At 43.5% G+C, this 144,179-nt stretch overlaps 3 protein-coding genes and 1 pseudogene across 7 annotated transcripts in view; 1 reads left to right on the top strand and 3 right to left on the bottom strand.

Moving 5' to 3' along the window:
- Positions 1-1,133, bottom strand: part of TNFRSF9 (TNF receptor superfamily member 9) — a 21,027-nt gene extending 19,894 nt beyond the window's left edge. The window contains exons 1-2 of the mRNA XM_030865791.2: positions 1,034-1,133; positions 1-66 (exon numbers count right to left, since the gene is read on the bottom strand). The exon at positions 1-66 is cut by the window's left edge and continues 42 nt beyond it. Of these exons, the coding sequence (XP_030721651.1) occupies positions 1-66; positions 1,034-1,133 (166 nt within the window). The remainder of the gene's footprint in view (positions 67-1,033) is intronic.
- Positions 1,134-25,575: 24,442 nt separating this feature from the next.
- On the top strand, positions 25,576-42,457 carry PARK7 (Parkinsonism associated deglycase). Of its 5 annotated transcripts, none has more exons than XM_060283532.1 (7): positions 25,576-25,713; positions 27,564-27,681; positions 29,079-29,180; positions 30,986-31,045; positions 31,914-31,983; positions 35,877-35,963; positions 42,088-42,457. In XM_060283532.1, the coding sequence occupies exons 1-7, from the start codon at positions 25,616-25,618 to the stop codon at positions 42,246-42,248; spliced, it is 696 nt and encodes a 231-aa protein (XP_060139515.1). In that variant the 5' UTR covers positions 25,576-25,615; the 3' UTR covers positions 42,249-42,457. The 5 variants fall into 5 exon arrangements, with proteins under 5 accessions (XP_060139515.1, XP_030735431.1, XP_060139535.1 ...); XM_030879571.2 differs by lacking the exon at positions 25,576-25,713 and adding an exon at positions 26,323-26,472; XM_060283552.2 differs by lacking the exon at positions 25,576-25,713 and adding an exon at positions 26,374-26,461.
- Positions 42,458-52,982: 10,525 nt separating this feature from the next.
- LOC115857832 (ferritin heavy chain pseudogene) lies at positions 52,983-53,686 on the bottom strand (annotated as a pseudogene).
- Positions 53,687-69,026: 15,340 nt separating this feature from the next.
- ERRFI1 (ERBB receptor feedback inhibitor 1) lies at positions 69,027-83,131 on the bottom strand. The gene is made up of 4 exons (XM_030879551.2): positions 82,996-83,131; positions 72,759-72,956; positions 72,576-72,649; positions 69,027-71,715 (listed from the first exon to the last, which is right to left on the bottom strand). The coding sequence occupies exons 2-4, from the start codon at positions 72,878-72,880 to the stop codon at positions 70,532-70,534; spliced, it is 1,380 nt and encodes a 459-aa protein (XP_030735411.1). The 5' UTR covers positions 72,881-72,956; positions 82,996-83,131; the 3' UTR covers positions 69,027-70,531.
- Positions 83,132-144,179: the final 61,048 nt, after the last annotated feature.

Genomic DNA, 144,179 nt, shown 5'->3' with positions numbered 1-144,179 from the left:
TGCTGGAGAAACTATTTGAAGGACAAGGAGTGCAAAGCTCATGCTTGTTTTTCCCACAGAAAGTACCTAAAAAGGGTAGATAAGAGCTGTACATGTTTGACAATGGACCATCATCACCCAAAGCATTATGAGGTTCACAGGAAAACCAGAATATGAAACAAAGATTCGTTTTCTAGGTACCACAGTGATAGACTTTATTTGTTGATTGACTGTTTTAAATTATCCATTTGAAAGATTGCCCTAAGCATAATCACAGAATTAAAAATAACAAAGTATAGATATTGCAACAAAAAAATCAATGGAAGGAAAATAGTTTCCTTTACCTATTGAATAAAACAGAATGATTTCTCATGATTAATCCAGGACACCAGTGACTGGATTCAGGAGATCAATGTCCTTTATTGGCACACTACAGTTGAAAGGTGTCTGCCTTTTCCCACTCTGTTAAGCCTCCTGCCACTTGCTTATTCCCTGCTGCACCCCCCAGTCTGAGCACTGTCTGCACACGCAAAACTAACATTTGTTGAGGTCTTTCCCTGTGCCGTGCACTGATCTAAGCCCATCATAGGATCCTCCCAGCAATCAATCCTATGAGATAGGTTCTCATATCATCCCCAGATGATGAAGCTGGAGCACAAGAGTTTAAGAGACAAGCCTGCATTCACACAGCTAAGATGTAGCATTCAAGAAATGTAATGCAGGTTCTTGTAAATGAATGAATCAAAGATCATTATTGCGGGGGAGGGATAAATTAGAAGTTTGGGATTAACAGATACACACCACTGTATATAAAATAGATAAACAACAAGGACCTACTGTACAGCACAGGGGACTATATTCAATAGCTTGTAATATACATATATATATAAATATCTTTGCCGTATGCCTGAAACTAACACAATATTGTAAATCAGCTATAGTTCAATTTTTTAAAAAAATCATTAAAACAGAGCTCATACGCCCTGACTACCAGACTAACTGAACCATGTTTTCAGCAGAACAGATCAAGCACACATGTTAATTTGGTCCTTACCCGCTGAACAGTTACTGCAGAAATCCTGCAATGATCTTGTCCTCTCGAAATTCATGACCAACAGCACAGTAGCCACTATGTTGTAATAGCAATTTCCCATGATGAAATCTTGCAGAGACGTATTAGCCAAGCAGATTCCAAAAGAATTTTAATCAAAGTAGCTGGTTTCACATGTACCACTCTGCAAAAGGTGAAAGTTTCCTAGGATGAGGTGGTTTCTCCTTTCAGAATTACCTACAGTTCAGCTATCATCTGTACAATTCTACACGATCATAACTCAGGGTTTGCAGGAAAAATTAATGATGGAATACCATGGAAAAGGTAGCAAATTCATAGAAACTTCTAGGATAAGAGAAGCATGACTCAACACATAGCTTTCTGTAGATTTGCCAAAGTCTAAGAGTGTACTTTCCAACATGTTTTGCTGAAATGCAGAAATAACAATAGCAAGAACTTTTGGGGACTTTCATAGATATTTAGCATTAGCGTCTAGATTTCAACAATGCCTGTGGCTTGCTGCCCCTGAAATATAGTCCTTAAAGAGAGAATCTGTCAGGGGCATCCAACAGTTCAGCTCAGTGAGAAGACATCTCATTATTACTATTCTCCCTTTGTCCAAACAGCATGTGGAATTTCAACACCTAGTTGCTAAAATGTTGAAACACCTCCTTGGTCAACTCATTATCACATTTTCTTAATAGACATGTATCTGCTCATTTTGAGATTTAAAGCTCATCTAGTCAGAAAACTAAAGAGTCCAACAATCTCTATAGGCCAGGTTCTTGATCCTTATTTAACGGGCTATGGAATAAAAGTTATTAGAAATTAGGAGGGAAAAGGTCTAGAAATGTACAAAGGGAACAAAGCTTCATCCTCATCCCTCCTCGCTTCCCCCCATCTATCTGCCCCAAATGGACAAACCTTGAGATCGCAGGGATGGTGGAGAACTTTCCTACTCCTTGATCTTCAGAGCAGTGAGGTTCTGCAGCTGACAAGGGCTGCAGGTCAAAGACTCAAAGAGGGGAGTTTGGTGACTCACCCGGGGGCGGGGCCTCGTGGGAAATCCCCAGAGACAGCTCTGTGAGGTAGTTCACTTGATATTTGCTGACCTCAAAGTCCCCTAGAGCTTCTGTCCCCACTTAATAACACACTTCATACTAAAAGCAGCCCTCTGCCGTTAGGGCATTTTTCAGATGACTTTGGCAAACAGATTTTGTCACTTAAAGTAGTTCTCCATGTCAAAGCTTTTAAGGCATCCTTAAAATATTTGAGATTTGAAGGATGAAACCCACTTCTACTAAAGAAAGGTCAGAGGCTTCCCTGGTGGCGCAGTGGTTGAGAGTCCGCCTGCCGATGCAGGGGACACGGGTTCGTGCCCTGGTCCGGGAAGATCCCACGTGCCGCGGAGTGGCTGGGCCCGTGAGCCATGGCCACTGAGCCTGCGCGTCCGGAGCCTGTGCTCCACAACCGGAGAGGCCACAGCAGTGAGAGGCCCGCGTACCGCGCAAAAAAAAAAAAAAAAAGGTCAGCACTCCTGTCAATTACTACCTCTTAACCCTATAATAATAGTGATGCTATAGCTATAACTTATTGACTGCAGCTGATGTACCAGGCATCAGATAAGCGACTTAGTTGCAAATGAACCCTAGGAGTTGATAGGATGTTGAAGATGCGTATGACAGCATTATGCAAATAAGATCATTGAGCTATGAGTCTAGCCAGATTATCAGCAGGACGGGGAGCCAGGATTAGAAACAAAGATGACCTGACTCCTTTTGACTGTGTTCCTTGCTATCTGGGTGAGATGGAGGAAGAAGGAGGAAGAAATGGAGGGGAACTGGAGACAAAGGAAGCATAGAATTTATATGGCGGGTGACTTTATTGGGTGAAGTTAGGATCTATGAGGGCTTTTAGAAAACCATTATTTCAAATTAAAAAAAAGAAAGAAAGAATAAGAGGAGAGGAAGAGGAGGAGGTTGCTTTCAAGATGCTAAAACTCACCCAGCACTGAATGGCTAGAAGCCCTCAGGAAGATGACCCGGGAGCCAAGAGCCAGAGTGGTTTTCAATAAAACAGATGGTTTTCTATTAGGATCCAAACAGAAGAGTTCTTTTTCCACAGGAGACAGGGTGGCTTTGTCTTGAATTGGGGGATGAAGGGGGAGGGGAGCAAATATTTATTAAACACTTGCTGTGTGCTAAGCACCTTACACATCTCCACGACTCCTATGATGCCATCAACCTCCTTAGAAACTTTCAGTGGCTCCCTGTTGTCCACAGAAGAAAACCTGGACCCTATAGTCCAGTATTCAAGGACATCCCAGATCTGACCTGAAGCTGCCTTTAAAAAACAAAACAAAACAAAACATACAGCTCACATAAATATCACCATTTTAAAGGGTACATTTCAGTGGATTTTAGTATTCACTACGTTGTGCAATCATCACCAGTATATAATTTCAAAACATTCTCATTGGTCCGAAAAGAAACCCCATATCCATTAGCAGCCACTCCTCAATCTCCCTCCCCCCAGCTGCCGGTAGCCACTAATCTGCTTTCTGTTTCAATGAATTTGCCAGTTCTGGACATTTCATATACATAGATCATACGACAGCTGGTCTTTCGTATTGGGCTTCTTTGACTTAGCATTATATTTTCAAGGTTCTTCCATGATGTAGTACATATCAGTACTTCATTCCTTTTTTAGGGCTGAATACTATTCCATTCTGTAGATTTACCACATCTTGTTCATCCGTTCATCAGCTGATGGACATATGGGTCGTTGCCACTTTTTGACTATTACGAATAACACTGCTATGAAGATATGTGTACAAGTTTTTGTACGAACGTATGTTTTCAGTTCTCTTGGGTGTGGAATTGCTCCATTGTGTGGTCAGCCTGTTTCACTTTTTGAGGAATTGCCAGACTGTCTCCCACAGCAGCTGCAGCATTTTACATTCCCACCAGCAATGTACAAGGGTTTCAATTTCTCCACATCCTTGCTACCACTTGTTGGTTTTCTGTCGGGGTTTTTTTTTAACAACAACAAAAAACTTTTTTATTATAGCCATCCAAGTAGGTGTGAAGTATCTCATTGTGGTTTTGATTTGCTACCCACGCCCCAATTTTATCAACCCTCACCCACACCCCATGTAATGGGAATAGTAGAGTATAGCACACGGTTAAGAGTCCAAGCTTTACTATCAGGCTGATTTGGATTCAATCTAGGCTCTGCCATCACGCAACCTTGGGCAAGTTTCTTCACCTCCCTAAATCTCAGTTTTTCCAACCAAACCTTACAGATACAGGAACCCTGTACCCCACCCTCATTTAGTGAGGATTAAATGAAACAATGAATATGAAATGCTTCGTTCAATGCCTGGCACATAGTTCTCAAGAAAATAGTAACTGTTATTATGAGACTTATTATTTCAAAAATTTTCCTCCCCAGCCTCCCACAGTGATTGTCAGTAAAGCAACCAGGGCAAGTAGCAAGAGAGAAGGAGAAAAATGCATGGGCTATCTACAGAATTTATTCCCCAATTCTGAGCATCATCTGAGAGTCATTCTCCCTGTGATAATTGTGGGATCCCCTCCACCAACTTCAGCAGAGTTGGCCGAATAGAGGAGCATCACGCCATAGAAACCACACAGCTGCTAATTTCCTAGCACTTTCAGTGTCACCATCTAACCTCATTTAACTGTGGGACTCTGGGTTTAACATGACAGCATGACATTTAACTGGACTATATTTTTATTTCACTTACTGCTACTTGCTAATTTACATTTTGGATATTCTGTGGGCAGAGGTATTACCTCCCCTGAAAGTGATGTGTGTCCTTTCCTAGCACAGTAATTAGCTCACCTTTTGAAGTGGGGTCAATGACATAAGAGTCTTTACCGAGCTAAAAGGTTCTCAGGATTAGTTTTACCAGCCTATGGTTAAACAAAATCAGCCGCTTCAGAATGATTCTACCAGAGGTTGCGCACAGCCTCATTCAGCTGTGTGAAGAGTTTTATAATGTTCACTTTTCTGCATTTTATTTGATAAAATCATGATAAGAAGCTAAGGCAAATTCTATTGCTAACTAGATGCACATGATATTCAAGCTAGCCAAAGCTGTAATACTCTTTTAGTACAATTTTCATTTGCTTTAGAATATCAATACATATCACATTGCTTTATCCATTTTAGTCTTCTAAACAGTCAAAGGCCACAAAAAAACTCACCTCTTCTAAAAAGTCTTCCCAAACTAAACAGAGATAGACCCAACAAAACATCAACACTTTAGCCGTATCAGCAATAATCTTTGTTCCATCACATTCTGAACATCTCGCTCTAAGCCAAGGAAGAGATTTTGTTTTAACGTGACTGGCTGTGGGTCTAAGATTGAAGATCTCGAGTGAGTATAGCTTGAGGTTAAACAGCATGAAGGCTCAACTACTCTAAATAAGATAAAGACAATACTTAGACAGGGAAACAGCCCCTCAAAATAAGCTTCCTGTAAAGTATGCTCCTTTCCTGCCAGCACACACCTTAGAGGTAATCTCACCCATGGAATGTTCACTACCTACATTTGTTATTTCCCCCAAAATGGATTCATTCAAGATGCAGTGTCCTTACCCCTCCCCCAAGCATCTATCCATCCAGCCATCCAGGTAGCAGTTGCTGTTAGGGATGGTGGATGCTTGTGATGCCAGTGGGAGTCCTGACACATGGGAAGGAAGAAACTAGAAAGGAATTGGAAAAAGGGATGAGTGAGAAATCAGAGAAGAGGAAGGAGGTAGAGTGGGGCAGAGAAGGAAGCATATACTGTAAGGAAAAGTGGAATGTTAGCAGCCATCCAATTTGCTCACTTTTCCTCCCTCTTCACACTTTCTCTGTGTGATATCCACATCTATGTTAGTGACTCATAGATCTGTACCTCCAACTTCAGACCACCTCCAATCCTGCAGCTCCCAGGGCAAGAGGGCAAATGGAGGCCCGCATAGCCTATGTCCGGATATTCAGAAGTTACACATCAAGGTAAATACACTGTTAAATAAACTCCATTCTACCCAGGACAGGGCCCCACAAATCAAACACACACAATGAACACACGGTGCCTCTGATCGGGGGTCTGGTGCTTCATGCTGGCATAGAGAATACATAATGCTACCAACAGTTCTATTGCCCTCGGAGATAACACTGTCTGTCCCCAGGTCAACTCCTCCCCACAGCTCTTTTCTACATCCTGAAATGCAAGGTGACGGGGTCTCTGTGCTTTTTTACTGCCAAACAGAGCAGCCTTGCCTTGGAGCACAGCGAGCATGAGCCACAGAAGTAGGGGGCTGGGAAAAGGCAAATCAAGTAATCAAATCCTGGAACTTCCATGGTGACACAGTGGTTAAGAATCTGCCTGCCAATGCAGGGCACACGGGTTCGATCCCTGGTCCAGGAAGATCCCACATGCCGTGGAGCAACTAGGCCCGTGCACCACAACTACTGAGCCCACGCTCTAGAACACACAAGCCACAACTACTGAGCCCACGTGCCACAACTACTGAAGCCCGTGTGCCTAGAGCAGCCCATGCTCTGCAACAAGAGAAGCCATGGCAATGAGAAGCCTGCGCACCACAACAAAGAGCAGCCCCCTCGCGGATTGATTCAAGATGGTGGAGTAGAAGGATGTGCACTCACTCCCTCTTGTAAGAGCACCAGAATCACAACTAACTGCTGAACAATCACTGACAGGAAGATAGTGGAACTCACCAAAAAAGATACCCCACATCCAAAGAAAAAGGAGAAGCCACAATGAGATGGTAGGAGGGGCTCAGTCACAATAAAATCAAATCCCATAACTGCTGGGTAGGTGACTCAAACTGGAGAACACTTATACCACAGAAGTCCCCCAACTGCAGTGAAGGTTCTGAACCCCATGTCAGGCTTCCCAACCTGGGAGTCCGGCAACAGGATGAGGAATTCCTAGAGGATCAGACTTTGAAGACCAGTGGGACTTGATTGCAGGACTTTGACAGGACTGGGGAAACAGAGACTCCACTCCTGGAGGGCACACACAAAGTTGTGTGCGCATCGGGACCCAGGGGAAGGAGCAGTGATCCCATTGGAGACTGAACCAGACCTACCTGCTAGTGTTGGAGGGTCTCCTGCAGAGGTGGGGGGTGGCTGTGGCTCACCATGGGGACAAGGACACTGGCAGCAGAAGTTCTGGGAAGTACTCCTTGGCGTGAGCCCTTCCAGTGTGCGCCATTAGCCCCACCAAAGAGCCGGGTAGGCTCCAGTGTTGGGTCACCTCAGGCCAAACAACCAACAGGGAGGGAACCCAGCCCCACCCATCATCAGAGAAGTGGATTAAAGTTTTACAGAGCTCTGCCCACCAGAGCAACAGTCACCTCTACCCACCACCAGTCCCTCCCATCAGGAAGCTTGCACAAGCCTCTTAAATAGCCTCATCCACCAGAGGGCAGACAGAAGAAGCAAGAAGAACTACAATTCTGCAGCCTGTGGAAGGAAAACCACATTCACAGAAAGATAGACAAAATGAAAAGGCAGAGGACTTTGTACCAGATGAAGGAACAAGATAAAACCCCAGAAAAACAACTAAATGAAGTGGAGATAGGCAACCTTCCAGAAAAAGAATTCAGAATAATGATAGTGAAGATGATCCAGGACCTCGGAAACAGAATGGAGGCAAAGGACTTCCCTGGTGATGCAGTGGTTAAGAATCCGTCTGCCAATGCAGGGGGCACGGGTTCGAGTCCTGGTACAGGAAGATCCCACAGGCCGCAGAGCAACGAACCCTGTGCACCACAGCTACTGAGCCTGCACTCTGGAGCCCTCGAGCCACAACTACTGAGCCCATGTGCCACAACTACTGAGCCCACAAGCCTAGAGCCTTTGCACCATAACAAGAGAAGCCACCGCAGTAGGAAGCCCATGCACTGCAACCAAGTTGGCCCCCACTCACCGCAACTAGAGAAAGCCTGTGCACAGCGACGAACACACAACGCAGCCAAAAATAAAAAAATTAAAAGAATGGAGGCAAAGATCGAGAAGATGCAAGGAATGTTTAAAAAGACCTAGAAGAATTAAAGAACAAGCACCTAGAAGAATGAAAGAACAAACAAACAGAGATGAATAGTACAATAACTGAAATGAAAAATACACTAGAAGGAATCAATAGCAGAATAACTGAGACAGAAGAATGGATAAGTGACCTGGAAGAGAGAATGGTGGAATTCACTGCCATAGAACAGAATAAAGAAAAAAGAATGAAAAGAAATGAAGACAGACTAAGAGACCTTTGGGACAACATTAAACGCAACAACATTCGCATTATAGGTGTCCCAGAAGGAGAAGAGAGAGAGAAAGGACCAGAGAAAATATTTCAAGAGATTATAGTCAAAAACTTCCCTAACATGGGAAAGGAAATAGCCACCCAAGGCCAGGAAGTGCAGAGAGTCCCATACAGGATAAACCCAATGAGAAACATGCCGAGACACATAGTACTCAAACTGGCAAAAATTAAAGACAAAGAAAAACAATTGAAAGCAGCAAGGGAACAGGATAAATAACATACAAGGGAACTCCCATAAGGTTAACAGTTGATTTCTCAGCAGAAACTCTACAAACCAGAAGGGAGTGGCATGATATACTTAAAGTGATGAAAGGGAAGAACCTACAACCAAGATTACTCAACCCAGCAAGGATCTCATTCAGATTTGATGGAGAAATCAAAAGCTTTACAGATAAGCAAAAGCTAAGAATTCAGCACCACCAAACCAGCTCTATAACAAATGCTAAAGGAACTTCTCCAAGTGGGAAACACAAGAGAAGAATAGGACCTACAAAAACAAACCAAAAACAGTTAAGAAAATGGTCATAGGAACATACATATCGATAATTACCTTAAATGTGAATGGATTAAATGCTCCAACCAAACAACACAGGCTTGCTGAATGGATACAAAAACAAGAACCGTCTATATGCTGTCTACAAGAAACCCACATCAGACCTAGGGATACATACAGACTGAAAGTGAGGGGATGGAAAAAGATATTCCATGCAAATAGAAATCCAAAGAAAGCTGGAGTAGCAGTACTCATATCAGATAAAATAGATTTTAAAATAAAGAATCTTACAAGAGACAAGGAAGAACACTACATAATGATCAAAGGATCAATCCAAGAAGAAAATATAACAATTATAAATATACATACACCCAACATAGGAGCACCTCAATACATAAGGTAACTGCTAAGAGCTGTAAAAGAGAAAATCAACAGTAACACAATAATACTGGAGGACTTTAACATCTCACTTACACCAATGGACAGATCATCCGAAATGAAAATAAATAAGGAAACAGAAACTTTAAATGACACAATAGACCACATAGATTTAATTGATATTTATAGGACATTCCATCCAAAAACAGCAGATTACACTTTCTTCTCAAGTGCGCATGGAACATTCTCCAGGATAGACCACATCTTGGGTCACAAATCAAGCCCAGTAAATTTAAGAAAATTGAAATCATATCAAGCATCTTCTCTGACCCCAGCGCTATGAGATTAGAAATCAATTACAGGGGAAAAAATGTAAAAAACACAAGCACATGGAGGCTAAACAATACATTACTAAATAACCAAGACATCACTGAAGAAATCAAAGAGGAAATCAAAAAATACCTAGAGACAAATGACAATGAAAACATGATGATCCTAAATCTATGGGATGCAGCAAAAGCAGCTCTAAGAGGGATGTGTATAGCTATACAAGCCTACCTCAAGAAACAAGAAAACTCTCAAATAAACAATCTAACCTTACACCTAAAGGAACTAGAGAAAGAAGAAAAAACAAAACCCAAAGTTGGCAGAAGGAAAGAAATCATAAAGATCAGAGCAGAAATAAATGAAATAGAAACAAAGAAAACAACAGCAAAGATCAATAAAACTAAAAGCTGGTTCTTTGAGACGATAAACAAAATTGATAAACCATTAGCCAGACTCATCAAGAAAAAGAGAGAGAGGACTCAAATCAATAAAATTAGAAATGAAAAAGGAGAAGTTACAAGAGACACCACAGAAATACAAAGCATCCTAAGAGACTACTACAAGCAACTCTATGCCAATAAAATGGATAACCTGGAAGAAATGGACAAATTCTTAGAAAGGTATAACCTTCCAAGACTGAACCAGGAATAAATAAAAATATGAACAGACCAATCACAAGGAGTGAAGTTGAAACTGTGATTAAAAATCTTCCAATAAACAAAAGTCCAGGACCAGATGGCTTCACAGGTGAATTCTATCAAACATTTAGAGAAGAGCTAACACCCATCCTTCTCAAACTCTTCCAAAAAATTGCAGACGAAGGAACACTCCCAAACTCATTCTACGAGGTCACCATCACCCTGATACCAAAACCAGACAAAGATGTCACAAAAAAAGAAAATTACAGACCAATATCACTGATGAATATAGATGCAAAAATCCTCAACAAAATACTAGCAGACAGAATCCAACAGCACATTAAAAGGATCATACACCATGATCAAGTGGGATTTATCCCAGGGATGCAAGGATTCTTCAATATATGCAAATCAATCAATGTGATACACCATATTAACAAATGGAAGAATAAAAACCATATGATCATCTCAATAGATGCAGAAAAAGCTTTTGACAAAATTCAACATCAATTTATGATAAAAACTCTCCAGAAAGTGGAGTGGGCATAGAGGCAACCTACCTCAACATAATAAAGGTCATATATGACAAACTCACAGCAAACATCATTCTCAATGGTGAAAAACTGAAAGCATTTCCTCTAAGATCAGGAACGAGAGAAGGATGTCCACTCTCACCACTATTATTCAACATAGTTTTGGAAGTCCTAGTCATGGCAATCAGAGAAGAAAAAGAAAAAAAAAGAAATACAAATTGGAAAAGAAGAAGTAAATCTGTCACTCTTTGCAGATGACATGATACTTTACATAGAGAATCCTAAAGATGCCACCAGAAAACTGCTAGAGCTAATCAATGAATTTGGCAAAGTTGCAGGATACAAAATTAATGCACAGAAATCTCTTACATTCCTATACACTAACGATGAAAAATCTGAAAGAGAAATTAAGGAAACACTCTCATGTACCACTGCAACAAAAAGAATAAAATACCTAGGAATAAACCTATCTAGGGAGACCAAAGACCTGTATGCAGAAAACTATAAGACACTGATGAAAGAAATTAAAGATGATACCAACAGATGGAGAGATATATTATGTTCTTGGATTGGAAGAATGAATATTGTGGAAATGACTCTACTACCCAAAGCAATCTACAGATTCAGTGCAATCCCTATCAAATCACCAATGGCATTTTTTATGGAACTAGAATAAAAAATCTTAAAATTTGTATGGAGACACAAAAGACCCTGAATAGCCAAAGCGGTCTTGAGGGCAAAAAACGGAGCTGGAGGAATCAGACTCCCTGACTTCAGACTATACTACAAAGCTACAGTAATCAAGACAATATGGTACTGGCACAAAAACAGAAATACAGATCAATGTAGCAAGATGGAAAGCCCAGAGATAAACCCACACACCTATGGTCAACTAATCTAGGACAAAGGAGGCAAGGATATACAAAGGAGAAAAGACAGTCTCTTCAATAAGTGGTGCTGGGAAAATTGGACAGCTATATGTAAAAGAATGAAATTAGAACACTCCCTAACACCATACACAAAAATAAACTCAAAATGGATTAGAGACCTAAATGTAAGACCAGACACTATAAAACTCTTAGAGGAAAACATAGGAAGAACACACTTTGATATAAATCACAGCAAGATCTTTTTTGACCCACCTCCTAGAGTAATGGAAACAAAAACAAAAATAAAGAAATGGGACCTCATGAAACTTAAAAGCTTTTGCACAGCAAAGGAAGCCATAAGCAAGACAAAAATATAACCCTCAAAATGGGAGAAAACATTTGCAAACGAATCAACAGACAAAGGATTAATCTCCAAATTATATAAACAGCTCATGCAGCTCAATATTTAAAGAACAAACAACCCAATCCAAAAATGGGCAGAAGACCTAAATAGACATTTCTCCAAAGAAGACATACAGGTGGCCAAAAACACATGAAAAGCTGCTCAACATTTCTAATTATTAGAGAAATGCAAATCAAAACTACAATGAGGTATCCCCTCACACCAGTTAGAATGGGCATCATCAGTAAATCTACAAACAACAAATGCTGGAGAGGGTGTGGAGAAATGGAACCCTCTTGCACTGTTCGTGGGAGTGTAAATTTATATAGCCACTGTGGAGAGCAGTATGGAGGTTCCTTAAAAAACTAAAAATAGGGCTTTCCTGGTGGTGCAGTGGCAAAGAATCCACCTGCCAATGCAGGCGACACGGGTTCGAGGCCTGGTCCAGGAAGATCCCACATGCCGCGGGGCAAGTAAGCCCGTGCGCCACTACTACTGAGCCTGCGCTGTAGAGCCCGCAAGCCACAACTACTGAGCCCGTGTGCCACAACTACTGAAGCCCGCGCTCCTAGAACCCGTTGTCCACAACAAAGAGAAGCCACCGCAATGAGAAGCCCATGCACCGCAATGAAGAGCCAACGCAGCCAAAAATAAATAAATAAATTTTAAAAAACCCCAAAAACTAAAAGTAGAATTACCATATGACCCAGCAATCCCAATACTGGGCATATACCCAGAGAAAACCATAATTCAAAAAGACAGGGCTTCCCTGTTGGCGTAGTGGTTGAGAGTCCACCTGCCGATGCAGGGGATGCGGGTTCGTGCCCCGGTCCGGGAAGATCCCACATGCCGTGGAGCAGCTGGGCCCGTGAGCCATGGCCGCTGAGTTGCGCGTCTGGAGCCTGTGCTCCGCAACAGGAGAGGCCACAACAGTGAGAGGCCCGCGTACCGCAAAAAAAAAAAAAAAAAAAGACACATGCACCCCAATGTTCACAGCAGCACTATTTACAATAGCCAGGTCATGGAAGCAACCTAAATGCCCATCTGCAGATGAATGTATAGAAGATGTGGCACATATATACAATGGATTATTACTCAGCCATAAAAAGGAACAAAATGGGTCATTTATAGAGACGTGGATGGATCTAGAGACTGTCATACAGAGTGAAGTAAGTCAGAAAGAGAAAAACAAATATCGTATACTAACACATATATGTGGAACCTAGAAAAATGGTACAGATGAACCGGTTTGCAGGGCAGAAATTGAGACACAGATGTAGAGAACAAACGTATGGACACCAGGGGGGAAAGTGGCAGGGGTGCTAGTGGTGGGATGAACTGGGAGATTGGGATTGACATGTATACACTAATATGTACAAAATGGATAACTAATAAGAACCTGTTGTATAAAAAAATAAATAAAATAAAATTCAAAATGAAAAAAAGAGTATCCCCCTCTTGCCACAACTAGAGAAAGTCTGCACGCAGCAATGAAGACCCAATGCAGCCAAAAAAAAAAAAAACCTGGAAAAAATAAAAATCAACATGAGATTTAAAAAAAAAATTAATCAAATCCCTCTCAGAGGCCTAGGATGCGATAAATTCTTGTATAATCTGTTATTATGCAGGAACATTCTGGAAACTGTAGCTTCCCAGGAGTCCCAAGTGTCTATTATCTTGATGCTACTTATGCTCCCTTTTGTGGTTTTGGAAGTCCTTGTGAATTACCATGGAATTCAAAATAGTTGCACAAGAAATCTGAGGAAGGCTTTGCAATATTAAATGATTCATCTGACTGTTAAATCTCCACATATGTAGGAAGTAGCATGAGAACTGTAATAGTGGTTCTTTACAGGAATTAACTAGAGGGACATTGAACCCCAGAATGGCAAACAGTTTTAATTTTTATAAAAGTATTTAATAAAATTTAATTAAATTTCACAAAATAAAAAGGTCAGATATATTTAAACAAACTAGATATTTGATTTTTATCAAGTATACTATTTTAATTTTATAGATAATTTTGAAACTTTCAGAAGAAAAATACTTTTTTTCTGGCTGCACCATGCAGCTTGCGGGATCTTAGTTCCCCCACCCGGGATTGAACCTGCACCCTCAGCAGTGAAAGTGTGGAGTCCTAACCACTGGACCGCCAGGGAAGTCCCAGAAAAATAACTTTAAAACAACATGAAAAAATTTTAACTTAATTTAATTTAATATTATGGACCAAATATATACTAATTTATGAATTGTGTGTCTTTACCACCCATGCAAACATTTCTAGGCCATCAAAGAACGTAGACACCTGTAATAATTAAATCCAGTCATCTTTGATATTTTCGTACCTTTGTCACATAAAAGCAATTTTTTTTTATTTTGTTATTGTGAAGGTTTCTCTGTTGAAGTGGAAAAGAACACATTCAGCACTGGCTGGGTTGGCCACTTATTTAGATGTAGGGTGTATGAGCTCCATTTCTACACTTGCTCAAGGCCCACAAGTGGTAGTGAATGTGTTGAGAGGCACATAGTAGGCAGTCAAGAAACCTTTCTTGAATGAATGGAGTGATTGAATGAATGAGTGAATGAATCAATGAATAACTCCAGTCTCAGAGTCTGCCTACTTCTTCACGACCTAAAGTTTTACTTCTCCCCCTCTTCCTTGGGAAATCGTTCTGGTGTGTAAACCCCAGCCAAAGCTGTACGGTTTTCCTTTCTCACATTTGCTTTTCTGCAAATGGCTCACATTTACTGAGGGTTTACTACCTGCGAGGCACTGCTTTATGTTTACATAGTCCCCTAAATTATACCTCACAGCACCCTTCATCCCTAGGGCACGAGAAGCTGGGTAGCCTGCCCAGTGTCCCCTGGCTGGAAAGGAACCGAGAAAGGGTTCAAACTCAGCTGTTTGGCTCTGCAGCCCATGCTCCTATCAAGGACTCTTAACCTTTAATCTTGTAGACCTGACGCTTGTGGTGTCCCACAGAATGATGTTCTTAAGTTTGTAAATATAATACAAAGGATTACAAAGGAGACCGATTGTATTGAAATATACTTACCAAATATTTAAAAACCGATTTGTGATGTAGTAATACATGGACTTCTTCATGATCACATACCTTCAAATTCACCTTTGGGTAAATGGTATTTGGGGATATCTGCAAGAACCGTAATGTGATATGAAAACTAATTTCTATTGGTGCAACACCACAGGTACTGTTTCTTTGTCTATGTTTGTGAATTTTTTAATTCAAAATTGAAGGCTAGGGCTTCCCTGGTGGCGCAGTGGTTGAGAGTCCGCCTGCCGCTGCAGGGGACACGGGTTTGTGCCCCGGTCCGGGAAGGTCCCACATGCCGCGGAGCGGCTGGGCCCATGAGCCATGGCCGCTGAGCCTGCGCGTGCGGAGCCTGTGCTCTGCAACGGGAGAGGCCACAACAGTGAGAGGCCCGCGTACCGCAAAAAAAAAAAAAAAAAATTGAAGCCTAGGTTTCCATTAGAGATTAGTGAAAATGAAAGATGTAGTTGTCCCCATCCAAATTCACACACCCCTGAACTTTGTGCCCCTTGGGCATCTGCAGAGCTCCACATCACAACCCCTGTACCAAGTCCCTTTGTTGCCTTTCAGGCCAAGATAAATGTCTTGTTTTGAGACAGGTACTCAAAGCTTAAATAGGTTTAGCTCTGGGAATCTGCTCTGACTCTAAGAAGAGCCATTTGCACTTTATTTTTTTCAAATCCTTCCATGAAATCCTGTCACTGTATCTCAAGGCAAAAACTTTAACTATACAATTTCTAGCCCTCATCTTCTTCAACAAGATGGTATATCTTTATGGCATATCATTTTCTCTGTTCCTCTCCTGTGATCCCATCACCACTGAATTTAAACAGATTGCAACTATTGATAAATAAATGTTTTCTAATCTTAATAATAGTAAATACTTACGGGTGGCTTCCTGCATTGCAGTAGTGTTTCAGCACATTATTTTATGTAGCCTCTTACCAATTCTAGGAGGTAAGAACTAATGTAACTCTTCTAATGCTAAAGAAACAGAAGCTGAGAGAGTTCAAGTAACAGCCAAGTATTAATGGCAGCATTTGAGTATTTATTCTAGGCCAATGTTCTAGCTCTGTCTTTATAAACTCTTTTAATCCTTATGAGAACACTTTGAAGTTATCCCTGTTCTATAGGTGGGGAACCCAAGGCATGAAGGATAAGTAATTTGCTCAGGATCACTTAGCTAGCATGGGGCACATCTGGGCTGGACCCCAGACAGGCCACACTCAGAGCAAATATCAATACTTTCCCACCACTCATGCTGCCACATTTAAGGAACGAGGAAGCCAGGGATGGAATGAAGTCTCATTCCAAGGTTGCCTTAACATTTGGCCACCGGTTGTGACTAACTCAGGAACTGCCCGTAATGGAACTACTCATTCCTGTGAATGAATAAAAAGATGTGTTGACTCAGCAACCAAGACTGAGACAGTCAACTCAGTGGTTTGAGAGCTGAGTCGAAAACCACAATCTCATATACGTGAATGATTGCCAAGAAACTGACAGTTTAAACTTTGAGAAGTGTTACAAAGAGTGGAATCAATAGCCCATAGTAGCCACTTTTTAGATAGAGCCAAACCGAAATAATAATAGTAACAAAATTCAAAAATTTTTTAAAGTTAAGAGCTTGTCATCAAAAACTATTAAGTAAACAAGTTGTTCTGTATTTTTAAATTCTGCTGGAGAGAGTTGCCATGAGCCACTAAGGGTTGGGCTGCAAATGACAACTGTTGCCACAGCAATATCACTCCAACAAGCAACGTGACCTTGAAGTTTATGACTTAGAGCTAAAGGTCAAGTTCTGCCTGTAGGGTATTGGCTCCCTGCCCCTAGCGTTCCCTTTAGCCATGGGGAAGGTAGGGGTTTTAAAATATATCTGATTATCTCATACACTCAACTTTTGTCAACTAACATTCAAATATTTTTCCTGCAAATAAAAAGGACAACATCAGGAGATGGATTTTGTTTCCTTCCTAAATTTATTTTTATAATTTTTATTGGAGTATAATTGATTTAAAATGTTGTGTTAGGGACTTCTCTGGTGGCACAGGGGTCGAGAATCCACCTGCCGATGCAGGGGACACGGGTTCGATCCCTGGTCTGGAAAGATCCCACGTGCCGCGGAGCAACTAAGACTGTGGGCCACAACTACTGAGCCTGCACTCTAGAGCCCACGAGCCACAAATACTGAGCCCGTGTGCCACAACTACTGAAGCCCGCATGCCTAGAGCCCGTGCTCCACAACAAAGAGAAGCCTCCACAATGAGAAGCCTGCACACCCCAACAAAGAGTAGCCCCCGCTCGCCCCAAAGAGAAAGCCCGCGCAAGTAACAAAGACCCAACACAGCCAAAAAACAAAAAAATGTTGTGCTAGTTTCTGCTATACAACAAAATGAATGAATTAAACATACACAGATATCCACTCTTTAATAGATTCTTTTTCCATATAGATCATTGCAGAGTATTGAGGAGTTCCCTGTGTCATACAGTAGGTCCTTATTAGTTATCTATTTTATGTATAGTAATGTACATATGTCCATCCCAATCTCCCAGTTTATCCCTCCCCCCCCCTTCTCCCTGGTAACCATAAATTTGTTTTCTACATCTGTGACTCTATTTCTGTTTTCTACATAAGTTAATTTGTACCATTTTTTTAGATTCCACATGTGATATCATAGATCTTTCTCTGTCTGACTTATTTCACTCAGTATGACAATCTCTAGGTCGGCCCATGTTTCTGCAAATGACATTATTATTATATTTTGTTCTTTTTTATGGCTGAGTAATATTCCCTGGTGGTCCAGTAGTTAGGACTCCATGCTTTCATTGCTGAGGGTATGGGTTCAGTCCCTGGTCAGGGAACTAAGATCCTGCAAACAGCGCAGCATGGCCAATAAATAAATAAATAAATCAAAAGCGCATTCCCTCCGAACTTTTTTTTTTTTTTTTTGTGGTACGTGGGCCTCTCACTGTTGTGGCCTCTCCCGTTGCGGAACACAGGCTCCGGACGTGCAGGCTCAGCGGCCATGGCTCATGGGCCCAGCCGCTCCGCGGCATGTGGGATCTTCCCGGACCAGGGCACGAACCCACGTCCCCTGAATCGGCAGGCGGACTCTCAACCACTGCGCCACCAGGGAAGCCCCCTCCGAACTTTTTAAGAGCAATCGGTATTATCTACCAAATAATTCCACTCACTGGAGTGATGTCAATCCATTTCTTCCTCCAAGAAATCTACCTCCTCGTCTTCTGGGTTTCCATTCTAATGGAAGATCCCTGCATTAACCATTGGTTTTCACTAAGATTTTTTTCAGTGAAATGTCGCCGCACTAAATAACAGTTCCAACGTATGTGTGTGCAAACTGTGAATACTTTATATATGCCTACTGGGTCTATCCCATCCAAGCCATCTCCAAGTTTCCTTGTTACTGTCGTTATTCTCCATCCCTTATCGATTTAATAAATTCAATCCAACAAGCATTTCTTGAATGTCTAATGTAAGTGTGTCATGATCTAACCCCCTACCTTCTCCTGCTTTAAGTCCCACCACTCCCCTCTGGTCTGACTCCCTTGCTGTTTTTTAACGTACTAAACACACTTCTGCTTCAGGGCCTTTACGCTGCTCCCTCATCTAAAATCTCTTCCTCCTGCTTTCTATATGACTTCATTTTACTCAGGTTTCCTCCTCAGGAAAAAAAAAAAAAAAAAAGCCTTCCTTGACCACTCTCTATTCCCTGTCATTCTCCATCTCCTTTGGAGGACATTGTTTTTTCACTGCTGTGTTCATGGCACCCAGAGTAGGACTGTGCACGTGACAGGCCCTCAGTAAGTGCTTCTTGAATGAGTTTTGCTGTTTTGTGAGGCATAGAAAGATAAGGAACCATCCCAATAGCTTTTACAACCTAGAGAGGGAGGAAGAAGTTTATGCACATTAGGTAAGGCCACACAGCCTTATAGATTCTATATTAGGAGGACAAAGTACTATGGGAATATAGAGAAAGTTTCCTGGAGGGATTGGCACTGCGACTGGGTTTTGCAGGATGGATAATGCATTGAAAGTATAGTACAGAAGCATAGGGGCATTCCAGTTAAGAGGGAGAAGCATGAAGCTTGAAGAAGGCAAATACAGGGTATGTTCAAGGAACAGATAAAGTGAGCGAGGGAGAGTAAGAGGTCAGAATGTGGCAGATCAGGCAGAAAAGAAGTTTGAACCACAGTGTGGAGGGATTTGAATGTCATTGGCAAACCTCCTATTGATTTTAATCCCCTACATAGCGGCGCACTGCCAGTCCGCAGATCCACAGAATGTTACAGACATGCAAAAGGTCTCCAGGTTCTCACCCTGGTGCAGCCACAGTTTAACAATCTGTGGAGTACGTGGGCCTCAAGAAAAGAAAGGGATACAAGATGCAGTCAACAGGTAGGGAGTCAGGAAAGTTCTGCTAGGTTCAAATGTGTGTTGCTGGGTGGAATGTTGATTACTTTGCACGTTGAGAGAAACGTTGGCATAGCTCCTGGATTATATGAAGACATTACTGAAGCAGAACTAAAGAACTACAACAGGAAATAACAAAAAGGGACTCAACATTTCAATTCCTTTGAGCTTGGCGTTTTAGGTAAGAGAGATCTAGGGCCTCACCAAGCTACGGACAGGCATTACTATTCACATTTTACAACTGAAAAGGGTTTTTTAAAGCTTTGATAACCCATATTGAAACCCTAATCAGATCTTATTCTACTTCCAGAAATAAGGTGCCAGTAAGAGCAGAGCACAGCAGCAGCTGTTTTCCGGGAGAAATGAGAAACAAAAAACGGAGCCCACGGCAGAGCCTTGTTTTCCCACAGGGCTCTGCAGGTTTTCCAATAAGTTATCAATGAGGTGATGAATACACAGGATGCTGCAGAGCCTGGGTTTTGATTCTTCAAAACACCCATGGCTCCAGAGACCGGGGACAGGGTCAATGTCGTTCCCTCGCGCATCCACCGCCCTCTGCCACCAATCGGCCACCGGAGCCAATCTGGGACGAGGAGGTGGGGAGCGTCGATTTCCTGCCTCCCCCTCCCAGAGCGCAACCTTCCCCAGAAGTCCGCAAGGTCGTTAAGGGGCAGCGACCCCAACGTGACTGGCCGCGTGGTTCAGGGCCCGTTCTCGCCGCCCACAAGGAGTGGGCCTGAGGGGTCACGTCGCGCAGCTGCTAGAGCTGGCCATGAACTCACACAGCGTCCCACCACCGAGCCGCGTGCCGCCCCCGCCTCCTCGCGCCCGACCCGCCCCGACCCGCCCACTGCGGTGCGGCTCAACCAATCCAGGCGCAGCACGACCAGGCCGACGGAAGTGGGTCTGACGTCACTGCGGGTCAGCCGGCCCGTTTCCGGCGCTCGGCTGGCCGTGGGAGTTGTGCGTCGTGGCCCGCGGCTGGGGGGGCTTTTCACACGGGGTGGGAGCAGAGGCGAAGGTATCCTACGGGCCCTCACAGACCTCGGTGTCAGAATTTCCCCCTTTGAGCCAGCGCTGCTTCAAATGTCAGGGCTCGCCCACTCTTCTCCGGTCTCGCCAGCCTAACCTTTTGGGGGCTTGTAGGGGAAATTCGCAGTTCCTGTCGGACCTCTCTAGGGAGTGCCCTGAACCCAGCCTTTACTGGATATTGAAAAAATGGATTTATTTGATGCCACAAATGGGTTCTTTATGCCCAGTAACTGTAATTAGAGCTTCCATCCCCCCAACCTTCCCCCGCCTTTCAGTGAAGAGAAAGCAGGTGAAAATAAAATGACGTGGGAAATAAGATTAAAATAGGAACAAGAAATTGGTTGAAATCACATCGTGAACTTCAGTATTCTACAAATGTAAAGTATTAATCTATAGCCATAGTCAAAGAAAGGAAGGAACGTCTTACAGGGTGAAATCAGGATAACACCTGCAAGAATTTATCAAACACCTGCTATGCGCCAGAGGCTGCAATAGATGCTAGGGATTCAGCAGTGACCAAGACAGGAAGGTCCTATCATGGCGTTCACAGGATTAAAGGGAGACATAATAAATAAGTAAACAAAAGATAAGAAAATGCTGAATAAGTGCTATCAATGAAATAAAAGGATACATTCATAGAAAGTGAGTGTTATTAAGCAAGATGTAAGTGACCCATGAAAAAATAATAAATAACCTGGCAGCAGCTTCTTTGCTATTTATTGTGATATGGCTACTTCCAGGAAGTTGCTTTGTAGAACCAGTATCAGAAGGGCCATGGTTGGCTGTTGGCTAATGTAGGGGCCGCAAAAACTTTACCTTCTTAAGGCCTCTGGCTGGACCTGAGAATTAAATTGACATTAAGATTTAGAAAAAGCATGCAAATTAATATAAACTTTACCATGACCTGGGAGATTTTGTGAGGAATTGGAAGACCCAAAGAAGAAATAAAACCCAGGTGTATATACACTGGGTTGAGCAAAAAGTGGGAATTGTGGGAAAGTAGAAGAAAATGGGGGAAATTAGAGGAAGTTGAGAGTTATTTTAACAAAGTCTCTTTGTACAAATTCTAACAGACCCTTCTCCCTCTCTGGTGATAAGAATGTTTCTTTCTTCTTGGTATAGGGAGGGAAGTTCCTACATAAGAGCGTCATTTGCTTTGGGGAAGGAAAAATGGGAATCAGAGTGCTGATTGTTTTTCATATGCCTTTAACTCAAAATAATCGATATGCTAAAGTGGCATACTTGGAGGTGGCACATCCTAAAGTCCTTCACTAACATTAGCAACACCATTTCTCCACTGTTGGATTGTGAGCTCCACAAGGCAGCTCAAGATCTCTTAAATAAATGTTTCAACAGCTGCAAGAAACTGACAATTTTAAGCTCCTCGAAAACAGGGAGAGTCTTTTAGTATGTACTTGCTCCAATGCCTAAAGACTTGTCAAATGTTGAATTAAAAATGCAGTGGATAGGATGGCATTGTTCTACCTGGAAAAAGGGACTGAACTAAGGGATGTCTTCATTTCCAGTACTAGAGCAAGGTTTTTTGGTAAGTGGTTTAATTTTTTGGCTTAGTTTTGTAAATGTGTGATGAGAAATAGGTATGAACTCTAAGGTTGAAAGAGTGTTGAGTTGCTGACTTATTAATAAGTAATATTGATAGAGTCTATGGTGGGTAGAGTGTGAAATCTGGCATCAGAATATCTGAATTGGACCAAGACTCTGCAGGACCTTATACAGTCACTTCACCCCTCTGGACCTCAACCTCTGCATCTGTGAAATGAAAACTATGTTAATACCTGCCAGGAAGTCTATATATAATGTCTAAAACAAACACGTGAGAAATAACAGTATTAGCGTATTGTTTTAAAATAGAGATAATTACCAGAAGAAATCATTTAAAGAGCTGAAAATATTTGCCTCTGGAGAGCAGGGCTGAGGAGTATGAAGGACAGAGTCAGAAGGCTGCTGTTTTTTCCTGATGAGCCTTTGAAGGCAGTCATCAGTGGGCTATCACTGTGCAACAAAATCTGGGTACTGCATTCTGTTCCCTGGGGGGCAGTCTCTTCCTATGGCAAGGCCAAAGTACAAGCGAGCAAACCTAATCCTCAGGTCGGTGCTTTTCAAGGCTTTGATCAGGTCATGTCTGTTAGACAAAGCAAGGACAAACCCAAAGTCAAGGGGCTGCAGGTGGAGAGGAAAGAGGGAATATTTCTGAAAAATAATCCAATCTACCCTAAGTAATAATTTGGGTTTTTAAAACTGTACGTAATGTATTCATTTGGCAAAAATTCACACTGACTCAGGTCCATTTCAGCTCCTGATGGTGATGCAGATGTCTCAGGAGTGTTAACTCAGATTCTTTCTCTCTCTCTTTTACTGAACCTTTGTCTTGCCATTTTTATTCTATCCTGGTTGTCTCATGCTGTGGCAGGTATGGTTGTCTCCTTACAAGAGTTTACCATGGGCTCTAGAGCAAAACAGCCCATCTTCTCTTAGTTTTCCTTCTATCCACCTAAATCCCTCCTTGGTTCTTTTTTTTTTTAATATATAACGTATTTTTTTTTTGGCTGCATTGGGTCTTCATTGCTGTGTGCAGGCTTTCTCTAGCTGCAGTGAGCAGGGGCTACTCTTCGTTGCGGTGCTCAGGCTCTAGATGCGCGGGCTTCAGTAGTTGTAGCACACGGGCTCAGTAGTTGTGGCTCTCGGGCTTGGTTGCTCCACGGCATGTGGGATCTTCCCAGACCAGGGCTTGAACCCACGTCCCCTGCATCGGCAGGGGGATTCTTAACCACTGCGCCACCAGGGAAGTCCCTTCCTTTGTTCTTGAAGTGTGTCTGACCACTTGTCTCCTCTCCTTCTTTGTCTCTATTTCCCACACCCCTTCAAAATTAAAAGGGGGCAACTTTTGCCTGCTTTCTTCACAAAGAGCCAAAGGTGAAGTCATTCCAGAACTCCCCAAACATTTTCTTCTTAAAATGCAAAATGACTGGAGGCACTTAAATTTTTTGCATGAGTGCAGTGCTGCATAAATTAATATAGTTACAATTTTTAAAAATTAAATAAAAACCAGTCACCACCATTGTAAGGATAACATGAAATATATGAAAGTGTTCTGCAAATAAAAATGGCGTGTTATTTCTTGAAAAGAAACAGGTTTTTAATATCTAAATCAAAACTTTAAAAACACTGACATTTAAAAATACTGTTTGATCTCATACATTAATGGTGAGAATGCTAAGTGATTCAACTTGTACGGAGTTGCTCAAATTTATTTCCCACTTCTGGGAATTTACCCTCCAGTTATCCTTGCACAAGTAGGACATATGAACATGGTCAGTCAATGCAGTGCTTTTGGCAGAAAACGACTGGAAATAACCTAAGTGTTAACGATAGGGCACCAGTAAATAATCTACGAAACGTGTCCACAATGGCATACTATTTATCCGTGGGGAAAAAAATGAGGAACTTCTTGATGTGGAAAATCTTCAAGATATTCTTAATATGGTAGTGGCAGCAGGTAGGGAAGTGCAGAACAATATAGAGTCTGCTACATTTCTATGAGAAAGAAGGAAAATAATAGTATATATTGGTATTTGCTTGTGCATGCATAAATAATGGAAGGATGCCCAAGAAACTAAGAACATTGTTACCTAGGAGGTGGGAATGGAACTGGATGGGGACCCGGATAGGAGTTGTCTGTTCAGTGTAACCATATCATTTTGGATTCTGAAACCAGTAAAAGTATCACTAACCAGACTTTTAAAAACATAATTTGAGATTGTTGACCTTAAAACAAATAAAATAGTAAGACCTTTAGCTAGCCAAGATGAGTTTACTTGGGAATAGCAGAGGAATTGCAATTCAGGACAAGCCAACTATGGTGAAAACCACAGGCAAGTTCAAGGAGGCCAACGGAAGGTCAGTTTTTACTAGATTCTGAAGGAAATTGGGGAGGGCTGTGGCAGGTTTTTTATTGGCTGCAATTATAGGCAGCTTGTTGCTGTGTCAGAAGGAAATTTTCTTTCTTTCCCTGGGGCCTGTAAGATGCAGTGAGTGATACGTGTGTTAGAACCCTCCCTTCATGGTTTCCCCAGCCCATTTTGATTTAGGTTTCCTTTGTGCATTTTCACAAGATTGTAATTTCAATAAATTAATTAATCAAATACAGACATACTTCATTTTATCGCACTTCACTTTATTGTGCTTCGTAGACATTTCATTTCTTACAAATAGAAAGTTTGTGGCAACCCTGCATCAAGCAAGTCTACCAGCACCATGTTTCCAACAGCGCTTGCTCCCTTCGTGTCTGTGGCACATTTTGGTAATTCTCCCAGAATTAAAAGTGGAACCTGAAGATGTAACTCAGTTGCTGCGATTTCATGATCAAACTTTACCTTAAGGAGATGAGATGTTACTTCTTATGGATGCGCTAAGTAAGTGGTTTCTTGAGCTGGAATCTACTAATGGTGACGATGCTCTGAAATTATTGAAATGACAACAAAGGATTTAGAATATGACATCAACTTACCCGACAAAGCAGTGGCAGGACTTGAGAGGGCTGACTCCAACCTTAAAAAGTTCTAAAGCATTTGGTAGAATGCTACCAAACAGCACTACATGCTGTAGAGAAATCCTTCATGAAAAGCAGAGTCAATTGATATATTTTCATTATTTTAGTTTAAGAAATTGCTACAGCCGCCCCCAACCTTCAGCAAGCATCACCCTATTCAGTTAGCAGCCATCCACATCCCAGGCTCCACCAGCAAAACCCTTTCATCAGCAAAAAGATTAGGACTCCATGAAGGCTCAGGTGATGGTTAGCATTTTTTAGGAATAATAATAATAATAAAAAAGCACATACTCTTTTTGGACGTAATGCTATTGCGCACTTAACAGACTACAGTATAGTGTCAATATAACTCTTATTTGCACTGGAACACCAAAGAACTCGAGCGTCTCGCTTTACTGTGGTGGTGTGGGACCCAACCTGCAGTATCTCTTTTTTTTTTTTTTTTTTTAACGCGCAGGCTCAGCGGCCATGGCTCACGGGCCCAGCCGCTCCGCAGCATGTGGGATCTTCCCGGACCGGGGCACGAACCCGTGTCCCCTGTATTAGCAGGCGGACTCTCAACCACTGCGCCACCAGGGAAGCCCTACAATATCTCGTAAGTACACCTAGACGTGCCTGATTTACGTGCTCAGCTCCCTCCCTAATTCTGTGGATGCAGAAGCAGCTTTGGAATCTTTAAAAAATACTATTTTGAGAAACGAATACACCTGAAATTAGCCTCCGTAACCAAATTAGTCACAGGGGATCGGGTGACAGAGCGCAGGGAGACCCTGAAGAGTCCTAATAGAGCGGGGGCGACGAGGGAAGGCGCTCCAGGAAACAGGAACAATGCAGAGGGAGCCCTAAGTGCACAGATGAAGCGTGAAAGGAACAATTCTACTGATATTTTGTGAAAATGAGTATTTAAAGGAAGCCGACGCACTCTCCAGACCGGCACAGCAAAAAACGTATGGGCTGCGGGAAAAAAAAAAAAGACGGGTTAAGTTCAGCGTGAGCCGGAGGCACACCGGACCGTGCCTCGGATGTGGGAGATTTCGGCAGGATACGTGAGTCCACAGGCTTCCCGCGGTGCCGGTTGTTCCGAATGGAATCAATCCCAGGAGCACAATCTCCACGCAGAACAGTAGGCACTTCCCACCCGTTCTCCAGGGTGGGTTCGGCCGGACGTGACGTAACGTGGTGCGAGCGACGTGCGTCTGCGCAGTGCGAGGCTGAGGAGCCGGGCCGGACGGCGCGCGTCTGCGCAGTGAGGGGCGATGAGAAGCCGGACGGCGCGCGCCTGCGCAATGAGGGGCTGAGACCGGAGCGAGGCGACGCGCGTGCGTGCTGGTTTGCGTACCTGCGTGAGTCCTGGGTTAGTCCCGTTCTGGCCCTGTTGTCCTCCGGGTAGAGGTGCCGACGGAAGGGGCCGAGTCTCCGCGTCCCTGGGAAGAGAGGCGAGGTTCAGGTCGGGGTCTTGGGGAACCCGGCGTGCGCGCAGGCCGTGGCGCCGCGGGCGGCGAGGGCGCGCCGGCCGCCCGCTGGACCCTCGGGGGGTCCCGGAGGCGGCGCGGACCTGGCCGACGTCTCGCAGGGTTTGAGGAGTGGGCGGCCTTCTGACATAAGCAGAGGACGCCGTTAGGCCGCCAGCGTAGTAGCAACGCTAAAGCTGCCGGAATTTGCGTGCAAAGCATCCCACCAGCCGGGAGCTAGTTAATCCTGTGTGTGTTAGCATCGTTTTACCAAGATCAGTTCACGGAAGACGAACTCTGCGGAAAGAGAACAGGCTAAAAACTATTCAGACCCTGGCTTAGCAGCCGTCGTTTACAACGGCGTTTGCTAAGTGCAAAGAGAGAATCTAGCTGCATTGAGCGTAGTGAGGGGGAATTACCATTTTTCTCCGTTATTTAAAAAAAAAAAGTGTGTTCAAATATTTAACACTGTTAACCTCCCCCGAATTTTTAGTGCAGTTATTGGAACTAAAAAAAAAATCCCCTCCAAAAATCTCAGGAGCTAATTGCTAAAGAGTGTATTTCGTTTCTCACCCAGCTAATAAAGTTTAGTCGTTTCTCTGTGAAATAGTACTTGAAAAAAGATGACTTTGTACCTCCCCCGCGTCGTGTGAAATGAAAGACCCATGTACTTGTGTCTTGGAAAATTACATTTGCAATATATTACTAGGAATTGGATTTTTAAAAACATGATGAAAGAAAATCTAAACAATACCAGCGTGTTGGCAACCTTACTGTGTTTTCATCTCAAAAAACATCAATTGAAATGCTGTGAAAACCAGTGTTAATCTAAAATGCATTTTTCATGCTCAGTTGTGTTTGTGTATCAAAACCTTTTCCCTAGGAGGCACTTAGTTACTCTCCTTAAAAATGTTCCTAAAATTGAAGTTGTTGGCTCTTACAGAGTCGCAGTGAAAGTTTTTCGAAAATCTTTTTTCTTTTTTCTTTTTTTCAGTTACATCTTTAAGAAATCCAACATCAAAATGGCTTCAAAAAGAGCTCTGGTCATCCTGGCTACAGGAGCAGAGGAGATGGAGACGGTCATCCCTGTCGATGTCATGAGACGAGCTGGAGTATGTCCCCCAAAGTTTTCTAGCTCTCCTGTCTTTTAAAACATTTTTGGATTTTTATAAGTCATTTTGAATAAAGTAATGTTCCATGTACTTTATGAAGTATTTCAAACAGACACGACAGTACAGAGACTGATTCCACCTGTTTATCTACTGTGCACATTTACTACTTGTTAACATTTTGCTATATTTCTTTCTGACCTGTGCCTTGAAGAACAGGTGCTTTAAAGGAAGAAGGCATTGCAAAGCTCTCTTTGTAAATTTCCCTAATCCCTTTCCCTTTCTTGCCCCAGAGGTAACTGCTGTCCTCACAGTGACGTATGCGTGTCTTTAAAGTAGCATAAGAGTGTGGTTCTCATTTTGCATGTCTGTGGTATAAACCTGTATATACACATATAACCATAGTGAATGCTTAAATAGCATTTACTGAGTGGTAGGTATCATTCTAAGCACTTACATAAACTTTTTAAAATTTTATAACCTTATGAATTATTGCCATTCTCATTTTAAAGTTGAAGGAACTGAGGCACAGAAACAATCAATAAAATAATTAAATAAAGTGCCCACGTTGTAGTAAAAGTATAGATCCAGTTTGTTTATTTAAAAGTGCTGCGTAGAGAATTCCCTGGCGGTCCAGTGGTTAGGACTCTGTGCTTCCCCTGCAGGGGGCACGGGTTCGGTCGCTGGTTGGGGAACTAAGATCCCGCATGCCGCGCGTGGCATGGTCAAATAAAAAACAATAAAATTGCTGCTTAGTCTTGCACTGTAGGAATATGCCAGTCTATCCATTCCTTTATTACACTGTTTCACAGCATTCTAATACTGTAATATTCTTGTACAGGTTTCATTGTTCACAGGTTTAGCTGTTTTTCTAGGCTCTATGCCTAAAAGGAATTGCTAGTTGCATGGTTGATGTTACTAGATTTTGTCAAATGACTATCCAAAGTACTAATATGTGGGCCCACCAGCAGTGAGGAAAATTCCCATTTTTTCCAGTATTGTCAACTTTGTAAATTTTTGCAAGGCGGAGTAGTATTTCGTTGTTTTAACTTGTATTTCTACCTTAAGAAAATACCAGGAGGGTTAAATGGCAGCAGCAACTTTGCCAGGTGGATTGTTGATAGGATGATCATATAATTTATCACCTAAACCAGAACACTTGTGGGAGAAAGGACGCTAAACAGGGTGCTGGGACAGCATCTTTAATTCATACTGTTCCAGGCAAAGTGGGACAGACCTAGTGATTAAATATATTTAGCCATCTTAATAGCCTAAGGTCAGCATGGTTTGGTTGCAGTATTTCCTGCCCAGTTATTTTAAAACACAGGGCAGCTGTGGAAATGTTACTCTAAATTTATGTTTCAGTGTTCTTAAATATCATGATGATGTCTTTCTCTTAGATTAAGGTCACCATTGCAGGTCTGACTGGAAAAGACCCGGTACAGTGTAGCCGAGATGTTGTCATTTGTCCTGATGCCAGTCTAGAAGATGCAAAAAAACAGGTTTGTTCCATATACTTGGAATTATTCCTTCCTCTGGCTTCTTTATCAGTTTCTTGAACTGTCTCTTGACGACATCTAAGACTGTTGTTAGCACAGACTTATTTTAAGAAAGTTACTTTGCTTGGACGTCTTCGGCACTAAACTAAGCCCTGGGAAGTGAAGGACTTTGCCTTTTTCCACTGTGTATCCACGGAACCTGGCAGGTCCCTGATACCACGTGTGCTCAGTGTGGGTGGATGGGTGGGACCCTTTCATCAGTGTTCTGGCTCATACAGGCAGCCTGTCCTCCGCTTATAATTGTGTTACTTAATATAAAAGAGTCAAGTGGACATTTCCCATTCATTTTTCACTCTTTACTTGAAAGCTACTTCTTATCTTTCCTTTATCAGTGACACAGACGTGGTTGTGTGATTCATGTTACGTGGAACAACTCATACTTGATTTGTGGTCGGATTAAGGGAGGGGTAAGAGGTCCCCTGAAATTGGTCACTTTTTCATTATTGCGGTTCTTCCTTTTGAGGGGGACCAGCACTTCCGGGAATCTGTCAAGAGCTGTGGCCCCTTTCCTCAGAAGCATGCCCCACGCTACGTATACCAGGCAACTTTGCACACGGTTTCACCAGGCTCAGGCTTCAGGGGCCGGTGTGACAGGAGTGTAGGCTGTACCCTGTTGGAGCAGAGCCCTCTCATGGACGGCCATCTCTGCCCTCCTGGGGAACCTGGAGCCTGATTTCCGTATGCCTCACTCTCAAATGCATAGAAAAAAGTGTATTCCTTTCTAATAAATCCAGATATTTCAGATTTATTTGCTAGACTGTGGAGTGTAAGAACATTGGTATTTCACATAAATCGGTGAAACTTTCTAAATAGCAGGTTAAAAATGAGAGAGTAGGAGTAAATATTCCTTCCCTGTTCCTTTTTGTCCTGTGGTGTCTGGGTATTTTAGAACAGGTGACATCTTGTGTCTTTTTAGTGTTTAGTTCAGTTTCCAAAAGGAGTGAAAAAAGTCCTGTACTTCACAAATATTGTTCTAAGTTTTGCTTGGTTTTCAAACAACATAGGACATTTTACAGTCTTTAAAAGTAACTCTAAATAGTATATGTTGGACTAAAAATGTAAATTTTCATTTCGTTTGCTTAATGACTAAATTTTTAAAGCTTTTAACAATTTAAGATACTGTATTAAACCAATTTCTATTTGTAATTTCAGCAAGTTTGAAATCATTAGACTTCTAGGGTGTTCTGGTATCTGGGATACTAAAATATTACATCATTTTTATCCTCCAAGTTCCATTTTTCATAAGGTTAAGAAAAACTTTTTGTGCTTTTTAGAGTTTGTTTTGTTTTTAGTTATTTATTACTATGTACATTCTTGTTGAAAACAATTCACGCGGTGTAGACAAACGCAGAGTCAAACGCTAAATGTCCCTTTCTTGTTCTCGCCCTCCCCCCACCCTGCCTCAGCTGGCGAGCTCCTTTGTCCATGAGTGTCTGTACACTGTACACATGTATGTGGGGGCATTGAGAGGTGTGTACACACATGCATCTACATACGTGTGTATATTTATTCTTTGTACAGGAATGAGATCATGATAACGCCTGCAGTTCTGCAGCATGGACATCGTTTCATGTTACTGTGTACAGATTTTCTGCAGTTTTTACTTACAGTATCCCATTATAGAGAAACCCCTAATTTAACTGTTCTTCTGTGAACAGCTTTTTGCTCTGATGTGAAAGTGTTCCTGCTTAACGCACACTTCAAGTGAAACATCTTCACATCCTTTTTCATTTTTTGAACTGTTACAGGGACCTTACGATGTGGTGGTTATGCCAGGAGGTGGTCTGGGCGCACAGAATTTATGCCAGGTAAAGCTGGGGGGCTTCAGCCTCTCGTATTCCGCTGGGTTTGCTGCTAAAATATTTCAGGAAGGAGGCTGTGAATAGATTAGGAAAAGGTGAAATTAACAAAGTGCTGTTCTAGCTTAATTTTTAAAAAAAGTTTCTGATAACATTTACTATAGAAGTAAGCGGAATTGGTGAAACAGTTATGAACAGATTCTGTGAATACAGTTCAAATATAAGACTACTTGTTTTTTTCCCCCAACCGCAGCAGAATGATTAATTTTGTGCTTGTGAGAAGGGTTAAGCCTAGAAAGATAAGAGATCGGCTGTCTACTCAACCATCGGGGTTAGGGAGGTTGCAGGGGGCTGGAGCTGCCAGCTTGAATGAAAAATGGCATAAAAGAAGCCGCTGCTTCTTCTTTTTGTCTTGTGTGAAGAGTTAGCCTGCAGGAAGAAGAAGAGAGAGAGGTGGCAGGGGCAGGGCACACAGAAGCTCATGAGGCAGGTGGAATCAGACATTTGGGGCTGCTGAGCTCCACTCCCTACTCTGCTGTCGGAAAACACCCAAAACAGCACATTTCCTCCCTTCTGCGTCTTTCTCCCTAGAGTACAAAATGGCAAGGGTTAATATGCCCAAGGGAAATTGCTTTTCTTATCTTTAAACATCTTTAAGAAAAGGGTACCTTTTTCTTATAGTAAATGCCTTGATCGGGTTTAAGGATGTAGAAACACTACGAATTTGGTAGTTTTTATATTGATGATTTAGCGGTATTGTTGAAAAATAGATTGAAGACCTTGTGGTTTAAGCTAAAATCAGATTCTGCCGAAGTTGCCAGCCAGATTGGCTGCAGCTTAATGACGACGTGCTGTGTTTTTGGTTTTCTTTGACTAGTCCTCTGCTGTGAAGGAGATACTGAAGGAACAAGAAAAGAGGAAGGGCCTCATCGCCGCTATCTGTGCGGGTAAGTACAGAGCCGTCCTGTGTTCAAGTGTGTTGTTGACTTTCTTCAGAAAATTCGTGACGGGGTCGTCTTTAGTTATAAGATCGTGTTCCCAGTACTTCTTCCCCTTCCTAAGGTATGAAGGGCATCTGTATCGGTGTATTTAGTTTGGGGCATGAGGCTGATGTCATCTCAGAAATTACTACAGTTCCGTTTTCTGCCTCTCCCTGCCTTTGGTCTACGTTCGGTGAAACTTAGTGTTTTCCCTCTTTGGTGGACCTGGAGGAGAACGTGGCCCCTCTGGCACTCAGTAAACAGCTTGTTACGACAAACCCCCGTGCCAGGAAGTACTTCTGCCCGCACAGGGTCAGCAAGAATTGGGCCAGCATAGTGTCAGAGCTCTGCCCTGTGCTTGCCCTGGGGGGCTTCCTGCCTGGTCCCCAGTGTTGAGAGCTGGGTCTTAGGTACTGTATTCTCTGCCACTTAATTTAGAGTAAGGCTGTTGGTGCTTTGTCGATGTCTCCACATCTTTGAAACCTAGTAATACTTTGGTTTTTGATACCATTTTAAAGTCCATCCTTCTTGCTCTAATATCAGATGATATTCTGCCATCTTGCATTTTTTTCATAGTGTAATTTTGGCAGGTGCTTTCCTTATTCATAGGTCTTCATTAAATGTTTGTCAAAAAGAGCAAATACGGGCTTCCCTGGTGGCGCAGTGGTTGAGAGTCCGCCTGCCGATGCAGGGACGCGGGTTCGTGCCCCGGTCCGGGAAGATCCCACATGCCGCGGAGCGGCTGGGCCCGTGGGCCATGGCCGCTGAGCCTGCGTGTCCGGAGCCTGTGCTCCACAACGGGAGAGGCCACAACAGTGAGAGGCCCGCGTACCGCAAAAAAAAAAAAAAAGAACAAATAAAGAGATGAATGTATGGATGTTTAATTAAAATGATGTGTTGATATTTTCTTCAATACAATAGACTTTTTAAAAGAAGTCATAGGCCGGGGATCTGGGGACTGCATTACAGCAGTGGTTCTCGGAGTTTTTTCAGAGGGTTCGTAAGGGCAGAGCAGATACTATTTATACACTATTTGCCTTTTTCCTTCTTATTCTCACAAGAGTGCCATCAGAGTATGACGATGTCATCATTCAGGCATGGCTTGTGTGCTCGAGTATTCTTATGTTGTAAACCTGTCCCAGTTTTAATTTCTAGCATGGCAGATACTGATAAATGTAACTCGTATAATAGCTAGAGGGGTCCTAAGACCCCTTTACATGTTTGAGAACCTCTGCATTAAAGACCGGGACGGACTGAGGGGCAACCACCTGGCAAGTCCCGTCCTTGGGTTCCGGTCAGCACTGATCTCTGACCTGCCCTTGGGGCTCGGGGATTTCTGTCTGCTGAAGGACGCTGCAGCCCAAGCAGCTGCAGCCCTCCTTGTGGAGGAAGACAGAGGTGCTGTCATTCATGCAAGGGCTTAGTCCCCCTCCCCCTCCCCACGTGCTGACCCTCACCTCTGCCTCATTCTTAGTGCTTTACCTAAAGGAAGAAAGGAAGGGTTTGGGCTGGGTTTGTCCTCTTAGGACTGTGTTGCAAGTAAAAACCACATATCAGTTTGTCATTTTGTGTCACCAAAGTAGAATTATCAGCCACATCTGGTTCAGGGTTTTGTGTTCAGGCAGACTTGAATCCCACGCTGCTAAGACACACAGGCCTTGTCGTCATTTACATCCACATTGTAAAGTGAACGGAGCTAGTGACCTGTTGTCCTGTTGAATGTCCTGCACTGCCCCTCTGGGTGCTGCACAAAGTAGGAGAGGCGTGATGGCCTGTGAAGGAGATTGCAGCGAGGTTGGAACGAGTGATGGGAGAGATTCTGGTGTTTAAATCAGCAGATGAGAACAAGATGATTCTTAACTGTCACAGTTAGGAAATGGGAACGGTTTATTGAACTGAAGGAATATTAACTTAACCCCTAATATGGAGTGAACGGGAGAGACAGAAATTGGAAGGGAGGCTGCCTTGAGAAGAAAATAAAACGAGATTCACTCTGGGTGGGGCAGGGGAAGGAAGCCTGGAGGTGACGAGCAGGCTGCGGGCAAGCTCTGGGCTGCAGGTGCAAGCTGGGGGCGGTTGCCGGGCTTGGTGTTCCCTCTGTACATCACCACACGGTGGCGCTGTTGGCTTTCGCCTCTGGGCCTCCCAAGGCGATTCTGTCCACTGGACCCTCTGTTCCCTGAACCTTCTGCTCCCTGCTCAGAGCTGGACCCCTGTTGCAGACTCGGCCACATTTCATCCACCGGAATCTCAAGTAATAGGAGCAGTTAAGTGTCCCCTCGAGTTTTCCAGCTAGGATTCTGAAGCACCGGCAAGCAGTAATTTTGAGCTTACCGTACAGTCACTGATGTTATAGGCAGCCATTTTATCACCTGGAGGGAGCGGCCTAAGAATTCCTCGCTCACTGTATGACCTGCTGTCCTCATGTACGATCAGTCCTCGCTTGAAATTTGCTTTAAAATATATGACGTAGGAAATTATTTTTTATTAAAATCTTACAAAATAAGAATTAAAGGTAATTCATGAATACATCAAATAAAAATTGAGATAATTACTCAATTTTTACACACTCTTAGGATTTGCTACCAAACATAGCTCTCATATGCAGCATACAAGTAAGGAGGAAGGGGGCGTCAAGTATATTTAAGAGGCTTTCCAGTTAAGATATAAGTGAGGACTTGGTATGAAACTGACAACTGACGTTAGGACAGAAAGCTTATGTAATTACATATCATTTGTTTGATCTTCCTGTTAGTAGCAGGTAAGATCTGAGTAGCCTGTAGGTAGGTCCATTATATAACCACTTTATCCTTGGAACGGTGCTGTAAAACGAAAGGTCATGAGAGCAAGTGCTTGGGTTTGCTGGAGTTAAAGTGTGCAGAGTCCGTCCTGGGATGTTAACCACAGTGCCCTAACCACTTAGAAGGCCACAGTGCTCTTCTGAAGTTTTTCTGGGTGTGACAGGCCTTAGAAAGTTTTTCTTTTGTTATTTTTTGGTGGCTTAGAGGGAAAAGGTAGAAAAACTACTTTTCTAAAAGTTTTAAGATAACAAATAGGGACTTTTTTGTCTTAGTCCCTATTTGAGGACTGTGACCTACAAAATATGCTTGTGATTAGCAGTGAAGTTGACCATTCATAAAAATCTCAAGTTAGCAGCGGCATAGTTTTTTTTAACCTTCATTTTAAGAGGGAGCATGTAGAGGACCACAGGGGGCATTTGCACAGGGTTCTTAAGTGCGTCGTCGTGAGACAGAAACGCCAGTGCCTTTGGATCTCAGACATGGGCATTTCACAGGTGTCTCCTTTGGGGCTGGTACAATGTCCTGTTCATTTTAATAATCCTACCGCCTGATACATTTGGATAGACAGATGGATGAGTGCTAATTTTTCATTCTCAAGTAGAAAAATAAAACTAGTCTCTACAATAGCAGTCAAGCCCAGGGGTTCAGAGAGTATTAGTTGCCTTTAATGTGTAACTAAATCTTCCATGTGCAAAGGGTAAGCAGGACGTTTTGCCCTCCATGGTCTCCCCCTCCTTTGTGCCCCTGTTACACTTGCAGCCTGTCCCTCGAGGGGACATGTTCTATTTATCTGTTTGCGCCTCAGCTATAAAAGCAGATATTTTTGATTAAATGGTTATTGATGTGTTTTAAGTTTGTGCGTTTTTGCCGCATGTGCTCAGCAGATGGTTTATTATAAACACACTTTACCTCTCATACTAAGAAGTGTTTAGTTTCAGAATCGTAAGCATATTTTAGATAAGAGCCCCTGATTTTGAAGAATAGTTTTGCTGCTGCGATTTTTAAAACATGGGTTTTTCTGTGTCTACATTTAAGTCTTTTTATTCATCTTCTTTTTAGGACCTACGGCTCTGTTGGCTCATGAAATAGGTTTTGGAAGCAAAGTTACAACACACCCACTTGCTAAAGACAAAATGATGGACGGAAGTAAGTACCTGCTTATATTGTAATGAGCCAAAAGACCTACTCAGAAAGCTGTGCTATAGCGTTGTCTCCCGCTTGGTAGACAGTAGTACATAGGGATTCTCTGTGGGTTGGGGTGTGATGTGTTCCTCACTTTCTTTGCAAGTGTTTCAGTGAGAGAGACGGGCTAATGGTGTGGGTGTCTACGTGTGCGCCCCCTGACGGTGTGGGTCTGCAGACATGCACCCTAACGGGAACGCAGGTGCTGAGCCAAAGGCCAGCCTGGCTCGGAGTGGCGCAAAATGCCAGTTTAACGAGTATTTTTACTCAATACTTTGCCAGTGGCCTGAGGGTAAATTTTAAACCTTGATAGCGATTTCAGAATGTGCCCTTTTGCCCACAGTCCAAAGTAAAATGGACATTGCTCCCTTCTTCCAGAGGAGGCCCGGGTGGCAGGCAGGCCTGTTCCTTCGCTCATGGGCTTCTTTTATAAATATCAGCTAGGTGTTTAACTTTCATTCATTTATTTTTATGAAAACAATTTCTATACATGGTTAAAATAAAAATGCAAACAGTACAGAAAGGGGTGAAGTAAAAGGAAGTGTTTCTCTTCTCTCTAACTTCCCCAGCACCTTTCTACTTTTCACATTTAACTTCTATTAAGTTTTCCTGTGAAACTCTAGAATTTTCTCTGCACATACTCATTGCCCTTTGCAGTTTAATATTGTTACTCACATGAGATCTAGTAAGTACATTCTACAGCTTGCTTTTTTAACCTAGTAGTATAACCTATAATTGATCAACTTTTTAAAAAATTCTCATATTGTTGCTTGTCACTTGGAGATTATTTTTAAAAAGCACGTCATTGTCTCTGCCCTCCAAGAGTTAACAGCTTGCAGAGACATGTGCACCAGACTTAAAAATTTGAGGCAGTGTGTAATTAACAGCAAAACAATGTAACCAAGCTCCTGGATGTACAGCTGTGTAGCCACTGCTTCTCAGTGTGACATTCAGAGCACCAACCAGGTAGCGTCTTTTGTCAGGTGGTATCTTCCTCTGCCACCTGTCCCTGGAGTGCATATCACAGGGAGGCAGAGACCCTGGAACATGCAGAGAGAAAGGAAAAGTGTGGATAAGTGCAGGGAATCACAGATTCCCACTTAGAAGCCAAAAGTGGTTCGACTGGCGTTCAGCCAGCAGGGAGACCGAGTGACCGGCTCTGTTTAAAACACCCACCAACCAAAAACCAGTGGCTAAATAAAAAGACTAATAGTTAGGGAGGGTGGGAGGGAGACGCAAGAGGGAGGAGATATGGGGATATATGTACACGTACAGCTGATTCACTTTGTTATACAGCAGAAACTAACACACCATTGTAGAGCAGTTGTACTCCAATAAAGATGTTGGAAAAAAAATAAAAGACTAATGGTATCAAAAGCGGATTTGAAAACAGCTGCGCGACTGATAGATTTTCTTGTCTATCTCTGTTCTGCTCTGGACTTATTCTGAACTAAAAGTAGGGCAAGTAAATTTTTTCTTATGTTAATGCTTTCATCGCAAAGTAAAGTGATGCATTTTTCATTCACTGCCTTTTTAAAAAGATTAATAGACCTTATTTTTTAGAGGAGTGTTATGTTCACAGCAAAATTAAGCAAAAAAGTACAGCGTTTCCCTAAACCCCCAGTACCCCACCCCATCCCCCTCACCGTCAGCTTTGTTTCCCCCACCAGACGGTGCCTTTGCTGCAGTCGATGAACCCGCGCTGATGTGTCGTCATCACCCAAAGTCCATAGTTTATGTCAGGGTTCACTCTCGGTGTTGCAGATTCTGCGTATTCTTAAATCTGATCCAAAGTAGTGTTTTCTTGGAAAATCTGTGAGTTTAGTTGGCAGAAAGATACGAAGTTGTCAGTAAAGCCATCTTTGTGAAAATTGACTTTTTCTTTTAAAGGCTCTGGTTTCTGGGCGTTTTTTATTGTAGGGATTTAATTTACTTTGAGCTGATGGAGGGGTTTGGGAGGGTTAGAAAGAACAGAGTCGGGCTTCCTTTAGTAGTTACGACACATGAGAAGGAAGAAGGAGTGGAACGTGTTCCCCGCTATCTGCACATGTATCTCTGTGGCTCTTTCCTTGTAACGCCTCAGGAAGTTGAGGCTGATAGAACTAGAAAAAGATGAGATCGTTAACTCTCGGGCACCTACGGGGTATATTCCTGCGTGTTATCTCGAGCCTTGCAGCCCCGGTGCCCAGCAAGGCAGGTGTTGGCTTCACCTCGCCTGGGGAGGCGAGGCCACTTGTTGGAGCTGGGCCGGAACTGGGGCCCCCGCCTCTGTCCTGGTGAGGCCCCCCACACGCCTAAGTTACCAGCATTGCATTCTGTCCTCTTACACGTAAGTCCTCTTGTAAGAGAAAAATGTTTGCAGTTTCTGCCCCTTCAGAACATTCTGAGAGGTGGAGCTGTAATCGCTTCCTGGATGTCTCCTCCGGGAGGCCCTCTGTCTCGTCCTCGTGGTGAACGTCGTGTTGAGATCAGTAGGCCTGGCTGTGTGCTGAGTGCTGGGGACGCCGCAGTGAACAGGCTGCCCTTGCCTGGCCACGTCTGCGGTAGTGACACCACCACTTTCTGCTGGCGTTTGGTTCGGTTGGGTTCCCATGATCATCCTGTTAGGTTGGTATCATCCCCATTTTACAGAAGAGAAAAAGGAGGCTCAGAGGGGTCAGACAGCTACTGAATGGCAGATCTGGATTTGAACCCAGAACTGCTGTGCTCAGGGGTCGGCGGCTTTTCCTTGAAGGGCCAGATAGTAAATATCTCGGGCTCTCTGGGACGCCCCGTCTCTGTGGCGACTCCTCCACCTGTGGCGCCCAGACCATGTAGGTGAGGGGTGTGCAGGTAAAAGCTGCCGTTAGTTGCTGCCCCCTGGCCCCCCCAGGTGTTTGATCTCTGGGCTTTGAGAGAGGCTTTGGGGTGTTTGCTTAAAGTTAACGGAATGAATGCCTCCTGCGGGTTGGCTGGGAGTTGGCTGGTGCGCGGGGCGTTTTCCTCATTGTCGCCACTAGGTGGAGGTGGTCCGTAAGTAGACCTTTTGCTCTTCCTGGTTGAGATTCTTAGAACCATGGAACCTTTAAACATCTTTAACCAGTTAGGCTGTATTTGTAATATTTTACCCACAAAGAGGTTGTTAAGTGAACTATTTAGAGCCGTGCCTCCCGCTGACCTGTCCGTCTCAGCTGCAGGAGACCCAGCCCAGCCGGTTTCCTAGTTCAGCATTTAAAATGATCTTTAACCATCAGGAAATGAGGTTAGATTAGGAAAACCTCTCGCCCTCAAACCAGGGATCCACTTTTCTTCTAAAAAAGTGTAACTAGGAAATGTTTCACGTACTGTAGTCAGTTATTTCAGTGGGTGACGTGATTTTTAATGAGGTTTAGGAAGACCTAAATCACTGCAGGTGTTATTCATCCACTTTGAAAGGACATGAGCATCAGGACGTGGTTTCTAAAGCTCGTTAACACAGCAGAAGCATCTTGCTCAGGAGACTTCTTTTTTTTTTTGGCTGCGTTGGGTCTTAGTTGCAGTGCGTGGGCTCAGTAGTTGCAGCGCGTGGGCTTAGTTGCCCCGCGGCATGTGGGATCTTAGTTCCCCGACCAGGGATCAAACGCATGTCCCCTGCATTGGAAGGCGGATTCTTAACCACTGGACTGCCAGGGAAGTCCCAGGAGACGTTTTTCTGTATGTGTTCACTGAACAGGCATTTCCTGAGCTCTTCCTTAGGCTCTGGGAACAGAAAAGGGAACAAGATAGAGCCACGTCCTCAGGTGTTCTCGGGGGTGGGGGGTGGGGGTGGGGGGGGACTGGCAGGAGGTCTGCACTGAGCATGGGGGAGGGGAGGGGTTCAGAGGCGGTGTGTGCCTGGCTCTCCCTGCGGGGACTGGGTGTGGCGGGATCTCACAGGGGACCCTCTGTCCTTCGTGTCCCACGTCACTGAGTGGTACCACCACCCGCCCACCCAGTTGCTCAGGACAGGCGACTGGGAGTCATCCTTGATGTCTCTCCACATCGAGTCTTTCCCCAAGGCCCGGGCATTTTATCTCCAAGGTACATCTTAGACCTTCATTTCCTCTCCGTTGCCGCTGTCCCATCCAGGTCACCGTTTGCTCCCACCTGGATGCGGCTTCTTTTCCGTCTCCCCTCTGGTTCCTTCCGGTCCAGTCTCTGTGCGCAGGCCAGGCCCCGGGGTTTGTGCACCGTGACGTGGAGCTCAGGGTCACCTCAATGTGCTGGAGAAAGTTGGCGAAGGCTTCTCCTGGGGGAACTGGGTGTGCTCTGATTTGCGCTTTGGAAAGGTTCCCGTTTTGGTGGTGCTGAGTGTGGAGGGAAGGGCAGCCAGAAGGGAGGCTGGACGCAGAGGTCCCGCAATAAGGCAGCAGGCGGAGGAACAGTCATTCATTCTTTCATTTACCTGGTCCTCGGGGGCCCCCCCTTGGTGCCATTAATACCCTGGGCCAGACGGGCAGGTGAAGGCTCAGCGTTTTACAGAATAGACAGTAAACAGGAGACGGATTGTTTCCTCGGCGCTGCGAAGGCGCTGTGATGGAGTGACCTGAGGGACCTGGTTTAGAGAGGGGTCACAGGTGCCCTCTCTGAGGGCTTGGTGCTGATGCTGAAGTTGAAAGAGCAAGTCGCTGAGAAGAGCTTCCTGGGCAGAGGGAGCGGCCCAGGCCCCCCGTGGGGCCGGAAAGAGTGCAGTGTGCCCGGCAGCAGCTCCCGGCGCAAGAGGGCGGTGGGGCAGGCTGCATGGGGCGGCGGTGCTGCACGCGCGCGTGGAGGGAGGGTCTGCTGACGCCTGCCTGGCGTGGAGGGTGAGAGCTGTGGGGGCTGGTGCGGGGAATCCCAGCTTTGTGCCCTGAGACTTGCCCGGAGGTAGGGTCGTTTACTTCCTGGGAATGTAGGAGAAGCACATTTCTTATTACATTTGCAAAAATACAGCCAACTGGGGCCGCAGAGGAAAATAGTCCCTGACGAGTGAGTGTGGTTCCTCCTCCGCGCCTCCCTCCCCGCTCCCGATCCCTTATGTGTAGTTTGTGCTTGTTTGATTTTGAGGCAGCAGAGCGCGTGTGTGTGCGTTACCTAGGTGGTCTGTATCACAGGTAGTTTCTACCTTCAACACCAGTTCACCCTCATCCCCCTTTCCTCCAGCATTTTGTAGGGAAGGAAAAGTAATTTTCCCTCTACTCTTCTGAGTTCTTAGTTGAGACCCCTGAAAAAAAAAAAAAAGACAGATTGACCAGAGAAAAACAAGCTTAACGTGTATACATGGGAGATACCCAGGGAAAAATGAGTAACTCCCTGAGATGGTTTAGAATTCTGGCTTAAGTACCATCTTAATAGAGAAAGGAGACGGGGAGGTAGGCCTCTCAGGGGAGCGTAATTGGCTTTTAGGAAAGTTGAAGGGACCCTTCGAAGAGCAGATGGGAGGAGTAGTAGTTGTGACAAGTTCGTCTGGGTGTGGTGTCAACTTCTAGTTTTCTCTCCCGGTTGATGAGACTCCCGGGAGGGGATTTCTGAGTTCCTTCCGGATGATCTGTCTTTAGGCAGGAAAGGAGGTTCCGAGGAAGCCACTCCCTCTCCCTGCCTGTGCTGTTTTTCAAGTGCTTTTAGCTCAAAATAATCAGTAAAGCAAAGCAGCCTATTTTGGGGTGGCGTTTCCTGAACTCCTGCCGTCACACTTTCGAGTGTGTATTCTCTCCCCTTCACTTCACAGAATTGACACTTGGGTGTGTTGTGGAATAGAAACGTGACTGCTTAGCATTTGCTCTGGCATCCCCCTCACACGTACGAGGGCTTTTGCAGCTGCGTTGAAGTCACGTGTGTTCACACACTTCATTTCAGCAGTTGGTAGCGCCTCCTGCTCTTTGCTGTGCGTGGCGGCCTCGGTATCTTCCCGCTGTGCTCCGAGAGCTGGGAGTGCCTGAGGGTCGCGAGGGACTGGCCACCTCGTTGTTGTCCCGGGGGTTTTTGCTTGTTCTTGTTTTGATTTTCATGAGACCAGTAGTAGTGCTGCAGGGGAGTGGGGCTGCTGAGTGGTGGTTCTTGCTGTCCAGCATAGCCCGCTGGGACATAACCCTTTTTTGTTTTTATTTCGAAGATCATTACAGCTACTCAGAGAACCGCGTGGAAAGGGACGGCCTGATCGTCACCAGCCGGGGGCCGGGAACCAGCTTCGAGTTTGCCCTGGCGATTGTCGAGGCGCTGGCCGGCAAGGAGGTGGCCGAACAAGTGAAGGCCCCGCTGGTTCTTAAAGATTAGAGCAGAGAGGTTTGGTGATGGGTAATCCATGCTCACCGTGTTCGCTTTAAACAAAAGAAGGGGGATTACCGTGCGGAGACGCCGTCATCACCATCCCCCCTCAAGTGTGGCTGTGACGTGACAGCTGCACAGAGATTCCTCAACCTGCACTTGTGTCCCCACGTTTCTGAACCTTGACTGCAGAATAAATGGGGCATTTAGCAAAACTACTGATGCTTCCTTCTTTTACTTCTGGTCTCTGTTTTCTTGTGTGAAACCAAGTGATTGTCAGCTTCATCCGCAGCTCTTAACTATTGATACGGCTGCTGAAATAAATGAATAGGAAACACATTTTACACAGCAGGGAGGAAAAGCATAAAACAGAGATTGAAAAGGCTTGTGACTTCTCTCCCGTCCATTAACTGTATCTCTAATGTGCGACTAAAAGATACCAACGAAGTTGGCTGCACTGGTGAATTTTTGTAAGCTAATCCCTCGTCTCCCATTGCAGAGAGTCCTGAGATGGAATTGAAAACTTCCCAAGGCTGGCCTAGCCTGCCCTCCCTTCCTTGGGTAACAGTACCTGGCTGTTTCACCCCGCGAGCCGCCCGGCTCCCGTGTGCAGTGGGTGGGATGCACACCAGGGCTGGGCACACAGCCCAGGCCCAGCCAGTCAAAGCCTGACGCACCCTGACCAAGGTGGGACCGTCAGCCAGTGGGATGCAGTGCCAGGGCCTGCGCCCTGCCCGCTGGGGTTCTCAGCTGGGTGGTCAGGAGGGCCGGCAGTGAGCCTGGAGGAAAAAGGCCTGGCCGAACGTGACTCCAGCATGACAGGCGGAAAGCTCAGAACGTGCTTGACCCAAGATCCTGCCCCGAAGCAGGCGACGCCTGGACTTGTGAACAGGAGCCAGCAAATTCCCGTGGCTTTTTTGTTTCACTATTTATAAGTGACTGATGGGACCCAGAGGAACGAGGTGGTGGGCAGGCTCCTGAAGGTGGAGGGCTGAGCCACTGAGTAAAACTGCCGAACCACCAGTGTGCTCTGCTGCCTGTCCCCGCTTGCCCCCCACCCCACCCCCGTCTCTCCTTCCCCCCTCCCTCCTGTTCCTCCTTCCCTCCCTCCTGGCCTTTCAGACGTGTGGGCTGTGAGGTTTCTGTCACAACTACTCAGCTCTGTCCTAGTAGCACAAAAGCAGCCACAGCCACTCCACCAAGCAGGCAGGATGGCCGTGCAGCAAAACCTTTGTCAAACCGGGCAGCAGCGGGGATTGCACCCTCGGGCTGCAGTTTGCCTACCCCTGAACCAGAAGGCAAGGCAGATGTTACTGATGAAAAATGCAAACGTAATTGCAGGTTTAATAAGCACTGATGGTGTAAAGAGGATGCCGGGGAGGGAACAGGGGAGACTGCATGAGGGGTGGGGGGCCTCTGAGGTGAGGTTTCAGCTGAGACCTGAGGAAAGGTCAGGTTTGCCCCTTCAGCAGCCGTTGGCTGTGCTGGACCTGCTCTGTGCCCAGCCCATTCCTGGTGCTGCAAGAGCCACTGGGAGACACAGTCTGTCCTCTTAGAGCTAACATGTGGGATTGGGAGAGACTGGAAAACATCTACGTTCTATGAAGAGAAGCAAGGTAAGGGGGCAGTGACGGGGATGTTTCCTGCAGGGCGTATATAGGAGACCTCTATGAAAAGGGACCTGAGGGGAAACCTGGAGAGATCCGGTGTTGAGTAAGGCAGGACTGCTAAGAGGATTCCAGGAAGAAGAAACAGGAAGAGCAAAGGCCCTGCGGCAGGATCAGTGGGGTGTGGAGGGCGGCTGGCTGGGGGTGGGGTTGGAGAGCTAGCTGGCAGGCACCTAGATGGGGAGCCCTGGAGGAGGACCCTGATCTCTCTCGGTTCAGAGGTTCTCTGTTGAGAGGGGACCCCATGGGGAGCAGGGGGGAGGACCCCAGAGGTGGGCGCCCATGTGGGTGAGAAGGCCATTCCCACGTTTCCAACTTGAACACAAGGTCAAATGGAGATTGTGTCCTGAGCTGGAGAAGGAGCCCGTGGGGTAGGAGGGGTGAATTTGGAGTGCAGATTGATGAATGCAAGAGGTCTATAAAATACACTTTCAATAAAGAAAGAAAAACTCAAAACCTGTTACTTTGAAAGTCCCAGTTTACTGACGTTTAAGTAATTCATTGTTAAGAGTGAACAGTAAAAATTCCTGCGTGACTTCCCTGGCGGTTAGGACCCTGCGCTTCCACTGCAGGGGGTGCAGTTTCGATCGCTGGTCGGGGAACTGAGATCCCACATGCTGCGCAGCCAAAAAAGAAAAAGAGAGACAGACTAATTATTTGGTTTTAAAAAAAAGACTCTCGCAAGTCATGGCGTATCTTACAGCAGCCCCTACCTCTGATTAAGCTCCCTGGAATTTGAGTGATCTGCAGGAAGGGAACTATTTAAGAGATTAGCTCTTTGAATTTTTGTGCCTTTGGGGCGGCAGGGAAAGGTGATTCCAGATGGACAAAAAGGAAGGAGCATTTTTAAGAGACTCAGTTTATCAGACTCCAGGCGATATAGCGAAGATTCCCGCCCCCACCCCCACCACCCCCGCCCCGACAGTGTTTGGGGCTGGGGCTCCAGGACCTGCTTTATCTAAACCTTAGACCTTTTCTGGCCAGGTCAAGAATTACTGGCTTCAGGCAGATCGATAGCATCTAAAAGCCTCCACCCTGTCAATCTGCCGGCTTCTTTCCTATGCTAAACACACCTGCTCTCTTCCTTCTAGGAAGTAGGGGGGCAGGGGGTGCGGGACAGTGGTGCCGACCAAGAGAACTTGGGAACTGAAGGAGGGGGGCGGCTGGCTACATTTCAAAGTGACCTGGACTTGGAGTTTTAAGTGTGTGGCCCATCCAGCTAGACGGGCCTCCTCAGCCAGGGGTCACCCCACTTTGGGCATCATTTCCTTCACTCTCACCTTTGCGACAGTAGCTGTGGCTTCTGGAGCTCCGGTGTCTGCCCAAGGCCGCTTGCAGAGTTAGGGAGGAGATGGGGTCTGGAAGTCAATTCTCTTACCCGGAGCCCAGCCCAGGTGAGCAGCTCAGGGCAGTGGCTTTCCGGCACTGGGCAGAGGTGGCCAGGCTCGGCTGGCCAGGGGGTCACTGTTGCCCCAGGGAAGGGACGGCCAAACTGCTCTTCCAAAGAGTTAGTGATTGGGACTGGTATCTGGTGAAAGCCTGATGAATAAATGAAGGAGGGGCTTAGGGCGGCTGTTTCCCAGGGGCTAAGTAGTACAACAGGGAGGGTCCAGGGCGAACCAAGCATCCAGCTGGGTGGCTAACCTTTCACACTGGATGCATACAGAGTCATTACATATGTCACTGTTCTCCCCTTGCTTTTTCACTGATTGTTATCTTAGAGAACCTTTTCTCTGCCAGCATGCGGAGATCTACGTGCTGGCTACATCATGCAACTCAATTCTCCCAACGTCCTGACAAAGTGGCCATTGGCATCTGTTGTAAAAAGAAGAGAAAATTGTCGTCTCTCGGTCCTGTGCTGTAGGGTTGTCCGAAGGTCAGAGGCAGCGATGAAGGGGGGAAGTACATTTCTTAAACTGTGAAACATTAGACGTAAAGTATGATTTTAGTGCAGCCGACTCTATCATCTTAGAGTCTGGTTGTGTGTTCTATACTCTAGGCTGTTGCTTCCCTAAGGAATGAGGAGAACATTCAATTTTCCTGAGCAATCATCTCATAGTTTTGCTTTTTTCAAAAAAAAAAAAAAAACTTCCTGCCTTTGCCCTTGGTCAGGGGACCTGGGTGCCCGAGAAGCAGCAGGGGGTCAGGGCCACTGACATACCTGCCACAGCGTCTCCCCTCGCGTGTGAGGTCAGAGTCAGTGAGGTGCACAGGAAGGGGCTGAGGAGTATCTGGGCTGGACACACCCTGCTGGCTCCTAGCGTGGGATCCTGGAGCTAGCCCCTCCCCCCAGACCCCAGCTCCAGCCTCAAGGCACCCAGGGCCAGAGGGCCAGGCCTCTCTTGAGGCCAGGCGCTGCGGCAGGATTGCCATCACCATCATTATCACCATCGCCATCAGCATCACCATCTTTGCTTCCTGCAGCCCGCAGGGGCTGTTTCAGGTTCCCCAAGTCCTGGGCCAGCTGCTATCCATCGTCAGATCAGATGCGATCCCCGCTCTGGGCCTCACAACTCAGCTGCTTTATTTTGCTTTTTCAGTTCTGCGTGTGATCACATTCTCGGGTTTTCTCTTTAAAAAAGTTTATTTTTTGTTGTTTTGTTTTTGAATTCATCCTGCTCTCGGAGATTTTTCCTTGGATTAAAAATAACATTAGAGTGGAAAGTTCATTGTCTTAAAAAAGAAAAAAGTTGTGGGTAACAGAGGAGCCGTATGCAGACACAGACCTTGGGTTGGCGGTGACGGAATCCCGCCCAGGATCGGGACGCTGGGCCTCGGTCGATGTCACGGCTTTGCTTGAGAGGTTTTCTTAAAAGCCAAGCAAAAGTGAGTATGCCGTAAAGGTTTCTTTGTTCAAGGGGAGAATAATATTTCACAGAGTTTACTGAAGAGCGATTTGTGCTTTGTTTTAAAAGACACATGGAATGTAACCGGTGTCAGTCCTGAAATCCTGCGTCCTGAGGGCTTGTCCCTCCAGCTCCTACCCCACTCCGGCCTGTTGTGGGGAGGTCTTGGGGCCCACCTGCCTTGAGCCTCAGGCTCCCAACGTGATGTGTGGTCAGTTACACAAAAAGCAGTCTCTCTCCATTAGCCTTGCTGAACGACTAGCCCTGGGGATGTAGGGAGATAAGGTGGCAATCTTGTTAGGGATAACTTGCCAGGTGAGAGGCAGGTAAAGGATGATGATGCCGAAACTGATAGTCGTGCCTTAGAGCCTTAGACCATCCCCTTGGTTTGCCTAAGCAGTGAATCAATGCAAGAATAATGGACAAGTTTGCAAGCAAGAATGAACTCACCCTCTTTTTTAATACTTGATTATGCTTCTCCTTCCATCGTCCAAGAATGACGGGCCGCTCAGCCTACTTACGACAGAGTGAACTGCCTCTGGATTGTGGATAATACTATGTCATTAGCCCATGAGACATCTAGCTCAGTGCCACCCGAGTCTTCAAGCACTTTTTAAAAAATGTAATTATACTGCATTCTACAATTTATCCATTGTATTGCTAATGAGCGTTTGGGCCCTTTCCAGTCTCCCAGGGTTTTGCTCGTATCTCCTGATGCATATGGGCAAGAGTTTCCCCATGGTAGACATTTTGTTAAGGACCACTTATTTTAGTATTTGCTTTTTTGTTTCATGGACCCCTTTGGTACAGTAGTGAAGTCTTGGATGACTTCTTAGAATAACATTTTAAAATACATAAAATACATTGGATTACAAGGGAAACCAATCGTATTGGAATATAGTTTTCAAAATGTTAAAAATACAAACTTGTGATAAAGCAATACATGTCCTCCTCCCATTAAATGGTCATATTTAGCCATTGGTCTAACAACGACCATAGTTTCGAAGTTCTGGTGAGCATAACCGGTATTTTGAGATATCTGCAACAAATTCAATGTGATACACAAAATCTATATCCTCTTGGTTGGTACACGTCACAGGTACAGTACTAGTAACACAAAGGTTTGGTTCCTAATGGAAGGAAATAGCAAGTTTCAGTTAGAGATTAGTGACAACACGGACATACTTTTTTTTCCCATTTGAGCACACAGACGCCCCCTGAACTCTAACCACGTGCCCCAGGTTAAGAAGTCTTGCGCTAGGACGCGCTAAGCCACTTCCCAACAGTTCTGGGAATTTATTCTCCACGAGCGGTGAATAAGAACGACTGTTGCTTCATATCCTGTCGCCATTAGCTATTGTCCAACTCTTTAAGTTATTGCCAGTTTGGTAGGTGTGAAATGGTATCTCCTTGAGGCTTTAATTTGCATTTTCCTGGTAACTCAGGAAGCATTTTTCTTATGGTTTCTTCTGTGTAATGACTCTCTTTTGCTCATTTTCCTGTTGGGTTTTCATCTTTTTGATTTGTAGGAATTTTTTATACATTCTGAATGTTAATCACTATCATTTATTTGAGAAGAAATTGGGAGAAATGAGTGAACTGCTTTTTTTTTTCTTTTGCGGTATGTGGGCCTCTCACTGTTGTGGCCTCTCCCGTTGCGGAGCACGGGCTCTAGATGCGCAGGCTCAGCGGCCACGGCTCACGGGCCCAGCCGCTCCGCGGCATGCGGGATCCTCCCGGGCCGGGGCACGAACCCGTGTCCCCTGCATCGGCAGGCGGACTCTCAACCACTGCGCCACCAGGGAAGCCCGAGTGAACTGCTTTTGATTTTAGTTTAAATAAAGAAGAAAAAAAAACCCTGTTATTTATTTGTTTTGCAAATATCTTCTGGATTGTGGCTTGCCTTTTCACTTGTTTTTTTTAAGATTTTTTTTTTTTAGTGAAGTATAGTTGGTTTACAATGTTCTGTTAGCTTCAGGCATACAGCAAAGTGATTCAGTTATATATATCAGATTCTTTTCCTTTATAGGTTATTACAAGATATTGAATATAGTTCCCTGCGCTATATAGTAGGTCCTTATTGTCAATCTATTTTATATATAGTAGTTTGTATCTGTTCATCTCAAACTCCCCCTTTGGCAACCATAAGATTGTTTTCTATGCCTGTGAGTCTATTTCTGTTTCGTAAATAAATTCATTTGTATCATTTTTTAGTTTCCACATATAAGTGAAATCATATGATATCTGTCTTTCTCTGACTTACTTCACTTGCTGTGATGATCTCTACGTCCATCCATGTTGCTGCAAATGGCATTATTTCATTCTTTTATTTATGGCTGAGTAGCCTTTTCATTCTTTATGATCTCTGATAAACAGAAATTCTTAATTTTAATATAGTAGAATCTCAATGTTTGTCTTTATAGTTTGTGTTAAACTCTTTTCTATCTCAAGATCGTAAAGATGTCCACTTGTATTGTCTACTGAATTTTTTACAGTTTTGCATTCCACCTGTAAGCCTTTAAACCATCTGGAATTAACTTTGTGTATGTGTGAGGTATGGACCTGATTTCTCTTTGTTCCAAATGGTTAATTAGTTGTCCCAGCACCAGTTGGTGAATGGTCCATCTTTTCCCCACTAATCTGCAATTCTAGTTCTGTCCTAACTCAGATTTCCATAGCGTTTATCTTTGTTTAGGGGCTGTATTCTGTTTCATCAATCTATTGGTCTGTGTCTGCATCAGTACCACACAGGCTAATTTCTTTACCTGGTGGAGGTAATTCTCCCAACTTCTTCAGAAGTCCCTTGGCAATTCGTAGCCTTGGCTCTTCCAGATAAATGTTAGAATCAGCTTATCACGTCTCACAAAACCTACCGTTGGGATTTTTGGATTTTTCAATTTTTGATTGAATTCGTAGAGCAATTTAGGGAAAGTTGACATCTTTCTGATGTTGATCCTTCTTAACTAAGAACAGAGTATACTCTCTACCCTTTTGTGTCTTCTTTAATATCTGCCTTTAATAAACTTTTCTGATTTCTCTATCAAGAGCTTGCACATCTTTTGTTAGATTCTTTAAATCTTTCTCCCTTCCCTTCCCCCTCCCCCCTTCTTCTTTTCCCTCCTTCTCTCTCTTTTTTCCTTTCTTTCTTTCTGTCTTTCTTTCTTCTGATATGTAAATACCTTTGAAAAAATGTTTTCAGATTGTTGCTGGCATATAGAAATGCAGATACTTTTATATATTGATCATGTACTCAGGCTTTTAAACTCTCTTATTCTAATATAACTAGCTATAAATAATTAGCTATAAATTATACAGAATTTTTTATGTAGACATTCACATCATCAGCAAAGCATGACAATTTATTTCTCTCTTTCCAGTCCTTAGATGTTTGGCTTTATCTTGCCATTCTAACCTGGTTAGGATCTGAATTTAGTAAAATTCTAAATTCAGGTGGTAACAATAGCCATCTTAAGTGGTACTGGATTTTTTTTTTTTTTTTTTTTTTTTTTTTTTTTTGCGGTACGCGGGCCTCTCACCTTTGTGGCCTCTCCCGTTGCGGAGCACAGGCTCCGGACGCACAGACTCAGTGGCCATAGCTCACGGGCCCAGCCGCTCCGCGGCATGTGGGATCTTCCCGGACCGGGGCACGAACCCGTGTCCCCTGCATCTGCAGGCAGACTCTCAACCACTGTGCCACCAGGGAAGCCCTACTGTAGAGTTCTTTTGTTGTTGTTATGTTGTTATTAGGTTTCTATTGTTGTAACAAATTACCACAATTTTAGTGGTTTAACAACACAAGTATATTATCTTACAGTTCTGCATGTCAGACCTCTGACACTGGTCTCACTGGGCTAAAATCAAGGTGTGGGCCGGTGTGTGTTTCCTTCCGGAAACGCTAGAGGAGAATCTATCTCTTTGCCTTTTCCAGCTTCTAGAGGCCCCCTGCAGTCCTAGGCTCGTGGCCCCGTCCTCCATCCTCAAAGCCAGCAGCACAACATCTCCCTGACTGTTCTTCTGTGGTCACATGGCCCTCTCTGGCTGACTGCGGCCAGCAAAGTTTCTCCACTTTTAAGGATTTGTATGACTGGTTTGGGCCCACCGGGATAACCCAAAATTATCTCCCATTTTGAGGTCCTGAGCCTTAATCATATCTTCAGAGTCTCTTTTGCCATTAATGGTAACCTATAGGTTCTGGAGATTAGAACAGGGACATCTTTAGGGGAGGGGAGGTGGTGGGTGGGAGCATTATTCTGCCTGCCGTCATCATATTCTTTATTAGGTAAGGAAATACACTTCCATTCTTTGCGTGCTAAATTTGTGTAATGCATGGATGTTGAAATTTATTAAATGTTTTTCCCACAGCAGTTGAGATCATTAAAGGTTTTTGTCCTTTGATCTGTTAATGTGGTGAATTAAATTAGTAGATTTTCTAATCTACTAATCTCTTGCATGCCTAGATAAACCCAACTTAGTCATCATGTTTTATCTTTTTTATTCATTACCAGATTCTGTTTGCTAAGTATTTATTTTAGGATTTTTTTGCATCTCACGTGTAAGGTTGAACTGGAAGTTTCCTTTCTTGTACAATTTTGGTATCAAGCTTGTGCTATTTTGGTATCAAGCTTGTGCTAAGGTCATAATTTGAGCTGGGGAATATCTGCCCCCCACCCCCATTTTTTTCTTTTCTATAGAATCATTTGTGAAGGATTAAACTTATATATTCTTTGAATGTTTGATGAAATTTCCCTCTAAATCAATCTAGACCCAGTGTTTTCTTTGTGGTGAGATTTCTGTTTTAACTGTGCTGAAATTCATATAACATAATATTAACCATTTTAGAGCATGGAATTACTGGGTTTTCTATGGGTTCAGTCACTCTACGTTTAACTGCTTGAAGAACCACCATTCAAATTCTTTGCAGGCAATAGGATTAGTCAGGTTCTTTTATCTTCCTGAGATGGTTTTGGCCCCTGAGATGGTTTTGGTAAAGTTGTATTTGTCTAGGACTTTATCTTCATTACTTAAGTTTTCAAATTTATTGGCGTAAACTGGTTTATAGTCGCTTAGAATGTTTTTAATCTTGGCAACCACCTGGAATCGTGTCCCTCTTTTCATTCTTATTATTATTTGTGCTTTCTCCTTTCATTTTCTTTGACTAATAATCATGCAAGGGATTTGTCTATTTAATTAGTCTTTTCAAAGAATCAACTTTTGATAATACTTTCTATTTTACGTTTTCCCTACTTTTCAGAAATTTCTTACTCTTTCCAGACTTTTCAACCTCTACACTTGGATGCTTGGCTCCCTAATTTTGAGATTTTCTTCTTTTCTAATATAAACATTCAAGGCTCTACTTTTTTTTTAAATATATATATTGATGTCAGTTTGTGTTAGCATTTGGTTCTGATTATTTCCGAGTGCCTGCATCTTTTTTTCAATTTATCCAGCTATATTTTTGCTATTGATTTCTAACTTAATTGTAACGTGGTCAGAGAGCCTGGTCTGTAGGGTAACAGTCTTTTGAATTTTGTTGAACCTTACCATTGGGTCAGTTTTGTAAATATTTCGTGTGTGATGGAGAAGAATGGGTCTTCTCACGCCCATCAGAATGGCTAAGATGAAGATAGTAGGGTGATATTGAGCATGGATGACGGGGGAGCATCTGGAACACTCATATGCTGCTGGTGGGAATACAAATGGCTACAACCATTTGGGGAAATGTTTTGGCAGTATCTGCACAATAACTAAACCTGAGCTCAGCCTACTCAGCAGAAATGTGTACACATGATCATCAGAAGACATGTCCAAGAATGTTCATCTCAGCATCATTTGTATTAGCTGTGAGGAGGAAACTATCTAAACGTCCACCAGTGAAACAAGAGATAAACATCTTGTGGTTTATTCATATAACGGAAGAACAAAGAAGACATTTCTACATGCTTAAATCTCACAAACATAATATTGAGCCAAAGAGATACAAAAGAGTACTACTATATGATTCCATTTATATAAAGTAAAAAGGGACAAAATTAATCTGTGGTGTTAGAAGCCAGGATGATGGTTACCTATATAGCATGGATTGTGACTGGGGGTGGGGCAGAGCAGCAAGAAAGGGGGTTCTGGGGTGCTGTAAGGTTCCATTTCCTGATTTAATCCAAGTCCTGGATCTGCAGTGTGTCCACTTTGTGAGAAATCGTTGAGTCATATATATATTTTTGGGGGGGGGGTACCAAATTACTTTATTTGAAGGAATGGTACTAAGGAAAGGACTTGTAGATATTTTGGTACAACTTACAGAAAAGGTAAGGTAACCCAAACATGCATGCACTGCCTTGGTGACCAGGGAAGTCACCCCTGTGGCTACGGGAAGCCAGCCCAAGGCTTAGCTCTCATTATCACTATTTCCCAGGGTGTGCTTGTCAAAAAGATACTGTGCCATGCCGGATTCGGGGGCCCCCATCTTGCGCAAGTTGGTTACGTGGTCACCCAATTCTTTAATGGATTTCACCCGCTCATTCAGATAAGGAGTCTCAATGAAGTCACACCAATGGGGGTCATTTTTCTCAGTGGCCAGTTGGTGCAGTTCCAGTAGTGACTGAGTCACACTTTTTGCCAAGTGTAGCGCACATTCCACTGCACTCAGCCCATTCTCCCAGTCATCACGGCCTGGCTTCCTGATATCCCGAAGGAAGATTCGGCCACCCCGTTGGTTCTGCAGCTTCATCAGTTTCTCAGCCTGTTCCCTCTCCTCACAAGATTGGTGAAGAAAGTATTTGGCAAAGTTCTTCAAAGCCACATCATCGCGGTCAAAATAGTACGACACGGACAGGTAGACGTGGGCGGCGTAGAGCTCCAGGTTGATCTGGTGGTTGATGGCAGCCTCCGAGACCCGGTGGTAGTTCTGGCGCACCTGCGAGGGGGACGTGGTCGTCATGGCGGGCGGCTGAGGTGAAACGGTGGCGGTGGCTGCGCGGCGCTGTAACGACAGCGGCGGGGACCTTGGGGCGGTCGGAGGGCGCCGTGAGGTTTTGGCGAGGGCTGGCTCTGAGCGGCCGGCCGGAGCGGGGGACGAGCGCCCGGTTCCGTCCAAGCACTGTTGAAACAAGAAACCGCGGCGACTCTCCGCGAGGACTGTCGAGTCACATATTTTTGATCTGTGTTCTCTTCTCTATTTATGTTCTCATTCAGTTAAAAGTTTAGTTTAAAAATGTCTATTCTTGGGCTTCCCTGGTGGCGCAGTGGTTGAGAGTCCGCCTGCCGATGCAGGGGACAAGGGTTCTTGCCCCGGTCCGGGAAGATCCCACACGCCGCGGAGCGGCTGGGCCCGTGAGCCACAACTGCTGAGCCTGCGCGTCCGGAGCCTGTGCTCTGCAACGGGAGAGGCCACAACAGTGAGAGGCCCGCGTACGACAAAAAAAATAAAATAAAAATAAAGTCTCTTCTTGGGAAAGAATCTGAAAAAGTATATATATTCTTAATAACTTTGCTGTACACCTGAAACATTGTAAATCAACTATACTTACTTCAGTAAAAAACTCTATTCTTTAGTTGCTGAGTGCAATGTTTATATATTCATTACATCAAGTGTGTTAACTGTGCTAGTCACATCTTCTCTGTCCGTACCTATTTCTTATATGCTTGATATGTCAGTTACTGAGAGAAGTGTGTTCAACTTTCCCACCATAATGGTGGCTTTGTCAGTTTCTTCTCATAGATGCGTAAATATTTGCTTTGTATATCTTGAGGCTATATTATTAGATACCTATAAGTTCAGAATTGTTATCTCCTCCTGGTAAACTGGATTTTAAAAAAATCACTGTGTAGTAGTCCTCTTTATTGCTTTTTGCTTTAATGTCTATTTTGTCTGATTTTTTTGGATAATTTTCTGTTTCTGTTTATGAATTAATTTATTTACTTTTGCTATGTTGGGTCTTCGTTTCTGTGCGAGGGCTTTCTCTAGTTGTGGCAGGCGGGGGCCACTCTTCATCACGGTGCGCGGGCCTCTCACTATCGCGGCCTCTCTTGTTGCGGAGCACAGGCTCCAGACGCGCAGGCTCAGAAGTTGTGGCTCACGGACTCAGTTGCTCCGCGGCATCTGGGATCCTCCCAGACCAGGGCTCGAACCCGTGTCCCCTGCATTAGCAGGCAGATTCTCAACCACTGCACCACCAGGGAAGCCCTTGTCTGATGTTTAATAAGCTATTTCAGCTTTCTCTTGGCCACTACTTCGTGGTTTACCTTTTTCTATATTTTCAAATTTTTAGTGTCCTTATGTTTTGGAAGCACCTCTTGTGAATAGCATAGAGAAGAATTATTTTTTAAAAAATCTGGCCCAACAGTGGTTTTTTTTTTGGCCACACCACACGGCATGCAGGATCTGAGTTCCCCGAACACCCGCCCCCTGCAGTGGAAGTGCGGAGCCTCAACCACTAGACCACCAGGGAGGTCCCCAACAATGTTTTCTTTTAACTAGCATTTTTCTTCTGACTCCCATTGTTGCAGCTGAGAATTTAGTCATCTAATTGTTATTCCTTTGTAGGTGATTTTTTTTTTCTCCTGCTTTGGCTGCTTCTAAAACTTTTCCTTTCCTCTGGTGTTTTGCACGCAAATCCATGATTTGTGGATTTATTTCCTTCCTTCCTTCCTTCTTTCCTTTTAATCTGCTGGGATTTATTAGAATTTCTGGATTTGAGCCTTGGTATGTTTCAACAATTCTGGCAAATTCTCATCCATTATCTTTTCAAATATTGCTTCTTCCTCATTCCCTCTTGTCTCTCCTTCCAGATAATGTAATTTACCTCCTTTTGTTATATGTTTCATATCTCTTGACCTCTCTTTTTCCATTTTTTTGTTTTGTTTTGTTTGTTTTGGGTTTTTTTGCTTTTTTGGGTTTTTTTTTGCGGTACGCGGGCCTCTCACTGTTGTGGCCTCTCCCGTTGCGGAGCACAGGCTCCGGACGCTCAGGGTCAGAGGCCATGGCCCACGGCCCAGCCGCTCCGCGGCATGTGGGATCTTCCCGGACCGGGGCACGAACCCGCGTCCCCTGCATCGGCAGGCGGACTCTCAACCACTGCGTCACCAGGGAAGCCCTGTTACATATTAATTTTACTTTAAAGTGTTTTATTCTTTTTCAAATCTTTTTGTTGTATGCACATGTTTATTTATTTAAATATACCAAACATATGTGTTTTTTATGTTTTATTTTATATTGGAGTATAGTTGGTTAACAATGTTGTGTTAGTTTCAGGTGTACAGCAAAGTGATTCAGTTACACATATATATGTAACTATTCTTTTTCAAATTCTTTTCCCACTTAGGTTGTTACACAGTATTGAGCAGAGTTCCCTGTGCTGTACAGTAGGTCCTCACTGGTTATCTATTTTAAATATAGCCGTGTGTGTGTGATAATTCTCAAATCCAAAGTCTTTGCAGTTCTGTCTCTGCTGTCTGTGGTTCCTGCTGTTTTTGTTTATGGTGCTTTGTTTCCCTGTGTGGTTTTTGCTTGGGAAGTGTTCATTTTCCTTTATTTTATTGTTAATTCTATAGGATTCTTTGAGGTTCAGACTGAGTTTGAGCTCTTCCCAGAGAGGGTTTACACTACTTCTGAAAGTCACCTGAGGGGCCCTATCATTCTAAGACCTGAGTGGTTGTGTGTGTTACCAGTTTCAGAGTTCAGTGCAGGAAATAGAAACCACTCAGTGTATTTTAAGCAGAAAGGGGTTTAAAACAGGAAATTAGGTGCTTATAAAATCACTGGAAAAACTGGAGGTGTGGTAAATCAGGAAACCTCCCCTGGAACTATTGAGTTGAAGACCACATCAATGTAGTTTTGATTCAGGCATAAGGAAGCCAGGGTTAGGAGGCCACTGCTGCTGCGGCTGTTACCATAATGACCATATCTACCCACAAAGCTGCTGATAAAACCCTGAGTCTGGCCACTGCCAATCTTTTACACTCCTCGTCATGACCTTGGTTGCCAGCGGAACAACAGTCTTGGCCTCAATTCCAGCTACCAAATCTCATGCAGGTCCATGCAGTTGGGAGAACCTAATTCATGTCTAGAGTCTAGCTGCAGAAGAGCATCAGAAATTAGGCTTTTACGTTCCAGCCTCTACAATACAGGAGTTGAAAAGCGTGCTGAGTCCGTTGATCATGACCTGCTCAGAGCTACTGGGTAGCTTCTCACCGCTCTGCAGCCTCTCAGTTCTTGTTACCCTTTTGTCAGCCTGTGCCTAGTGTATCTTTTCCATCCCTGTATTTTGAACCTGTGTGAGACACTATTCACTGGCTACGGAACATTCATTTCGAAATCCCATATCTCTTGTCTGCCTTTACTAAATAAGCTGGGGTGACCTCCCCTCTTGCCAGCTGACAACAGTTTTTTGGTTTTTGTTTTTTTTTGTGGTACGCGGGCCTCTCACTGTTGTGGCCTCTCCCGCTGCAGGGCACAGGCTCTGGACGCGCAGGCTCAGCGGTCATGGCTCACGGGCCTAGCCGCTCCACGGTATGTGGGATCTTCCCGGACCGGGGCACGAACCCGCGTCCCCTGCATCGGCAGGTGGACTCTCAACCACTGCGCCACCAGGGAAGCCCTGACAACAGTTTTGATTACTGAAACACCAGCAGAAATCTGTTGAGAACTCTGGGAAGGTTTTTGCTTTTCCTGAAAGAGGAAGCCATGGGACCAGTGTTGTTTTTTTCCCATTCCTGCTTTCAGTGTGGATGTAATGCCTAAAGCCTTGGCAGCCATCCTGTGACCATGAAGAAAAGGCCAAGAGAACTGCTGAGATACCACCCCTATGCTGACGAACCAACACCAGCAGCCACGTGCTTCCAGACTTCTACAAGAAAAGTAAACCCACTGTGTTAGCCACTGTAGTTGGTGTTTCTGTTATTTGTATTCAAAAGCAGTTCCAACTAACATATAACTTTCTTTTCACGTGTGTCTTCTGTGAATAACATATCAATTTGGTTGTCGTTAATCTGAAAGTCTCTATTTTTTTTTTTTTTTTTTGCGGTACGCGGGCTTCTCACTGCTATGGTCTCTCCCGTTGCGGAGCACAGGCTCCGGACGTGCAGGCTCAGCGGCCATGGCTCACGGGCCCAGCCGCTCCGCAGCATGTGGGATCTTCCCGGACCGGGGCACGAACCCACGTCCCCTGCATCGGCAGGCGGACTCTCAACCACTGCGTCACCAGGGAAGCCCTGAAAGTCTCTATTTTTAATGTCACCTTCATCTTCTTTGCTGTCGTTTACATAAATTTTATTTTATTGAAGTATGGCTGACTTACAATGTCCTATTAGTTTCAGGTGTACAGCACAGTGATTCAGTTATACATACATATATACATACATATATATTATTTTTCAGATTCTTTTCTCTTATAGGTTATTACAAAATATTGGGTAGAGTTCCCTGTCCTTGTTGGCTATCTATTTTATACATAGTGGTGTGTATATGTTAATCCCAACCTCCTAATTTATCCCTACCCCCCTTTCCCCTTTGGTAACCATACATTTGTTTTCTATGTCTGTGGGTCTATTTCTGTTTTGTAAATAAGTTCATTTGTATCTTTTTTTTTTTTTAAGATTCCACATATAAGCAATATCATGTATTTGTCTTTGTCTGGCTTACTTCATTTTGTGTGATGGTATCTACGTCTATCCATGTTGCTGCAAATGGCACTATTTCATTCTTTTTTATGGCTGAATAATATTCCATTGTGTGTATGTATGTATGTATGTGTGTGTGTGTGTATATATCTCACATCTTCTTTATCCATTCATCTGTCATCTGTCAGTGGACATTTAAGTTGCTCCCATGTCTTGGCTATTGTAAATAGTGCTGCAATGAACTTTGGGGTGCATGCATTTTTTCTAATTATAGTTTTCTTCAGATATATGCTCAGTAGTGGGATTGCTGGGTCATATGGTAGTTCTATTTGTAGATTTTTAAGGAACCTCCATACTGTTCTCCATAGTGGCTGTACCAATTCCCATTCCCACCAGCAGTGCAAGAGTGTTCCCTTCTCTCCACACCCTCTCCAGCATTTATTATTTGTAGACTTTTTGATGATGGCCATTCTGACCAGAGTGAGGTGATACCTCATTGTAGTTTTGATTTGCATTTCTCTAATTATTAGTGATGTTGAGCATTTTTTCATGTACCTGTTGGCTATCTGTGTGATTTCTTTTTTTCTTTTCTTTTCTTTTCTTTTTTTTTTTTTTTTTGTGGTACACGGGCGTCTCACTGTTGTGGCCTCTCCCGTTGCGGAGCACAGGCTCCGGACGTGCAGGCTCAGCGGCCACGGCTCACGGGCCCAGCCGCTCCGCGGCATGTGGGATCTTCCCGGACCGGGGCACGAACCCGCGTCCCCTGCATCGGTAGGTGGACTCTCAACCACTGCGTCACCAGGGAAGCCCTATCCGTGTGATTTCTTTGGAGAAATGTCTGTTTAGGTCTTCTGGCCATTTTTTATTGGGTTGTTTGTTTTTTTGTTATTGAGCTGTATGAGCTCCTTGTATATTTTGGAAATTAATCCCTTGTTGGTTGCATCATTTGCAAATATTTTCTCCCATTCTGTAGGTTGTCTTTTTGTTTTATTTATGGTTTCCTTTGCTGTACAAAAGCTCAAGTTTCATTAGGTCCCATTTGTTTATTTTTGTTTTTATTTCCATTTCTCTAGGAGGCGTATCTAAAAAGATATTGCTGCAATTTCTGCCAAAGAGTGTAAATGGGAATTTAATTCATACCCCCTGTGATTACTGGAATGTTTTGACTTATTCTTGCTATCTTATTTTATGTTTGCTTTTTACCATGATTTTTCATATTAAATTTCTCCTCTTACCATTTCTTGGATTGATCACTCTCTTAAAGTTTCATTTTATTTTTCTTCAAGTGTTTTAGAAGGTGTACATCCAATTTCTACCATCCCACTTGGGACAAGTTTCCAATCGATTTTCTTTTTGTGCTGTAGTTTGAATACCTTCTACTTACCTGTTTTTATGTTCACATTACGATCCTTTCTTTTGCAGGATCCAATCTGCTTTCAATCTCCTAAAATTTTTTCTTTCACATATAGCATTTTTCAGGTCTAAGATTTCCATGTGGCTCTTTTTTAGTGTTTCTATATTGCTCCTAAAAAGTCATCCCTATACCTTCACCCATTACATCCATCTTTTCCTGTCAAATCGTTAACATATTTATAATAATTATTTTTGAGTCTTCGCTAATTCTAGTGTCTGGCTCTTCTGTGGGTCTGCTTTCTTCTCTTGATTATGCGATGCAGTCTCCTGCTTCTTTGCGTGTCTCATAAATTCTGATCGTACGCTGAACATTATGGGTGATACATCATGACAGACACATAGTTTCTGTCAACTTCCTCTGAAAGGTGATGAACTTTGTCTAGGCCGTTAAATCACTGGCAGATAAACTTGGTCCTGTGGCAGCTCAGTTCTAGGCTTTGTTAGGGTATGTTTATTTCAGTTTTGCCCTCAGTGCCTTCATTTTCTGTGATGATCTCTACGTCTATCCACTATTTCATTCTTTTTTATGGCTGAATAATATTCCATTGTGTGTATGTATGTATGTGTGTGTGTGTGTGTGTGTGTGTGTGTGTGTATACGGGCCTCACTTCTAAAACATGGCCTTTCTGGGGTTTTAGTATAAAGCCCAAGGGGTTTACCAAACACCTCGAACTAGGGTGGACTTGAATTCCAAACTCTGAGTCTGCAGTCGGGCAGCTGCTGAAATCTCTGCTCAGTCCTCTGCCTCTCCGCTTGGCACTTTCAGCTGGGCTCCTTGGAGGCATGACCCATACATACCTGGTTCAGCAGTCAGCCCAGCCTTGAAGGGTGATTTGTACACAGATCTGGGGGCTTCCTCCTTTCAGGATCTGCCCTCCCTCAATTCCCAGCTACTCTGGCAGCCCTTAACTCCAGCTTCTGTCTTTTCAGCCCTGTAAGATGAGGTGGACCACCCCGAGATTCCTTCCGTCTAGGGCACTGTGCCTTCACCTAGTTGTTCTTTATGTTTTCCCCGAGTTTCTAACTCCCAATAGCTTCTGTGCTATTACCCGAGGTGGAACTTACCCTCTAGATTTTTTTTTTAATTCCCATGCCACTCTCTATATTTTACAGCTTCATTTTTAATGGTTTCCTAGGGAGCCTGACACTTCTTATTTATTTATTTAGGCTGTGCCGGGTCTTAGTTGCGGCACGCGGGATCTTTTAGTTGCGGAATGCGGACTTCTTAGTTGCGGCATGCGTGCGGGACCTAGTTCCCCGACCAGGGATCAAACCTGGGCCCCCTGCATTGGGAGCGTGGAGTCTTACCCACTGGACCTCCAGGGAAGCCCCTCCTCTAGATTTTTAATGTACACTAATAGTATTCAGTAATATCCAGAATTAATCAATTCTATCCTCTCCTCAAAAAGACCAAAACCTGAGTCTGTTTTCACTTCCCTTCTCATTCTCCTTTTCCTTGAATTAATCCGGGATCTTAGTTCTCTATTATTATTCATTTTTTAGCTATGCATAAAAACTATTTAAACTTCACTATAAGCTGTAATGGCTGCTCTGTTGGCCACTGCCCATTGGATACCATAGCTACCTCCTTCTTGGATTCTTTGTGTCTTGCTATGTGGCAATCCTTGAGAAATTCCTTCAGGGAGCAAATCTGAGAGTGACAGACTTCCTGAGGTTTATATGCCCCAAGTATTTCGCTGTGACCTTTCACGTGAATGCTAATTTGGCTGAGTAAAGGCCTCTGGGTTCAAAGTTCTTTTTTCTTAGAACCTTGATGACATTGCACCAGTTTCCACCAGCATCCTACATTGCTGGGGCTCATACAATTCTTACTTCTTTGAGGGTAATTTTCTGCTTATTTTCCTTTGGAAACAGTGTTGTTTTCTGTTTGTTTTTCTCTTGGTATTCTGAAGTCTTGGGAAATGTGTAAGGATGTGTCTTATTTCCAAGTAAGTCATTTTGTCACCCAGGGCCCTTCCCATGTGAAGACCTGTATCTTTCTTCAGATCTGGGAAATTTTCTTCCATTATGTTTTAATTATTTCTTTCATGCCCCCCTCTGTTCCTGTCTCCTCAGATTCTAAATGCCTCTTTACTTTTCTTCTCATTTGCTGTTCCTCGGACTCTTCCCATAATACCTTGGTCTTGTGTCTTGTAATATTGTGTCTGAGGGTTATTTCCATACCTGTTTACTTTGTGAAATCTTTGCATGGGTGCTGGTCTCTGTTTATAGAGTTGTGTGCTCTTCTTGACATTCACTGGTTTTCAAATGTTGGGTGATTTTTAATCTTAGGCTCCTATTTGTGTTTGAAAACCCCCAATTCTACTGTCTGTGGATCCAGGCTCTGATCACATGTGCTTGGAAGAGGAGGGTCCGTGCTTCTGACAGGGTGTGCAGTGGGGATGGGTCCTCTTCATCCTAGAGACTTCCTGCTGCCTGGGGCCTTGCCTGTCTCTTGGACACTAACGCTGTAGCCTGGAGGCAGACGCTCACTGGCACGGGTTTAGTACAGGGAAGGGAGTGGGAGCCGCTAGCCAGCGGATACTCCACTCCGAAAGTGGTTCCCAGATAATCACCCTGACTACTGCCCCAGGGCTGCTTCCTGTTCCATTTCCATAAACACAGAACTTTCTCAGAACTCTTGGACTGCTTTCACAGAAGTCACTGCCTGTGAATATTTTAGGTTTCCTTTTCCTTTGATCCTATTTCTCCATCAAACCACACCTATCTACTCTGTATCTTACATGAATTCCTGAAACAGTCCGGTATGCCAATAGACATTTTTGGTTTTTACTTAAAGGTTTTTTTGTGGTTTTTTTCTGGCGGGGGGCCTCGCCACGTGGCTTGTGGGATCTTAGTTCCCCAACCAGGGACTGAACCCAGGCCCACGGCAGTGGGAGCGCGGAGTCCTCACCCCTGGACCGCCAGGGAGGTCCCAGGTTTATTCTTGACTTCAGGGGACTCCAGGATATGTTTACCAGGGAGGCAGGAGGCCCACCTGCGTTGGGCCATGGATGGGTCCCCACAGCTCGCCTGCATCACATTCCTGGTTATGGACCACAGGCTAGGGGCTCTGCACCCCTCCGAATAATACAGTGTCTCTTGTCCTGGTTGAGGTTCAAACTTAAAGGAGAAAGACCTGCTGACATCAGGATTTGCAACCGGGAGAGGGGTTGAAAACATATCCTCAACATTAGGCTACAGAAGAAAACCTTTCCATGAAATTCCCACCTAGAACCAGTTACGGGGAAGTGAGGTGATAAATGAGTCCAGAAAAATATACGAGGGCTTCTAAGCCAGCCACAGCTTGCGTCAGGACACAGTGATGTAGAAATAACACAGCAAAGTTTTACGTGCAACTCAGGGTGTGGCATGTATGTATGATTCAGAAAGAATAATATGAGTTTGTATAGCTGGAAATGGGCATTTGGGTGGGGATTAAGCAACGACAGAATTATAATGCACGCTGGGTGGGACGGTAACACCTCTTTTTGCCTGTAAGGCTGTTCAGAGAAAACTCTGTATCCAGAGATCTGTCTTTTTAGGATTAATGAATACATAGAACCATTAAGAATATGATTTAAGGAGAAAAAAAAAGACATGAATAGAAGATGTCTATAGACTGATGATACTCCAGGTTTTAGAGGAAAACATTGAAAATGAGGATTTGGGGCTTCCCTGGTGGCGCAGTGGTTAAGAATCCACCTGTCAATGCAGGGCACACGGGTTCGAGCCCTGGTCCGGGAAGATCCCACATGCTGCAGAGCAACGAAGCCCGCACGCCACAACTACTGAGCCTGCGCTCTAAAGCCTGCAAGCCACAACTACTGAAGCCCGAGTGCCACAACTACTGAAGCCCATGCGCCTAGAGCCTGTATTCTGCAACAAGAGAAGCCACTGCAATGAGAAGCCCGCAACAAAGAGTAGCCCCCACTCGCCGCAACTAGAGAAAGCCCACGCGCAGCAACAAAGACCCAATGCAGCCAAAAATAAATAAATTTAAAAAAAAAAGAAAGAAAATGAGGATTTCAAGTGTACAGCAAAGTGCATCAGTTATACGTATACATACATCCACTCTTTTTTAGATTCTTTTCCCATATAGGTCATTACAGAGTATTGAGTAGAGTTCCCTGTGCTATACTAGAGGTTCTATTAGTTGTCTGTTTTATATATAGTAGTGTATATGTGTCAATCCCAATCTTCCAATTTATCCCTCCCCCCCTTACCCACCGGTAACCATAAATTTATTTTCTACATCTGTAACTCTAATTCTGTTTTGTAGATAAATTCATTTGTAGCCTTTTTTTTTTAGATTCCACATATACGTGATATCATATGATACCTGTCTTAGTCTGTCTGACTTACTTCACTCAGTATGATAATCTCTAAGTCCATCCACGTTGCTGCAAATGGCATCATCTTGTTCTTTTTAATGGCTAATATTCCATTGTATATATGTACCACATCTAAGTCAGCTATAAAACATGACAATTTCAGTTTGGTAAATCAATTTCTTTATGAGATCCTCATCAGTAACCAAATAAGTGCCAGCCTATTAGCGTTAAAGTGTGCGGATTCTTGCAAAAGGAAAAAACTGAACTGATTCGGCATCCAGTAAGCTTGGAAGAAAAAAAAAAAACTAGCCTCGAAAACAAAAATAAAAACAGATTTCTGGCTGCTGTCCACAAAATCCTCCCACACAGCTGACTGATGACAGGTTGAACACCTGTTGTGTTACCTGCTCCCACGGCACACCTTTCTTTCCTCAATGAGCCTCTGACGTGTGCCAAATCAGGATTTTGGTCCCAGTGACAGTGACTTTCTCGCGCAGCTCCGTACAAGTGTCTTTTTTCTTTTCTTCTTTTTTTTTTGGCCATACCACGCGGCATGCAGGATCCTAGTTCCCCAACCAGGGATCGAACCCGCCGCCCCACCCCCACCCCCCGCAGTGGAAGAACGGAGTCCCAACCACTGGACCGTCAGGGAAGTCCCAAGCATCTTTTCTTTTGAACCAGGTCGCTTGGTTGTAAGGCAGATGCTGGTAGCTTCACGCAAGATCTCCGTGTGCCCAGCACCGCCGCTGGCAAAGGGCACGTTTCTGATAACTGGTGACTGTTAACACGGTCAGGGAAATGCAGGAACAGGTTCAGTCACTGACTCTGCCGCGAGGCCCAGCAGTTTTCTGCTGTGCCAGTTAGGGGGCAGGTGGAAAGTTGAGCTGGAAAGACCAGAAACGTAGAGCCTGAAACCTTGATGGGAGGATAAAATTGTGGCAGTGCTTGCAGAAGAGCCACCTGGGTAAATGGACTGTTGTCTTTGGAAGGCGGTTGTCATAATTCGTATTGAAATGACGCACGGGGCTCGGAGAAGCCTCCCTGATCCGGCTGCCCAGGCAGTGAGAACTGTGCCCGCGCTATCTTCACAGTTCTGGGACCTTGTGAGCCGGGCCACCTGGGCTCCTGCGAGCCCCAGACGTGTAATTAGAGCCTCCCAGGCCGGGATGATATGCAGACAAGTCTTATCATGCGTGTGGGCTGCTGTGGGTGCGCTGAGCCGGGCTCCCAGGTCTCCCTGAACCTCAGGATCCGGCCCCGGCTTCTGCTTAGCCAAGAGCTGTGACCGGTTACTAGGTAGAAAACTGTGTACAGGACACTAGAACCTCAGCACGGCCGAGGAGCTGGCACAGGCAAAATACAGCTTCCTGCGTGCTGAGCCCAGGGCCACTCAGAGCTCAGGCCTGACAGACAGACTCATCCTGCCTTACACAAGAGGGGTGTGCACAAAAGTCACGCGGTCCCGGGGGAGGCGCTGGGCTAATCCCTCATAACTGCGAAATGAAGAAACATGCAAGAAGCATGTGATTCAGATGTTTATTTGACATGGATCCAAAGTTATTTCCAAGGAATGAAGGTGCTGCCTTTTCCCATCGGGGCACAGAGTTCAAGATGACGAATGCGCGTACGTTCCCAAGGACCAGCCCCTTGGTTATAACCCCTCGGTTCCCCCTCTTACTTTGGCTGGGGGAGGGAGGAGGAGAAGATTTACATGCCATCATGGATGCTGATTTAGAGAACTTGCTACGTGTGGGCTTGCTTTGGCTTCCAGGCCATTTGATGGGATCGCAGGGTGAAGGATGACGGCATAGTGGAGGCACGTGTAAGCCCAATGGCCTGCCAGCAGCTCTCTTTCTAGGCAGCGAAAACCTTCCCAACCATCCCCAGCCCCCTCTCCATCCCAAACCCCCCCTGCGGCCCTGCCAGGTGGCCACGGGCCTGAGAAGCAAAGGGCCGTCAAGGGCTGCTCTGATGTGAAAGCATTTCTGATTTCTGCAGGTGCTGGAAAACGTAAACACTATACCTACCTTTGCCACTGAATTCTGGGCAGATCACGTGAAAGCCGAGGTGAGCCTGTCTAAACACGCTCTAGTAACACATCTGGGCTGCTTAGGTAGAAGTATCTTGAAGTTTGATACATTCAAGTGAAAAGCAAGCATGAAAATTCACACCCTCAGATCGCATTAGACATGCTTCAGTTACACTGTTTCGCTTAGTACAATCAGACTAGCTGATTTCGGATGCACTTGAACCTTCTGCCCTATCCTCTCCTCTCTCTACTTTCCAAATAAAACACCAAAACTTCTCTTAAAAGGTGTATGATTCAAATGTGGAGAGGAAAAGGGTCAGAACGTTTGTCAAATGGTCTAGTCTGCAAAGCAAACCAGTCTCTGAGTGTATCTTAGTTGGACCTAAGCTTATTTTCTTAAAAACAAGAATCCATACCACCACCATGCCCCCCATTCCCAAGCTTTCGTACTGGATTGGAAACTCACAGTCTGCCTCCTGGTTTGTTACACGATTCAGATTCAAAGGTGTGGAACCTCAGTCTGTCTATCTGAAGGCCTTTAAAGGAAAAATCATTCAAGAATCCTCAAAGTTTGAAGTAATATCTTGACTAGAGCTAATGCAAAGTAATCTTGTGGAGAATCTTGGCAGGTCAGAACCAGCCTGAGTCAGTTTTGTCTTCTCAGTTGCCGTTACCATAATGTAGACATTTTTACACGGCAACATAGTTTTAAAGTTTTATTGGCTTTTCACAAAATGCCTAACAGAATGCTGAAATGAATTTCTAAGTTAATTTTAAAAAGTAGGCCCTAAGTCCATTTTGATAGTAACTATTGCTAAATAAAATACTGTATATATATATATATATATATATATATATACACACACATATATATATATACATATATACATGTGTTGTGGCAATGTCAATTTCCTGGCTTTGATTATGGACTATGATTATATGTTATCATTGGGGAAATCTGAGTAATGGGTACAGGGGACCTCTCTGTACTGTTTTGAAACTTTTGAATCTATAATTAATCTCAAAACAAAAAGTCAAAAACAAAAACAAAGCTATGTATGAAATAACCATGCTAGGAGCTTATTTTAAGAAAATGTCTCCCTATACCCTAATATAATAAATTATGTGATGAAATTAAGAACTAAAATAGAGGGACTTCCCTGGCGGTCCAGTGGTTAAGACTCCGTGTTTCCACTGCAGGGGACACGGGTTTCGATCCCCGGTTGGGGAACTAAGATCCCGCATGCCATGCAGTACAGCCAAAAAATAAAATGAATAAAATTTTTTTAAAAAGAACTAAAATAGAGAATAGCTTAATATATATTTTGATTCTTAAACCAGTAGGTGGATGTAGTTCTCTTTTCTCCGACTATGAATTGCTCTAGAAAAATCTATGGCTCTGTTGTTTTGACAAGGGCCCCTAGCATCGAAGAAACATCCTTTTAAAAGATCTTTGCATAATACAGTTAAGACATCCCTTGAGACCTAAAGAGAAATAAGCAACGCATAAACAAGATTAAACTTCCATTAGAATGTGGAATTTGGTAAGATCGGCAAGGCATACTCGATGACTGCAGCCTAGAGAGACTTGGAATTTAATATTATCCAGATTTGGGGTTGACTTAACAAAGGAGTCCTCTTGAACTTAGCTTCTGCTTTCTGCCATGAAACGGTCCCTAATAATAAATTCCTTCTGTTTGCATAGGGCTGGGCCCTGCTCTGCTGTGGTCTCCCATTGATGGGGAAGGGAAGCTCAGGGAATCCTTCCCGGAGGACGTGGGAGGCTGAGATGAGCCTGCACTTCCTGACTTTAGGCAAGAGCTTTGTTAACTAGGTAAGGCCCGTCTTTAAGTGAGGACTCAACAGTGCATTCAGTGGCAGCTGAGAGCCGGCTGTCTCCTCGCCCCGTAACGGTCTTATCAACACTAAGAGAGCACGCCCAGGGCTGCCCTAGGCCAGGGGAGCGCTTAGAATTCCATCTGCTCTGTGTGCTGGCCAAGGACTGAGTTGGCAAGCGGTGCTATGGATAGCGTTCTGGTCACTAGTGGCACTGGCCAGGAAGAAACAGGAAAAGATAATAGTCGCGCAAAATCAAGGAGCAACATGAAGGTGAGAGGGGAGCAAGCACGCAATGAATTAAAGGTGGTCTTGACCACAGTACAAAGAAAAGGCAGCGGAGTGGGCAAAACAGGCAAAACCACGAGCTGCAGATGCTGCGGCGTCAGTGCCGTGATCAGGAGCCCCCGGGGGACAGGGCGGGGGACGGCAGGCAGCTGGATTTCAGCGACACGGCGGAGGAAAGGGAGGTGAACAGGCAAAGGACCAGGCGACACCGGACGGGCACCCTGCCCGACGGCATCCCAGCCTCCTCCCGCCTCCCAAACCTGTGACTCAATGAGAAGCCAGGGCAGGCTGGCCTTCCTTTGGTGGCCTTGCATCAGGCAAGAAGCAGCGCCTCCCCAAGGGCCCAGGGCAACCCAGACCCGGTCCTCAAACTCAAAGTGCGTCACATCAGGTCCGTGTCAGAGCTGGCTGCTTCCTGTTAGAGCCCCTTGGATGGGGACGCCCCTCCCCAGAAGGAACCTGTTTCCACAGCAACCAACCAGCATCAATTCAGATGCACCTTCTTAACTGTTATAGATAAATACAAACAGCTCGTTTTCACTGTCTGTATACTACTTAAATGAACATTGCTCAAATCGTCTGTCATTTTAGGGAATGGTGGTAAATTTCAAGCCTATGTTAGACTGCTTAAAAATCTTCCCTTGTGCTTAAACATGGTCATGTTGTCATATTACTCGAGACACAAATTTTTTTTTTACACCTCCCCTCCCCCTCCCTCGAGACACAAAATTTTATAAGAGTGTAGGCAAGAAACATTATTAACGGTGTCATAAATAAGTATTATAACTTTATTAAAATGAAAAGACAATATTCAAAATAATGCAACAAAAACGAATAAAATCCTTTGTCCAATACTGTACACATAAATGCAGAAATCAGTGCATTTTTCTAAAGCATGTTTTAACCTTCATTTAGTTCATACTAAAATATAAGCTTTAAATAACTCAAATAACATCACTCAGCAGTTTAAACTGTAAACAGCTTGTTTAACATGAAGAACGTCGCAGTAAGGTACTTCTGTCACTGAGCACCATCTCCTTTGTGCGGCTCTACACAAGATAAATACAGCGAAGCTTGTGAAAATGGGAACGTGAGCTCTCCGAGCGGAGCAGCCGACTGTGAGAGTTTCCAAAGCAGTGCTGAGGTGACCTCTGCTCTTAAGACATACTGGGCTGTTGGTCAGAAGTGTTTTACTTAAAAAGCAAACAATCCCCAGGAAATACTGAAGAGGAACCAGCAACACAAGGCCAGCTTGTGTTGTATTCATTTATTTATACAGTCTAAAAAAGGGGAGGGAAAAAACCCAGGACAAAAAAACAAGAAACAAACAAAACAAAAAAACCCACGACACACGTCCCCACACAGATCCTCTCAACCGCATTGCTGTCTCATTTATTGCTTCAACTGACATCCTCAACACTGGCAAAGAGTTTAATTTGCTTTCCCCCCCGAGCGCCCTGTGTTTCGGGGTGGGGTGGGGGTGGGGGGTAGAATACAGCAGGAATGGTAAGGAAAAATGACTGACTAATTCTGTTACCTTCCCATTTTTCAAGATGTGAGACACGGACAGGTGAGAATACGGTACCAAATATGTGGCCATCCCTCCCCTCAACAGACCAGGAAGCAAGACCTAAAGGATTTAGGTCTTGGGATGACTTGAACGAGGCAGGTTAAATCACGGAAAGAACGAATGCCCTGCCCTCCATGGAAAAACTGCTTGCAAAGATGAATAAGACAAAACAGAACAGGCCTCCGAGCCAGAAATCCTCCAACTTAGTAAGAAGAAATAGTTGTTTTTTTTTTTTAATGATTTTGATCTAAACAATACTGTATTCTGTATTCTCTTCCATGTGCTCAATCTTCAGTCTGCCAGGAGCCATCCTCCAGCTTTAGTTTTTATCATTCTAAATATATATTACTCTAAGATAGCAACTACTTGGTTAACTTGCAACTAGGATCTACGATTTTACCACAAGTGTAGGTACGGGTGCATAACGTGAGCACGTACAGAAATGTCCCCATCCTTCCTTCCCGCATCACATCTTTAAATCACAGACTTGAGCAGACTTTTCTCCGCCACTAACACGGTCAGGGATGCTCAGCATGGCAGCACCTCACGACCCTCTAAACCCTTCTCTTTAAGACAGACAGTTCGACTCTCTGACCCTGCGACCTGCCCCGTCTTCCTGTGAACCGCCATCAGGCTGCAGAACTGCAGGAGAACCGCTGGCTGCTGCGGCACCTCTGCTGAGCCAGGACCCAGGGTCTAAGGGGAAACCACGTAGGAGAAATGTCTGCGCTTCACGTGGCCTGCCAGATCCACTCTTGGTTTCGAGTCCAGCTTTTCTGGGGCCGAAAAGACACCGCCGTCGGCAGGGAGGGGCTGGATGGGGGTGCTCGTGTGTGTCTCTTCTGCTTCCCTAAAAAACTTTTCGTATTTGTCCAGGTAGGGCGGCCTCTCAGGGAGCAGGTAATAATGCGTTGAGCTCACTTTCTTCCCGTTTTCAATGATGGGCAGGATGCAGGGGACCTTACCGGCGGCCCCCTCGCTGTGCTGTCTCTGCAGGGCTTTGCTGCTCACATACTTGGGGTCGGGGGCAAAGCTCTGCGTGGGGGGCATGACCCCGTTGAGGTAAGACGGGAGACTTTTGGGGCTCGGGGTGCGGGAGTTACTCCCGGACAAGGGTTCTCTCGGCGGGACTTTGGGGGGCCTGTCCTCGTCGCTGTAGGTGCTGGAAGTGACTTCGGCCGACCACCTTCTGTAGTCCGGCCTGGCTGGCCGGGGAGGGATGGGGACCCGGGGGGGCACCTCGGGCTTGTCGCCAGCGGAGTTGGGAGAAGCCCTGTGCACGTAGCTGGAGATCCTGATGGCCGGCTTGTTAAAGGACCCTGCGGGGCCTGAGTGAGACCTCCTCAGTCTCCGGTGGGCCTGGGACAGAGGGGGGTTGGCACTCGTCCCCCCAGCAGCCTGGTCGTGCGCCTGGCTGAGATCCGCGGCCGAGACGGCCGGGGTATCGAAATACGCGTAGTTGATCTGTCCGCACCCTCGGAAGCTGCGCCTGCCAGGGCCGCCAGGTCTGAACTCGGAGACCGCGCAGTCTTCTAGAAGGAAGTCCGTGTCCGAGCTGGTCAGGAACTCGACCTCGCAGTCCGTCTCGTCCAGGGAGAGGTCCTCGGAGATGGGCAGGGGGGGCAGGGGCCTAGAGCCCCGCTCGCAGGGGGCCACGCCAGGGAAGAGGGACGGGGGCGTCTTGATGGGGGTGAGCGGGGGCGTGGAGGCACACACCCCGTTCACTGCCAGCTTCTTCAATCCACACGCCACCCGACCCTCCTCCTGCTGCCCCCAGCCTTCACTCGGGGGGATGATGAGAGGGGGCAGGCGAGACTTGGCGGAGGGGCCGTGCTCCGGAAAGTGGCTGCCGTTCATCGGAGCAGACCTGGAAGCGCGCCCTGGAAGGAACCCGAGAGGTTACCCAAGATCGACCACGCTCGCCCTCAGCTGCCCGCGCTCCTGCCGCCTTCTGCCGGGTCGCTCCTGGCCAAACCCCTAGCCGCTGGAACGCCGAGCACACCCAGGCAAGCCCCACGGGCGTAATTAGGGCCCGGAGGTGGGGAACGCACCTGATCCGGTTCAAAGAACAAATGACCTCTTCTATGTGCCTTGGACGTGTGCGCGGCGCATGCCCACACGCCCCAGACAGGTTCTGTGACGTGTGCAGAATCCACAGAAGGCCAGCAGCATGTAACTTACGCGAGTGCCAGCCTGCACCAACCTGGTCCTTTGAGAGGTGGACCACACAGCACACTCAGGGCGGCCCTGAGATAGGACAGAGCCTCACCAGGCCCCTTGCGATACCGCGAGCCAGAGACTCGCCTGTGATGGGACAAGCAGCCCTTGGCAAAAATCTAAGGAACACCAGGTTCACGTTAGAAGGACTAACATACACACACTCTTCTAAGTTTTTGTCAACACTTATACCGCTTTGTCACTTTCGAACAGGCATTCGAGGCTCGTCAGGAAGAAGAGAGATCCTGTCCGGGGTTCCTGAGAGTTATTATGTCTCATCGCTGGGACGCCTTAGAAGCTCACACCCCCACGGGGAGACCCAGTGACTCAGGCTGAGGTGCAAAGGCGGCTAAGAACACGCTTAGCTTCAGAATCTGTCGCCACTAGGGGACCGGCTCCTGTCGGAAACAGCTCAGGTCGTTCCCTCATTTAGAAAATAACGCTGGAGGCCAAGCTCACGAGAGGGGCTGCCACCACCCTCCTCCCCCAGTGCCAGGGGCGCTTGGGCTTTCAGGACACATACCTATGGATGTTAGGTGCTCCGCCGTCGAGTTCAGACTGTAGGCCATGGTTATGGGGTCGATGTTCAAAAAGCCGCTGAAAGGAAAGGACAGACACCTTGGTGACAAACAGGCAGCAATCGCGTCCCCGCCCTCACTCGGACGTCACACACTCAGGCTCCAGCGGCCCCACGTCCCGCACTTACTTCTCAAACTCGCCGCGGCCCCCCCAGCAGGCCTTCAGGCTCCCCAGGGCTTGGCCATCGTGCAGAATCCCAGTTTTTAACGGGACTCTGATCTCCTGAGCAGCGACTCCGGCCATGGACATTGTGCCTTATTCTGGTAAGTCTTAAAACTCGTGAAGCCCAGGGAGGGATGTGTGGTCAGCCAGTGGCTTTCATTTCCTAGAGGGGATACAGAGGAGAGAGTAAACGGAACAATCCCGAAACACACGCAACTCGCCACGGTGAGACAATTTCGGGGGCTGTGTAATGGAAACGTTCCACGACCGACTTCCACTCAGTTCTTCCTTTTTTTTTTTTTTGCGGTACGCGGGTCTCTCACTGCTGTGGCCTATCCCGTTGCGGAGCACAGGCTCCGGACACGCAGGCTCCGCGGCACGCGGGATCTTCCCGGACCGGGGCGCGAACCCGCGTCCCCTGCATCAGCAGGCGGACTCTCAACCACTGCGCCACCAGGGAAGCCCAGTTCTTCCATTTTTATGTTACCTAGCTCTTACTTTTCACGAGGGTACGTAAATGTAGACATTATAAGTCTTTTTTGGGGGGCGGGGGAATGTACTAATCCAGGATGTGAGATGCTTTCAGCCAATGGGAAACAGACCAGCCGAGGCAGAGGTCCTGCGCGCTGACAGTTGCACAACACAGCGGCCTCACCCGCCAGAGCACACACACGGACCTTCCAGCGTGTGGTTGTGTTGAGAGTGGAGCTCATCCCACCCCGACCCCCGAGCTACACAAGTAATTTCAGAAATTACTGGGTTCCGATCTGCAACACTAATATTCTCTAAGACCCAACGCTTAGATGAAGCAGGAGAGTCTACACTCGGCCCCTGATAACCAACCCCACAAGCCCAGCATTTACTTGGATTCCGTATTTCGGATGTGGGCCCCGGGAAGACAAATTCTCCAGTAACTACTTTTGCGAGAAAAAAGAACTCGTTACATATGAAGATACTCATTTCCATTCTCCCGTGGAAATCGAGTTCTGCATGGCGGCTTCGGCAGAGACCTGGATAGCGTCCTCCTCCCTTTTAAAGGCAAACTGAAGACTGCATTCTCCACATTCTCCCCTGTGAACTGCCTAGTAATTTACGTCTGTCCTGCCTAGCTGCGAGGCATGGATTACAGTTTTCTTAACCCAGCAGTTCCTCACCTTCAGACCCCTCCGCCCCCTTGTCAGATGTGTCTGGAGTCCCCAGTCCCCATTTTCCGTATTCATTACCACGGTGTATTCGCTATTAGCATCCACGTCTGCCCTGTCTTCAGATACGCATGTTTGCTTAGAATAAGGTGAGGACGTCACTTGTCAAGTCTCCGTGTCACACTGGCCCCTTGTGCGACGTGTACATACACTTTCTAACGCTTTCTCATCCTCTTGGCAAGTATTTTCGCACAAACCGAGAGCTGGGTGCCGTGCTGAGGACTGTGGGTGACACAAGACGAGTGAGATGGGTGCTGTGCTGGGGGAGGGGCACAGAGGTCAGAGTTTTGTTTCAGGGTCAAATCCGTCACCCCCTACAAGACTGTGAGCTCAGGAAAGAGGCTGCACCCCAATCATTAATTATCACCACCGGAACGTTAGCAGGTGCTCAGTAAGTGAACGTTTGTACAACGCCGTCTATTAGTATTGTCAGCAGCAACTGAATGTAAACAACATGTAAGGCACAGGGTTTATTTTTTGTTTTTTTTAAAGCTAAGGGTCTAAAAAAATACTCTGCAAATGTTGATGATTCATTTTTTTTCACGTAAAAAGGAATGCAGACAGTTAATGTTTCAGTGACAAAGGAGGACGGGGTCCGATCAGCCCTTCTCAGCTTTTTACTCTCCCGAAGTCAGCTGTTTTCATATACTAGGCAGAGATTTCAACAGGTTTAAAATATTATTTCTAATAGTCAAGCATTATCTTTCTTTCATCGGTCTCTAAAGATACGTGATTAAGAAGAGGGGGGAAAAACCCCCATCATTTCAGAAATCTAAGTTATTGGGAGGTCTTTTTTTGTTGTTTCTGAGGGTTGGTTTTTAAGATCAGGAACAAAGCAAATGTGTTTTTACTTCCCCTGAATGCAGTTAAGCTCTAAGAAAAATTTAAGATAAAATCTTCAGCAAAAAATGGCTAGACATACCCTCTCTGTCCGTGCCCGGTGGTCTAGGGTGCTGTTTCTGAGCAATCTGCAAGCACTGGCAGGACGACAGGGACAGTATCTGTGGCGATAGAAAACTGAAAGGCCAGATAGGAAGAAGAATATGGTATCTGACTGGTTTGAAAGCACACGTTGAAGATCGCCCATCCAGATTACAGGAAAGTGCTGCAGGGGACGGTGAAGGCCCAGCCCTCACCTGTCTGCAGGCCAGCAAGAACTACCAGTAATTACTGTGGGTCGGCCTCCGAATGCCATCTAAATCTTCGCTTTCAACAGGGTGATTGTGTAACCATCGCCTCTGCTGAAATGACCTCGGAATTCTGGACTTCCATTTCAGTGGTCCCTTAACATTATGTACACGTTCTAGAAAAAGTTATTTTTCGGTCATTGTTTCCATCACCTCCTTGTTAGCTTTCTTAAGAAAAAAAAATTTTTTTTTTTTTTTTAGTATAAAAAGAATTGTGTTCACTGAGGCAGCTCGCTTGTGACCACAATAGTGTCTTTGTGCATTCATCGAAGGTGACCTGCCTCTACATTTCAATGGGGAATTGTGAATGGGCCATGTTATGAAACTGTCCAAACTTCCCACTGGCTCGCACGGGGAGCTCCCAGGGCAGTGTCACTGTGTGCTCTCTTCTTCTGGAAAATAACTCCCAACTGTAGACTCAAAAAAGGGAACCTGCAGGGGGTCTGGAAGGAAACTTTTAAAGTGTGTTCCTCAGGTTGTAAACTCAACCACCTGGAATTCTTTTATGCCTCTTTCAAAACTCTGGAAGTATTCAATATGTATACTCCTCTGTAAAAAAAAAAAAAAAAAAGTCAATCAATTTGGTCAACCTCGAGTCAAAAAGAAACACGGCGCTCAAGTGAAATTTAACTGATGCTGCCGTGTTTCGAAGTTTGTTCCCTTGTAACTGTAAAACTAGCTCTACCTTACAATTCATTAGGAAAACGGCTGCAAAAAGATACCTACGTGGGAAAACCAGGAACTATAAGTCCAAGATGGCATTGTGCGATGAAATGCAAACAATACGAAAGCTAATGTGAATCCACTCAGTCTGGTATATAGACCAGGGTCTCAATAACCTTGGGCATAGTAACTTTTCTCAAATACATGAACTAATTTTTAGCCTTTGTGTCAAAAATGCTGTTAAATACCCATCCCAGGTGTGAACTACTTTTTCCTGTTAACATCACTTCTTTTTTTTTTTTAATTCAAGGAAAACAAAACAAAACAAAACCCCTAAAGCCATTTGTTTCTTGAGGCTGTCCCTTTACTTTCTCTCCTTACAACCCGGTGCTGCCGGGAGTTCTCATCCCCCTCTAGGGCTTCAACTCTACATTGACAGCTTCCCGAAACCGGAGTCCAGCCCAGGCGCAAGCCTCCACTTTGCATTTCCTATTGTCTGGTGATTACCTTTCCAGTCGGATGGTCCCCTGGCATCTCCAACTTTACTAACCAAAGGCCTCCTGTCACCCACTGCACATCCCCTCCCCCTTCCCAAACCAGTTCACAGTCTAAGCAGATCACACGTCTCCGAAAGGCACCATTTTTAACCTGAGTTACAGCAGATGTACCTTCAATCGCCAAGGTCCACAGCTTATTTCTACGCTGTTTCTCAAACCTATCTTCCTTCCGTCCAGATCTGCCTCGGGTCTGAAAGTCCCCACCCACCCTGCACACCAGATCGCTGTTCCTCATCTCCCACTGCTCCAACCTCGTCAAAGTCTTCAAGGGCTGCTCAGTGCAAGCTGCTCGGTCTGGCGTTGAAGGCCTTCACAACGAGGCCCCCATCCACCTTTCTCAAGCTCTTGCTTCTCCTTTCCCCACATCGCTGTTAGGAATCAATGTGGGCTTCAGGGCCACCCTCTCCATGAACCCGCTCCCTTGGGAGAAGCCAGAGGAGGCTGTCCAGGGCTCGGGTTGTTCTGTGCCCCTGGTCCCCTTCTATCAGCCGAACTTTCTAGGACAGCACTCCCACCGCCCCAACAGATCCTGACCTCATTCATTTCTGACACATACTTAGTAAGTGGATCTTGAGAAAATATTCATCTCATTTTTAAAAAAGTAATTACATGAAAGATTTATGGAATTTATAATACAAACCAGTGAAGAAGGGGAAAAACACAGGTGTGTAAGGGATAAACTTAACATTTGCTGACATTGCCCAATTATAATGGAACAAGTCTAGGACGGGTAGCCAGCAAGGAATTTTCACTAAATTCATTTCCAAAATCCAAACTGGACAGTTTGAGACTGGGTAAAAAATTAGAAGCTTAAATGGTTAACAGTGTAACTTTCCCAACTGGCATCTGTTACTAAATGTCTACTTAAAGCAATCAGGGGATGCTTTCTAGAAACACTGAATTTCACCTTCTCCTCTCTTCTGGATTGTAATGCACCTCCTGTGTTTTTGCTGCTAAATTTAAGGTCATTTTCCTTAAAAAAAAAAAAAAAGGGTTACATCCAAAAGCACATTCTTTATCAAATAGGTGAAATGACATGCCTTTTGCTTGAGGACAGCCTCTTTGAGACTATTCTTTTAAAAACAGGCTACCTTGAGACAATAACCTAGATAGGCTTACCTGGCCACAGATCTCATTAATAAATCTCAGGCAATCCATGAGAGGGGGAGGGGCACATTTTTGTCACACAACTCATCCACTTCTGCCCAGTGCTTCCTTATTTAAAAGTGTGATGTAATTTCCTTCTTTCAATCTGGTTTAAGAACCTGATTTCTGTTTATTCACGGTGATAAATGGTCTTCGCAGCTGCATGTAACAATTACCTACCGACCTATTTCCATACCCAGGGAGACATAAGGTAACTATATTCACAGCCAAAATCTGTGAAAAGAAACTGACTTAAGGCCATGACAACTACCATGATTTTAGACCCTCCCCAAGTAAACCAACTCATCTTTCATTTTGAAGACGCCTAAAATAATCACCTTCGGGAAAATGAAAAAGCAAAGAAAACAAAACCACACCTCACTATTTTTACTGTGATTAGTGTCTAAAGCGCTGGTGGCCAAGCGATCTGCACTGAACGCTCAGTTTAGCTCCTTTACAGGATTCTAATTTCCGTTAATAAAAGGAGAAAACTTATTTGGCACTCGCCTAACACACTCAGTGCTTATGATCGCTATAGTGTTGTGTGGCCTGAGCTGATTTACTAAAAGCAGAAGATTCTTCAAAAATCGCAGGCCCTAATTCAGGGTTTTTCTCGGATTTCACTTTAATAGGCATGATCTGGGGGAAGGGAGGAGGGGCAGCAAGGTAGGAGAGCGCCCCGCTACTGTGGAAGCACCAACAGCCGCTGCGTTAAATGCCCAGATGATTTAAAAGTGTGTTATCTGAAGTTAGTAACATGTAACTAAACTCAGTGGTTTCAGTGAAGATGTGCGTGTGGCCCAGTGCGGTGGGGATGGACGTTTTGTCCTCCTGCAGCCCTGCACCTGGTCTGTGATGGCCCATTTGTAGGTGGGAAAAACCACGGCAACCAGGAAAATGTTTGATCTTCACACTGTCGCGGTCAAAGCTGGGTGACCTAAGCTCTGAAATAATTCAGAATATTCTCCAGCTAAGTATTTTAAGAAATGGCAAGCCAACAGAAAACGTATTGCTCCACTACCATGGTCACCGACAGCCTCTGGATTCCCTCAGTCTCCTACACGGCTTTGGTGACAGAGCAGAAACGCCCCACAGCAGGAATGGATTCTTTTGTCCTTTGTCCTTTTCCTACACAGCGCTAGCATCAGCTGAACACAAAGACACACTGGATGGAAAAATATTATTCCTTTTAGACATACACACGGTAGATTTCTCATTGTGAAAGATACGTGATTTCTATTCAAATTTTAAGGACAATGAGCACAATAGTCTAATGATAGGAAGCGAGTCTAAAACTTCAAATTTAATTAATGAGCGTTTAAGTCACCCAATGGGTAACTCGAGATTGTTACAGTGAACAGAAACCCAGTAAGGATAATAACTAGTTCGCTGGACACTTATCTGACAGGCATTGTTCCAAGTGCTTTATGTGTATTAACTAATTTAATCCTCTCCACAACCCTGGGAGGTGGATGCCTATTACCACCCTCATTTACAGCCGAGGAACCGCAAGCACAGAGCTAAGGAACTTGGGGCCCAGACTTGAGCCAGGCTCTTCCCACACACCACACGGCTCTCCAAGCTCTTAATTAAACTGGGGGAAGATCTGACCCACTACGATGCTCAAGGTTTCAGGGTGGCTCAGACAGACTGTCCTGGGGCTTCGCTGCCTGGTCATAGTTTTTTCTTTGGCAAACTTTAGCCTATGAAAGTTCCTATTATACTTCAACTCCCTCAAATTCTCCTGTACAAGTTATTACTTGCAGGTCTGTCCTATGTATCCTCTGGAAAGGGTGGGTTAAGTTATCAGTCTGATATTCCGTGACCACTTCAAACAGTTCTTTGAAACCATCAACCTTCAGTGACACGTGGATGCCCCGCCATCATATAACCCGTTACAAGATGGTATCTGATATACGCGGGTCTGTCTCCGCCCGTAAAAAGGGGTCCCTACATACACCCAAGGGGCCTCCTTTTAATCCACTCCCAGCATGGATCCCTGTGGGTCGTGATAATCAGGCTCTATTGTAAAATCCAGAATTTAATGATAAAATGTCTTGTATTTGGAAAGCGGTCCACAGATGACACAACACTTTCTAACATGTTATCTCACTTGATCCCCAAGGCATCCCTGTAAGAGGAGGCAGGGATTATCGTCGCCATTTTACAGAGGAGGAAATGAAGTGAGGTTAAGCATCTTCCTGTTGGCAAAGGGCCCTTGCGGCTCTTCTGCCCTGTAATCTAGCATTTTCCCCACTACACTTTCACCACCTCTCCTTTCTAGAGTGTCTTCATTTCAGGCGACAGCCACGTTTCTCCTCCTGACATTCCTGGTTACAGATGGAGAAACTGACACAAAGGACAGGACCCAAGCGCTGGTCAGCTGCGCAGAGAAGACTGAACTCAGCTCATGCATTTGGCTCACTGGTTTTCAGAGGGCAGGGCTTCATTATTTTCACAAATAGTTATCGGATGCTTATTCTGGACTACATACGACGCTAGGTGGTGCTGACTAAGGTTCGGTCTAGCGAGGAGAGAGGTAAGAGGTAAGCGCACTATTTCAGATTGTGGTCACTTCCAAGGGAATGAGCGGAGAACAGGAGAGGGCAAGGAGGCAGAAGAACCTGTTCACACAGGTGGCTAGGGAAGGCTTCTCTCAGGTGACTTTTCAAATTTGAATCTAAACGATGAAAAAACAGGCAGCCATGAGAAGAGTCAGGAGAGGAGCATTCCGCGCAGAGAGGAACAGTATTTTCAAATCCCAATCTGTGACTCATCGAGTTTCATATTCTGGGGGTCTTTAACAAGAGCTTTTGGACAATGTCTTCTCATCCTGACCTTCCTACTGTTTCCTCTGTTAAACTGTAATCTTTTGTTGAATCATGGCACTTTGGAGTCGAAAAGGGCTACGTCGTGTAGCCAGAGCCCCACATTTTAAAAATATATTCAATGGCCTTTCGGTAATACTGCCCAATGTTATGGTATAAAGAATTGGATTCAAGTATCAACGAGGACTCCATATCGCAGAATCCTTTTTCCTTTTCTGAAATCTGAATCCCACGTTAACTTCCCCCTACCTTAAAACGAACTTCTGTATTTAAGCTAGTAACGTATGTTCAGAACCCCAAAACTCACCAGTTTTACCTATCTTTACACAGCATGTTTATACCGTGCGAATAATGCCAGAATGCCACAACTGGATTTCGTTTACCTGTTGAGTTATCCCGCTCAGCTTTTATAACGCATGGCCAAACAACAGCACCAAAGGATGCTACAGAAATCCTGATGATGAGGTACCCACACAAATGCATTTAGCTTAAGAGCAGACTCCCTCCATGGCGGGAGTCTGTGACATTCCAATTCCTCGAATTACCCCTGGCACCACCTTTCTCCTCCTCTGGTCACCTTTTGAAAGCAACCTCACGGTACGCAGACATTCAGGTCAGTTTCAAGCATGTTAGATTGCACCTGTAATTTAGGTGACTTGATTTTTTTTCAAATTTTTTTATTTTGGCTGTGCCAGCTCTTAGCTGTGGCACATGGGATCTTTAGTTGCAACACGCGGCCTTCTTAGTTGCAGCATGCACACGGGATCTAGTTCCCTGACCAGGGATAGAACCCGGGCCCCCTGCATTGGGAGTGCGGAGTCTTATCCACTGGACCACCAGGGAAGTCCCAGGTGACTTGCTTTTAAAAGCTACCATTACTATTAGCAGAAAGGAAATATTATCTGGCTCCTCTGAGGAGCAGCAGTTATTTTCACACAAAAACTCAAGTCTACAGTATTATTAAATCTCACAGAAAGAGCAACTAGAATCGACTGTGAACCGAAAGTAGGAAACCCAGTGCATCATGACAGTGGTTTTCCCTATCTGCCCAAAATATGAATAATTCAGACATTTCATAACGGCCATTAAAAAAAACCAACAGATTTGCTTCCCGAACTTTATCAGCGACTGGTCCTATCCTGCTGAGCTTTAAAATGTAAAATATGCTTTCCTGCAATTATTTATCAGTCATCAACTATGTGCAAAGCTGCATAAGACAGAAGTTGTGCAAGGCAGGGTTCCTACCCTTAAGGAGTTTACAGTCTAACATCTGTTAGGTTATAAATTATTACTCCCAGACCTCTCCCACTACCAGTGAGTGGCCACAAGAACACACAGCTGAAAAGGAAACTTCTGTATGAAGTGAAGGCAATGATGAACAGTGTCTGAACTCCATGCTAAAACCCATATGTATTTCTCTTCAAATTTGCTCATATCTGGAAAAAAGCTTGATTGATAACATACTGATAACCAATCATAGTCGGCCTGTTAACAAGGAGCCGACTTCTTTTGTTTTGGTCTTAGCAAAATTTGGTCATTTTCTGAAATGAATACCAAAATGCCTTCGTTTAAGGAAAACTTCACTTACAACTATATAATTCCAGTAAGGATTAAAAAAAAGAAAAAGAAAGAAATGCAGTTGAAAAAAGAAGGCAAAACCAGATACGGTGAACTTATTTAGATGCTTCAGTCTCCTGAACAAACACATCCCCGTTGCATTCCTAACAGATTTATAAAAGCCTGAAACTTTGTAGAACACTTGTTCTCCAGAAGGGGGGGAAAAAGGCATTTTAACCTCACCTTTCTTCACCCCCGGCAGTTGCCTAGAAACCAGTCCTGCCCTACCTGTGTTGCAGGTGCACCTAAAGTCACCAACACATCTCTTTTAAAGCTACAGTCTCTATTCTGATTGCACTTACGTTTATGACTAACACTCTACTCATATTTTTTTATCAGGTAAGACACTGGTTTCTTTCGAGCAATGACGAAATCTTAATATAGACTTCGCAAGCACCAATCCAGTATCAATCCTGGTAAAGGAGTCATCTAATTTGTATAAGACTATGATATACATATAAACACACACGTACACACACAAGAACTGGCCAATCAATAAGTGTTGTCGTTTCGAACACAGAATTCTACAGTTCCTTCCATCTGAGGCAGCATTTAGGACCTTCACAGCAAAGAATCACGTTCCTGGGAGGAGAGGGGGGGAGGAGGGCGCGGGGCTGCTCGGATGAATTAAGAACACCGACTGGGGATGACCGTCGTCGCCGAGACTAGGCAGAAGAACCGCGGGTCAGAACCGGCGCCGATCCCGGCCCCCCGCAGCTCCCAGGACAGAGCTTGCGGGCGCGCGGTGTGGACCAGACTAGTGCAGCCCCCAGCGGGAGGAGGAAAGACCCCGAGGCCGCCGCCAGCCCGCGGACGCAGGACCCCGGCTCGCCGCTCCCGGAGCCGCGTCCCCGGCGCCCCGGGCCGGCCCCTCCCTCCGTCCCGGGAGACTCTACACCGGGCGACCCTCTCCGCGCCCCGGGGACCCGCCCCGCGTAGTGAGCCGCCCGGAGCCCTGAGGGGCGCGGCGCCGCCCCCCCCCCCCGCCCGCAGGCCCCTTACCCCAGCGAAGCCGCGGCTGCCCCACGGCGCCCTCCCGCGCATGTCCGTCCCGGCTGTCTCAGCGCCGCGGGCTCAGCGGCCCGGACACCGCGCAGGCGCCTCGCCGCTCGCCGGCCACCCGCTCCCACTAGCGTTTCCCACTCGCACTCGGCCGCCGTCGCCGCCTCACTATATAGCGAGTGGGCGGGGCCGTGACGTCGCCTCTCACCGCCCCACCTCCCCCGCGCAGCCAATTCCGGGCGCAAGCCGCTTAAAGGGGCGATATCGCGGCGGAGGCGCTCGCGTGGGGTCCGGAGGCGCTCGCGTGGGGTCCGCCAGTGTCGCGCGGCCCCGCTGAGACGCAGTCTTTGTCTCCCGAGGGCCGTGTTTCTGGGCCGCCGCGGTCTGGGCGCCTCCCCTCTGCCGGATCCGGGTGGCCGCTGCCCAGCTCCGAGAACCCCCTCCCGGGAATCTTCCTCTGAAGTGTGCGGGCCGCCCGGCCTCGGCCGCGGTTCCTGCCCGACCCAAAGGCGGCACCGCGCCTCGCGCGGGGTTTCCACCGTTTCCAGCCCCAGGGAGGGTTTTGTCTTCCCCTGTCCGCGGGCCGCCGCCGCGTGGGTGGGCTGAGGGCACCGGGGGGAGGCAAGCGGAGCTTCTGCTGGGCCGGCCTGGGGTGGGGGACGCGTCTGCAGTTTGCAGCTAGGCGCTCACCACGAGGCCCGCGGGCCGCGGCGTGGGAGGGACAGCGCGGGACAGGGTGGGACAGTGTGGGACATCAAGGACAGCTCAAGACAAGGAAGGACAGAGTGGGGCATCGGAACCTTGAGGGACAGCGTAGGGCAGAGTGGGACCGTGTGAGACAGCGAGGGGCAGCGAGGTCACATTGGTGAGGGCCTTTCCTGGCAGGGTGCCCGGCAACCTCACCTTTGACCACACGTTTGCCAACGGAGGCCAGGCCCTGGTGGCAGTTGACCCGGATAGGGCCGCCCACGGGCTTCCAGAAGCACCCCCTCACCCCAACACGGCGTCCGCTTGACTTCCCAACCTCGTGTTTACTTAATAGACCCAGGCAGACCTCAACATCTCTTGGCATCAGGGCAGCCACTGATGCCCAAGGACAAAACACCAGCAAGCCGGCAGGAGGAGGTTTCTCGAGGCGCCGGTGATGCAACTTAGGCTTATAGTTTAACCGTAAAATAAATAATACAAATGATAACAAACCAAGAGTAACTAAAGTAAGAAAAAAAGCAAACAGACAGAAACCCTCCAGTTTTAACTAGAAGAAATCCCCTGAATGGTACTCTATTGAGTAGAGGCCAGAGACCTCTTGCTGACCTCTTTGGTCTCCTCAGAGGCCCTTCTTGCATTTCAGCAGTAATGCCCAATAGTTAGACATTTAGCACTACCTAATTGGAGTAGTTTAACATATGGAATGAGATTCTGACCTCATTATCAGGTTAACTATTAACTTTACACTCCATGAAGTGATTTGCCTTTTCTCCCCTATTATTTACTTACATTCTTTTAAATTTAATTCAAAGGCTTAATTTTGAATTCAAGGCCTTAGGAACCCAAACTAAAAACAAAACAAAACTCTCTTTTATTTGCAAGATAAACAAACATTTAGCAGAGAGAGCTCTATCCCTCATTCTGATGGGCTCCTTCTGGACTTCAGGGCTTCTTGGGTCATTTTCATTGCTCTGCTACTTAAGAATTCAGTTATTCCATCTTTCTGTTAACTTTTCTTACTGCCATTCATGTAGTAGTATTTTAGGATGATGAAAATTAGTCACAACTAATCGCTAATTTTCTTACCAAATTAACTAGGTTTTTTATTCACAATCTATCCAGATTTTTTCCCCCCCATTTTGGTTTCATTTATGTTTACGGCTTACCCATACACTATCAGTATGGAAAAAAAGGATCAGCCTGAGAACTTGCCAGAGAACATCTTTTCAGACCTCACAGTCCAGCATTTACTGAATGGGGACCTAGCCAAGCTCAAGTTTCATCCAAAAGGCACCCTGGTTGCACGATTTCAAGTAACCACAATACAGCTGTAATTTGTGCTTTGGCCTTATTGGCATGTTTTACATTCTCCTATTCATTAAACAGTGATAATCACCAGAGCAACCATCAAACACACCCCTTCTTTAGAGAAAGAAGATCAACAGGATACTCAGTATAGGGTTGAGAGCTGTATGATGGGCTAACGTTTCGGTAAATTATCAAAAAAAATCACAAAATCACATGAGTCATTCTTGATGAATCTGATTTTTTCTTCTGATCTATTTAAAACTTGCAAAGTAAACATCTTAAAAAATTTTTATTTAAATATAGTTGATCTATAATGTATCAATTTCAGGTGGACAGCTAAGTGATTCAGTTATACATATCTATATGAATATATATATTCTTTTTCTGTTCTCTTCCATTATGGCTTGTTACAAGATATTGAGTGTAGTTCCCTGTGCTACACAGTAGGTCCTTGTTGGTTATCTATTTTATATACACTAGTGTGTATATTTTAATCCCAAACTCCTAAATTTCCGCCACCCCGCCCCCTGGCCCTGGAAAATAAACATCTTGATGTATTCATTTTGGGGGAAAAACCAGTTAGAGCTGATGGCTTACTGAATTTTGCTTACAATAATACTCATACAATGTGGCTTTCTCAGCTGTGGATGAATTACATGAGAACACTTATACCCCACATATCTTTTATCTAAGACTCTATTAATGATAGTTTGTAATAACACTGACATGTCAATAATATTGTGGAGTATTTGCGGAACTGTTTAAAAGGAAAATGCTAAGCAACTTCAAATGAGCATTTTGTGTTTATCAAATGATCATTGCATGACTTTTAACAGATTAGAACACTAGTCTAGAGGTTTAGGGAAAAAATACCCTCTTTGTACTGAATCTAGCATGTTTTAAATTATCTCCAGTAAGGAAGAAAGTTAAAGTCAGACAATGTTTTTTTTTACATCTCCCCAATTCATCTAATTTTGAGGCCACCTCCCAAGGAATTTGTATTGGCTGATTGTTATTTAATATTAAAAAACCCTAAATGTAACATTTAAAATGTTAGACTTACTTCACATTGACCCAGATTGTCACTTTGCACTTGCCCTTCTTTCAGAGTAAGAAGAGGCTGTACTTGGAGTGAGAACAGGGGGAGGTTCTGGCTCAGAAACCTTAGGATCACAGTCTCTGCTTTCCTAAGGACATTGTTTCTTTCTGTCCTCCCCCAGTATCCCTGCAAGTCATGTGTAAGCACACATGTGCTGGACAGGGCCTTATGACACTTCCAAATTTCTATTTGGATATTATGCGAATACTGTAGAAGAGGATCGCAACTTGGTGTTTATTCATCTTGATTATAGATGTTTTTGTGTTTGGGCTCTGTTTATAGAGACATATTTTAAAGTGAGACACTTTCTGCATTACTCTCTTAGTCCTAGAGCCTTTTCTATTCACAGTATATGTAGTTATGCACTTTAAAAAAAACCAATTTATAGATGTGTGCAATAAAAAAATACATGAGAATGGAAGAATTGCATTTCACAAAGATCATTTGTTTAGTTGTCACTTTATGTTTTGGAGACATCTGGGCACACACACACACACACACACACACACATATTTACACAGTATTTCCAATAAACTTTGTGGATTACTTTAAACTCTCCCACTGATATGAGCCGAGATTCACCCATGGGAATTGCCTCATCAAATCAAAGTCCCCATGGAGCTTTCAAATTTAGCAGCCATTTGAAAAGTTGCACAGAAAAAGATTTCTTTACAACTTCCATTTTCCCCAGGGATATTAATTAGGGATATTACTCCCCCTTCTTAGCTTTTCTCCTAAAAAAAAAAAAAACAGAAAAGAAAGAAAAAAATACATTCAGTACGCTCAGCCCGGGAAAAGACTGAAGAGGCTGGGTTTTTTTTTTCTTTTTTTTTTTTTGCAGTACGCGGGCCTCTCACTGTTGCGGCCCCTCCCGTTGCGGAGCACAAGCTCCGGACGCGCAAGCTCAGCGGCCATGGCTCAGCGGCCATGGCTCACGGGCCCAGCCGCTCATCGGCATGTGGGATCCTCCCGGACCGGGGCACGAACCCGCATCCCCTGCATTAGCAGGCAGACTCTCAACCACTGCGCCACCAGGGAAGCCCCAAGAGGCTGGTTTTAACTTATCCATCTACTAGTTTAAATGTCAGGGCCAGGGCTTACCTGATTTTGCTTAGTATGAGTTTTGCAGGGCTATTTGTATTGTTTGTTTTTAACTGAGCCACTTTTTCATTTACTTAATGCTCCCTTAAACCAACATTTGATGCTATTGGCTGTTAATATATTTCTAGTTTTATCCCATTTCTAGAACTTACAACCTTTAGAAATTTTTTAGTGTCCTATAGATACGCTAATTTAATATATAGATGTTTACGAGACAATTTTTTCAAATTTCTTGGAAACAGTAATCTGATTTTTATCTTCAGATTTTAACATGACATTTTCTTCCAAGTAAATGCTGTATTTCCCACTAGCTGGCCAGTAGGGTGTGCTCTAGTCCCTTGTCAAATTAATTAATTAATTAAAAATATTAATGTCCACTCTTCATTAAGAGATTTCAGAAATATATGTCACTCCTTCATTGCCGTTGACACAGATGAGGTATGTTTACATAGACACAAGCGAATAGTTCAGCAAACACAACACATATGGAAAGTTAAATTGTTATATTAAAACAAGAAAACAGAGATGCTTCTTTCTTTGGATTTAGTTCTAAAATAACTTGGTATCATTCTACCAAATTGGTCCCTTGGTAGCAGATATTTTCTTTTCTTCCGGATAAAAGAAGAAGAAGGAAAATGGTGTAGGGATGAAGAGCTTAGGGTCTGCACTCAGAGGATTTGGGTTTGAATCCAGTTCTATCACTAGCTGTATGACTCAGGCACGCTCCTCACCTCTCAACACCTAGTGAGCTAGGGATAACAGTACGTCCTACTCCATAGGGTAGATAAATGATATTGTGTACATAGAAGTATTTAGATCACAACCTGGCTCCAATCAGGATTCAATAAATGTTAGCTGTTTTTTAAATCAATTGTTATTCTCATTGTTAGTGTTGTTATGTATTCTTTTTCTCTCTTTTTTTTTTTTGACCAAGCGGTACGGCTTGTAGGATCTTAGTTCCCTGACTAGGGATTGAACCTGGGGCCCACAGAAGTGAAAGCATGGAGTCCTAACCCCTGGATCGCCACGGAATCACCTGTTATATATTCTTTGAGTTTTTGAACACCTTTCAGTCTAAGATTCCAAAATTCTCTATTGCTTATTAGTATACATGATTTAATTTATCCAGGAGGTTGTTTTGTTAAATTCCAGGAGCATAAATGATTCATAAGATAAAATGTTTTACTTTCTTTGCAGTATTTCCACTTAAGAGGCTATAAAACCTTAAGCCAAAGAAAGGGATCTGTCATAATGAAATTTCAGACATCAGCCTTTCTTGGAGAGATAAGCTACAGGCAGGGAGAATCTTCCTAGTGACTCTGAAGGGAAGATAACAAGTGGTCATAAGTCTAGGAACATTTACTTGTAAGCCCATACTTATCAACATCCATAGGCATGTTTCCTTTAGAAAAAACTAGGTTTGGTTTGTCCATAAACTTCAAGTCCCTACAGAACTTTTTAATATGAACAGCTTTACCATCTTCTCTGGAATGCAAAGGTAATGGGATATACCCAGTGACTAGATGCTGTAAGAACTGAATGAATGTCAACACCTCTCGGTATTTCTTCTCCTTTTTTTAAATTGAAGTATAGTTGACTTACGGTATTGTGTTAATTCCTGGTGTACAGCAAAGTGATTCAGTTATATGTATATATTCTTTTTCATGTTCTTTTCCATTATGGTTTATTATAGTGTATTGAATATAGTTTCCTGTGCTATACAATAGGACTTTGTTGTTTATTCATTCTATATATAATAGTTTGCATCTGCTAGGCCCAAACTCCCAATCCAACCCTCCCTCACCCCGCTTTTTGTATTTCTAATTTTATTCATTCATACTTTCATTCATTCATCCATCAATAAATGTTTATTGAACTCCTATGTTCCAGGCCATACTAGGTACCCCTCAGTAAGCAAAAGACACACAATCCCTCCCCTCAGAGAACTTTCAGTTGTAAGAGTTGTAAGCAAGCACCCAGGAAGCCATAAGGTGATAGAGGCTGGCAGGGTGCTATGGGGATCATAAGAAAGGCACCCACCCAGACCCGGGGGAGTCAGGAGAGCTTTTTCGGACCATGTGAGGTCTCTACTGAGAGGTGAAGGTTGCTTCAGCTGTGGGAAGATGAAGGGAGAACAGGGCAAACAGAAAATGTTCAGAATGTTGACATTTGAGGAGGTCAAGTTCACTCTCAATGACAAGAAGGTAAGAGGTGAGGTTGGAGAGGTTAAGTAGAGGCCAGATTTTACTTGACTGTATATGTCATGTGATGTGAAGAAGTTCAGACTCGGTGCTAAAAATAGGCGGAGGGTGCTATCGGAAAGGTTTAAAGTAGATAGTGAAATGTTTGCATGTTGAGATGTCACTCTTATTGCCACAGGCCTTATGTGACCAAAAGATTTATAATTTGGGGCTGAGGGTGCTAAGTTATCTTCTTAGTTCTGAATTATCATTCTGGCTAGGGTATTAGTTCTTCTAACCCTGGGACATGGAGAGCTGCACCAACGTTTGGCAGTAATTATGAAGCAGATGGGAAACAAGATGAGGGACAGAGAGAAAGAGACAAACGCATAGATTTTTGGTCAACTCCTTGGTTTTCAGCCACTTGGGGTGACAGGAATGGCATCTGTGGCTGGTGGCCTCGCTTGGGGAAATACAGATTGGGGTTCATGGTGTTTTATAATAAATCCCTCAGTGTCTACAACATTGCAAAAGTTACAGATTTCTAGTGGAGGCACGGCTAGAACTCAGGGCTTTAGGTTCAATGACCCTTTTATAAGAGAGGGTGTGAACTTCAAATCTATTACAAAGGTTAGGTGAATGTTGGTTGATACTTCAGTTCGATTTGCCACTGTCATTTCTTCTGAGTTGTTTCTGATCTCTTCCTTAGTCAATTTAAGACTGTGGGATAAAGTCATCTTTTTTCCAGATTGTACTTTTCTTAAAATAATGATTGTGAATCACTGATATCTTAAAGGTGGCCAGTTTTTTTTTTTTAATAAAAAGGCATATTTGACTGTGTAATTAAGACAAGTGACCATTCCTTTGCTCAGTTTCTTACATTGTAAAACACATGTGATTATACAATTAACTTTAGGGTGTTGTCATTAATGAAGGCTGTTTGAGGAAAACTGCAACAAAAACTTCGTTTTCACCGATTTAGAAATATACTGAAGTCTACTCCCTATTAATTCATCCTATAATGATGCATCCATCAGGAGGTGCTTCAGGACATTAGGGAAATCATCACATTCACTCAATAAATATTTATTGCCAATCTACTATATTCTTCTGATAGTTTCTATTTTTTCAAAGTAAAATTCAGAAAATAGCCACTTATTTGAGCTTTCGGATTGTTTCTATTTTAAAATTTCTATAATACTTTATAAGCATTTATTCCATTTCATTAATTAGAGTATACGATCCTAGTAAAGACTCATTTACAGGCAGACCTCAGAGATGTCGCAGGTTCAGTTCCAGACCAGTGCCATAAAGCGAATATCCCAATAAAACAAGTCACGTGATTTTTGGTTTCCCAGTACGTATAAAAGTATGTCTACATTACACTGTAGTCTATTAAGTGTGCAATAGCATTATGTCTGTAAAAACAGTGTACATACCTTCATTAAAAATACTTTCTTGTGACAAATACCATATGATATCACTTATATGTGGAATCTAAAATATGACACAAATAAACTTATCTACGACACAGAAACAGACTCACAGACATAGAGAACAGACTTTGTGGTTGTCAAGGGGGAGGAGGGTGGGAGAGGGATGGAGTGGGAGTTTGGGGTTAGCTGATGCAAACTATTATATATAGAATGGATAAACAACAAGGTCCTACTGTATAGCACAGGGAACTATATTCAGTATCCTGTGATAAACCATAATGGAAAAGAATATGAAAAAGAATGTATATATAGGTATAACTGAATCACTTTGCTGTAAATAGAAATTGTAAATCAATTATACCTCAATAAAATAAATTAAAAAAAATACTTTCTTGCTAAAAAATGCTAACCATCATCAGGGCCTTCAGTGAGTTGTAATCTTTTTGCAATCATAATATCAAAGATCATTAATCACAGATCACCATAACAAATATAATAATAAAGAAAATGTTTGAAATATTGTGAGAATTACCAAAATGTAACACAGAGAAGTGAAGTGAGAAAATGCTGTTGGAAAAATAGCACCGATAGACTTGCTTGATGCAGGGTTGCCACAAGCCTTCAATTTGTGTAAAACACAGGATCTGCGAAGGGCAATAAAGTGAAGTGCGGTAAAACGAGGTCTGCCTGTATTTTATATCTCCTTTTGATCATAGGTCTAAGCTTAAATTACAGGAAGGAAGATTTGGATGAGTGCAAATAGACTAATTGGTATAAAAATGCAAAGGAAGGGCTTCCCTGGTGGCGCAGTGGTTGAGAGTCTGCCTGCCGATGCAGGGGACGCGGGTTCGTGCCTCTGTCCGGGAAGATCCCACATGCCGCGGAGCGGCTGGGCCCGTGAGCCATAGCCGCTGGGCCTGCGTGTCCGGAGCCTGTGCTCTGCAACGGGAGAGGCCACAACAGTGAGAGGCCCACGTACAGGAAAAAAAAAAAAAAAAAAATGCAAAGGAAGTATCTTTGGAGCAAGGCTGTAGATTCTACGTCCCTAAAAATCTTTGAGAATCAAATAGACTCTTTGAACTGGTATTTTCACTAGTACTCTAAACTAAGGAAATAATCATATACAGAGTAAGCTTTGTGCTCAAAGATGTTCGATGCAGTGTTATTCACAATAGTGAAAAACTGGCCTGTTAGTAGGACGATTGGCTAAGTAAAGTATGAAGTATCCATTCATCTATTAAAATGATGCTTATGAAGATTTTGTAATTAGAAATAATGATTAATAATAGCTAACATTTTTACACCATTTACCAAGTATTAGGCACAGTCTTAGGGCTTTGCATATGTTAATTTAACTTTCACAACCTTATAAGGTACATGCTACTCCTCAGTTTATGACTGAGGTCAAGTAATATGCCCAAGGTTGCACAGCTACTAACTGTGGACTCAGACCTAGGCAGTTAATTTACTTTTAATCACCCCAAATTCTTCCATTATCATGTTTAGTGAAAAAAGTGGACTACAAAATCCAATATGGAATAGCTATCCTCATGCTATCACTTAGAATTTTTTACTTTGCTAGTGAAAGAAAACCCAACTCAAATTGGATTAAAAGGAAAAAAAAAAAAAAACCCAGGAATTCAGTGGTTCAGTAACAGAAAAGTCTAAGGATGTCTAGCTACATGCACAGCTGTGTTCCGGTGCTCAAATGATGTCACCCGATTAAGACTTTATTTCAGTGTGGCTTTGTCCTCTTTTATACTGACTTCATCTTGAGGTTCCTCAGTGGCATGGTGGCTGCCAGCAAACCCTAGGGTCAGCCAATTAAAAAAAAAAAAAAGAGTTCATTTAATGGTTTGAACAAAAACCTTGAGCCTTACTCTCACTAGTTCAAACTGAAGGCCAGGGAATGCCATGCTCTGACTGTCCAAGCCCAAACATGAGCCCACCTTTGGAACCATGGGTAGAATCAGTGCCGTCCAAATCACATCAGCTAAGAGTAGAGGGGGTGGTAGTTTCCTACAGTAAAATTAGAGAATGGACTAGGAGAAAAGAGAAATGGGTGTTGTTAGTACACATTATGTAGCCATAACCACAATTTTCTTACCTATAAATTAAGCATTTAACATTAACTTAAAATTTCTTCATGTTTTCTGTCCTTCCACCTTGGTGACGCCACACGATTACACCTTTTTGATGCCTCTCCTATGTCGCCTGTGCTTCTCTTTCCTGGATGCTTAGCTGTAGGCATCCTTTGAAGCTCTCTTTACTTGTTTATAATTTAGCCATCTCATTCAATTCCTGAACTTTTTCTTATCACCTCTATAGGAATTGCCTCAAAATCTAATGGTAACCCTATCTTCCTTCCTGACCTTTAATTCCATATCTTCAATTTCTTATCAGTGCATCTCCCATAGATGTTTGTTGCAGATTGCCTTCCTTGAGAAGCAGGCTTTGAGACACAGGTTGTTTTTTAGAGTTTACTCTTGGGATCTGGGGAAGAGAGGATGAAGAAGCAGACTTGGGCAGAAGATGTTGAGCTGTGATACAGACCTCTGCTGATCCTATGGAAAGCTCTATAGCCAGATTGTCCCAACTCGGGCAAGGGAGCTGGGCCTGTATTCCTTCCATCTTCATCAGCCAGTCATGGGATGTGAGTTGCCCTTGGGAGTAGTAGTAACCTTGGGCGAGGTAATTTTCTTCAGCTGAGGCAATCTGCAAAGAGAATTGATGGCTAAGTGCTATTTTCTGGCTGCAATTCTAGAAGTATGGGGACTAATCCTAGAAGTAAGAGTTTCAGTGCTCAAGGGAAATCTGGATAGCTCATCACAGTAGCTTTCTTTATTCTCTCTGCTCTTAGTCTATCCTTCCTCTCTATTCTCCTAGTGGTTTTGTTGACTTTTTAGTTACATATTTTGAGACTATGTTATTCGGTGCACACAAGTTTAGGATTGTTAAACCTGTCTGGTAAACTGAACATTCTGTTACTGTGGAATTAACCTCTACCTCTAGTAATAAGTTTTGCTTTCAAGTTTGTTTTGTTTGATATGACTATAGTCATACCGGCTTTCTTTTACTTAGTATGTTGGTGAATCTTTTTCCAATATTTTCTTTTTAATCTTTGAGTTCCCTTAAGTTTTATGAATGCCTTGTAAAAAGCACAGAGATAGATTTAAGAAAAAAAAACCTTTGTCTTCTAAATGGAGAGTTTAATTACTAATAATTATTGTGATTGCTGATATATTTACTGGTGATTAGAATTCATTTTTACTCTATTATTCTGAACTTCCTATTTGTCTTTTTTTAGGGAGTTTCTTTTTCTTCTTTCTTGCTTTTTTGGTCTCTCAGATGTTATTTTGAGGTTGGTTTTCTATCTCTCTACAATATATTTCTTTTGAAAGTTCCTTAGGGGGTGATATATTGGTTGAAATTCTATCAGTTTTGTTTGCTTGAAGATGTCTTTTTTTCACCCTCCTTCTCAAAAGATAGTTTCATGTATATGCAGCTCTATGTTGACAATTTTTTCCTCAGAACTTTAAAAGTATTATTTCATTGTATTTTAATATTATCATAACTGATGAAAACTTAGTTGTCAGATTTTTGTGTGTTTTTTTTTTTTTTTGGCTGCTTTGTGTCTTCATTGCTGTGCGTGGGCTTTCTCTAGTTGTGTCAAGTGTGGGCTACTCTTCGTTGCAGCGTGTGGGCTTCTCATTGCAGTGGCTTCTCTTGTTGCAGAGCACAGGCTCTAGGCACGTGGGCTTCAGTAGTTGTGGCATACGGGCTCAGTAGTTGTGGCTTGTGAGCTTTAGAGCACAGGCTCAGTAGTTGTGGCACACGAGCTTAGCTGCTCTGCAGCATGTGGGATCTTCCCAGACCAGGGATCGAACCCGTGTCCCCTGCATTGGCAGGCAGATTCCCAACCACTGTGCCACCAGAGAAGCCCTCTTTTTATTTTCTATTTCTGTTTCTCTGTGCTGGATTTTGTGTAATTTCTTCAAATCTATCTTCCAATCGGTTATTACTCTCTTTCATTGTATCTACTACTTAACATTAATTGACTTTATGATATCATTTATTATATTTGTCATTTTTAGATGTTGTATTTGGTTCTATTTCAAATATGCTTGTTCATTTTTAATAATCTTTTTCCTTCTCTGATATTTTCTTTTATTTTTTTAATTATCGTAAACATAATGTTTTACTTTTCGTATCTAATAATTCCAATATCTGCAGTCTTTGTGAGTCTACTCTTACTGTTTGTTTTTTCTGCTTAGCTTTACTTTTAGTAACTTGTTTCCTCATGCATTTTGTGCTTTTTGATTTAAAACTTTTATTCTTTGGCTCTTTATCTATGGGAATTCAAGGTTTGGTGTTTGTTTATGCTGGACACCTAGGGGCCCTTCTTAGCCAAGATCACTTGAATAAACTGAAGTTTTGACTAAGAGTTTTTTTGGTCACCACATAGATAATGTGGGTTCTAACCCGTGTGAAGATGGGCTTATGGTAGAAATTCTCAGGGGAAACATTGTCCTTTCCACCACAGCTAAGATATGAACAAGCAAGTATCTCCTCCATCTCCCTCTTCAGGGCAAACATTTTCCTAATGCATCTATTGAAGGTGTCACTTTATTCAGTCTTTCAGAAGGCATCCCACCCTATGCACGTGCCTGGCTTTGCCTCCCAAATCCCATGAACTCAACCCATTAAAACTCAAGGCCAGGATTCAGCAGACTTTTTTTGTAAAGGGCCAGAGAGTAGATGTATTAGGCTTTGCAGACCATATGGTTTCTGTGGCATCTACTCATCCCTGCTCTTATAGCATGAAAGCAGCCATGGGCAATACATAAATGATGGGTGGGGTTGGGTTCAAATAAAACTTTACTTACAAAAAGAGGAGATAACCTAGATGTAGCCCCTGGGCCATAGTTTTCTGACCTCTGCTCTAGGCCTTCAGGAATTGGCAGAGGTCCTCAGAGCAGATGCCAACTTCATCATTTTCTTACCTATTTGGAGTCATGTTTTCTTCTTTTGTCAGATCTCTGAAGATTTCACTTACTATTTTGCAAGTCCAGCAGTGTATTTATAAAGATGTTTTAGAATATTTTGTTTGCAGTTGAATTGTTCTGCACCAGGAGGGTTTCTCTGGATGGAAGTCAGCAATGGGAGTCAAATTCATCTTATTAGTGCAAATTTTCTCAGACTTTCAAACTGCTGGGAGGCCTTTAATAACCACACTTGCTTAACATATTAAGTCCAAACTTCTCAGATGGGCATTTCAGGTTTTTTATTCTCTGCCTTTAGCCTATCTTTCCAATTCTTAGCTCCCTCTACTCCCTTTCTTGAATAAGCTCTTTTTTCCCCCATTTCTCTCCCATTTCATGCTGTTCCCTGTACTATCCTTGCATATTTCATCCTTAGTATTTCCCATGGCAACAGCAGTCAGTTAAAAGATGACTCTCTCTGGACTTCCCTGGCAGTCTAGTGGTTAAGACTCCATGCTCCCAATGCAGGGGACATGGGTTTGATCCCTGGTCAGGGAAGATCCCGCATGCCACATGGTGCAGCCAAAAAATAAAAATAAAAAGACTCTCTTTTCAGATATCCTCTCCTTTATTTTCCTTTTTTTTTTTTTGGCTTTTTTTTTTTTTTACATCTTTATTGGAGTATAATTGCTTTACAATGGTGTGTTGGTTTCTGCTTTATAACGAAGTGAATCAGCTATACATATACATATGTTCCCATCTCTCTTCCCTCTTGCGTCTCCCTCCCTCCCACCCTCCCTATCCCATCCCTCCAGGCAGTCACAAAGCACCGAGCTGATCTCCCTGTGCTATGCAGCTGCTTCCCACTAGCTATCTACCTTACGTTTGGTAGTGTATATATGTCCATGCCTCTCTCTCGCTTTGTCACAGCTTACCCTTCCCCCTCCCCATATCCTCAAGTCCATTCTCTAGTAGGTCTTTGTCTTTATTCTTGTCTTACCCCAAGGTTCTTCATGACATTTTTTTTTCTTAAATGACATATATATGTGTTAGCATATGGTATTTGTCTTTCTCTTTCTGACTTACTTCACTCTGTATGAGAGACTCTAGGTCTATCCACCTCATTACAAATAGCTCAATTTCGTTTCTTTTTATGGCTGAGTAATATTCCGTTGTATATATGTGCCACATCTTCTTTATCCATTCATCCGATGATGGACACTTAGGTTGCTTCCATCTCCTGGCTATTGTAAATAGAGCTGCAATGAACATTTTGGTACATGACTCTTTTTGAATTCTGGTTTTCTCAGGGTATATGCCCAGTAGTGGGATTGCTGGGTCATATGGCAGTTCTATTTGTAGTGTTTTAAGGAACCTTCATACTGTTCTCCATAGTGGCTGTACCAATTCACATTCCCACCAGCAGTGCAAGAGTGTTCCCTTTTCTCCACACCCTCTCCAGCATTTATTGTTTCTAGATTTTTTGATGATGGCCATTCTGACTGGTGTGAGATGATATCTCACTGTAGTTTTGATTTGCATTTCTCTAATGATTAATGATGTTGAGCATTCTTTCATATGTTTGTTGGCAGTCTGTATATCTTCTTTGGAGAAATGTCTATTTAGGTCTTCTGCCCATTTTTGGATTGGGTTGTTTGTTTTTTTGTTATTGAGCTGTATGAGCTGCTTATAAATTTTGGAGATTAATCTTTTGTCAGTTGCTTCATTTGCAAATATTTTCTCCCATTCTGAGGGTGGTCTTTTGGTCTTGTTTATGGTTTCCTTTGCTGTGCAAAAGCTTTGAAGTTTCATTAGGTCCCATTTGTTTATTTTTGTTTTTATTTCCATTTCTCTAGGAGGTGGGTCAAAAAGGATCTTGCTGTGATTTATGTCATAGAGTGTTCTGCCTATGTTTTCCTCTAAGTGTTTGATAGTTTCTGGCCTTACATTTAGGTCTTTAATCCATTTTGAGCTTATTTTTGTGTATGATGTTAGGGAGTGATCTAATCTCATACTTTTACATGTACCTGTCCAGTTTTCCCAGCACCACTTATTGAAGAGGCTGTCCTTCCTCCACTGTATATTCCTGCCTCCTTTATCAAAGATAAGATGACCATATGTGCATGGGTTTATCTCTGGGCTTTCTATCCTGTTCCATTGATCTATATTTCTGTTTTTGTGCCAGTACCATACTGTCTTGATTACTGTAACTTTGTAGTATAGTCTGAAGTCAGGGAGCCTGATTTCTCCAGCTCCGTTTTTCATTCTCAAGATTGCTTTGTCTTTTTGGGGTCTTTTGTGTTTCCATACAAATTGTGAAATTTTTTGTTCTAAAATTTGTTGTTTTCTGTGAAAAATGCCAGTGGTAGTTTGATAGGGATTGCATTGAATCTGTAGATTGCATTGGGTAGTATTTTCCTTTTTTTAAAATGTTTATTTATTTATTTATGGCTGGGTTGGGTCTTTGTTGCTGTGCGTGGGCTATCTCTAGTTGCGGTGAGCAGGGGCTACTCTGTTGCAGTGCGCAGGCTTCCCACTGTGGAGGCTTCTCTTGTTGTGAAGCATGGGCTCTAGGTGCGTGGACTTCAGTAGTTGTGGCACATGGACTCAGTAGTAGTAGCTCGCGGGCTCTAGAGCGCAGGCTCAGTAGTTGTGGCACACAGCCTTAGTTGCTCCGCGGCATGTGGGATCTTCCCGGACCAGCTCGAACCCATGTCCCCTGCATTGGCAGGTCTTAACCACTGTGCCACCAGGGAAGTCCCTCCTTTATTTTCACCTCAACTGGATATACTCTCTCCCTCCTCCAATGTTGTGCCTTGTATTATAGTTATTTGTAAAATTGTTTTGATCATCCCTGCTAAATTGTAGGCTCATTGAGGACAGAGAACATCCCTTATCCAACTTTGTAGACTTTTCTCCTTCTCTCACAGAGCCCCTAGCCTACTGTTTTGAGCAGGTACTTAGATATTTGCAAAATGGATGAATATATAGAATTTTAAAATTATTATTATTTTAAAATTTATTTATTTATTTATTTAGGCTGCTCCGGGTCTTAGTTGCAGCACATGGGATCTTTAGTTGTGGCATGCAGGATCTTTTAGTTGCAATGAGTGAACTCTTAGTTGCAATCTGTGAACTCTTAGTTGCGACATGCATGCAAGATCTAGTTCCCTGACTAAGGATTGAACCCAGGCCCCCTGCATTGGGATTGCAGACCACCCACTGGACCACCAGGGAAGCCCCTAGAATTTTTTCTTTTTTTTATCTTTAACTGCGTTGGGTCTTCGTTGCTGCGTGCAGGCTTTCTCTGGTTGCTGCGAGTGGGGGCTACACCTCATTGCGGTGCGCAGGTTTCTCATTGCAGTGGCTTCTCTTGTTGCAGAGCATGGGCTCTAGGCATGCAGGCTTCAGTAGTTGTGGCGCACGGGCTTAGTCGCTCCGTGGCATGTGGGATCTTCCCAGACCAGGGCTCGAACCCGTGTTCTCTGCATTGGCAGGTGGATTCTTAACCACTGTGCCACCAGGGAAGCCCGAATTTTTTTTTTAAGTTGGGAAAACTCAGTATTTTATTGTAAAGTCCATGCCATTTCTCATCTTCAGCTCTTCTAAGGCTCAGCCTCCATGACAGTCATTGCATTCCACTGGGAATAGAATCACAGCTGTGCTTATGCCCTAAGACCCATGTAGAATCTCTTTTCATGGTGTCTGAAAGTTACTGCTTGCAAAATAATAACACCACCCAAAGATAACTGCCGTTAACAGTGTACATATTGTTAACATTATAATATTATTCCCATTGTCAATAAGCACCCTTTCACGACAGGGTTTTTTCATAGCTACTTAGTAATCCATCATACGGATATAGCATGATTCATGTCTGACCTGTCCTGAGTATTAGACTTTGAACATAATATTACTATAAATAATATTGTAATGAACTGCCTTGTATGTAATTTTCCGTCTCTCTGCTTATTTCCTCAGGATAAATACTACCAAGTAAAGGAAATCTTGAATCAAAGAGACAAATCATCTTTCAAAACTTTTCCAGTTGCCAAATGGCAACCAGATTGTTGGGACACCTAGTAGAAGTACACTCAATTAGTGACACACTCTCCATCTTTGGAGTTTTGGGTTAGTTTCAGATTTTTTTTTTAAGTTTGTTTCTTTGTTTTCGAGTGTTGATTTATTAGGCAAAATTGTATCGTAGTTTTAAGAAAATATGCATTTCTCTTATTGGTACTGAAGTTGAATATATATATATGTATACATACATACCCATATATACATACATACACACGCATACGATGATTGGCCCTTATACTTGTTCTCTTTTTTATTGTGGCATTTGTTTTTTTCTTACGATTTATATATTGATGAATTAATTCATTGTCTATCGCATATGTTACAAATACATGTATATACATTTTAGTATATGTCTCTTTATTTACGACAATTATTTAAAATTTTGACACAATTTCAGACTTACAGAAAAGTTGTGAGAGTAGGCAAGGAATTCTCTAGTACCTTCACCCAGAGTCCTCAAATGTTAACATTTTATTACCTTCATCTTATTCTTTTCCTTTTCGGTTTTCTCTATCTATATAATTTTTATTTGGACTATAAGTTATGGACATGAAACTATGGCATTTAAAAAAATAGCCATAAAGATGTTTAAAATAGACTTTATTTTTTAGGACAGTTTTATTTTTACAGAAAAACTGAGAAAGTAGGACAGAGTTCCCACTTACCCTGCACACAGGGTCCCCTATGATTAACATCATACTTAAAATGAATGAACCAATATTGATATGTTATTATCAGCCAAAGTGCATCATTTATTCAGATTTCCTTAGTTTTTACCTAATGTCCTTTTTCTGTTCCAGGAGTTCATCCAGGACACCATATAACCTTGTCTTCATGTCCCCTTAGGTTCCTCTGGGCTGTGACAGTTTTTTAGATTTTTCTTGTTTTTGATGACCTTGACAGTTTTGAGGAGGACTGGTCAGGTATTTTGTAAAATGTCCCTCTATTGGAATTTATCTAATGTTTTTCTTATGATGTTACTGGTTTGGGGGAGGAAGACCATGGGGGGAAAGTGCTATTTGCATCACTTCCTATCAAGGATACAGGCTATTAACATGATTTGTCATTGTTGACGTTGACCTTGATCTGAGGAATACAGAGCCTTATAACGTCTATATAAATATCATCAGTTACAAATGAACTTATTTACAAAACAGAAACAGACTCACAGACATGGAAATAAAACTCTTAGTTACCGAAGGGGAAAAGTGGGTGGGGAGGGATAAACTGGGAGTTTGGGATTAACAGATACACACTACTATATATAAAATAGATAAACAACAAGGACTTACTGTATAGCACAGGGAGCTCTGCTCAATATTCTGTAATAACCTAAATAGGAAAATAACTTGAAAAAGAATAGATATGTGTATATGTATAAGTGAATCACTTTGTGTACACCTGAAACTAATACAACATTGTGAATCAACTATAGTCCAGTATAAAATAAAGATTAAAAAAATACCATCCTCAGTGGCATTTAGATCAGGTCAACTATTCTGAACAAAACTTGGAGGTTCAAGTTATCTTTTTCTTTAAATTTATTTATTTTATTATTTTATTTAATTTATTTATTGTTTCTGGCTGCATTGGGTCTTTGTTGCTGCGTATGGACTTTTCTCTGGTTGCTGCGAGTGGAGGCTACTCTTCATTGAGGTGCGTGGGCTTCTCATTGTGGTGGCTTCTCTTGTTGTGGACTATGGGCTCTAGGCACACGGGCTTCAGTAGTTGTGGCTCGTGGGCTCTAGAGCGCAGGCTCAGTAGTTGTGGCTCGTGGGCTTTGTTGCTCCACGGCATGTGGGATCTGCCCGGACCAGGGCTTGAACTTGTGCCCCCTGCATTGGCAGGCAGATTCTTAACCACTGCGCCACCAGGGAAGCCCTCAAGTTATCTTTTAGTCATCATAAAAACTGTACAATAGCTAAAGAACTGTTATATTCATTGCAATTCGTGGCCTGAATAATATATTGATGGGAATTGCTTAACTGTAAGGTTAATTGTGTTTTTGGTGATACTACAAACTAGAAATTAATGTTGGAACAGAAAGTCTTAAAACTGGTTCTTCAAAACGTTTAGCAAATTATTTGAACTGCAAAACTACTTCCGTGCATCCACTGAAGGTAAGAGCATCTGTACACCTCTGTATCCCAGGTGTAGCCTTCGATTTTCAGTATTGTTTTGCAAAGGAATACATCTTATCTAGAAACCATTTAGCTGTCTTGTTTCCATTATTCTTATTTCCCTTTCACTGAATAAACCTTTCGAATGTTTGAGCAGTTAAATTCCCACACTCTACATTTGATCATTTCCAGGAGCCAATAAGAAAATTTAGTAAAGTGAATCTGAATGATTTATTTGTACAGAAAGAGTGAATTTCCTCTTAGTTGTACATCCGACACCCACACGATACCTCATCTATGATGCTGGGAAGGAACATTTTCAGGAGAAATCTGATGCCCAATTAGTGTGTTTTAATTTAGTCAGTGGAATTTCCATCTGGCTCCAGTATATATCCTGGAGGGTAGACAAGCATGGAGTGAAACAGTTGATGAGTTTGTGGGATGGGTCCATAGATACAAAAACACTTCACCCAAGCAGGATTTTAGAGTTTCCCCCCTTTTTTTGTTAGTTACAGGATGAATGGGGACAGAGAAAGCACATGCTACATATTTTGCAAATAAACACCTTAATATATAAATATAAATTAACTGCCACAGGAAAGTCTGAGATAAAACAAGCTTATTATAAAAGTAAAGTTTTGGGACTTCCATGGTGGTCCAGTGGTAAGGAATCTGCCTTGCAATGCAGGGGATGCGGGTTTGATCCCTGGTGGGGGAACTAAGATCCCACATGCTGCGGGATAACTAAGCCCGCACACCACAACTACTGAACCCTCGTGCCACAACTAGAGAGAAGCCCGCTCATCACAATGAAAGACCCACACGTGCTACAACGAAGACCCGACGCAGCCAAATAAATAAATAAATATATACTTTAAAAAATAAAGTTTTCACAGAAGGTTTTTGTTCCTATTTTGTCTGAAAATAAAGGGGATTCCAGAAGTCTATGATCCTGGTCCAAAAATCCTGTTTTCCATTTTGTGGAAGATATCTTTTCAGTCCACTTCAAAGAGGGACATGTTGTGTTTTCTGGTCTTCAGTTGTTCTGTTTGCATACACTTGAGCTTGAGCTTAGACAGCTGACATTGGTCATCTCTTTACTTTCCTAAGAATCACACTCCCTTCCTGGGCACCTTCATCTCGAGAAGTTGTGTCACACTGTTAGGTAATGTCCAGATTTGGCTAACTCCTAACGTTTCCCCCATTCTGTGTAACAAATTAGCACTTCTTATTCAGATTTTCTGGGTTTTGTTTGTTTGTTTGTTTATGTCTTGAGGGTATAACAACGTAATCTCAAATGATTGTGGAATGTTAAGTTTGAATGCAAAGATTTTACTGTGCTTCTTTTGACAGTTCTTCTTGATTTCAGAGGATTAGGAATTCATTATTTTTAGGAGAGAAAGGTGATCATGTACCTAAAAAACTTTCAAACGTTGACCTTTGCTAACGCAGTTCTGATTGTGTTTAATCATGACTGTTAGGACATCACTGAGCAAGCCTCAGGCAGAGACGATCATGACAGAAACACCCCGTCCTTCCAGGAACAGGACCAGAAATGTCTGCATATGTCGGTAGCCTCTGAACCTCAGAGTCTGTGAACACTTTATGGGGTTCTGCTGTATCCTCAAGTTTGTTTCCCAGCCGTGGAAAATGCCCGTGAGAAACAATTGTGCAACTATGAACTGTTAGTCACTTTATATTTCCTGAATATTCCCTGCTTAATTTCCCTGGTAGCTGGCAATCACATCGAGGATTTAAGTTGCTGAAGGGAATTCGGGAAAACCCACATAAATGTCCTGGATGAGGTTTGGCAAGCTACGCGTCTTAGTGACATAACAATGTCATAACTAGAGATTTCATCAAACACAGGAGGCAGGAAATCCCTCCCGCTGCCAGACACCCACTTACACTCACTGGAGTCTGAGAATCATTGTTGGTTAAAACGGATTCTACACCATTTTTAATCTGATTATCAGGCTGCTGGCATAAAAATTTGGACCCGGTGTTTAGATACAATGAGATTTCATTAAAAATGAGCATCTTCAGGGACTTTTTAGAAAAGGAAAAAAGAAAACTTAGTAAAGTTTCTGTAAAGGGAACAAGAGCTTCTCCAGGAAAAGCTTAGCCTGCTCCCTCCAGATGGGGCCTGAGCTCTGGGGAGGGATGCATAGGGCCTGACCAATCAGCGGAGCCAACCACGGCAGCCTGAGGGATGGATGACAGTGTTCCCAGGCAGACTTTTCTCACCCCCAAGAGCTTAATGCACAAGACTTACACCTTAAGACAGCATTTTATAAATTGAGGTATTATATGTATCTTAGTCACTGTGAAAATAGTCTGACATGTTCTGAATTTTATCCCATTCTAGATGCTGTTTCATAGTGTGTAGGTTTAGATTACTTCAAGGTCCTTTTTATTTTTGCTCATTTTTTGGTTTTTATTTGGATCTAAGAATATAACCAAATTCTGTTCTAGAGTTTGGAAACTTTTTAGGAGAGAGATCTGTATACTGGTAAAGGAAGTTGAGTGTTGACTTGCCAATATTCTCCATTTATACCTGCTCATTCTATCTCACTTACTGTATGATCTTGGGCTACTTTGTTTGTCTAATTCTTTGATATTTAATTCTGTTGCTTGGGTAAGTATTGAGATCTTGGTTACCATTATATATGTTTATTGGCTGCATTTCCACCACTTAAGACATTTTTATTATATTCATAGGAACATGAATTTAGCGTTATGTTTTTATTGCCTAGTGGTTTACCATTATATGGTGATTTTATCTGCTGATGCTTCTTGCTCTGGCATTGACTTAATCTGATACTATGGTGATTGCTCTTCTCTTCTTAAATTTGTGCAGGTGTCTTAGAATGTAGATCATCTTGTTACTTCAGAGGTTGGCCTCTGCTCACGTTTATGTTACGTAACTCCTGTGGTCTGTGTGTAGCAGACTGTTGGATTTCGCGCTATAGTGAAGTACAGTGTATTTGCTCAGGGTGTTAAAATTATATCTCCAAATTGACATTTTTAGCTCCAAACTCTCCTCTCAACTCCAGACCTTGGATGTCTAATAGGCATCTGTATTTGTTTCCTGGGGTTGCCATAGCAATGCACCACAAACTGGGTAGTTTAAAACAACAAATGTATTGGTGCACAGCTCTGGTGTCCAGAAGTCCAAAATCAACGTGTCGCCAGGGCCATCCTCCTTGGGACTCTAGGTAGGATTCTTCCTTGCCTCTTCCAGCTTCTGGTGGTGGCCACCAATCCTTGGCACTCCTTGACCTGCAGCTGCATCCCTCCAATCTCTGCCCCCATCGTCACATGGTCTTCTTGTAGGGACACTGGTCATGTTGTTAATCCAATATGGATTAACAATAAGGTCCCAGCTAACTCTACTATGATCTCATCTTAACTAGTTACTTCTGTAAGACACCTTTTCCAAACAAGAGTACATTGTAAGGTTCTGAGGGCTGGGACTTCAACCTATCTTTATTGGGGGACACAGCATTTTTTAAAAAAATATATATATTTTTTTAATTAATTAATTTAATGATTTTTGGCTGTGTTGGGTCTTCATTTCTGTGCGAGGGCTTTCTCTGGTTGCTGTGAGCGGGAGCCACTCTTCATCGCGGTGCGCGGGCCTCTCACTGTCGTGGCCTCTCTTGTTGCGGAGCACAGGCTCTAGAGCGCAGGTTCAGTAGTTGTGGCTCACGGGCCTAGTTGCTCCGCAGCATGTGGGATCGTCCCAGACGAGGGCTCGAACCTGTGTCCCCTGCATTGGCAGGCAGACTCTCAACCACTGCGCCACCAGGGAAGCCCAGACACAGCATTTTTATGTAATTTTTATATAACAGCTCTGTTTAGATATCTTCTTGTGGTTTTTCGAAAGATAGCTTCTGCCTTACTTGCATTTGCTGCGTCTCTGCTTCCATTTTCTCTCCCCCTCAGTCTTCTCATGGCTTACTTAGATTGTTTGCCTGCTCTTGTCAAAGAGACCTCTTCTGACCACCCTATCTAAAATAGAAACTCTCATCCTCTGACACATATCACTATCTGACATTTTATGTTTGTTTACTGTCCACTTCCCCAACTAGGAAGCAGTATCTGTGAGAGCAGGAAATTAATATTGCATCTGATCATTATATCCCCAGGTCCTGAGGCCGTACTTGGCACATAATAAGTGTTCAATCCATATGTGTTGAATTAATGCAGGAAGGGATATCATTGTAGCATCATCTGTTTCCCTATTACTTTATTGAGCAGAGATCTGAATCAGAGTGAATAACAGGAAGGTGCAGGGGAAGAGTGTTTAAGTAGAGTGTGGCAGGATAGTATGTGCAAAGGGTCTGAGGCAAGAGCATGCATGGCATGTTCAAGTACCAGCAGGGTTGGCCAGTGAGTCAATGTGAGTGGTAAGAGATGCCATCAGAGAAATGGACCATATCAAGCTCTCACCTTGCCCGTGATGTTCTGGCCACCTGGCGTTCTTTCCCTGGCTGTTTCAATGGTTGCCTTCTCATTCTCGGGTGGTGGCTGCAATGTCACCTCCCTCTCATTACCCTATGCACAGCACCTCATAGCATTTATGACCAGCAGTAAATCTGTTTACTTTTTTTTTTTTTTTTTTTTTTGTGGTACGCGGGCCTCTCACTGCTGTGGCCTCCCCCGCCGCGGAGCTCAGGCTCCGGACGCGCAGGCCCAGCGGCCACAGCCCACGGGCCCAGCTGCTCCGCGGCATGCGGGATCCTCCCGGACCGGGACACGAACCTGTGTCCCCTGCATCAGCAGGCGGACTCTCAACCACTGCGCCACCAGGGAAGCCCCTGTTTACTTTTTTAAAATATAAATTTATTTATTTATTTTTGGTTGTGTTGGGTCTTCGTTGCTGCGCGTGGACTTTCTTTAGTTGCGGCGAGCAGGGGCTACTCTTCGTTGCTGTGCGTGGGCGTTCTCTAGTTGTGGCGAGCAGGGGCTACTCTTTGTTGCGGTGCGTGGGCTTCTTATTGTGGTGGCTTCTCTTGTTGTGGAGCACGGACTCCAGGCGTGCAGGCTTCAGTAGTTGTGGCACACGGGCTTCAGTAGTTGTGGCTCGTGGGCTTAGTTGCTCCGTGGCATGTGGGATCTTCCTGGACCAGGGCTCAAACTGTGTCCCCTGCATTGGCAGGTGGATTCTTAACCACTGCGCCACCAGGGAAGCCCCCGTTTACTTCTTTATTATCTTGCCCTACTATCCTACCGGACACTTAAGTGTCATGTGGGTCAGGACCGAGTTTGTTTAAGGATTATTGCTCTCCTGGGACCTAATACAGGGCATGTTCCCACAAGTGTTGGTTAAGTGAGTGAACAAAGATAACCTTCTACTGGTAAATGAGTTCCCCTGAGTAGTTTAATTCCGCTTATAAAAACATGTCTGTCTTTTACTGGGAGGAGAGAAAGAGGAGAAAAGAAAAAGGCAGCCATATCTAAATATGTCTCTACCTCCAGTACTTAATACCAAGTAATATAGTGATATTCCTGGCATTTTCCTATGTGACATTTCTGTATTCCCATGACCTTAAAGCATATCCCTTATGAATAGTAAGGCTCTGTTTTTTCTCTTACCACATGGATCAAGTTTTTACCCAACATATTTTCCCAGTGTCTCTTGATTTTCTTTTCACATATTCTTCATAACATTAACCTTATAAGGCATATAAAAAATTTCTAGTCTGAGATTAAACAAGAATAAAGTGAAGTTAATTGTCTACAGCTAATAAGTATATTCATTAGCTTTTATTGTTGTTGTTTTTTTGGCCAATTCTGCATCTGTTTATTGTGTGTTTACTGTATATAAGGCGCTGGGCTAGGCCCTGGGGGTCCTGGGGTCAGCGGAGCGGGAGACACATGGTTCCCACCTTCCTAAAGCTTATGTTCTGTTGTGAGAAAGATATTAAAAGTTATTCACGTAAGAAATTACCGAATTACAACGTACATCTAAGTGACTCACAAAGGAGGAGTGTATGATGCTCTGAAAATATCTTACGATTTTAGGCATCAAGGAAAGCATCTTTACCGATTACCTTTCCAATAATCATTCTTTCCTTTTTTGTTATGAACAGAATCCAGATTGTGTTTGGATCAGCAAACTATCCAGCTTTCAAAACTCCTTTTTTACCTCCTTTACAACTCGGGACGTCCACCTGTCACAGCCTCCACCAACGAGAATGCTGGGTGGGTGCTATTTTCCAGGTACAGGTGCTCTTTGTTCCACTTCCTGCCTGATGGAGATGTTCATGGATTGACATGGGGACTGATGTCACATACTAAGGATGGTAGAGGAGAAAGATAAAGGGAGCCTGGGGTCTTGATGATGTCGAAGACCTGCTGCACCAGCCCCGGATTTTCCACCCCCTGACTTTTTGCTAGGTGCTGACAATTAGCCCTTTCTTTTTTTTTTTTTTTTTTTTTTTTGCGGTACGCGGGCCTCTCGCTGCTGTGGCCTCTCCCGTTGCGGAGCACAGGCTCCGGACGCGCAGGCTCAGCGGCCATGGCTCACGGGCCCAGCCGCTCCGCGGCATGTGGGATCCTCCCGGACCGGGGCACGAACCCGTGTCCCCTGCATCGGCAGGCGGACTCTCAACCACTGCGCCACCAGGGAAGCCCCAATTAGCCCTTTCTTGATGGAACCACAGCAGCTGGGTCTCCACTCCACACAGCTGCATGCAATTCCTAATGAACACAGCTCATGTGCATTGGAACTGGGCTTTGAAGGGCCCGAGTAGCAACTAACTGGGAAAGGGGGCCAAGGAAAGAAGTCTTTTCAAGCGGTTTGTTTGGACTGGGGGCTTTTTTTTTTTTAATTTTATTGACATAGTTGACTTACTATGTTGTGTTAATTTCTTCTGTACAGCAAATCAGGCTATTAAATATAGTTCCCTGCCTTATACAGTAGGACCTTGTTGTTTATCCATTCTATATATAGTGGTTTGCATCTGCTAATTCTAAACTCCCAATCCATCCCTCTCTCTCCCCTTCTCCCCCTTAGTAACCACAAGTCTGTTCTCTATGTCTGTGAGTCTGCTTCTATTTCGTAGATCGGTTCATTTGTGTCATATTTTAGATTCCATGTATAAGCAATATCATATGTTTTTCTTTCTGACTTCACTTAATATGATCATCTCTAAGTCCATCCATGTTGCTGCAAAGGGCATCATTTCATTCTTTTTTATGGCCGAGTAATATTCCATTGTATATCTGTACCACCTCTTCTTTATGCATTCATCTGTCGATGGACATTTAGGTTGTTTCCATGTCTTGGCTATTGTGACTAGTGCTGCTATGAACATAGTTGTTGCATGCATCTTCTTGAGTTATTGGACTGGGGGCTTTTGAATATCAGGGGTTCATTGTCTGAGTTCAAGGGTGTGGGTTGAAGACTTCTAAAATACCTCTAAAATTGGCCTTGGGGATGAACCTGTCAGAGGGGAAAGTCTGATAATAATGAGTAGGAGTAGGAATAATAATGGTAGTAGTAGTGGTAATAATGATAATAGCTCGCCGTTGCGGGGCGCCAGGCACTGTTCTAAGAGATTTACATGCATGACCTCATTCAGTTCTCACAATAACCCTTGGTGAGGAAGGTGCTATTGTGACCCCCACTTGACAGTTGAAGAAACCAAAGTGAAGGAATATGAAGCTGCTGGCCCAAGATGGCACAGCAAGTAAATGGAGGAGCTGGGATTCGAGCTCCCACAGTGTGGCTTGAGAGCCTGCACTCGTTGCTGCGTAACCGGCAGAACTTGCCCCAAACCTTGAACCCATTCCTGCTTCTTCCGCCTTGACGACTAAGAGGACCCGTGAGACGTACCCACAAACACAGAGTGTTGATGTACTTACTGAGGAGTGTGCCTTTGACTCTACTCCTCGATAGCTCATAAGCCAATCAGGTGACCGTTTGGGAACGCTTCCTGTAGGTCCTCTCCTTTTGATGGTTTTCGGGATCCCTACTGAATGAATTGTTCCCTTGCATTATGAGATATAGAGGTTCTTGCTTTACTTTTTTAGACCCTGCCCCAAATTCTACTGATTTGTTCCAACTTGTGATAAAAATAATTATCCCAGGACATGCAGGGCTCATCCCAGCCCCCAGACCTTTCTCTGTCTGCCACTGCTCCTGCTGGAACAGTCAAAACCCTTCCCCTCAGGTCCAGCTCCGGAAAACTTGGAGAGTAGCCCACAGACTACAAGTTCAAAACTAGCTCAGAAACTGTTTGTTACTGGTCGGCAGCAGTGTGAGCAGAGAAATAGGGAACAGCATTTAAAAGCTTTTTGGCAATTCAGCATTACCCCAGCATCCAAGCACGTGACTGATGAACTTGTCTTGCTGACAAGGCATAGAGCACCCTCAGTGCTGTCAGACTTAGGTGATGAACTGGATATAGCCTGAGCTGTGTTGCAGCCGTGGGCAATAGGACCACTTCTTGGTTCATGATGGATTGGAAATGAAAACAAAAGTGGTCTCTCACCGCAGAGAGTTTGAGCATCAGTGCTCTAACCCACATCAGTTCTTCCCACTGGGAGTCGCCATGGTTATCCAGTCGATATCATGTAATCTCGTGCTGGACCTTATATATACATATATATATATATATATATATTGGCTGCCTTGGGTCTTTGTTGCTGTGTGTGGGCTTTCTCTAGTTGTGGCGAGTGGGGGCTACTCTTCACTGCGGTGTACAGGCTTCTCATTGCAGTGGCTTCTCTTGTTGCAGAGCATGGGCTCTATGTGTGCGGGTTTCAGTAGCTGTGGCACGTGAGCTCAGTAGTAGTGGCTTACAGGCTCAGTAGTTGTGGCGCACGGGCTTAGTTGCTCCATGGCACGTGGGATCTTCCTGGACCAGGGCTTGAACCTGTGTACCCTGCATCGGCAGGCAGATTCCCAACCACTGCGCCACCAGGGAAGCCCCAGGACCTTATATTTTTAAGCTTGATTCCAGTTGTTTCATCAATGGAGGTCTCACTTTCTTGTTTGTATTGTTGCAGGGCCCTTGAGGACAGAAAACGTCCTTTCTCTTCTTTTGTATCTAGCCTGGCACTTAGCATGCTCCTAGACACACACAGCAAGCACTCAAAGTGTTTTTGTTTGTTTGGGGTTTTTTTGTTTTTGTTTTTGTTTTTTTGGCCATGATTCAAATCATAAGATGAGGCCGGGTTGGACAGGCAGGAGGAGAAGAGTCAACTTTGCCTCACTTGGTGCTAAAAGGGAGAAAGATCTCTAATAACTTATTTTTTACAAATACAAGGTCAGTGAAGAACCTTCAGGCATACTATTGGAATGACCATTTGTGTTGTATGCCAGGCATTATGTTAGAGGTTTTATTTATTTACATTTATTACTTCAGTTAATTTTTACACCATCTCTTGAAAGGTATAATTATAGGTATCATTACCACCATTTTGCAGATGAAGGAAATGAAGTATCAGAGAGGTTGAGTAACTTGCCCAAGATCACACAGCTCCCGAGTGGTGGTGGTCTGTCTGACTTAAAAGCCGGTGTACTTTTTCTTATTCCCATTAATACTTAGTAACAGCAGTTATTGATAAAAGGGAATGCTACTGGATTTAGAAAATCCATGTACTCTGTCATTTTCCTGAACAAGCTTTCTTTGTCATTGTTCTGATGTCTTATGTTTCCATTACGGCGTTTCCTTCATATACTTTTCTTTTACTTTAGAGAATGGTGCAAAACTATGCTTGGTCCAGGCCGCCCAGCAAATTACAATTCCAGCTTTACCTTTGCATCTCTTGGGAGAAGAAAGAGACAAAGCCTTCTTCTCTGGCTCTAATTAGGCTGTAATTCAGCCTCCTAGCCATGGAGGTCGGGACATGCAGCTTTAGCAGACATCTGTGTCCTGTCTCTGAGAACACTGGATTTGTTACATGCTTCTCTGGTGTGTCATCCTTACTGTTTCTTGTATGGGGTTTTCAGATGCCACTCTCTGGTTCTTCGGAGATCATTGTTTTTTAGTGCTTTTAGTAGTTTTCAAAGGCTTTTATTGTTTAATTTAAATATGTATTTCTTAGTTCTTCATTTTATCAGTCTTTGACAATTATTTGGACAACTTGTGCTCCTCAGTTAGGACAGAATTGCAAATTGGATGAGACAAAGGCACATTTACTATCAACTAAGATACTCAAGCTGATTGTTTAATTTTCCTCTAGAACATAAATTTATAACTGTATTCCTTTAGATGTGTTTCAGGAAACTGACTACTTAAGGGGTGAAATTTGAAAGAGGTAAGAAGGAAATTTTTATGGTATTTGCATTTCTATGTCAGAGTCAGATCTATACTTTAAAAACAACTTTTATCTTTTAAAAAACGAGGTTATTAGGAATTGTTTGTATTCGATGTGCATTCTGGGTCCTTAACAAATTCAAAGGAAACTTGATTATGGAAAGACGATTGAGAAACCAATTCTGTCTTTCATACTGTGTTTATCTTGAAGTGACTCAGTAATTAAAAGTGAAAACAGAACGATTGTGATTCAGGATGTTATAAGGAGGGGAAATACAAGGAAGGAAAAAAAAGTAAATTCCCCTCTTTGGAACTTACATGGTCTTCTGACAAGTAGTTTACTCAGCATGGTGACTCTAAAACATATGCATATATATGTATTTAAGTAAGTTTTCTTTAGCCAATTACCTGTCACATCACTGTTTCTTTAATCCCTCACATCTAATTGGTGATCAAAGCCCTGAATTCTATCTGTTAAATGAAGCTTTGACTCTGTCCCTTCCTCTCCAATCCAACTGCCCTGCAATTATTTATTTAAAAAAATTTTTTTTTGGTGAACATTCTTTTTTTTTTTAATTAATTAATTAATTTATTTTTGGCTGTGTTGGGTCTTCGTTGCTGCGCAAGGAATTTCTCTAGTTACAGCGAGTGGGGCTACTCTTCGTTGTGGTGTGCAGGCTTCTCATTGCGGTGGCTTCTCTTGTTGCAGAGCATGGGCTCTAGATGAATGGGCTTCAGTAGTTGTGGCACACGGGCTTCAGTACTTGTGGTGCGTGGGCTCAGCAGTTGTGGCTCGTGGGCTCTAGAGCACAGGCTCAGTAGTTGTGGCGCACGGGCTTAGTTGCTCCGCGGCATGTGGGATCTTCTGGGACCAGGGCTCAAACCCACGTCCCCTGCATTGGCAGGCGGATTCTTAACCACTGTGCCACCAGGGAAGTCCTCTGCAGCTACTTATATTTCTTGCCTTTTAACTGGTCTTATTTGCCCCCAAATCTTCCATTCTCCAACCCAACTTTCACACTGCTGCCAGAGCGATGGCTCCTTAGAAAACATACCTGGTTGTGTCATTCTGCCACTGAAAATTCTTCCATCTTTATTTCTCCCAGAAAGAAAAAAATAAAATAAAAAACAAAATAAAGAGACACAAAATACAGAGACAAGATAAAAGGCAGTCCTTGCTTTCTAATCCTTGCCTGCCCTTCCTTCCTCCTCATCTCTGGTGTTCCAGCCTCAGGGAGAAGCTCATCACTCCTGAGTCTGTTCTTTTGATCACATGGTGCTGTTGGCCTAGAATGTTCTTCACCAGCCACTTCCCCTCCCAGAGGCCCAGTGAACGTTTTGGCATCATTACCTTCTTGATAAACCTTATGTGATCATCTCTTCCCTCCCTCCTTTGCTTCGATTTAACCAGAAGCCCAATGTGTTTTCAATATTAATCTAGGTTACATAAATTTTAATTATTTCATTTGTATCTAATTATTGTATTTTAATAGCGATGTGGCAGGTGGTTGAGACCTCCATGCTGACTGCCTGGATTCCGATTCTAGCTTTGCTATTTCCTAGCTGGGTTACTGGGCAAATTACTGAAGCTCTCATACTTCAGCTTACTCATGTGTAAAAGGGAGATAATAACAGCACCCACTTCCTAGGGCTGGAGTGAAGATTCAGTGAATCAATGCACTTAAAATTCTTGCACCACTCACTGCCTGTGACAAGCTAATTGTCACATTGCTCATTCCGAGGATGTTGTCATGTGAATTGCATAGATCTCATTAGAGAAAGTCCTTTAAAAATATTTTATTTTTAAATTATTCATTTAATTATGTTAGTTAAATGTGAATAAATAAATAGGGCTGTATTCAGTTGTAAGAGAACAAATTGGATCATGTTCATATCAATCGCAACAAATTGCTGTTTGTTGGTAGGGTTCTTGCCCAGGAAAATGAAAAACTTTTAAAATAAAGAAATGGTTTACTCTTGGGCAGAAAAGTTTAATACAGTTCTTGAATTTTAGTAATTTAAGTCAGAACCTTGACTGACTGGCAGATCATCTACAATTTATTAAACTCATTGACTCGGTTTCTGAAGAATCCAGTGCACAGATTAAGTTACATTCATGTGCAGAGTAGATCCAGAAGTAAGAAGTAAAGGTGTCTGGTTGGTTCCTTGGCCACCAGTAATCAGGGAGTTGCAGTTTAGTTCTTCAGTCCTCCCTTGGATGATTCCAATTTTCACCATTATAAATTATGTTGAAATGAACATCTTTTACCCAAAACTTTTGTGCATCTTTAATTATTTCCTTAGAATAAATGGATCAAAGCAGAATGATCAGATCAAAGGAAATGATTGAGTCTTTGTATACTAATTGCTAGCTTACGTTCCAAATAGGTTTTTACTCATTTATACTCTTACCAACAGTGTTTGAAAGTGTTCGTTTCCTCTACATTTCTGCTATCAAAGAGTATTTGATTTTTTATCTTTCCTAACTTCATAGGCAAAAAAAAAAAAAAAAAAAAAGGAAGAAGAAAAGGAAAAACAGAAACGGTATAGCTCACTCTTGCACGGGAGAAAAATATTTCATTCTCATTTACATTTCTTTACTAGTTTTAAACAAAAAATGTATGCTTCAGAGTCTACTATTCTTCTGTTCACAGGATTTTTAACAACCAAAACTCTTCATATCTAATACTTTAAAAAAAAAATCTACATAAATTAAACAGAAGAGGAGAAAGAGATACTGCTATTACATGCATTGAGATTAAGAAAGATCACAAGACTAAACTCCAGAGCCTAAAGACTGACTTTCAAAAAGGACAACAGGTGTGGACTTCCCTAGTGGTGCAGTGGTTAAGAATCCGCCTGCCAATGCAGGGGACACGGGTTCGAGCCCTGGTCTGGGAAGATCTCACATGCCGCGGAGCAACTAAGCCCGTGCTCCATAACTACTGAGCCTGCACTCTAGAGCCTGCGAGCCACAACTATTGAGCCCACGTGCCACAACTACTGAAGCCCGCACGCCTAGAGCCTGTGCTCTGCAACAAGAGAAGCCACCTCAATTGGAAGCCCATGCTCTGCAACTAGAGAAAGCCCGTGCACAGCAACGAAGACCCAATGCAGCCAAAAATAAATGATAAACAAACAAACAAAAAGGACAACAGGGGTACTTCCCTGGTCCAGTGGTTAAGACTCTGTGCTCCCAATTCAGCGTCCGGGGTTCGATCCCTGCTCAGGGAACTAGATCCCGCATGCCGCAACTAAAAGTTCACATACCACAACTAAGGAGCTGGCAAGCTGCAACTAAGGCGCCCGCCTACCGCACCTAAGACCGAGCGCAGCCAAAAAAAAAAAAAGACAACAGGAATCTCAACAACTGGAATCAAAGAAACTCAGTTTGGAACTTTGTCTTTTCAGTTACTGGATGGGAATGTGTAAAGTTTAGTAATAGAGAGACTTTTGGTGATTTAAGAGACATCTGATCTATATTATTTGTGAACCAGCTCAAAATTTCTTGGTGATATAGTTTGAAAAATGATCAGAGCTATTAATTAATTTTTGTATCCAAAAAGGTATATGAATTAGAAAGATGAATATATAACTTCGTAGTGATTGGTGGTACTATTTACTATCTCCTGCAGTGTTCTCGTTTAGTACTGTTCAGAAAAACGATGTGTGTATGAAGAGTGTTATGCATACTCATATCTAAAACGTAGTTCGATGTGAGGATTTTCAGAGATATTCATGTATTTTAAATTCAGATAATCTTCATGGTATTTGAAGGTAGAATTCCGGGGCCACGCAGGAGGGAAGGAAGGGGTTAAACAGGGTAGGAAATTGCTAGGACAGGCCTCTGGGCTGACTTCTCATTAGGAAATCTGGTATTTCAGGTTGGACTGGGCTCTGGGCATGGTTACTCCTTTGTTCAAGAGAAAAAGTGATTGGATCTGCCTGCACTGTCAGACCGGACCTGTAGAAAATGAATTCTCGCGCTTTCTAGAATTAGAAAGTGAGGCCGGGGCCCCCGAAGTCCCTTGAACAGACTTTACCCCGTAAATCCAAGCCCGTATTCCCCGATTTCCTAGGACTGTGCATAATAACTGACCCCACAAGGCCTCACCCCACAGCATCTCCATGTATACTGGGAGTAAATTTGGAAACGTCAGTGATCTAGTTCACAAATCTTAGTCTTTCTAAGAGTGGTGGATTCCTTTCACATTTATCGTGAGATTACCCCTTAAGTAAAAGTGACCTTGAAATTGCCATTTTTATTTCAGATGAATTTGTTTTCCTACTTTTCATAGTTTGCAATTTGTGTATTTTTCTGTTTCTCTGATGACCAGCGTCTGCGTGTGGATTCCTTCTTGCCACATTTTTTTTTTCAGTTGCTTCATTTAACCTGTGACTAATGAGTTAAATAAAAACAACATGTACTCCTAGAATTTAGGAGTACAGCCTGTTCCAGGCCTGATAAAGAGGAGGAAACTGCACTGTTCATTCCTGTCATTCTTTCTCCCTCCCTTCCCTTCAAAATTATCATCAAAAGTCATGTTGGAAAGTTTTTAATTAATGGTAGTGAGCCCAGGGTATGTTTATTTTGAATTAAGTTGATTGGTTCCTTTAGGAATTTACCTACCAAGCACTAACTTATCTTCCTGTCATATGAGAATTATTCTGTAAATGTTCTCGCCAGCCAGCTCACAGGCTTAAGGGCCCCAGGCTGTACACAGTGCCTGAAGGGAAGAAAATAGGTGGGAAGAAACTGTCAGGAAGGAGAGAATGTAAACTCCCTGAGACATTTGGGATTTGATGGAAACAGCGGTAGACCAGAAGTCTAGGAACCCGGGCTCTAGGCTGAGCTCCCTGCTTGGATGTGCGAAATTGCACAATGTCACCCAGCCTCTTGAGTCCCCGTTTTCCTTACTTATAAAATAGAAATTATAACACCTTGTGTGTCCTGTTTCCCTAGGATGGTAGTGGAAATCCAATGAGATACTGTATACAAAAATCACTTTGTAAAAATCACTTTCTAGGGACTTTCTTGGTGGCGCAGTGGTTAAGAATCCACCTGCCAATGCGGGGGACATGGGTTCAAGTCCTGGTCTGGGAAGATCCCACATGCTTCGAAGCAACTAAGCCTGTGCACACAACCACTGAAGCCCACACTCCTAGAGCCCGTGCTCCTCAATAAGAGAAGCCACTGCTCGCCGCAACTAGAGAAAGCCCGTGCACAGCAACAGAGACCCAGCGCAGCCAAAAATTAAAACAAAACAAAACAAAACGTAAAAAATAATTTTTAAAAATAAAGCTCTTTCTAGAAGTAAAATGTAATTATTATTTTGGAAAGAAAATATGAGACAGGCAGGAAAGTGCATCCTCTTTGGGAATTCATTCTGGAGCGAGGTTTTAGGGGCGTTGGGAAGGGCCCTGCTTGGGTAACTTAGATGAAATTCCTCAAGGAAGTTTCCCCTGACCCTACCCCTTCCCACACCCAGGTCTGTGCTCTCCAGACACGCCCCTACCATCCTGTACTCTTAGCATTTTGCAGACAGTGTTGTCACTGTTTTCAAGGCTGTAAGTCCCTTGAGGTCAGGACCTGGTCTTACCCATCATGTGCCCACAGAGCCTGGCATTGTACACACAGGGGACACTTAATAAACAAGTGAAACTATTTCTCATAAGTAAAATCCTGAAGGAGGCATTAAATCAGACAGGGCCATACATCAAAGGACTCTGATGCACACTTAGCACTGTAGGGAAAAGTCAGTGGATTGAAACCAGACTTGGTGTCCAAAAGACTAGGTTTAAGTCCTAGCTCTATCACTTTTTTGCTGTGTTACCTTGGGGAAGTGACTTAACCTCTCTGAGCTTCAATTTCCTCAATTGTAAAATGGAGTAAAATACTTCTCTGGGTTTTATCTTCTTTAACACCATTCAGAACACCATTTTTGTTCTTTGTTAATGGCACATTTAATTTGGCAAATGCTCTAAAATATTTTGTTTTGATTATTCCTGCAATATAAATAACAAGACAATATTAACATATTTTGCAGTATGTTTCTAAAATAAACATAAAATTGTAACAATAGAATCATTTTTATCTTAGTTCATCTACACCTTTATCCTCTCTCATTGTTCAGGTTGTTGGGTGATTTGAATCATGAGGGTTTGAGGGAGATGGAGCACCTGAGCAAGGATGATAGTTTTATATAAACTCGTACTACGTTCCTGGTACGTCCTTCCTACGACAACTAGCCTAGGGCAAACCCCTATCAGCTCTGGCCACCTAAATTATTTCGCTGCATCCCTTCGTGCCTGTCTTCAAGTCATTTCTCCTAGTATAGAGCAAATGTTTAAAACTTGCAAATCTGATCATGTTGCTTAAAGCCTGACTTCTCACTGCCTGGGAATAAAGTCCAGGATCCCCCTGGAGCTGGTTCTCCACATTATGTCTCTCTGTCTCTGTCTCTGCCATTGTCCTCTCTCATTATCCTCCAATGAGCTGGATCTAATTTTCTCAGCCTCAGACTTTGTCATGCTCTTTCCTCTGCCTGGAATATTCTCTTCTCTTTTTGCATCTGGCCAACTGTACTGTCAACCAGGTCTCAGTGTTAGCGTCACTTCTTCATGGTAGGCCTTTCCTGAGCCCCTAGACTAGACGGAGGGTCCTTGTGACCTGCTTCCTGAACATCTCTGTTCCTGACGCTTGCGATGTTCTAATGTCTCCTTCGCTAGACCAGACTGTCAGCTCCACAAAGGCAAGGGTGGTCTCTCCGGTTCACCTCTACACCCCTAGATCCTGCAGAACACGGGGTGTGCCTCATGCAAGAGGTGCCAGGTGTGTGTTCCCTGAACCGGAAGTGACACAGCCACGTAGCCCAAGACAGAGCGTTGAGTCTATCACAGCAGTCATTCATTCAGTTACTGATCCCCTTACTCTGTGTCAGGCACCGTTCTGGGGGCTGCGGACACAGCAATGAACACAGAGCCACACGTTCTTGCTTTCGTGGGGTTTATATCCTAGTAAGGAGGGCCTGATAATAAATGAAGCCAGGTATGGAGCATGTTAGCTGACGGCAAGTGTTAGAGAATAAGAAGGCAGGAGAGAAAAGGAACCCTCCTAAACTGCTGGTGGGAATGTAAACTGGTGCAGCTACTATGGAGAACAGTATGGAGGTTCCTTAAAAATCTAAAACTATAGTTGCCATGTGATCCAGCAGTCCCACTCCTGGGCATGTATCCGGAGAAAACTCTAACTTGAAAAGATAAATGCACCCCAATGTTCATAGCAGCATTATTTACAATAGCCAGGATATGGAAGCAACCTAAGTGTCCATCGACAGATGAATGGATAAGGAAGATGTGCTATTAATATATATATATATATATATATATATATATATATATATACACACACACAAAGGAATATTAGCCACAAAAAAGAATGAAATAATGCTATTTGCAGCAACATGGATGGACCTAAAGATTGTCATACTAAATGAAATATGTTAGATAGAGAACGAAAAACATCATATAATATCACGTATATGCGGAATCTAAAAAAATGATGCAAATGACTTATTTACAAAACAGAAACAAACTCACAGACATAGAAAACAAACTTATGGTGACCAAAGGGGAAGGTGGGGGGAGGGATAAATTAGGAGTTTGGGATTAACAGATACACACTATTATATATAAAATAGATAACAAACAAGAACCTGCTGTATAGCACAGGGAACTATACTCAATATCTTAATAACCTATAATGGAAAAGAATCTAAAAAAGAATATATATATATATATATATCACTTTGCTGGACACCTGAAACTAACATAATACTGTAAATCAACTATATTTCAATAAAAAAATTTTTTTAAAATATTTATTTATTTGGCTGCACCTGTTCTTAGTTGCAGGACGCGGGATCTTTATTGTGACGTGTGGGATCTAGTTCCCTGACCAGGGATCTAACCCGGTCCCCCTGCATTGGGAGCACGGAGTCTTAACCATTGGACCACCAGGGAAGTCTCTCAATAAAATTTTTTTTAAAATTAAAAAAAGAAAGCAAGAGAGGAGGACAGGGAACCCCAGGTGAGGTGGTAGGTGGTATGTTTCCGTTTTTAATAGGTTAGTAGGGAGGGCTTCATGGAGGTGGCATTTGAGCCTGCAGGAGGTGAGGGAGTGAGCTAGAAAGATGTTTTTGGGGAAGAACATTCCAGACAGAGAGAACAGCAGTGCAGAGCTGGCGCTGGCGTTTTCAAGGACCAGCAAGAAGGCTGGTGGGCTGGAGCAGAGTGAGCTGGGGAGAGAGCAGGAGGAATTGAGGACTTCAATTTTATTCTGCACGAGAAGGAGGCCATTGGAGGGTCTGAGCAGAGGAGGGGCGTAAGTCCAGCGTATGTGTTAAAAGGATCCCTCTGAACTATATCTGGAGAATTGACTCAAGGGAGCAAGACAGAAAGCAGGAAGGCTCGTTGAGAGGTTTTGCGATAATCCAGGCAGAAGATGGAGGTGATTTGACCCAGAGTGTTAGTGGTGGGCATGCTGAGAAGGGTTTAGATTCTAGATCTAATTTGAAGGAAGGGCCAAGAGGATTTGCTGATGGATCGGGTGTGAGATGTCAGGGAAAGCGATGATTCCCAGGGGCTTGGCCTGGGTGGCCAGAGGATGGAGTTGCCAATAAGGAAATGGGGAGACTGTGGGAGAGCAATTTTGGGGAGACAGGCAAGGACCTCAGCTTCCACAAACGTGAGATGCCTATTGGTTATCCAGCATGTTTTTGAATTCTAAAGTAATACGTCGAAGCGGGCAATTTTGGGCTTCCCTGGTGGCGCAGTGGTTGAGAGTCCGTCTGCCGATGCAGGGGACACGGGTTCGTGCCCCGGTCCGGGAAGATCCCACATGCCGCGGAGTGGCTGGGCCCGTGAGCCATGGCCGCTGAGCCTGTGCGTCCGGAGCCTGTGCTCTGCAACGGGAGAGGCCACAGCGGTGAGAGGCCCACGTACCGCAAAAAAAAAAAAAGAGGGCAATTTTCTTTCATCTGTATGTGCAGTAAAGAAACACGATACAGGGGCTTTCCTGGTGGCACAGTAGTTAAGAATCCGCCTGCCAATGCAGGGGACACGGGTTCAAGCCCTGGCCCCCAAAGATCCCACATACCACGGAGCAACTAAGCCCATGTGCCACAACTACTGCAGGCCGTGAGCTCTAGGGCCCACGTGCCGCAACTACAGAGCCTGCGGTATAAAGCCTAAGAGCCACAACTACCGAGCCCATGTGCCACAACTACCGAAGCCGCACACCTAGAGCTTGTGCTCCACCGCAATGAGAAGCCCACACACCGCAACAAAGAGTAGCTCCCGCTCGCAGCAATTAGAGAAAGCCCACCTGTAGCAAAGAAGAGCCAATGAAGCCAAAACTAAATAAATTTAAAAAAAAAAAAGAAACTCCATACATTGCCCCAAAGGAATGGAAATTAAAATTGCCCTTTTGTATAGACTTCTACACTTGGCCATTTCCTGCTGGAGCACGACACAATTCCATTTCTCTTAGACAACAACCTGGTTTCTGTTTTAGAACCAACAGAACCATTGTCCATGCCTGATGTTTGCTTTATTATATAAAAAGCTTTTTGAGAAAAATATTGTAAAGTGTTCTCTGCTTCTGGCCATATCTAAGTACGATTAAATAGAATGATCTCATAACTGAGGTCTTGGGTCATCATTTAGAGCAGTCGTTTTCCATCATTCAGCATCCTGAGGGCCTACTATGTGCTGGTGGCTTTTCTATCCTATTATAGGCATAGGCGTGTGAGGTCTCTGGAGAGCGTTAGAGCTTTTTTGCCTCCTAACTGGCTTGTTCTACAGTAGTTTTCTATCCTTCCCCAGGGAATCACCGCTCCTTTTCCTTTCTCTTCTTCTCAACAGAGCTCCAATCAACTGAATCTGCCATGAAAATAAGTGAGATATTTACTAATTTTGCATTTTCTCTTCGGCAACTTTACTCCTTCATTTTAGCAGAGCTGTGGGCCAGGAAAGATACAGGGCTAGGATGATGCTGAAAGGCTATAAGTCTATCAGATCCATCTGGGTAAAAAAATAACTTATGTCTAGGCATAGTTAGTTTGTATACTTTTCCACAATGAGATTATACATTTTGCAGATTCTCTACCAGAATAGCATCCTTGGGCTTCCCTGATGGTGGCGCAGTGGTTAAGAATCCACCCGCCAATGCAGGGGACACGGGTTCGAGCCCTGGTCCGGGAGGATCCCACATGTTGCGGAGCAACTAAGCCGGTGTGCCACAACTACTGAAGCCCGTGCTCCACAACAAGAGAAGCCACCACAGTGAGAAGCCCACGCACCACAACGAAGAGTAGACCCTGCTCGCATCAACTAGAGAAAGCCCGCGCGCAGCAGCGAAGATCCAACGCAGCCAAAAAAAAAAAGAATAAATAAAATAAATTAATTTAATAAAAGGTGGCAACCTTTCCATAGGAACACCCCAATACATATTGTTCATAACTAACATCTCACAGGAAGAACCAGGTCAGGAAAAGTGTTACTGAAACTGCAGGACTGAGCATGGCACAAAAATGAATGTTAGTAAAGGAAAATATGTTGCTAGATCATTGTACCCAGAAAAATGGGTTTATCACTGGGATAAATTTTTTAAAAATTGCCTGGTCAAAAAAATACTTTTAATTCTAAGCACTGAACAATAAACCATAGTTCCTAAAACACGTGAGTTCTTCCGACAGCTGTTTTACTCCAATTGTTCAGGGATTTTGCTGGAATCCAAGTGGTTTTCCAAGAGAATTGATGGTTTCCTGACCATCAGTCACCCTCACAAGGCTGTTCACCCTCTCTTGAAATCAAGAGAAGGGGTGAGTGTTAATTTGCATTCTCGTAGGGTCCTAGAATTCTCTCTGTGTCCAGTAGTGTTTGATGAGGTCCAAATATTCATTTCGGTCACACAGATGACAAGGATCATATGAAATTAGAAAATTGTCTTGGTAGTAAGAGACAAAATCATGCCACCCTACAAGCTAACACTGACATATATCTGGGATCTCAAAATTGCTGAATAGGCAGTGTTTGAAAGGAGAAAAGAAAAACACTAAAATGAAAAAAATTTTAGCTGCTTGTCCAGTGATATATTTTTGCCATGCTTTGTGTTACCAAGCATGGTATCATTTTAAGGACGGGGGTTGGGGGGGGAGTATAAAGCTAAAAGTGAGGCAAAAGAAATGAATTTGAAGGACAGGAAAGCACACATCCTCTTGGACCCCTGTCTCTAGGATGGAAAATGACTTTGCAGTAGCGCTTTCTGTGCAGTCAGAAGGGAACTTGTTTCCCAGCTGTTCTGCTGTATTTTCCTTATTAGTCTTTGCTCCCACGGTCTAAAAGCAAATACCGGATCTTAGCGCCTACAGTCCTGGTGGAGAACTGCACTTTCCGAGTGACTCATAGGCCAGAGCAAACCACCTCCTGTACCAGCTGGACACGTACCACATCGGCTGCCCAGAGTAGCTTCTGCTTCAACTTGACCTTGGCTTGCTTTGCTTCGGACCATTGCTATCACCTTCACGGGATAATAACGGTGGGGTTTAAACACTGATACTTTGATTCATTTTTCCTCAAATGTAGCGCTCAATCACTACTAAGAGATCTTGGAAGACATATTTTATCTTGACTTTCAACTGAAGATGCTTTGAGGGCAACGTCATTGACAATGACGTTGTTGAAAATTCTGATGCATGTCCTTTGGGGTGTAAATGATGAATTCCTTGAAAAATAAAGGTTGTGGTTCATTTCAGCCTTGGTTATTATTTGCTACTGCTTCATGATAAGTATGAGATGAGCCCCCTTTATTAGCGCTTGTCCTTTGAATGGGGTGGTCTCTTATCTCTTCCGTCTCCCGCTCACCTCTCCTGCAATCAAAGGCCAGTTTTTGAGATTTCTTTAGAGACAGGAACAATGTAGCTCAGAAAGCTCTCTGAACCAGTTGAGGATATCTAACACATAAGAATCATAGAACCACAAAGGAGTACAATGCAATTTCAGAGGAAGGAGAAATTATTTTTGCCTCCGCTTGGACCCTAACGCCTGTGCCTTTCGGCCTAGCATTTCACTTGGCTTTAGTATTGTTTCCGAAAAATTGTTCTACTGGATGATAGACACCTTGAGTTGGAGGCTACGTTATTTTCATCTTTCTGTCTCCTCTCTCTTCTAGTACATTCAGCAGCTCCCCCTCCCCGGCCCACCTCCCCACCAATCCTTTCATGGGACACAGCTCTGGACACATAACAGGGCTTGGTAAGCATTTGCTGACGTAATTGAATCAAGGAAGGCTTTTTTGAGAAGGTGGAGCTTAGGTAGAGAGGGGTCATTGGATGGTGATGGGCTGCCCATACATGAATCATTTGTCCTGGGCCTTGAGAAGAGTTTGAAAAGTCAGAACAGAGTGGAGACGCACGCTTGGTGGAATGATCACAGCAGAACTGAGGGTTAGTTTGACAAAATAAGGGGTCAGGGAGGAGGCCGGCCAAGATGTTTTGGAGCATAATTGTGGTATTAGGGTGACTCATAAAATAAGAGCGCTTCCAGAGGTGCTGTGGCCGAGATGCAGGCCACATTCATGGTATTTCTTCTTTTCCCTATTTCACACCCAGGACACTGTCTTCCTCTTCAATTGTTCCTTAGAACATTTATTATCTTCTTGGCGGTGTCGAGGGGTGGGTGAGGTCTGTTAATATGATTTCACCATTCCTTTCTTTACATGTTTAATTTATTCATCAGTCTGTTTTGGAATTGGTTTGTTTTCAGGAAAGAGGTTGAATGCATTTTGAAAAACTATTTGAAAATTGGATTGACACCTGAAACTAACACAACATGGTAAGTCAACTATACTTCGATTAAAAACAAACAAACAAACAACAACCACAAGAAAATTGGATTGAGAAAATCAATGTTTCTTTTTTTTCTTCTTCTTTTTTTTTTTTTCTGGGAAGAATCCTGGCTGGTTTTGTAGAAACACCATGGATGAAAAAAAGATAGTCTTTAAAATCAGAAAGATATCTAGCTTGGGGCAACTGCTAGAGATGGGAAAAGCAGGAAAAAGTAGCAGGTTTGAGGAAATGAGTTTCCTTGTTGACGGTGCTTTCAGGACACTTAGGAAGCGATAGAAAGAACCATCTGAAGTCGGGGCTTGATTTCAAGAGAATTCGGAGCTGGAAAGAGATTCAGCAAAGGTAGTGGTTAGAAGTTGGAGATGGTGTCAGGAGAGCATGTGGAATGGGGTCCTTAACTAGGGTCCACGGTGATTTGGTGATTAGCATTCAAGTCTCTATAACCAGCAGAAATTATAAGCAATGTTTTCTATGAGTTTCCACTTGGCGTGCTGGGGTGGAGTGTGTCCGTAACTTTGATCAGACTCTGAGAGGTATCCAAAGGTTAATGAATCAGTGGTTTAGAATGGGAATAGATAAGAGCAAAAACGTTAGACTGAGGGGAAATCAGCATTTAAGGAGGAAGCAGAGAGGAGACAGGGAAAGAGACCAAAGAGATAAGGAGGGCAGAAATCTATCTCGGAAGTCAGGAGGGCATGGAGAGCCTGGTGTCTTGATGGCAGGGAGGAGGGACCATTAGGAAGTCATCGGTGTGACAGGAAGGGGTGTTATGATGAGTAGAGAATGGGAATCAGGAGCAGGGACTGTAAGTCCAGACTTCTCTTTCTGGAAGGTTGACATTTGACAAAAGTGAATATTTACTGAGCTCCTGAGAAGGGTCGGGACCTGTATCATTCAGTGTAGACACGAATGGGAACAAGGTAACGTGAGCTTTGTGCCTGTGGATCTTAGGGTCTCGTGGGAGAGAGACGCTGATCAAATAGTGACCCAAAGTGAGTGAATCGTCACAAACGGAGTCAGGCTTCGGCGGGAGGAAACACGGCGCCCCACACGGAACGTGACCTCATCTGAGGTCAAAGAAGGGTCCTGAGGAGGTTTGAGCTCAGATCTCAGGGGCGAATAGGAGTAAAATAGTCGGGGGAAGGGGCAGAGGGAGCAGAATATTCCGGGCAACGTGGAAAGAGGGTGGACAGAGCCAAGGGGCGGGACGGGAGTCCCTGCTGGGTCTTTTAAATGATAGGGAGGCTCTGAGTCTGAGAACAAGCAGGAGACTGCTGATGTGTGGAGGGTGGAACGCAATCAGTTTTTCGTTTTGAAATCAAGAGTCCAGGTGAGAACTAACGTTAGCTTGGACCATCATCCTGGCAATGACGGTAAAGAGAAGCAGGTGGATTCAAGAACTAGGTTGGAGCCGAAATTAGTGCCAGAAGGTGGGAGGGAAAACACAGTGATTTAGGGACATCCTGCAAAAAGTCAAGTTCTTTTTCTTCAGGGGCTGAGCGCTGGAGCTTAATGGTAGGCGAGGGAAAGAGCAGTGGAGGGAGAACTTGAAGAAATCAAAACCAGCAGGGGATATATGGCAACTAGAATCAGAAACACAGATCCCTGTAAGGCGAGGATAATGTATAGGTACGTTTATAGTTAGAAAGGAGCCAAGTTGAGGCTTGAAGGCTTGATCCACAAAGAGGGGTTCTGATGTGTTAGGGGTGAGGCTGTAGCCACCGAAACAGTAGGGCAGCGTCAGCTCTGGAGGAGGAACTGCATAAGCTCCGAGATGGCTCCTGGAAGGGACACGGTTGTCATCCACGCATGTGCACGAACATTGCCTCCTTGTCCCTCGCGTGAAAGTCCATGATTGTTATTTGTTTGTTTTAACTGTATTTATTGATTGATTTGGTTGTGCGGGGTCTTAGCTGCATGCCGGATCTTTTTAGTTGCGGCATGCGGGATCTGACCAGGGATCGAACCCGGGTCCCCGGCATTGGGAGTGTGGAGTCTTAGCCACTGGACCACCAGGGAAGTCCCCGCAAAGTCCACGTTTAAGTTTTACAATTGGAAACAGGGTCAGGGAGTTTTAACAGTCCAAATGTCAAGTTGATATATCGAGCTCTATGAAGCCATCTTCTTTCTTCTGAATCCACGCGGTGGTTTGCTCTACCACTGGGAGCAGGGCCGGTTGGGGGGACAGCAGAGTGAGGAAGGGAGTGACATACTCAGAGACTTGCTTTACCACTTGGGAGAACTGGGTCATTTTCTTACAGACGACGTACCTACACAAGCCTGTATTACAGGTGGCATATTAATTTGCTTTTAATTCTCACAGTGTGGTCCAGCTTTAGGAATACCACTGACTCCAATGCATCTTTAAAAACAGACTCATTTTTTAAAGTTTAATAAGAAAAACACAATGAGAAATTGTGTGTCAGATCTATCAAACCAAATGTGCTTTTTAAAAAATTTTTTTATTTTATATTGGCGTACAGTTGCCTTACAATGTGGTGTTAGTTTCAGGTGTACAGCAGAGTGATTTAGTTATAAATATATCTGTTCTTTATCAGAATCCTTTCCCATATAGGTAGTTATAGAGTATTGAGTAGAGTTCCCTGTGCTATACAGTAGGTCTTTGTTGGTTATCTGTTTTATATATAGTAGTGTGTATATGTCAATCTCAACAAATGTGCTTATTTAATGTGCTAATTCAGAAAAAGAATTAGAGTTCATTGGCCTTTGAAACAAAAGCTCTGAAGGGATTAATGTTCATCTCCCCTCCTTTTTAAAAAATCAGTATACCTATGGAATACCCATTAGCATGGAGTATGCTTTGATTGCTTTTTTAACACATCAGATTCTTATTGCAGAATCTCTGAGTGAATATGCGTATCTGTTATGTCTCCTATTCTTTTCCAGGTTTGAGTAAAGCTTTGTCACAAAATGACTTTTCTCTATAAATGCATGTTTTTTGACGATCAGAGGGAGACGTGTGGTCTGAGCACACCATGTTTGATTTAGAAATGAATAGCGCAGTAATGGCTGGAGCAGTGGCCCTACTTGGCAATTTTGAAATAGATGCAGCTGGAATCATTTTCGATTCAACCCTTGGCAAACCTTCAGTGTGTACGAGAAAAAAAAAAAAAGCGAGCAAGCAAGCTATGGAGGAGGTTCAAAGGCTATGCTCAGTGGTCATTACTCTATCTCCTAGAATTGCCAATAAACGACAGGTCAGCTCTGTGCCCTGCTGAGGTCCAGTTAGCACTTGGGGAAGAAATTATTATTATTAAATGAGTTAATACAAATAACTCCTGAGCATAGGGCCTGGTACATTGTATTTAATGAATATTTGGTATTACTGTATTAAAAATTATTAGTTAGAATTATTGACTTCCTCGGATTCAATTAGAAACACTAAACATTCCTTTCACATATGAAATCATGTGTAAGAAAGATTCTTATGTGTGCTGGAAAGGAGGAGGAGGGTTTAGGGTAATTGTCACCAACACTCGACCTGAAAGGGTGGTCATCATGGACCACATTTCCTTCTCTACACATGTGGTCTGCTGGTTCTAGACTGAGATGTCCAAGTTTTATACTACGCACGTTCAAAGACAACCATTCATCATTGGGAAAGTGTCTTTTACTTCCATCCGGCTTTGAAACACATTTGTGTATTACAAAGTTTTCAAGCAATCACAATTAACTTGTAGAACCAGATACGTTTAGCAGCCGATGAAGTCTCCACCTCCTGGGTCTGATTCCTTTCTGAGTTCCCAGGAGGACGAGGTTTTGGAATTATCCTCGTAGGGCTGAATTGGACCTTTGGCGTTTCCTGTTCTATACGGGGAAGCAGAAGCTTTCTGAATTATCTCATAGGACATTTCCTGATCTGTGACTCTGTAGAGCATGAAGATCATGTTTTTCCCTTCATCATCGCCTGAGTCTCAGTCTCCAAGGAACACGTGTGTATTTCATTACAACTCCACGGCTTCCCGCATTCAGTGATAAATATGTGGGTTACAGTGTATACATTCACACAGAACGCCAAAGGTTACCAGTGCAGGTTAATCGCTTGTTACATCATTTTATTGTGGGGCTGATTCACTGAATCAGTTTGCTTAACAATTAAATAATATTAAATAAGGCGACTGTACCAGCTTACACCAGCCCTGGTGACTCTACCACCTCCTTAGCTGACTTAGCTGACTCTACCACCTCCTCCTTCTAATCAGTAGCTTGAAAGGGTTGACCTGTACTCACAGGGATAGGCCTTGACTAGGAGATATAGCGTGAGATTCTTAATGAGACCGTGTCTCTACTAAGGGACATCTACAACAAGAGGAGTCTATGAACCTAAACATATAGGCAAGGCTCTCTTGTTAATAAGTCCGTTTCTACTTTTAAGGTTTTGGGTGTTCTTCTCTTGCTCTCGTTTACTTGATCCTTTGTTGTTGAGATTACATTGTTTGATTCCTAACTGCAGAATGTGCGTCTCCTGCCCTGTGTCATCCTGATCAGCAAAAGTCATCTTATTTCACTTTACTCGGGTCAAATGACTGACTACAAAGCTCTTTATGTTCAGTTAGGAACAGATACGTTTAAACTTAAATCAAAGTTAAGTTTAGTTTATTAAAAATCGGATGTTTCCGGGCTTCCCTGGTGGCTCAGTGGTTGAGAGTCCGCCTGCCGATGCAGGGGACACGGGTTCGTGCCCCGGTCCGGGAAGATCCCACATGCCGCGGAGCAGCTGGGCCCGTGAGCCATGGCCACTGAGCCTGCGCGTCCGGAACTTGTGCTCCGCAACAGGAGAGGCCACAACAGTGAGAGGCCCACGTATCGCAAAAAATAAATAAATTAAAAAATAAAAAATCGGATGTTTCCAACATTTTACTTTTACAAGTTTCAAATATACAGAAAAGTTGAGAAAACTGTACAGTGATCACCTCCATACCCATCACTTAGAGTCTACAGTTAGCGTTTTAGTATATTTATTTGTCATATAGCCATTTTTCATCCATCAAGCCATCTTATTTTTTTTTACTTTTTATTTTGAAATAATGTTAGACTTAATAAGCATTGCAAAAAGAATACAGGGTTCCCAAATACCCTTCACCAGCTCGCCCTAATGTTAGAATCTTGCAAAACCATAATACAAGGATCAAAGTCTTGAAAATTATGAAAATTAACATTAACGTAACACTATTTATTCATGAATCTACAGATCTTATTTGAATGTCATCAATTTTCCCACTGATGTCCTTTTTCTGGTGCAACATCCATCCAGCAGCCCACACTGCATTTAGCTGCTGTGTCTCCTTAGCCTCCCCCAATTATGAGAGTTCCTCAGTTTTTGTCCTTAATAATCTTGACCCTTTGGAAGTGCACGGGCCATTTATTTAGTTAAACATCCCTCAATTTGGTCGTGTCTGAAGTTTTCTCATGGTTAGACTGAGATTGTGCACTTTTTACAAGAATGTGATTATACAAGAGTGATGATACCTTTCTCAGTTCACTGTATTTGGTGGGAGGGTACATCATAGCACACTCTCTAATGATTGATTACGGATGCTATCTTTTATCACTTGGTAAGGGGCTGTCTGCCAGGTCTCTCCACTGTAAAGTTACTATTTGTCACTTTGTAAATAATAAGTATTTTGGAGGAGATAGTTTGAGACCATGCAAATATCCTGCTTCTCCTTAAATGTTCACCTATCCATTGCATTGCAGGATTTTGCCTGCAGCAGTTATTCTGTTGTTCTCAAGTGGCAGTTTTCTACCTCCTTCATTATTTGCTGGAATTAAAAAAAAAAATTCATTTATTTGGCCGCGCCAGGTCTTAGTTGCAGCATGTGGGATCTTCGTTGCGGCATGCAGGCTCTTAGGTGTGGTATGCACGCAGGATCTAGTTCCCCAATTGAACCCGGGCCCCCTGCATTGGGAGCGTGGAGTCTTACCCACTGGACCACCAGGGAAGTCCCATTTGCTGGAACTGAACTGTAAGGAAGAGATGTCTCTTCTTTCCCATTTATTTATTTATTCAATTATTTACTTATTTCAGGATGGAGTCAGGGATATTTATTTTGTTCTTTGGGTTCGAATCCAATATGATAATTATTTATTTTGTGGCTCAAGTTGTCTCAGTTTGATCATTGACTGCTCCTTTTGGATTAGCTCCTGAGTCCTTTTAACATGGTCCGGCATTTGGGGGGGGGGGCATTTTCTTACTTTCTGGCACGGCAAGATGTTGCAAGCTCACTTTGTATTTTCCCTCTTTTTTCTAAGGAGCTTTGACTTCTTTAATTGGAGAATGGTGTTTAGAAAGCAAGCTCTGGGCACTAAGTGTGCTTACTGTTATGGGGGTGTCATTGCTTTCAGGCCTTCTCAGCAGATGGAGCTCGGACATCTATGTAGATGAACACCTATACATATCTACGTGTTCATCTACATTTCTGTATTTATCCATCCCTGTGAGTATATATGTGCATATATTCATTTATATCTATATGAAATCATGAATTCATACGGATGCCTTTAGTCCAGTTCAGCACCATAGGTTCATTCTGGACTTCCTCTTTATTAGGAGTTTCTCTCTCCAGCCGTGAAAAAATTGGTTCTCATTATCCGCAATATATTTACTCATTCATTCAGTCCTAGCATACACGTAAAGTAGTTTTGGAATTGCTAATCCACACCTCCACGAAAAACACATTTACTAGCCCACGTACAATATCTGTATACAGTTCTTTTTGTCTTTAGCGTTCTAGCTTAGAGACAAAATACTGTTTTCCAAAGTTCCTTAGCTTAGTTCTTTTCTTCACCACCCTCTTCAGTGTGATTGTGTTATTCATTTCTAGTACGATTAGGTTCATTTGTTACTGTTTGCATTCCATTTGGGGTTTCCTCCACATCTTGATTGATTTTATTTTATTTTTTACTTTCTAAAACATTTACTTGTTTATTTGACTGTGCTGGGTCTTAGTTGTGGCATGCAGGATCTAGTGCCCTGAGCAGGGAAGTGCCTTGATTGATTTTAAATATTTATATTTGTTATTTGGCAGGGGCAATATGGGAAACTTCGCTGTGATTCTAGAGTCAGGGCTGTGTAGAAACACACGCTCTTTCCACTGAATTCCGTCTACTCCTTGCAGGTAACCAGTCTCATTTGTTTCTGATTTATCCTTCCTATGTTTATTTTACAGAAATGAGCAAATCCATGAATATTTCGACATATCCTTTCCTTTCTCACATAAATCTTACTTTTTGAGGTACTTCATAGTAAGTTGCAGCCATCAGTATACTTTGCCCCTAAACACTTCAGCATGTCCGTCATTAACTAGAGTTCAATTTTCATGTATGATTACATTTCCCTCTTTATTTCTTTTAAGGTAAAATTCACCTGCAATAAAATGCACGAATCTTAAGTGTACCACTGGGTACTTTTTTTTTTTTTTTTTTTTTCTTTTTGCGGTACGCGGGTCTCTCACTGTTGTGGCCTCTCCCGTTGTGGAGCACAGGCTCCGGACGCGCAGGCTCAGCGGCCATGGCTCACGGGCCCAGCCGCTCCGCGGCACGTGGGATCCTCCCGGACCGGGGCACAAACCCGTGTCCCCTGCATCGGCAGGCAGACTCTCAACCACTGTGCCACCGGGGAAGCCCCACTGGGTAAGTTTTGGCAGATGTATGCACTTGTTAATGCAAACCCCTAACAAAATGTACAACATTTACCATAACCTCACATTGTTCCCTCAGATGCCTACCCCAATTACCCCCTGCTCCAGCCTCTGAGACAACTGGTATTCTCACTTTTTTCCACCGTTGGTTGGTTTGGCCTGTTCTGGAACTTCATATAAATGGAACCATATCATTGTATTCTTTTGTGTAAAGCCTCTTTCACACAGCCCAATGTTTTTGAAATACATCCATGTTGCAGTATTTATTGCTGTTACTGCTGGTAGAGTTCCGTTGTTTAAATATACCACAGTTTATTGGTAATCAAGTTTTGAAATGCAGGGATGAAAAGTGAAGGTTTCCTGTGTATGTGCAGTTAGCCTTTTTACATCTGGTTCTTCAGATTCTTCTGGTGTTACAGGGGCCATGCTCCATGCATTTTAAATTATTTTAAATAATCTAGCTCTACACATACTGCCTTTTGCATAAATGTATGGTGTTCTTCTTTCAAAAAGCTCAGTGTTAAAAGATGATTAGACTCTCTCTGTATAGGCAGATAAATATCCCTTATGATATTTAACGTTGAAAAATTCATCCAACAAAAATCTGGTTCAGTAATTATTTCTTGAACATGTATTATATGCAAGTTACTGTGTTGGGCATTTGGGAATCCAGGCATGAAGCAGACAGAGGGCTGCCTGGTGGATATTTTAGGGCACTGAGGATACACGATGATGTCATCAGAGAGAACTTTCCTTGAAGACTCTCAATCATCATCTGGTTGATTTCCTCCAAATCTCATGAGACGTGCAGTAATCGTCAAAAACAGTCGTTCTGACGGTAACACCATGCGTTGGTTTTTGTAGCTGTGGTGCAAGCTCTGGGCTGTGGACTGGATCAGCAGGAACAGGGAACAAGTGAGACCAGAGTGAAACCCAACACAGGGCCCAGAGCACCATGGCCAAGTGGGAGATGGCGCTGGCGAGCATTCAGTCCCCTGGCACCAACTCTCAGCTCTGGAGGCGGCTGCCAAGATGCGATGGGAGCAGGGTCAGGGCTGAACCGGCAAACCAGTGCTGTACCCACCTTGATTTCATGGGGTGCAGGGGGGTATACACAGTCCGTATCCGTATAAGGCAACAGGCTCCTTCACCTCTTATACGTGCACAAAATAAGGTAAAAGGGTGGCTACATAATTTGCTTGGGGACACACCATGGAAGGCACCCAGTGGACGCTGAATTTAGTTGGACAGGTGTGTCCATTTATTTTTGTTTTTATTTTCATTCCTCTAGGACGTGGGTCAAAAAAGACCTTGCTGCGATTTATGTCAGAGTGTTCTGCCTATGTTTTCCTCTAAGAGTTTTATAGTGTCCGGACTTACATTTAGGTCTTTAATCCATTTTGAGTTTCTTTTTGTGTATGGTGTTATGGAGTGTTCTCATTTCATTCTTTTACATGTAGCTGTCCCGTTTCCCCAGCTACATGTGTCCATTTAAACCTCTCTCCCTCTCTCTCTTTCTCTTAAAAATCTTTTGGAGTAACCCGTAAGAAACTTTTTGGTAGAATACAGTAACTTCTAAACTTGGAAATGGTACATTTTTTTTAATAAAAAAATACAAACTGAAATGGAAATGACTTTCTTCCAAAACACTTTAAAGAAACATATTATCATGTGGAATCTCATTTTGAATGAATCAGAGTACAGTAAATCTCCAAATATCCACTTAGCTGTCTGCTGCGGTTTCCTAAACAGGAAAATGACTTCAGCAGGATGGTCTTTTCCCCTGGATCCACAGCAGGCAGCTTTCTGTGCTGCTCTGAAAACATTTTAATTCTTCCCCAAGTACCATGTTTCTTGGAATTATTCACCGGAAACTAATAGCATTCCGAGTTTTAAAGTCATTCCAACCACAAGTGACTTTGTAATAGTGCTTAACATTAGTATAAAAAGGGATCGAGCACAGTTTACGACAGCATTAGTCACATTTGCGCGTAGTAACCCCCACACAAAGATGTGTGTTTCTATTCCACTGTGATCACTGGACGGATGTACTGGGTCGTGACAACACCCAAGATAAATCAGTACAATGTGTTGGATGGTGTTAAGTGCTAGGGGGGAAAAATAGGCAAGGACAGGATCTTAAGCGTGCTGGGCTGGAGGCAGGAAGGCAGTTGAAATGATATATGGAGTGGTCAGGGAAGGCATCATGGAGGAGGTGACATTTGAGTCAAGACCTCGCTAGTATGTGAGTCATATGGGCATTTGGGGAAGAACATTTCAGGCAAAGGGAAGAGTATGTACAAAGACCCTGGGGCAGGTGTGTGCCTGAGGAACACAAGGGCACAGCTAGAATGTAGTGACCAATGGGCAGAGTAGTTGGGGATGAGGATAGAGATGGAACAGGGGCCACATCATAAAAAGCCTCCGGGTAAAGACTTTGGCTTTCACTCTTAATGATGGAGGATGCCACTGGAGGTTTTTGAGCTGAGAAGTGACACGATCTGAATTGTGTCTTAGCACCCGAAGCAGAGAGAGCAGTTAAGAGGCTCTATTGAACCAGAGAAAGAAGAACAGAAATTCTCCTGGAGAAGGGAAAGACTGTTCCCAATGTTTAGAGACAGGTCAGGTCTCCCCAAAGAAGAAAAAATAATGCACGGTAATTGTTCAGATAACTGAGCATTTGGGGATTAAATGTGTGATGTTATTTTTAGAAGACAGCATTTAGAAAAACAATGCCCTGCTCTTGGTTTTTTATTGTATCTTTCAGAGCACACCATGGGGAAAGATAAGAAAGCATCGCCTTCCAAGTACAGCACTGAATTAGAAGACCTTGTTTCCACTTTTGGTCTTATTTTGACCTTGTAATATCCTAGGGCTGATGACATAACCTTTCTGAGCTTGAGTTTCCTCAGCGGAGACATCATTGTTAATTACTTTACGGAATTACTATGTCAGTTAGTAACACGTTAATGATCTGATGGTCATAAAGTAACTCTGAGTGTCTTTGAAATCCACATGACATAGGACTGTGGTGGGGACCCATTAGTGTCGTTATTATAAGAAACACATGGCATTTTAGCATGAAAAATGTTCACGGACAGGAAAAACCACGGGCGGTCGGGAGGAGACTGGTGTGAATTTGGAAAGAGATGGATAGTAAGAGGGATGACGTTTAATTTCAGGACGTTTCGATGTATGCGACCAGGGATTTTGTAATGCTACTTATAAAGGGACGAACATTTTAGGAGAATGAAGGAAAAAGAGAGAGTGTGTGTACTCTAGTACATCACCTCCTGGTGCCAGAACATGGTTCTCAGTACATGTGACACCTTCTCCCTTATTAGTACTCTGTTCTTATATCTGATTAAGATAACTTGTATTTTTTAAATTTTTAATTAAATTTTAATTTTATATTGGAGTATAGTTGATTTACAATGTTGTGTTAGTTTCAAGTATACAGCAAAGTGATTCATTTATGCATATACCCATATCCATTCTTTTTCAGATTCTTTTCTCATATAAGTTATTACAGAATATTGAGTAGAGTTCCCTGTGCTGTACAGTAGGTCCTAGTTTGATCACCTATTTTATATATAGCAGTGTGTATATGTTAATTCCAGACTCCTAATTTATCCCTCCCACCCCACTTTCCCCTTTGGTAACTGTAAGTTTGTTTTCGAAGTCTGTGAGTCTGTTTCTGTTTTGTAAATAAGTTCATTTTTATCATTTTTTTAGATTCCACATATAAGTGACATCATATGATATTTGTCTTTCTCTGTATGACTTACTCAGTATGACAATCTCTAGGTCCATCCATGTTGCTGCAAATGGCATTATTTTATTTTTTTTATGGCTGAGTAATATTCCGTTGTATATATGTACCACATCTTCTTTATCCATTCATCTGTCGATGAAAACATTTAAGTTGCTTCCATGTCCTGACTATTGTAAATAGTGCTGCAATGAACATTGGGGTGCTCGTATCTTTTCAAATTATGGTCTTCTACAGGTATGTACGCCCAGGAGTGGGTTTGCTGGATCATATGGTAGTTCGATTTTTAGTTTTTTAAGGAACCTCTATATTGTTCAGATAACTTGTATTTTTGAGCAGCATGTTCAAAACACTGGCAAGTTTGACCTCTAACACGTATGCCATGGATAATTGTAGGCATATTGAAATGTGGGATATTCATTTTCCTTATTACACATTAATTTCTCAAACAAAACTGTGAAATCTCATATAATTGGCCACAACTTTGGATGAATAATGAGGTGGACCATGGTGTATCTTTCTTCCTTCCTTCCTTCCTTTCTTTCTTTCTTTCCTTTCCTTTTTTTTTTTTAAGTAATTCAGAAAGTTCTGTTTTGCTATCTTTTAAAGCAAGATTATCTGTCCAAAGAGTCTAGAAAATTACCTCTACTGTTCCCAGCTGATTTTGTCTGGACTGTTTCTGTGAGATGGTGGCTTTTTCTTAAAGACACAGGATAACTGTTGTGACCTTGGCTCTGAGGAGGACTTCTATGAATTGGGGTCAAGATGTCTGTTGCTCTGACAGGGCCCCTTATAACTGCTTTGTTTATTCCTTCAACAGATATTTTTCAATCATATACTATGTTGGGTGCTGCAGGGCATAAAAAAGATGACTAAGACATGGTCCCTATCGCCAATGAACTTATAATCTAACAGGGAAATAACTCTCAGATCAGGCAGTTGGTGATATATCTCATGAGCGTTCATGAGCGGTTGGGCGTGGAGACAGTTCCTGCGGCTCGGAGTATCAGGGCTGCTTTGTGGAAGAGCTGATGTCTGAGCAGCTGGCCGGCAGTGCATTCAAGTTGAAGGAATAAAGAAGCCAAGTGATGGTTGGGTGACACTTCTCAGAGGGGTTGCACCTGCCAGGTGGGACTTCCTGGGCACAGAGAAGACAAGAGGAGGACATTACAGGCCAAGAGCCAGGCCTGAAACCTGATGCGTGTGTTATAGAGGGGTGGCCATCAGTTATCCTGGAGTGAGGGAGTTCCAGGAGAAAAACCTGGCCAAGTAGATTTGGGCGGGATTCTGTGGGATCTTAGTTCCCAGACCAGGGATCGAACCCCCGCCCCCTGCATTGGAACTGCGGAGTCTTAACCACTGGACTGCCAGGGAAGTCCCTGGATTTTGTCTTTGAAAGTCAGGCGGAGGAGTTTGCAGACAGTGGAGGGTACTAACGATTTCTGAGTTGAGCCGTGACATTTGCAAAGGGCATTTTGGGGACGCAAAGCCAGCAGTAATGTATGGGATAAACTCGAGGGTGAAGGAAAGATGAAATGTGGAGGCTCTTGTAGGAGTATTAGAGGTGAGGAGAGAGGATCAGTGGGGAGTGAACATACCAGGAGAGACGGGCAGGGATGAGATGTCAAAGAAGAAAATGAACACGACTTGGGTCTTTGAACAGTGAAAAGCCATCCAGATATCAGGGATTATTGAAGGGAAGGAAGGAATAACAATTTCTCCAAGGGGTTGAATCAATGTGAAGCTGGAATAGGGAACGTCCCAGAATAGGGAAGTTGAGAGATGTCGTCTCAACCTGGAGAGTTATCATCAACTCAAATTACCTGGGTCGTGGAGACCAGCCTGCTCGAGGTTGGGTCCCTTGAGCCCTCTAGGTGTGTGATTAATGGGACTGTGGTGTTTCTCAACGCCTCATCCGCTCAGAGCCATCTAATCTTTACGAACGTGATCAGATGTCTGGCTCCTGCTGTATGGATGTATTTCCACGGGTTGTCTGTGTCAGCTTGGAAGCGAATGTTTGTACAGCTTTGGTGGAGAATAAAGGTCATGTATATACGTGCTCATTTCTAAATGGGCTGTAATTATATTCACAACCCAGGACTCCATGACTCACCTCTGCCCTTATTAACTCCACCCAATGAACTGCCTCTTTCATTCAAATATGAAGTCACTCCATCCACTTTTTAAATCTTGGCAGAGATTTAACGATAACTCTTTTTTTCGAAGGGAATCTAGAGGTTTGAATGCCACACTCTCATGAGAGTCCCCAGAGGGAGAAACGTCCGCTCCCCAAACATGAGCTGGTTCTGTATTTCTCTCTGAGACCCAGTGATTTCCACATCATCCTCGGAGGTGAGGAGAGGGCAAAAGGACCTTACATAGTGAGTAGGTTTGACACACTGAACTTCAACCGAAGATCAAAAAGCATAGTGGAGGGCTTCCCTGGTGGCACATTGGTTAAGAATCTGCCTGCCAATGCAGGAGATACGGGTTCGAGTCCTGGTCCAGGAAGATCCCACATGCCACGGAGCAACCAAGCCCATGCACCACAAGCACTGAGCCTGCGCTCTAGAGCCTGCGAGCCGCAACTACTGAAGCCCATGTGCCACAACTACTGAAGCCCACACACCTAGAGCCCATGCTCCACAAGAGAAGCCACCGCAGTGAGAAGCCCATGCACTGCAACAAAGAGTAGCCCCCGCTCGCTGCAGCTAGAGAAAGTCCACGCACAGCAACGAAGACCCAACGCAGCCAAACATGAATAAATAAATTTACAGAAAAAAAGGATAGTGGAGATTTTGGTTTCTTAATCTAAGTAGATTTAAACTCCTGGCGAGAGGGGTGAGGTAAAACAAATACGAACGTATTCCTGCTTTTAGCTCTGAGAGAGGTGGTTCACAGGAAAAGGCTATAAATCAGAAGGGGCTGGTAGCTTATCCGTGGTCAGTAAAAGCGACATTTTCCACAGGGGAGTGAGCTGAAGTGGGGGAGGCAGGAAAACATCGGAATCCCTCCAAATTCCTTGTAAACACTCGTCTCCGTGCGTACCTGTAGGGTATTTACTATGGTTAGAAGATTGTTGTCCGCACAAAGCAGACACAGTTTCAGCTCTTTCCATATAAGGAATCTATCTATTTACGTCTCATAGTTGCTAAGGTTATTACAAGGGTTTGCAGATGAGTGTTTAGAATGGATGTGCAATGCTGTCTTCACAGATACAATCTTTGAAACTAGTATCTTTGGTAATGACACTGAGAGTATTTTTTTTCTCTGAATAATAATGATTTTCAAAAGATTTTAACCATGAAATACCACAAACAGAAAGTAAGGATTCCCATTTGCTTTAAGATTCACATCCGATACATATTCACAGGGTGCTCACACCGGGCTTTCACATATCTTACCTTATTGAGGGACCACAGCAGCCTTGTGAGATGTTTTTATTGCTCCCACTTTTTTTTTTTTTTTTTTTTTGGCTTCGCTGCACAGTTTGAGGGATCTTAGTTTCCTCAAGGGATCAAACCCGGGCCCCCAGCAGTGGAAGCGTGGAGTCCTAACCACTGGACCACCAGGGAATTCCCTATCACCCCCCATTTTAGAGATAAGGAAACTGAGGCTCAGTGAGGTCGCATAACTTCCCTGATCTCCTACTAGTAAATGGCAGAATAGGGACTGAAACCCAGGTCTCCAGGCTGTAAATGCTCTGCTCTTCCAATACTGCAGCTGTTCGATGAGAAAAGAACAGACTCATCTCTAGGCTGATGGAAAAAAATTTACCTCTACCCTGAAGTGAAGGGAATTTAAAATCCTCTTGACCCATAGACTTCAGAGCGGAGGACCCTTTGGTTTCAGGATCCCTTCTCATCCACTCTTCCCCTTTGGGGGGTTAAGATCCAAAGAGGTTATCGCTTGGAAATCCAGTAAGCAAATCTTATGAGATTTTCAGGCCAAATTGTAAAACCCATAATGTTTACATGGTCTAGATAAATTTTTATTGTTTATTTGTATTTCAGTTTCCTAAGTACTGGTAGTAAAACTGCCCTTATATAAACATGAAAAAAAATTCCCAACACTCAATATTATTTTTATCTACCTTCACGGTCTCCAAGCCTTTCCGGCAGTTAAATAATATGCCATCTTCGCTACTACTGTCCTTTCTCACGTGTCCCTGAAATCGGACAAAAGTCTAAGGTTACCCTGGAGTTAATGATTAAAATCTTCTCCGCGTAGACGTTATTCATCATTTCTTGGGAAACGCCTCCCATTAGTTTCCAGTTCTGAAACAGCCTAGTGTACATTCTTCAATATCCTGTGATAGTGTAGATTCTTAAACAGCGTGGTAGAGATTCTGATCTCTCGAGAATCCCCCCTGTGGTGATTAACAATGTTGTGTTAGTTTCAGGTGTACAGCAAAGTGATTCAGTTATACATATATATGTATCTATTCTTTTTCTGTAAATGAAAAATAAATAAATTTATTTATTTATTTTTGGCTGCTTTGGGTCTTTGCTACGCGCGGGCTTTCTCTGGTTGCTGTGAGCGGGGACTACTCTTCGTTGCGGTGCGCGGGCTTCTCATGGCGTGTGGCTTCTCTTGCTGCGGAGCACAGGCTCTAGGCGCGCCGGCTTCAGTAGCTGTGGCTCGCGGGCTCTAGAGCGCAGGCTCAGTAGTTGTGGTGCACGGGCTTAGCTGCTCCGCGGCATGTGGGATCTTCCCGGACCAGGGCTCAAACCCGTGTCTCCTGCATTGGCAGGCGGATTCTTAACCACTACACCATCAGAGAGATCCCCATGTATCTATTCTTAATGGTTTTTTACCTAATAAACCACCTTGTTGGTCTCTACTTTTGAACACTTCCCCCTCTTAATTGGTAGCCACATGGTCAAGGCCAATTCCTCCTTTACCACGTTTACATCTTCAACAAGCATCAGCTCAAGGGAACTACCTTCTGAAGAAAGATTCAGAAACACACAGATTTCTACCAAAAAAAATTTCTATTATTTTTTATCTCATGCCTGTTTTAATACATTTTTCTTTTTTTTCTTTTTTTAAATTTTTTAATACATTTTTCTACACATAATTCTTTTTATCATCCAGTCTCTTGTGATTCATTCAGAAGAAACCTAGAGCCAAATCAAGTTTTTAAACACATATTTCTAAGCAGTGTTTTGCAAAAGCTGACCTATTTTAAGATCACCCAAAGGTTATTTCAGGTCGGTGAATAAGAATATGTTAGTGAACAGCAGAGGCTGCCTTTGTTGATTTTTAAAAGAGAACTCAGATTTGGGGAGATTTTAAGTTTTTCTTCAGTGATTCATAATCAGTTTTGCAATTTGAAAGCAGTTTATGAGTCATCTAGTTTATGAATCTGTCGTCACATCCTTGCAAAAGGGCTCCCTTTTCTTATGGCTTTTTAAAGTTTAATTCAGTTATCTGAAAGCTGTCATCTTAACCTCATTTGTCCTACTTCTTGAAGAAATTTCACCTTTAGTAGTGGGTAAGAAGGCCTAGGGACTAGTGAGGTAAATTATCTGAAACATCCCTGTTCTGGGCTTATAAGTCACAGTTGAATGGATAGTTGTTTTGAAAAAACCCTGTAAAAATAACACTCCTAGTTTTTCCCCCAAGTTCTAAATATGAATTCTCTGTTTTCAGTTATCTTGTTTCTGCCTCTGCATGCAATAAACTGTAGCCACCTGTAGGACAGCTGGGCCATACGACCTTTTGCTAGGATGAAAAAGCAGATTTAACCGAAATTCTTCAAAAAAAACAAAACACCCGCAGCTAGTGAAGGAATAAGCTCGATAGACTCATGTTGACAAGCAAAGCCCTGGAGAAAAGAAAATAGGCCTGCTTTCAGGTCCAGACAGATCATTTACAGTATCTTTGGATTCCGTTTTTGATCAGGAAATCAGATCAACACCCTTGCAGGGAAAGGTTCACTTGGTCACAGGTGGGGCACTTTAGTTAAAGTGTCTATTTCTTAGTCCATATTAGGCAACAGGAACTGGATGAGAGGCGTTTATTTTTCATTCTGTGTCATTCAACCACAAATGACTCAGTTCTGATATTATGTACGAAGCTCCACTGAGCTCCTAGGAGAGGCAGCTGGATGTCACTTGAAATGCTTATCTTATACTCTCAGTAGGGAAGGTAGTGAGTGACCAGTAAAGGGGGTACTTTTTCCTTAAGATATTAAGTTAATAGCTGACTCACATCCCAGGGACTTGGTTGACTCCTCAAATGCTTCATTTCTAAACTAATATGGGCTTAATCTAAATAATTTTACTGTCACCCCGGCAGAGCTTATGGAAGTTTAAGGGGGATTTTTTAAAAGTCACATTTGAAACCACATGGGATTGGAAAAACAAATGATTTAGTAGCAGCAAAAAATGCAAAAATAGTATGAAACGTTAATCTAGCATTTGGAATGTCACCAGATCTCATTATTATTACTTTTTAAAAATAGACTATTGGTTACAGCAGTTTTGGGTGCACAGCAAAACTGAGCAGAAAGTATAGGAAGGCCATGTGCCCCCTGACGCTTCACATGCACAGCCTCCTCCACCATCAGCATCCCTCACCGGAGTGGTACCTTTGTTACAATCGATGCACACACACCACACTGATGCATCATAATCACCCAAAGTCCATAGTTTATATTAGAGTTCACTCTTGGCATTGGATAAATGTATATAAAGATATGTATCTACCATTACAGTAGCACATAGAGAGGTTTTACTGCCCTCAAAACCTCTGTGCTCTGCCCATTGAGAGCATTTTTTTTTTAGTTTTAAATTTGATGATCTAAATATGAGTTAAAATCCAAAAATTTTAAAAAGCACAAGAATCCAAGTGTTTAATTTAAATGTAATGGTTGTTAAAAATCATTAATATTTGTACTTAAAGCATATAATATTAAATGTTAAATGTTAACATTCATATTAAGATTTCATTAATTCAGAACAGGTGTCTGAAATTTACCTTTGTAGTAGCCATGAAAAAAATCTGTCTGCTAAGTATGTTAAATAGTTTAAATGCCTGAGAAGCTTTCAGCCGAGGGACAGCACCAACTATTACCAATCCCCTGCCACTGGAACTTAGCTTAAATTAAGTAAACCAACAATAATAACAAAGGACAGAAAAATTTCTGAAAAATCTCTAAGTATTAGGGAAACAAAATTTCTAGTATTTCTTAATTACACACATTTCTAAATAACCCAGGAGTCAAAGAAGAAATCATAGTGGGAATTAGAAAATATTTTGAACCAAATGAAAATGAAAACACAGTATATCAAAATTTGTGTCATGGGGACTTCCCTGATGGTCCAGTGGTTAAGAATCTGCCTTCCAATGCAGGGGATGCAGGTTCAATCCCTGGCTAGGGAACTAGGATCCCACATGTTGCGGGGCAACTAAGTCTGCGTGCTCTAGAGCACATGTGCCACAACTGGAGAGCCCTCATGCCACAACTACTGAGCCTGCATGCTGCAGCAAAATCCAGCGTGCAGCAATGCAACCAAATAAATATATAAATATATAAATAAATAAA

Source organism: Globicephala melas, chromosome 1 (genome assembly GCF_963455315.2).
Source record: "Globicephala melas chromosome 1, mGloMel1.2, whole genome shotgun sequence".
Taxonomy (NCBI): Eukaryota; Metazoa; Chordata; class Mammalia; order Artiodactyla; family Delphinidae; genus Globicephala; species Globicephala melas.
Note: the sequence above shows the minus strand (reverse complement) of the source record. Positions and strands in the feature narration are given on the sequence as shown.

Excerpts from the sequence above, each read along its gene's own strand:
- PARK7 (XM_060283532.1), top strand. The coding sequence starts at position 25,616 with ATGTGGGATCTTCCCGGACCGGGGCACGAACCCGTGTCCCCTGTATTA. Across the intron at positions 27,682-29,078 it reads ATGTCATGAGACGAGCTGGA|ATTAAGGTCACCATTGCAGG; the intron begins GTATGTCCCCCA and ends TCTTTCTCTTAG. Across the intron at positions 31,046-31,913 it reads GCGCACAGAATTTATGCCAG|TCCTCTGCTGTGAAGGAGAT; the intron begins GTAAAGCTGGGG and ends TTCTTTGACTAG.
- ERRFI1 (XM_030879551.2), bottom strand. The coding sequence starts at position 72,880 with ATGTCCATGGCCGGAGTCGCTGCTCAGGAGATCAGAGTCCCGTTAAAA. Across the intron at positions 72,650-72,758 it reads GGCCGCGGCGAGTTTGAGAA|CGGCTTTTTGAACATCGACC; the intron begins GTAAGTGCGGGA and ends CTTTCCTTTCAG. Across the intron at positions 71,716-72,575 it reads GGAGCACCTAACATCCATAG|GGCGCGCTTCCAGGTCTGCT; the intron begins GTATGTGTCCTG and ends GGTTCCTTCCAG.